General features: G+C 49.7%; 3 protein-coding genes across 8 annotated transcripts in view; all 3 read left to right on the top strand.

Moving 5' to 3' along the window:
• Nucleotides 1-648: 648 nt before the first annotated feature.
• On the top strand, nt 649-36,379 carry ATL3 (atlastin GTPase 3). 2 transcript variants are annotated; one of them, XM_028515704.2, is made up of 13 exons: nt 649-963; nt 14,954-15,168; nt 15,308-15,451; nt 17,992-18,096; nt 18,588-18,638; nt 23,743-23,799; nt 24,482-24,574; nt 25,278-25,416; nt 27,879-28,006; nt 28,616-28,672; nt 29,731-29,802; nt 30,429-30,860; nt 31,646-36,379. In XM_028515704.2, the coding sequence occupies exons 2-13, from the start codon at nt 14,962-14,964 to the stop codon at nt 31,730-31,732; spliced, it is 1,572 nt and encodes a 523-aa protein (XP_028371505.1). In that variant the 5' UTR covers nt 649-963; nt 14,954-14,961; the 3' UTR covers nt 31,733-36,379. The 2 variants fall into 2 exon arrangements, with proteins under 2 accessions (XP_028371505.1, XP_028371504.1); XM_028515703.2 differs by lacking the exon at nt 649-963 and adding an exon at nt 1,031-1,290.
• Nucleotides 34,719-72,908, top strand: LOC114499917 (phospholipase A and acyltransferase 3). Of its 4 annotated transcripts, XM_036029623.1 has the most exons (6): nt 34,719-34,729; nt 41,829-41,846; nt 42,320-42,396; nt 56,102-56,204; nt 61,372-61,640; nt 72,643-72,908. In XM_036029623.1, exons 3-6 carry the CDS (start codon nt 42,382-42,384, stop codon nt 72,742-72,744), a joined length of 489 nt encoding a protein of 162 aa, XP_035885516.1. In that variant the 5' UTR covers nt 34,719-34,729; nt 41,829-41,846; nt 42,320-42,381; the 3' UTR covers nt 72,745-72,908. The 4 variants fall into 4 exon arrangements, with proteins under 4 accessions (XP_035885516.1, XP_028372243.1, XP_035885515.1 ...); XM_028516442.2 differs by lacking the exon at nt 34,719-34,729 and having other exon boundaries at nt 41,722-41,846; XM_036029622.1 differs by lacking the exon at nt 34,719-34,729 and having other exon boundaries at nt 41,820-41,882.
• Nucleotides 72,909-89,252: 16,344 nt separating this feature from the next.
• Nucleotides 89,253-102,958, top strand: part of PLAAT2 (phospholipase A and acyltransferase 2) — an 18,441-nt gene continuing 4,735 nt past the window's right edge. The window contains exons 1-4 of one of the 2 annotated variants that reach the window (XM_036029619.1): nt 89,253-89,337; nt 90,895-90,997; nt 94,939-95,207; nt 96,149-96,425. In XM_036029619.1, coding sequence (XP_035885512.1) covers nt 89,329-89,337; nt 90,895-90,997; nt 94,939-95,207; nt 96,149-96,268 — 501 coding nt within the window. In that variant the 5' untranslated portion in view covers nt 89,253-89,328 and the 3' untranslated portion in view covers nt 96,269-96,425. Of the gene's footprint in view, nt 89,338-90,894; nt 90,998-94,938; nt 95,208-96,148; nt 96,426-102,958 lie in introns of those variants that run through there. The other variant, XM_036029620.1, reaches the window with a different exon arrangement.

Below are 102,958 nucleotides of genomic sequence, written 5' to 3'. Positions count from 1 at the left end.
GACTTCTTTAGGGAAGATTTCACTTCTGACCTAACCACTAGCTGTTAAAAATAGCTTAAGGGCTTGGCAGGACCTGGAGGTAGGTGGAAGGAGGTTCTAGGTAGGGTATAATAGTTCAGGGAGAGGCAGAAGAAAGTGAATAATTTGTCAAATGAAGGAGGCAATGGTGACGCCAGAGATGGTGGTGGTGGTGTATGATGGACGCTTTCAACCTAAGCTCCACCAGATACTTACCCCTACCTCAATAAACCCAAAATAACACCACTAGCCAATGGTGGCAACTGACATTTTCTCAGTTACATGTGAAGTGTGAATAAAAGCAATTCCGAAAATTCCTGTATTGATCTACCATTCCATTTAAGAATGGGCTTGCAAAAGCAGCTTCCAAAAAGCTCCTGCAAACCTGAGGCTAACAAGAGATGGCTATGGCCTAGGGTGGACACAGCCGGTGGTGGTGGTGGTGGTGGCGGGGGCCGGGGAGGTCGCTGGAAGTCCTTATGTTAGCCGTTAAGCGTGGTGAGCGTGCACCACCAGGTTTGGCCCGGGATGGAAATAAGAGGTGATGAAGTCACAGCCTCCTCTCCTTGTGAAGTCAAACTCGCTAAGAAACCGGTGCCGCCCACCCGTGGACCTGGCCAGCGTTAAGCACCAAAACCGTCTCAAACGCGGCCGGTGGGGGTTCGACAGCTGTTCGAATCCCGTTATCCCGAGGTCCAGATGCGGCGGCAGACTCGCTGTAGGGCTCCGGCCCAGTAAGGCTCCGGCCCGGGTCGGCCCTCACCTCCCGGCAAGGCCTGCTGGGAATTGTAGTTCAGTTGCCGAAGAGCCGCGAGAAGCCCCATCCTTCTCTTCTGCTTCCTCCCCTCCCGGGATGAGTCCGCAGAACAGGGGGAGCTGGAAGGGACCCAGAGCGCACGGGGCTCGCGTTCCTAACGGACCGTCGTCCTCAGGGCGCAGTCCCAGGTAGACGGCGGCGCGCCCCGCGCTCCCGCGCTCCCGCACGCGCAGTCACGTCGGCGGTGGCGGGATTCGGCCGCGTGCGCCTTCCCGCCCCGGCCTCGCGTCGGGCCTCGCCCAGCCGCCCTGCGCTCGCTCCCTCTCCCTCGCGGCTCCGCGCGCCCCTCCTCCCCAGTTTCTGCCCCTGCCCAGGCCCCGCCCGTTTCTCGCCTCCAGGGCCTGGTTCGTTCCCGCCCAAGCCCTCCCCTGCCTGAGCCCCTGCTGCTTCTGCTGGAAGCTGAGGCTCCATGTTTTCTCCCCAGCGAGCGGTAGCGGCAGTCTCGGGAGGAGCAGGTGAGGCGCCTAATTCCCCCCGAGCTCGCTCTGTGGCCAGCCCCGCTGCCCTCCCTGCTAGAGCCTGGAGGAGGCCGCCTGTTCGCACCGCTGTCCCTCCTTGTCCCGGGGCTGGAACCGCACGCCCCACACTGGGGTCCCTCGGCCCGCGGATGCGGAGCTGGGGGCTGCTCGCAGGCCCGGGTCGATCGGCCCCGGGTGGCGCCCCGCTCGGTCCCCTGTTCCGAGCGGCCGCCTTCGGGGGTCGGGCTCTGCGCCCGGGAAAGGCCGCCAGGGCTCCTCTGGGCTGTTGCTGCGAGTCTGGCGCCCCCGCACTCTCTGGGGCGGCCCCGGGGGCCGGTGGTCACGGGGCGCCGTCCAGGGGCTCCTGCCGCGCTCGGGCAGAGCCCGGCGCTCCGGGGCTGCGGTCCTCTTTTTGCGTGGGCGCCTCGCACGCTTGGGGACCGCGACCCTTGGGCGGGTTACTCTAGCCTGGTTAACGGGCGGAGGGAGCGGGAAGGCAGATGCTTTATCATTGTTCAGCCTTTTAGGAAGGGCTTGGAGGGCTGCGAGGCGTTTGAGAATTGGATACTTTGTTTTTCATCCTAACGACCTTGAGACACGGACAAGAAGTGTTAAGAAAGTTGATTTCCAACGCACACTTTATCTCCGCAGAGATGATGAAAAGGATGTGGCCTACATTATTTTTTAGGAAGTTCTTTTAGTACATTTGGCACTGCACGCTGTTCTTTGGCCTTCCTGGAGAGAAAAAAAACAGTAAACGTTAAATAAAAACCAAACACAGAGTCACCATGAATTTCACGGGTACGACTTTTGTCGTTTACCTGGCTTTATCCTTGTGTAGTGTGCGTGCTGTTGAAATTGTCATTAGTTTTACTTGCGAAATCCAAAGGCAAGAAAAGAAAAGAACGTCATTTGAAGAATCTTTTAGTAAATAAACCCGGCCCTCAAATTTAATTACGGAGTTGGGTGGGATGTTTTGTGAAAGGGAGAAGAGTACTGACGGACCAAAAACGTCATTTCACATTTTGGCCCGTTTTTGGAGAAGCAAAACCTACATGGTTTGAATCCGCGGCAATCACTGAGCATTGCAATGTACCGAAACTCTAAAATTAGAGCTGTATTTCAACCCCGTGGAAACTAGTTTGTACTGTGGTCTAGAAATCCCTGGTGTTGCTGCTTTAACCAAAGCAAACGCTTGGATGAAAAGTTCTCTGTGCAATGAAGCCATTGCACTGGGACAGGTTTATCTCATTGGAGTAAACGTGAAATTAAGAAAAATAACAATAGAGGATAAATATGACGAGGTGTACTAACATAATTTTCGTAGTTTTACTAAATAGGGTTTGTTTAGACTAGCCTTAAAAAATTGGTGCAGCACGTGCATTTTTCATTTTTATGATTTCTTTTTTTTTTTTTTTTTTTTAAGTTTCATTAGTTTTATGTAGCATTAAGGGGAAAAATGCTGTCAACTGTAATTGTAAGAGGCTATACATTTTAAGGTGCATCCAATTTCAGAGTCAAACTGTGACAAAAATTATGTTTTAGAATCAATAACAAAAGAAACAACTATATTATTAAAAAATTAAAATCTACAAATAAAAGTGATAAAATTCAAATTAATATCATGTACTTAATATGAGAGATGATGTTTGTTGTTTTGGTGAAACTAAACTGCCACCTACTAAAAATGAATTGCTGTTCTGGCACTGGCTTTTTTGAGTTCTCCTGTTTCTTTTTTTTTTTTTTTTATTTCAATCATTGTTCAAGTACACTTTTCTCCCCCCTACTCCCGTTCCAGCCCCTCCACCCAGCCCTCCCCCCTTCCCCCCATTACCCCCCACCCCTAGTTTTTGTCCATGTGTCCTCCAAATTTGTTCCTGTAATCCCTACCCATTCCCCCCTGAAATTCCCTCTTCTCTCCCCTCTGGCCATTTTTATGATTTCTAAACCATAGAATAAAGAATATAGTCACACAAATTACCTAAAATTAAGTAATAGAGAATTGTAAGAAGCAAGAAATCTAAAGTTGATTCTATCTCCTCAGTTCCCCAGTGGTCGTTATTAACAGTTCAGTCACATACAATATGTATTTGTTTTGGGGGGGTCACATACTCTTTTAAGATTTCTATGAAGTAACTTACGTAACCCTAGCTTGTGTGAACTTGCTTAAGAACTGGTTTAGAATTTACCTATAATACTAGGTGTGCCTGTTGAAGTTTCTACAGCCTTGTGTTTCATATTGAGTTCAAATAACACAAGTACGTTTTAAAGTTAGTCTCAATTTTAAAACATTTTCCTAAGTTGTCCTTGACATTTCAGGAGTATATTCTCAAAAAAAAAAAAAAATCAAGGGGAAAAGAGAGAGGAAAATTTTTATTTAAAAGAAAAAATCATTTAGTTCCTATAGTGTTGCAGTTCTCAGCACTGCTGTGCATTAGAATAACTTGGGGTTTTTAAAACCTGCCAGTACTTGAGACCCACCCACAGATTCTGATTTAAATAATTGAGTAGCCAGACAACAGTTAAAAAAGAAAATCCAAATCTACTTTTCATACTAATTTATAACCTAATTTCCCTATAGGTGGTTGCTTAAGTTTGAATCGGTTTATTATTATACAGCAAGTTATAACTTGTAATATCAATATTTGTATTAGAAGTCGATGCTCTTCATTGCAGATATCTAAAAAATTGTTTTTATTGTCATGTATTTTGATTATTAGAACATGTGAGATATATTTCATCGCCAAAGAATATTACAAATCGAAACAGGCTCTACTGGTCTAGTAGGCAGGTAAGCAAAGGGTTAGATTAACTCTCCTGTGTCTTGAAATAACAAGGAATCTAAGGCAGATAAAGATTGCCAATTAAGAACGCCTGGTTAAACTGGAACACATAATTAAAACCTTCAGGTAATGAGAATGATTTTGGTGGTGGTCTTATTTTTAGGGATGAGTCAAATAACATGAATATTGAATGCATTCTATGAAAAAGATATTTTTCCTCTAGTACATATAACCTGGCATCATTTTTAGATTCAGCTGGGTCTCTGCATTTCTGAATCTTTACTGTTTAGTTATAATTGATCTTCATAAATTATGAAGCTCTGCAAAATTCTTTATTAATTTTGTTATTGTATTTCAATATTCTTTTTGTAAAAAAGATATTATTTATTTATTTTTAGAGAGAGGAAGGGAGGGAGAAAGAGAAGGAGAGAAACATTAATGTGTGGTTGCCTCTTGTGCATCCCCTACTGGGGACCTGGCCTGCAACCCAGTCATGAGCCCTAGACTGGGAATTGAACCAGCGACCCTTTGGTTTGCGGGCCGACACTCAATCCACTGAACCACACACCAGCTAGGGCTTTCAGCATTCTTAATTGACCCCCAAAAATGTGGTTTTTTGTTCAGCATTCTGTGCTAAAGTATGAAGATTTTCTGCAACAGATGACTCGAGAAAAAGCTTCCTCTAAAACCCTTTAATTAAGTAGGATGTAAATTTCCACCAGTATTCTGTTTGGTTGGGTTTAAGTAGTATTTCCACTGAAAGAGCCTTAAAAATCTGTGCATCTACCATCATATCCCTACCTTAAGACAAAAGAGGGCACAGAAGAGAGCACTTCCTCACCATCACCGAAGAGGAACCACACCCTGTAGTTCGAGAGTTGGCCGACGGCCAAGTGTACGTACTTTCTCATATGGTGATGTTTTCTCTGGCCGGGTCTGTGAATTAGGAACTTTAAAGACTGCCAGCAAGAACAAGGCATGAAAATGGTATGCTTCTGTTTTGGGTGTGTTGCTTTCTCCCCTGTAGATACTAATATTTCAAAAGATGAGTGGAAAAACTCGGTTCATAACTTTCCCCTGAGTCATGCAGTCTACTTGGTGAAACGTTTCTAACAGGAGTCCATTTGCTGTTTGGAACTCTCTGGCTAGTACGGGTGAGCACTGAGGCTCGCTCTACCCCGTTGGTTCGTATCCCGACTAATGTTCCCCCCTGGGACACTTGGCAAAGTCTGGAGACATTTGGGGGTCTCATAGCCAAGGGGGAGCACTACTGCTGTCTAGTGGGTAGAGGCCAGAAATGCTGCTAAATATCTTGCATTCAGCAGGATAGTTCCCGGCAAGGAAGAGTCACCCAGCCCACATGTCGGTAGTGCTGGGACTGAGAGACCCTGTCCTACTTTGTTGCCTTGGTCGACTAAATCCTGTGTGAATTTTCTGAAATAGCAATTGTAACTGCTTCTAATCCACTAGTTTCATTGAATTTATCACTGTTCAGGTGGTCTTCTCAAATATTTGAGGGGTGTTTAAATTTCTCGCTGTAATGTTTTCCTTTTCTTTTTTTTTTTGGTTCAAGTTAGAATCTCCATGCTTTTCTTTTTTAAATTACATTTTATTGATTATGCTGTTACAGTTGTCCCATTTTTTTCCTTTTTGGCCCCTTCCACCCAGCACCCCCTACACCCACAGAAATCCCCACACCTTTGTTCACGACCATTGGTCATGTTATAAGTTCTTTGGCTACTCCATTTCCTACTGTACTTTATATCCCCATGGCTACTCTGTAACTATTCGTACTTCTTAATCCCCTCACCTCTTCACCCCTTCTCCCACACTCGCCTTCCACTGGGCAACCATCAAAATGCTCTCCGTATCCATGATTCTATCTCTGTTCTTGTTTGCTTAGCTTGTCTTTTTAGATTCAGTTGTTGATATGTATTTATTGCCATTTTATTGTTCATAGTTTTGATCTTTTTCTTAAATAGATCCCTTTAACATTTCATATAATAATAGTTTGGTGATGATGAACTTTAGTTTTTTCTTGTCTGGGAAGCTCTTTATCTGCTCTTTGATTCTAAACGATAGCTTTGCTGAGTAGAGTAATCTTGGCTGTAGGTCCTTGGATTTCATGACTTTGAATATTTCTTGCCAATTCCTTCTAGCCTACAAAAAATTTTTTGAGGGATCAGCTGATAGTCTTATGGGAACTCCCCTGTGGGTAACTAACTGCTTTTTTCTTGCTGCTTTTAAGAGTCTCTCTTTGTCTTTAACCTTTGCCTTTTTTTTCTTTAATATTTTATTTGTTTATTTTCAGAGAGATGGGAAGGGAGGGAGAGAGACAGGGAGAGAAACATTGATCAGTTGCCTCTCACGCGCCCCCAACTGGGGACCTGACCCGCAACCCAGGCATATGCTCTGACAGGGAATCAAACCGGCGACCTTTTGGTTCACAGGCTGGCACTCAGTCCACTGAGCCACACCAGCCAGGGCACCTTTGGCATTTTAACTACGATGTGTCTTGGAGTGGGGCTCCTTGCATCCATCTGGTTTGGGACTCTGCTGCCTGGACTCGCATGTCTTTTCCTTTACTGAATTAGGGAGGTTTTCTTCCATTATTTTTTCAGATAGCTTTCCAATTTCTCACTCTTTCTCTCCTCCTTCTGGAACCCCTATGATGCGAATGTTGGACCTCTTGTCGTTGTCCCAGAGGCTGCTTACACTATCTTCACTTTTTAAAAATTCTTTTTTCTTCTTGTTCTGATTGGTTGTTGTTTGTTCCTTATGTTTCAAATCATTGATATGAATCTTGGCTTCATCTACTCTATTGTTGATTCCCTGTAAATTTTTCTTAATTCTAATGAGTGTGTCCTTCATTTCTGACCGGATCTGTTTTATGCTGTTAAGGTCCTCACTAAGTTCCTTGAGCATGCTGATGACCAGTGTTTTGAACTCTGCATCTGAGGGATTGCTTATTTCCATTTTGTTTAGCTCTTTTTCTGGAGTTTTAATCTTTTCTTTCGTTTGGGCCATGCGTCTTTGTCTCCTCATTTTGGCAGCCTCCCTGTGTTTGTTCCTATGCATTAGGTAGGGCTGCTGTGACTCCCTGTCTTGGTAGCATGGCCTAATGTAGTAGATAATCTGTAGGGCCCAGTGGCACAGCCTCTCCTATCACCCAAGCTGGGTACTCAAGGTGTGCTCCTCTTGTAGTTGAGCTTTGATTGCTGTTTGCAGGTCAATGTGAGGGATTTCTCCAGGCCAATCAGCTGCAAAGACTGGCTGTGACCACTGACCATGTGCCCTCCATGGAGGATCAGCTGTGCAGGGGCAGGGTGGTGGTGCTCCTGTGTGGTCTGTAGCTGTCCACTGGGTATGCAGGCCCTGGCGTTTCTTAGGTGGTGCAGGCCAAGGTCAGCCCCACCTGTGTTTGCCAGGGGCCACCCTGCATGGACTACAAAGCAGTCTGCAGATGGCTGCTATTTGTGCTGGGCTTGGAGTTCCAAGGTGAAGCCAAGCTGTGAACCTAGTCTGGCTGCTGCTGCCTAACCCTAACCCTAACCCTTCTAGCAAGAGGTACTGTGGCTGGGGGCTTTGCTGAGGCTGGCTGTTGCTTGTTTGAGAGAATTTAGGAAGTTAGGAAGCAGAAGCCAAGACGAGCCATTCATATGGAAAAGCCACTGTGAACAGCTTGGGTGAGCCCGTATGTTGGGTGGGGCAGAGCCCCAGGGAAACTCCCAGGCAGGATGGTGTTAGCCAAGTTGATGGAGTCTCAGATATGGCACCTGGCAGCTCTGTGGCTCTGTTGGGGGAGGGTTTAGAAAAGGAACAGTGGCCTCTGCCTGCCTTTCTGTCTGGGAGGAAGCTGTCCCCCAGGTCTTGCCTTGATGCCAGACACTTCTGTTCCTCCGTGTGTGCTGCTGGTGTCTTTCAAGCTACCACCCGGTGCTGGAGCTCAGAGGGAGAGAGGCCGAGTAAGTCCGTGTGCAGGTTCTTTAAGAGGAACAGCTTGGGACTCCAGAAGTTTCTTTCACTGACTGAGCCCCTGCTGGTTTTTGCAGCCAGAAGTTATGGGGACTTATCTTCCTGGCACAGGAACCCTGGGCTGGGGGACCTGGCGTGGGCATGGAACCTCCTCATTCCTGAGACGTCCCTCCCAAATATTTGTCCACCACACGTGGGCATGGGACCGGCCTGTTCTGCGTCTCTGGGTCTCCTCCCAGTGTGCATGGATGTCGTTTCTTTAATTCCATGGTTGCTGGACTTCCATTCAGCTTGATTTCTGGTGGTTCTGAGTGATGGTTGTCCTGTGGTTTATAGAGGTGGTTGTGCGAGGAGGTGAGCCGTGATTACCCCCACCTCCATCCTTACTGGAGGTGGCCGTGATGCTTTTCTGACAGAACCTGTTTCTTGGAATTGGTATTTTCCATAGTACTGAAAAGGCTAATCATGATTTACCTACTTTTATTTAACCCGTACGGCTACTTTTTAAAGTTCTTTAAAAATTCAGAGTTAGGTAATTCTAGGAAGAGTCAGTGCTGTAATTTGCACATATCCCTACACTTTTCCCTATAATAATTAATCTCACCTGTTAATCTTTCACCTTCGTTCTGCTTGACTTGTCTTTGTCATTTTAGTGCAGAGGTAGTCCGTTGAATTTAATATCGTAGTGATTATTTGAACAGGCATATTTAAACCTATTGGTAGTCTAGGTTAATGTGTGTTCTGCCAAAAGTAAGGGATAACTCAGTACTTTAAAAGTAATTAGGAATAAGGTTGTAGCTTATACGTAGATTTAGAGAGTGTTTTGATTTTCCAAGTATTTTGAACATTTTCTACATACTCGAAATGATGGGTGATACAGAATTACCCTGAGCTATTTACAGCGATAATCAGAATTGGCAGTATGATACAGTATTTCTACTGCTCAATTTAAAAAAAAAAGAAACATAGGTTTTCAGTTCATTTACATGTATATGGATGACACATGTGACCATCATCAGGCTGTGTCTGTGTATGTACAAAAATGTCACATCTGTTATTCATGCAAGTGAATGCAGTACAGCATTAACTCTTCCTGTAAGTGAACACTAACCGTTCATCTCACTGGGCATCACTGTTGTTTCATGGTGCACATCTCGCTTCTGGGAAACAATTGCTTCGCTGTAGGGAGGAGGCACATAATGCTGCCACTTGAAGGTTTTTCTGGTACGAGCCCTGGATGTCAGATCTCCAGAGTTGAAGATTCCGGGAAGTAGAAGTGATTTCACTGAAGTTAGGAAGAATGCCCCCCCCCCCCCCTCACTGCCAAGGGAAAACCCTAAACCTCAGAATCTTTTGTGTGGGTCCCAAGCAAGTTGCCTTAATGGTTTTTTTTAAGATTTTATTTATTTATTATTATTTTTTTTAGAGAGGGAAGGGAGCGAGATGGAGAGAGAGAGAGAGAAACATCAATGTGCGGTTGCTGGGTCATGGCCTGCAACCCAGGCATGTACCCTGACTGGGAATCGAACCTGCGACACTTTGGTTTGCAGCCCATGCTCAATCCACTGAGCTATGCCAGCCAGGGCTGTCTTAATGGTTTTAATCATAGATTTTGGTTTGTTATTTAGCCAACCCTGTATAATTTAAATTAAGCCAAGGGATGAATGGGTCACCTAGCAAGTTTGGCAAACTTAAATATCCAGGAAATTTTCAATTGTTTAAGAGTCACTGAATTTTAAGAGCTAGAAAATAGCTTCACCTAAACTGCCTGATTTAAAAGAAATTTTATTTGCTTTTAGAGAGAGGGGAAGGGAGGGAGAAAGGAAGGGAGAGAAACATTGATTGGTTGCCTCTTGCAGCCCTTAACTGAAGGTTTGTCCTGCAAACCAGGCTTGCTACCTGTTTGGGAACTGAGCCGGTGGCCTCTCAGTTTGGGCGCTGACACCCAGCCCACTGAGCCACATCAGTCAGGGCTAACCTCCTGATTGTCTAGAGGGACCAAGACACAGAGAATAAAGTGATTTACTCGGGCTGTTACGTTCAGTGTAAAAGTGGGCCCCGAACTCTGCCCTTCCCTGGTCGTTGGGAGGGCCTTTCTCCTGTACGGACTGCCTCACTGGGGTCACCGCCTGTGCCAAAGCAGGAGCTTAAACCATGGAAGGAGGAAATGATAGGGTTTGATGGTATATTGCGTGTAGGAAGATAGGGAAGATGTGGAGCCTGAACGATGGAGATTTTGAGAAAAGTGGAGTAACTTGAGGATTCACGTGCATGATACTAAATGTAGATTTCTAAAGTGTTAGCCCTGGAAGGGTCGCTCGAGGTTGCACTTTGACTCATTTTTCTGTGGAGAGGGAGACAGCAGAGCCTGGACATGCCCAGAACCGTACAGACCGTGGGAGAGCCAGGACAGGACTGTCTCCTGACTCTTACACCCATATATTTCCACATATTAACTCCCGAGAGCAGGAGGTGGTGCGGAATATCCGGGTGAACCTGTCCCTTAGGCGGCTGCACGTGCGCACCTGAATGGAGGTTAGAAGTTAATGGAGTTGCGTCCCCAGCATAGAGGGTGTAGCGACATAAGGACAAGCAGTTCTTGGAGGGAGCGAACGAGAACCGCAGAAGGCCGAAGCAGAGCCCCGGTGTGTATCGCAGGGAGCTGAGGAGGAGAGGAAGAAGCAAAGGGAGGTGGTGCAGAGCTTGGAGGAGAACCAGGAGTGTGCGCTGTCCCCAAGCCCACAGGTGTTAAGAAGTCTCAGAAGTGGCCCTTGTGTTTTGTCACACAGAGAGGGGGCTGAATGGAAATCAAGAGAGGTCACAGACAGATTGAGAGGAAAGTCAGCCAGGTGCTAAGAGGGGGAGGGGCCCACACGTGGATGCAGACACGCCTTCAAGGAGCTTGACAATGAAAGGGTGGGGGTGGCAGAAGCTGGTGTTTGCAGCGCTGGGGAGCGACTGTTCCTCCTGCGTTCGGTACTGAGGCCGGATGCCTCCTAGTTTCTCTGTTCCTCGGGAGCGCCCGGTCTGCGTGGTGAGTCATAATTGTGTCCTGTAATGAAGGAGTTCAGCCCCGAGGGACTGAGGTGACGTGATCAAAGAAACACTTGGGGACGGTGACCGAGGAATCCGCCTAATAGGCAAGAAGGGTTGGGAGATGGCCTAGCCTAAGGGAAGGGCCGTCAGATCTGATTCGAGGGTCTAAGCAGGGGTGTGTCCAACCTTTCGGCATCCCTGGGCCACCCTGGAAGCAGAAGAGTTGTCTTGGGCCACACATTAGTTGGATACCTTGCGACACGTAATCACACACACACACAAATATATTGTTTTAAGTAAATTTACGACTTTGCGTTGGGCCTCATTCACAGCCATGTGTGACCGCGTGCGGCTGCGGGCCGTGGGCCGTGGGCTGGACTCCCTGGCAGGCACTGGGGAGCCTGAGCTGTGAGGATAAACCGGCAAAGGATGTTGATGTGACGCCTGGGGAGGGGTGAGCAGAAGTGAAGGTTTCATTCACGTGGAAGATCAGCAGTGGCGTCCTGCCATCCTAGGAAGTGAGAGGTAGTGGCGGTGTGGTGAGGAGTGGGCAGCTCTGTTCGTCTAAGCCGAATCTTGGTGTGCGGTTCAAACCAAACGAACAGGACCTGTTTGAACCCAGTGAGTATGCCCACTGCACTGTTCAGAGGCGAGGGCAGGACCAGCCAGCTCACGCCGCCTGCTCCTCTTCCATTTCCCCCTGCTGTCGGCAGAAAGAGGGGAACACTTGAGTGAAGGCTTTGTCACTTTTTTTCTCACTGCTCTTCTCGATGGTCTCAGCTTCTGTCCAGTGTGCACCTTGCTGTGCACAGCTGCCCACACCGTGGTCACTAGAGGATTCCGTCTTGTCTAGGGTTGAAGCCTTCAGCTGCATCACAGAACCTCATGGGTGGCACGTGCAAGGCCCGTGGGCTGAATCCGGGCCTCCACCTTGCTTTATCCAGCCTGGTGCCTTGTTTCTGCCTGGCAGCAGCTCCGAGCTCCCAGTTAACTGTCAGGGAGTGGTTACATTTAGACAGTCCTGAAGTTACATTCAGCCCTTTGAAGGCAACCTTGAGGCTGATGTGGCCCCCGGTGACAATGAGTTTGACACCCCTGCTAGGTACATATTCCTTTTACAGTTGTTCATTGTGTGTCTGCTATGTATCAGGGCATTCACGTTGCTCGGTGAACCTTACTGGTGAAATAGATGGAATTCAAAGAGCTGGTTTCATGAACTCAGTTGCGAAGTCCTGGGGGACTGCTGTGTTGGTTTCTAGGTTTGGCGACTTCTGACTGCGCCGCTAGATAAGTGGTTTACAAGAGGCAGATTTTTATTTTTCTTCACGTGGCAGTGCACCAGTTGGCAGTTGTGTTACTCGAAGCCCTGGGCCCTCCCGCCCCTGTGGCTGCGGCACCCCTCGGGTGGTGCCCTCCTGCACCGGGCCCGGGGTGACTCACTTCCGCTTCTGCATTCAGCCGGCGGGAAGGGGGAAAATAAATGCATGACCTGGCAGTTGCTGCATCGTTTCCAGTCAGAATCTAGTCACACGGTGACACCCTCGCTGCAAGGTGGGGTTGGAAATGTGCTGGGCACTTAATATGCCCATCTCAAAACCTCTCGCTGTAGCAGAGGGGACAATGGATACTGGGGGAGCAGCCAGCTATCTCAGGGACTTTGTTTGGTACTGCTGTGAGTGGTGTACCCCTAAGGTCCGAGTGAACGGTTCTCCTTAGTGCTCTTACAGGGAAGACCGAGGGTCTTTGACTTCTGGGTTCACCTGCTGTTGCGGCAGTAAGAAGAACCCTAAGAGATGATTCACAAACAGTCCCTTTCTTGTCTGCCAGTAATGGTAAAGTATTAGTATGCATTTATTGCGATGATAGCATGACATTTAGCCTATGTTTGTAACCTGTTTTCCAGTCGTCTGTAACAGATTAAAAAGAGGCACGAACCCCTTTATTGCTGTCTGATGAATTATAAAAAGTGAGCAGGAACTCAGCAGCTTAAAGGGTAGACAGACTGGCAGTTAGACTTTGCCGGCTTGGCCACTGTGATCGTGCGGCCTTTCGTGCGTCCCAGCCCCAAGTGGTTCGGGACCACGTTTATGGTTTTTGGCCACATCGCCTGCTTGTGCATATGTTACTTAGTGTTCGTCTTTCAGTTTGCTTTAAATGGATCCATTCTTTAAACTTAGCCCCCTTCTAAGCCATGATCCATTAAAATGTGATTTTTCTTTCCTAATAGACATTAAAATGCATAATTTTGAAAATGAAATACCCTTTTAACTAAAACACCTCCCTCAGTACCAATGGTATGTACTCACACTGAGAGAGCTAGCGCTGGCCTCAGCCCCTTGGCCTCACTGGTAGTTTTTTGTGAACTTTCCAGATACACGTAGATAGAAAGTGGCTCAGAGTTTCAAAGAATTATCTTTTTCTTTCAACTCTGGTAGGGAAATTACTAGTTAGTGCTTAATTTTGAGCCAAGGAGTCAGTTGCTCCTAAAACTTTGACAGGATTATTAAGAATGGTCTAAAACATAGCCACTTGAAGATCTTTCTAAGCCTTGGTCAGTGTGGCTCAGTTGGTTGGACCATTGTCTCTTAGACCAAAGGGTCATGAGTTCGATTCCCAGTCAGGGCATGTATCCAGGTTGCGGGTTTGATCCCTGGTCAGGGTACCTAGGAGAAGGCAATTAGTTGATGTTTCTCTCTCAGATCAATGTTCTCCTGCCCACCGCCCCCCACCCCCACAAAGCAGTGAAAAATATCCTCGGGTCAGAATTAAAAAAACAAATGTCTTTTCAAGATCTTCTCCAGGGCCTGTTGTGCAAGTTCCTTAACTTTTGTAGGTCTCAGTTTCCTTATGATTAATGGGACAGAGTTATTTACCCCATAGGGCTGTTCTGAGGGTTAAATAATATATACAAAAGGCATAGCCGTGGCAGACACCCTTTCTGTTGATGGACACTTGAGTTATTTTCAGTTTTGGACCATTTCAAATCACACTGATGTGAGGAGTCTTTTATACGTGTCTTTCGGTGGACGTAAGCATTGATTTCTCTTAGGTATATACCTAGGAATGGAATCTTGGGTCATGGTTTTTTTTTTTCCTTTTTAAGATTTTATTTGTATATTTTTAGAGAGAGGGGAAGGGGAGGAGAAAGAGGGAGAGAAACATTAATGTGCAGCTGCCTCTCCCGTGCTCCCCACTTGGGACCTGGCCCTCAACCCAGGCATGTGCCCCGACTCGAACCACAGACCCCTTGGTCCGCAGGCCCTCAGGCCGGAGCTCAATCCCCTGAGCCACACCAGCCAGGGAGGCTCGTTTAGTTTTCCTGGGCACTGCCAAACAGTGCTCCAAAGTGGTTATGCTCCCATCGGAGTGGACGAGAATTCCCCTCGTACCGCATCTCCTGCCACAGCTGCTATCGCCCTTTGACCTTTTAGCCGTTCTGATAGGCAGGGAGTGGGTCTCATGGTTTTAATTTGCATTTCCTTGATAAGCAGTTGTATGGATGCACTTTTTCATGTGATTATTGACCATTCGGATATCCTTTTTTTATGAAGTACCTGTTCACAGTCTTGCCCATCACTATTTAAAAAATTGGTATATCTGTCTTTTCCTTACAGATCTATATTGACTCTGGATATGAGTCTTATGGATATAGATATTGTCATGTTTTCTCCCGTCCCGTATTTTGCATTTTAACTCTCATAATGGTATCTATAAATGAACAAAAATTCTTAATTTAATAAACTCTAACTTGTCATTTTTTTAGTGGTTAGTGCTTTTGTACCATAAGAAGTTTTTACTTTTCCCATGTTCAAAAATACGTATTTAAAAAATATGCGGAACTAATGTTTTTCTCTGTGACAACACAGGTGATGCCATGGAGAGTGGAAAGCCTGGTCCAGTGCAGGTGGTCTTGGTTCAGAAGGACCAGCATTCCTTTGAGCTAGACGAGAAAGCCTTGGCCAGCATCCTCTTGCAGGACCACATTCGAGACCTTGATGTGGTGGTGCTGTCAGTGGCCGGGGCCTTCCGGAAGGGCAAGTCCTTCTTTCTGGACTTTATGCTCCGATACTTATATTTCCAGGTAAGGTAGCGTTATTTCATGTCAAATTAGAAAATGAGACTTCATGCTCTTAAGAGCAAAATAAGCACAGAGGTTATTCTTGATGTGTAAAATTACTTAACTTTTAAGATTGAATGGAAATGGCTTATTTGTCCTGTAGAAAGAAGGTGGCCATTTGAACTGGCTAGGCGATCTAGAAGAACCGTTAACAGGATTTTCATGGAGAGGGGGCTCTGACCCGGAGACCACTGGGATTCAGATCTGGAATGAAGTTTTCACGGTGGAGAAGCCAGGCGGCAAGAAGGTGAGGAAGAAAAAGGCTTACAAATGAACAGAAACAACAACAACATAAGAACTTGAATGTGCACTTTGATAATCCAATCAAAAAATATTTTTTATCAAAACAATATGTTTATGGTTTAAAATATAGTACACGAATATAGTTTAAAAGGTCAAATAGTGATGTAAGGCTTCTAACAAAAAGTAGTGAGCTACAGCTGGGCAGCCTGTCCCCAAAGGGGGCAAGTCACCCAAACTGGAAGAGGGGATTTGGGGGTGCCGCTGTTTCCTAAACAGACTGTAACCCATTCCTTCCTAAAGCATGCCTTCACAGCTGCTTGTTCCTCTCATTTGTGAATCTTTCTAGGACTTAAGGTTCCAAACTCCCCCTTCGGGTTGTTTAGTTTTAGCCTTTTCCTAAATGCTAAGTCATTCAGTATTTTGTGGGCTGGAGTTGATGCACATGATATGAGAATACCACTTTAAGTATGCATGACTCCCATTCTTCAAAAGATTTTTTTCTTTAGTATTTCCTCTATTTAGCCTCATTTATTTATTTATTTATTTATTTTTAGAGAGAGGGGAAGGGAGGGAAAAAGAGAGGGAGAGAAACATCCATGTGTGGTTGCCTCTCGTGTACCCCCAACTGGGGACCTGGCCCACAACCCAGGCATGTGCCCTGACTGGGAACTGAACCAGCGACCCTTCAGTTTGCAGCCTACGCTCAATCCACTGAGCCACACCAGCCGGGCCTATTTTAGCCTCATTTTTTAAGTTAACAAATAGATGCCATAATTTGCTCTTTTTTGTTGAGATAAATTTACATGCCATACAATTTGTTCTTTTTTTTTAAAAAATTTTTTTAAAGATTTTATTCATTTTAGAGAGGGAAGGGAGGGAGATAGAGAGAGAGAGAGAGGGAGAGAAACATCAATGTGCGGTTGCTGGGGGTTATGGCCTGCAACCCAGGAATGTACCCTGGCTGGGAAGCGAACCTGGGACACTTTGGTTCCCAGCCCGCACTCAATCCACTGAGCTACGCCAACCAGGGCTCAATTTGTTCTTTAAAAGCGTATGATTCAGCAGTTTTTAGTACACTTGCAAAGCTGCGTAGGCATCACCACCATCTAATTCCAGAACGTTTTCATCTCCCCATTAAGAACCTCAGTCCCCATTAGCAGTCACTCCTCGTTTCCCTCTTCTCCCACCCCCTGGCCACTACTGATCTTTCAGATTACAGCTAAGAGATCATCGTTTTATATGTGTATTTTTGTTTAGTTTGTATGTATTTTATATGTATCTGGTACTCGCTTTTTTAAAGCAACATTTTGTTTTTAACAAAATAATACGTATATGCATAGTTTAAATAGTTAAATAATATTGCAATATTGATAATAAAAAGGAGCATCCTTTCTACCGCCTAGTCACTCTTTCCAGAGGCAGCCACTTGTGCTTGTGGCTGTGTCTCCTGCTGTTGGCTTCTAAATTTTTAAAACAGATTTTATTTATTTATTTTTTTAGAGAGAGGGGAAGGGAAGGAGAAAGAGGGAGAGAAACATCAATGTGAGAGAAACGTCCACTGTTTTCCTCTCGCACGCCCCCTGCTGGGGACCCAGCCCACAACCCAGGTACTCGCCCTGACTGGGAATTGAACTGGTGCCCCTTTGGTTCGTAGGCTGGCGCTCAATCCACTGAGCCACACCAGCCAGGGCTGCTTCTGGACTTTTAAATCTCACTTTCTGGGTGGGAATGGGTCATTAGGTCCTTTTTGAAGCCTAGCTAGATTACGCAGAGTACAGTGATAGCCTCGATCCTCCTGCTTTCCTCCGGCATCTTTGGTGTGGTCTGTCTTTTGTAAGATTCAAATAAACGTTAGGCCCTGGCTGCTGTGGCTCAGTTGATTGAGCACCAGCCTGTGAACTGAAGGGTCATTGGTTCGATTCCCAGTCAGGGCGCATGCCTGGGTTGTGGGCCAGGTCCCTAGTAGGGGGCATGTGAAAGGCAACCACACATAGATGTTTCTTTCCCTCTCTTTCTCCCTCCCCCTCTCTCTAAAAATAAAACCTTAACAAAAATAAACATTAGTTTTCTTTTATCAATCTATCAGAAAACCCTAGAAATTTGAGGGTTGAATACAACCTTGCAGGTAAATGTCAAAAATATTCCAGCCCATATGTTTTATTAAATTTAGGATTATACCTAAATTTAAAATCGTTTTTTTAAAAAGTGAGTTAGTATTTTAAATTTCTTTTTAACGACAAAAGACATCTAAATTACTGGCTTGGTGAGTGAGTTAATTTGGCTGTTTCAGTTGGTGGGGCAATTTTTCCCTCTTTCCCTCTGGCTCCACAGGCCTCCGTTTTGTGTCATTGTATTCGGTCGGAGCAGATCATCTCCAGTAAAGGGCTCCGCTCGGAACTGGGTGCCTAAATAAATAATCGTACTTTTCTGACAGAACCTATACGCAGGTGCTTAAGCCTCGTTTAAATGTCACCTGTACTTTCCAATTCCCCCTTTACATTTTCCCCTTCGCACTTGACCACATTTCCCCCCCTTGTTTTCAAGGTTGCAGTTGTCCTGATGGATACCCAGGGGGCCTTCGACAGCCAGTCCACTGTGAAGGACTGCGCCACCATCTTCGCGCTGAGCACCATGACCAGTTCTGTGCAGGTAAAGCCTCCCGACTAGGGAAAAGGTGTGTGGGGGAAGTAGGATAAAGAGGTTGCATCTAGTTTCAGTTACTTTTCTGTTATCAGAATTCCTGTGGTGATATGTAAATGTTCTTTTTAGACCACAGATACAAGTTAACTCTTGCAGGCTCAAGAAGGAGCCTACGCTATTTTTCTACTCGGGTTATACATTTATGTAAAATACTCTAAGAAAAGTTGAAAAGTGGAAATTGCAATTGCATCAGATCCGAAAAGCAGATTTGGTAAGAATTTAAGAAAACTATATTTTAAACTGTAAAGGAAGAATTAGGTTATTTTAATCATGTTTGCATAGTTTGTCCCAAAGGACAGATCCTATTTCTGTTTGAATAGACTTCATATTTTTATATGCAAATGTTAAATGCACAGAACTTCCTGTTCAATGCTTTAGGCTTATTTGGGCTTTGTTTGAAGTAAGGTAAAATAGTATCAATTTGGACTTTTGTTTTCTAGATTTATAATTTGTCCCAGAACATTCAGGAAGATGATCTTCAACAGTTACAGGTATATATCCCTCATTAGAACATCATAATATATCATTTAAAAGTTTTAAGACAGAAAAATAAAAAGCTCACATCAGTTCAAGGTATGTTTTTCTTCAAATGAGTTTGCTGCTTAACTTGGGTTTTTTAGAGTTTTTTGGACTTCAGAATTATAGATAGGAGATCATGGGTTTTATATAATTTTATATAATTTTATGTGTGTTTTTGTTTTGTCTTTATATATTATTTTATGTGTATCAGGTACTTTATTTTAAAGCAACAATTTGTTTTGAACAAAAGTTACACACACACGTAGTTTAAAATAGTTAAATAGTTAAATAGTATTGCAACCCTGGCAACCACCAGTTGGTTCTTTACCCATGAGCTTGTTTTGTTTTATTTTTTTTAAAGATTTTGTTTATTTATTTTTAGAGAGGGGGGAAGGGAGGAAGAAAGAGAGGGAGAGAAACCTCGATGTGTGAGAGATACATCAGACATGCGTCGATAGGCTGCTTTCTGTGCGTCCCCTGCTGGGGGCCTGGTGCGCAGCGCTGACGGGGCAGGTGCCCCGACCGGGAACAGAACCAGCTGCTGTTTGGTTCACAGGCTGGCACTCAATCCTCTGAGCCACACCAGCCGGGGCTTATTTTATTTTTATATTTTAGAAAGATTTTATTTATTTATTTTTAGAGAGAGAGGAAAGGAGGGAGAAAGAGAGGGGGAGGAACATGAATGTGAGGGAGAAACATCGATCAGCTGCCTTTGGTGTGCACCCCGACCGGGGACCGGGTGTGCCACCCACGCGCGTGCCCTGACTGGGAATCGCACCGGCACCCTTTCGCTTTGACACCCAGCCAACTGAGCCGTGCGGTCAGGGCGAGCTTGTTTTGTTTTAAATTTGGTTTCTATCATTATTTTTTATCCTCACTGAGGATGTGCTTATTGATTTTAGAGAGGGGAAGGAAGGGGGAGAGAGGGAGAGAAACATCAGTGTGAGAAGCATTCATCAGTTGCTTCTTGTACATGCCCTGACTGGGGACCAAACCTGCAGCCCAGGCACGTGCCCCGACCTGGAATTGAACCCATGACCCTTCGGTTTACTGGACGGTGCTCCAACCAACTGGGCCATGCAGGCTGGGGCCTTTTTTTTAAGATTCCCCATATAAGTAAGATCATATGGTATTTGTCTTTCTTTATCTGCCTTAGTTCACTTTGCATAATGCCCTCAAGGTCCATTTGTATTGCAAATGGTAAAACTTGCTTCTTTAATGGCAGAGGGGTGCTCCATTGCATACATATGCCACGTCTTTATCTATTCATTCACCGGTGGACACTTAGGGTGCTGCCCTGTCTTGGCTTTTGTAAATAATGCAGCAATGAACATGGGGTGCATGTGTCTTTTTGCGTCAGTTTTCATTTTCTTTGGGTTAATTTCCAGAAAGGGAATTGGTGGATCGACATAGTAGTTCTGTTTTTAATTTTTTGAGGAGCCTCTAAACTGTTTTCCACAGTGGGTGCACCAATCTACAGCAGTGTGCGAGGGGGCCCGCTTCTCCACCTCCTCTCCAGCACTTACTTTCTGTCTTTCTGATGCTCCATTTTAACAGGCGTGCGGTGCTATCTCGTTGTGGCTTTGATTGGCGTTTCCCTCACGGTTAGGGATGTTCAGCGCCTTTTTATGTGTGTGTTGGCCATGTGTATGTCTTCTGTGGGGAAATACTCAGATTCTCTGCCCAATTTTAATTGGCTCTAAGAAAGTTTTTTTTGCTATTGAGTTGCATGAGTTCCTTGTGTATTTTGGACACTAACCCTTCGCTGATGGTGGTTTGCAGATCTTTTCTCCCGTTCAGTGGGTTCTTTTCACTTTGTCAGTGGTGTCCTCTGCTGCATAGCAGCTTTTTAGTGTGACGCAGCCTCATTTATTTGTGCTTGGTTTTGTTCCCTTTGTGTTTGCTGGCAGAGCCGAAAAGCATCCCCAAGTCCTGTGTCAAGGAGGTCAGCCCTCCGCGTTTTCTCCGAGGGGCTCTGTGGTCGGGCCTCACAGTCAGGCGTTTAATCCGTCCGAGTTCATGTCCGTGCTTGGTGCACGACAGTAACCCAGTTTTGTTCCCCGGCGCGCGCCCCCCACTTTTCCCGGTGTGTTTGGGGTCGAGGAGACCGTCCTTTCCCCGTTGTACGTTCTCGTCGTCTTTGTCGTAAACCGACCGTAAAGCGGCACGGGCTGTCCTGGGCTCCGTGTTCTGTTCCACTCTCTGGCGTCCGTGCCAGTATCATACACCTTTTTTTTTTTTTTTTTTTTTAAGTTTTATAATATAGTTTGAAATCAGGGCCTGGCACCTTCTTCTCAGTTCCTTTCTCATTTGGATCCCATTTAATCTTTTATTTGTTTATTCTGCCTTTAATCCCGTGCCTTCTCCAGTAGCTTCCTGAGGAAGGATAGGAAGGATGCAGAGGAGATAACTTTTTTGAGGTCTCGTAAGTCTGAGAATGTTTTAGTTTCATCCTAGAATTATAGGAGGGAGACATTTTTCTTTTAGAGTTGAAGCCGTTGCTCCATCGCCTTCCAGCTCCCAGCGGTGAAGTCCCACACCATCGGATTCCTGACCTTTTGTCTGTGACCTCCGTTTCTCTTTAGAGCTGGCAAGATCTTATTCCTGGCTTGAATTTTCATGATAATGTGCCTTCGTGTGGGCTTTTTCTTCATTCTGTGTAAATTCATATCCTCAGATAAGATGTTCAAATTGTTGCAACCAAGAAAGAACAATAGGGTGATGCTATTAAACAGCAACACTCAGAACACAAAAGAGAGCTGCCGGAAACGAAAACTATGATAGCAGAAATGGAAAATTCGGTAGAGGAGGAGTTGGAAGATAAATTGGAGAAAATCTCCCTGGCAGGTTGAACAAAAGACAAAGAGTAGAAATGCGGGGGTTGGGGGGGGGAGAGAAGCAAAGAGAGAGGAGGAGAGAAATCAGAGGGAGCTGGTGGGGGGAGCGGGAGGGGGTGAGGGGGGAACAGCGGGCACAGAAAGAAGGGAAAAGCTGGTGATCAATTCAGGTGAGAGTAACACGTTCATAATAGGTATTTTAAGAAAAGAAAGAAAATGGAGAGAAAGAAATTATAAAAGCAATGATATAAGATATTCTAGAATTGAAGGGCATGAGTTTTTATCTTTTCTGCTAGAAGCTTTTTTCAAAGGTCTGGTGGTTCTCAACCGTCTATATTTAACGGCGAGCCGCTAAAAATATGACAGGGAGCTTTGGTAGGAGTCGAGCTCTGTGTGTTGTTTTGGATCACAGGTGATTGGGGAAGATGATCTAGCGATTTCGTTTCAACCTCTAAATGTCTGTGTTTGCAGACTGCTGTTCCTGGGCTCTCCAGCTCCCCAGAGAAGAATTCTTTAAACCCCTGCCCGGGTTGGTGGGGGGTAGAAGCTTGCTGAGGCCCCAGTGGGGTGTGAGGGCCCACGGGGTTTCTCTGCTCCGCATGCGTGTAGACTTTGATTTAAGAACGCGTTTCCAGTAAGGAAGGGGACTGCTCACTCAGTTGGGTTTGGAGTCAGTGTCCACACACGCCCTCTCTGGACTACGCTCTCCAGAATGCTAGCGTGTCTTCCACGTCAGTGGGTGCAGGAGGAGGGCGCCGGAGCTGGGGGAGGGAGCAGGGTCTGGGAGTGGCGGGTGCTTTCTCCAGAGACTTCCAGCCTTTTCTTTGGTGACCTTCCGCACCGCCTCCTTCAAGGTAACTGTAATTTCTGAGCCTCTCAGGGATTCCGCTGAGAAAAATGTGCTTATTTCCGAAAAGCCCCTGTCCCTTGCAGATGTCTTACGGCAGAGAAAGCCAAAACTTGAGACAGTTCTCGTTTGCCTGTTTTCCTTCTGGTGTTTTTGACAACTCTTGTCTGCTGTCATATTTTTTTTATAAGATAAACTGAGGCTTAAATAGGTGAGTTAAGTTTTTTTTTTTTTAAGATTTTATTTATTTATTTTTTAGAGAGGGAAGGGAGGGAGATAGAGAGAGAGAGAGAAACATCAATGTGCAGTTGCTGGGGGTTATGGCCTGCAACCCAGGCATGTGCCCTGACTGGGAATCGAACCTGCCCAAAGTGGGAATTGACACTTTGGTTCACAGCCCACGCTCAATCCACTGAGCTACTCCAGCTAGGGTCTGCTGTCATATCATTTCTCATCATCTTTGTCCCGAAGTTTATAATTTTTGGACTTCTTTTTTGCTGCACTTTTAGTGAAGCTTCACAGAGAAATAGAGGTAAATGTATATGTGAACGCTAACCTCCAAGAATGTGTCCGTTCTGTCATTTGAGTGGCACACACACTGTGGGCCCGGGGCCCTTGCTGCTGGGGCAGTGCGCGAGGCAGAGACCTTCCTGCCCCCTGGAGTGTCAGGGCTCGCAGTGAAGACAGACAGGAACCAGGGTGAGTGCGGGTGCAGGACCTTAGGTAGTGGGGCGTGGTAAGGAGAGAAATTAAAGGGGCAGGCACAGGGTGGGAAATACTGTGCGGAGAATTGTAATCTTTTTAGGGAGATGGCTGTGGAAGGCTTCATTGAGGGGCCCTCTGAGGAACGGCCTTAAGGAGAGAGGGACCTCGGTGCACAAATGTCCTGGGAAAGAACAGTACCGGCAGGGAGGGGGATCAGACAGAGGCCCTGCGGTGGCAGTGCGCCCAGCAGGTCTGGGGAACAGCCAGGCGGGGCAGCATGGCGAGATCCCACGGTCAGGGCTGGCTTTAGACCGACTGGGGTTGGAGCGTTTGAGCAGAGGCAGGATGTGATCTAACTAACCTTATTGATAACAGAGTTGTGGTGGCTGCCATGTTGCGGATGGGGATGGGGAGGGGCCGGGAGGCCAGTTAGGAAGCTGCTGCAGTATTCCAGGCCGCGTGGCGTGTGTGAGTGGTTGGACTCTGGGGTTGCTAATGGATTGGGATGTGGGATATGAAGCAGATTCAAGGTTATGTTAAGGTTCTTGGCTCCTGTGGGCTTCTGAAACTAGAACTTTGGTTTCGTGTAGGTAGTGAAATCTGTTAAATGAATACTTTGATAAAGAATAGCTACAGAAATACTTTAAGTAATTTTGGCTAATTAACTATAACTTTTTTTTTTTAAAGCTCTTCACAGAATATGGTCGTTTGGCAATGGATGAAATTTTCCAAAAACCCTTTCAGGTACGATGTTAATTATAAATGTCATTTATATCTTTATATTAGTTCAGAGATCAGCAAACTACAGCTCACAGGCCAAATCTAGTCAGCTGCCTATTTTCATATGACCTGTGAATCAGGAACGGTTTTTACGTTTCTAAATGGTTGAAAGAAATCAAAAGCAGAGTAATATCTTATGACGTGTAAGTTATCTGAAATGTAAATGTCAGTGTCGGGAGCTGGGGTTTCCTTAGAACACAGAGTGAGCGCGCTTAGAACACGTGTTGTCCGTGGCTGCTTCGTGTGCAGCAGCCTAAAGCGTGTCCTCCCTGTCCGCGTGCAGAAGAGGCTCGCTGGCCTCTGGGTTGGCCCGTCGTTTCACGGGGGCAGGATGCACGGTGACCACCATAAGTTGAGAGGAGCTTTAAGGGTTACTGGTTTCCTTTTCCGCTGTCGAAAAGTGCCTCGGGTCTGGCGTGTGACCAGCCAGTGCCGCGTTTCTCCTCTGCTGTGCTCCCCTACGTGCCCCAGACGTGCCACACACGTGTGTGCAGGGGCATCTGAGACGCACGGGCTCGGCCGGCCCTTCAGCACGTTTTCTCATCTCTTTCGAAGAAGCCGGCCTTGTGCAGAGAAGTGCGTCAGCTGTTGTATTGACAGTGGATTTGTGCAGCATTATAATATGTCCTGCTCTTCTCCTAATTAGACGCTGATGTTTTTGGTTCGAGACTGGAGCTTCCCTTATGAATACAGCTATGGACTACAGGGAGGAATGGCATTTTTGGAAAAGCGCCTGCAGGTAAGTAGAAGTATAGTATGAGGAATCACCTAAAAGCAGTGATGACATTCTCACTTGCCTTATCGATGGTATTCAAACAGACTGTGGGAAATTATATTAAGTGTGTTACATACTTATGCATATTAGCACACACGAAGACTCGTGTTTTAGATGCAAGAACCTGGGTACACGGGGCATGGGGATTGTGGAGAAGAGCTCTGTGCAGAAGCCCAGGCTTTGGTGGCGATTTCCGCTTCACATTTGACACCAGATTCTGTACGTGCCTTTAGAATGTCACATTCAGAACTTCAGTCTGTTGTTCTTATTCAGAATTCTTATTTGGTTTAGGATGAATATAAACAGGCTTAGTTTGCATTTTTTCCAAAAGGAAAACACAGGAGTCCTTTGTCGATGATTACCACCTGGTTAGATCCTACCTCATGCCCACAAACCTGTTATTCTTCCTAAGTATTGTGCAATGCTCTTTTTAAAAGAAACTCTTTATTACCTGTTCTTTGGTGGTAGCTGTAGGAGCTGAGCCGTGGTTAATCAAATTCATGCATTCATTGCTTCTTAGGACTCTGCATGTGCTCACTGGAAAAAATATAGGCCACTGCGGCCCGTCAGAGTTGGGAAGTCCCTCCTTTGTCCTAGTTCCCTTCACTAGCGGCTCCTAGTGGAGAAGAACAATCGGGCTTTTGTGAACTGTCGGTCTCGTCGGCAGGTGAAGGAGCAGCAGCACGAGGAGATCCAGAACGTCCGGAACCACATCCACTCGTGCTTCTCCAGCGTGTCCTGCTTCCTGCTGCCGCACCCAGGGCTCCAGGTGGCCACGAGCCCTGAGTTCGATGGGAAAGTGAAAGGTGTGTCACAGGTGGCGGTGTTTGAAATACGGGATTTCATCTCTGGAATTAAATAGTGACCAGAATATACCACTTAAGAATCTGGTGAATGCTCAGGAGAAATAGCGTGTTCCCTTAGGAGGAGCAGTCGAGTCTGGTCGTCCGTTGCCCTCTGCCTGCCTGTGAGCGGCAAGATCAGCGCGCCTCCGTGTCTCTGTGTGACGCGGCGGGGGTGATCCCCATTCGTGCTCTTTCTCAGAGACATGTCGTGATTATTGGTTTATCAGAGACACAAGTGCTCAGTGAAGGGAGACTAAGCATCAGTCAGCTGATATTTATCAGGTAAAATTAACTCCCTGAAGCAATACAGCCTCCTGCGCGGCACGGCTGTCGTCCCCGCCTCACCTGTGGTGGTAACGAAACCTGGTGCCGAGCCACGTGTTGCTCTTGGGGAGTGCTGGCCAGACGGAGGCTCACAGGGACCAGAGTTGGGGCTCTCGGGTTCCGCTGTCTTATTTTTGTTCCTTATCCACGAGACCTTGAGTCACTGAGTGGCCAGCCCTCAGTGTGCCCCTGCGTTAGATTTGGCACTTTTTAAACAAAAATATTTATTTTTTTTTAGACAGAGGGGAAAGGAAGGAGTAAGAGAGAGAGAAACATTAATGTGTGGTTGCCTCTTGCGCCCCCTACTGGGGACCTGGCCTGCAACCCAGGCGTGTGCCTTAGATTGGAAATTGAACCGGCAACTCTTTGATTCCCAGGTCCCCGTTCAATCCACTGAGCTACACCAGCCAGGGCTAGACTAAGCACTTTTCTTTATAAACTTATCTGAGCTTCTGAGGTTCCCAGTAAAAATGATAGCAGTTGCCATCTTTAGATGCTCAGTTGTGCTCCCAACTGTCTTAGTCTGTTTGAGCTGCCGTAACAAAATACGTAGCTTATAAACAACAGAAATGTATTCCTCATCTGTCTGGAGACTGGAAGTCCAAGATCAGTGTGCCAGCATGCTGGGGTCCAGCTTAGGGTAGGAAGGATTTAACTTTACCAGAAATCGAGTCGCCCGCCACAGTGGGTATTCTCGAAGGAGCCGCGAGCCACAGCTTCACGCGCACTGAGCTCGCCGCTCTGCTTCGGCTCACGCCTCCTGCACCGGCTCAGGCCCTCGCAGCCGCTCTCCGGCTCCGCAGGGCCTCAGCAGGAAGGAGGCCCCTTCCGAGTCTCCAGTCTCTGGCGCTGCCAGACGCAGAAGGGCCGGGGCACTGTTTATCACCAATCGGTTTTAAAAGCAGTAAAAATCGCTGGGGTGTTGAGAGTGGTAAACATGCCTTCTCAGTACATTGGTGGGTATAAATCAATACAGTCTGTTATAAAAACAATTTAGCAATATATAAGAGCCAAAAAGGGGAAGGGGAGTATTTTAAGTGTTAATTGTGATTATCTGATGGGCAAATTTAGAGATTTTTAAACATAGTTTTGAATGTTTTCCAGGAGTCTACATTGTCATTTTAATACCGAGTCATCCCTCTTAGAGGGTCATATAATCTAAGGAAATAAAGTAATCTGAAGTGTTGCAACTGAGATTTCTATGATGGTATTTGTCATTGGAACCACTGAGAAACCACTGTTGTTGTAGTCACTGCTTTCCACCTAACTCGTGCGGTGGCCTGCCACAAAAAGGTGCCCCAAACTGTCAAATGAATAAATGAGAGCTGAGCGTCTCGGTGTCATGAGTTAGGGTGGTGGAGTGTTGACGAGTTCCTGCCTCACTTGCGGGTTCCTGCCACTTTCTTTTCAGTTGGTGGGAAGCCTCGGGAGGTGCTGGATTACGTAGGGTGGGTTCCTGTGTCTTCGTCGTTGACCTGCTGCTGGTTCTCACCTTGACGAAGGGCTCTTGTTTCCGGGCTCTCCTGAGCCCTCTGTGGGAACCGTGTGGACCCTGCGGAGAAGCGGCTACCTCTCCAAGCCAGCGGGCTTCTCCCTTCCGCAGGCTTCTCCCTTCCCCAGGCTTCTCCCTTCCGCAGGCTTCTCCCTGTGGGGCGGTTTCCGGGGGGCCTCTCTGAGGAGGTGAAAGGGAGTAGTATCGTGAAATACTGGTGGTTCTTCTGCTTCTAATGTTTAACGACCAAAAAAAAAAAAGAAATGGATGAGTAGTGGTTTCTAATACATTGTAGGGGAGCATGAGGGTGCGGCAAGGGCCTGCCCTGAGAAAGTTAAGTTTCTCGAGTGGCTAGGGAGTAGACGTGCCCCTCCCAGCAGGAAAACAAGGGTGAGGATGCCCTGCAGGTCTCTTCTGGAGCGGGGAGGGTGCGGTGCCACAGAGGGGAAGGCGGCAACAAAGGTGCGGGAGAGCAGGGCTCCAGGCACAGCCCCCCTTCTGTGAGAGCGTGCGTAAACAGCGGGAGGGACCTGCGGGTGTGTGGTGCTCACCTCGGCCGAAGGGTCTGTTCGGCTTATTGTTTCCTTCTTCGTGGTCCTGTGAACAGATATCGCCGGCGAGTTCAAAGAGCAGTTACAGGTGCTGATTCCATACATACTAAACCCCGCGAATTTGATGGAAAAGGAGATCAATGGCTCAAAAGTCACCTGCCGAGGGCTGTTGGAGTATTTTAAGGTAATTATGGGTTTTAATATTAAAATGTTTGACTTTGGTAAAACTGGTCTAGGTCGTAAACCGAGTTGAATTTCAGTATTCTAAAGCTTAGGGGAAAGTTCCCTTGGGGAAACGGTGGGAGGCATTTTCAGACTCCCGTGTCCTTCCCCGAACAGACCACAGGGTGGCAGTGTTGGTCTGAGAAGCAAATGGGTGTTCTTTGCACTCCCGAGGAGCGATTGCTGTGGCTAAAGGAAGATTGTTCCCCAGGCACGATGGTGTGCGCAGGAGGTGGTTAGGAAGCTGCCGTGAGTAGGAGGAGACGGCACCTAGATGTGACACGGCCACCTCGAGGCGGACGGTCACTCTGCCACAGGTAGTGGAGAGGCCAGCGCGCATGGGGAGCCCGGTGGGCATCTGAGCCGTGGAGGGCTTGTGCTGCTTGAGAACATCGCAGTTAACTAAAAACGCTAACCTGCACGCAGAGGTGTGTCGTGGTTTTTGCTAATTCCTGGGTGTTGATCTAGGTCTGGAGGCAAATACAGTTGTTTGGTCGCTCCTACAAATTAAGAGTATGATAAATCATGACAATGACATTTTTGGTAACTGTTTTTGTGTTTACATTTTAAGGCGTACATTAAAATTTACCAAGGAGAGGATCTGCCTCACCCCAAGTCCATGCTTCAGGTACGCAGTCCTGGGGTCTCCTGGGTGATGCCCGTCGGTCATGCGGGGCGATCTGGGTCCCGAAGCAGCGTCCTTCAAGAAGGTGGCGCTGTGGCCCCGCCTCCCCATCGTGCTGCCGAGCCCCGCTCCTTGTCAGCGCGTTTTCCAGCAGCGCAGCTGCCTTCCGGCTTTCCTGTCTGTGTGCTCGGTGCTCCGGCGCGCAGAGAACGGCCTCTCCCTGGGCCCGGTCCTCCCACCAAACAGACCGTGAGAACCGTTCCGTCTCCCAGGTCACGTGAGACAGGTTGATTTTTCAGTTCTCTGACGTCTGCTGCGGAGGACATGCCCTGATGTGTCGATTAGGCGTCTATTTACTGCTGACTCATCAGGTCTTGTATTTTCAGTTAGTTTCACCATCAGCGTTTGGTGTTCGCACAGTGTCGTGCGGTGAAAACATGGTTTCTGGCTTTCGTGTGCTGACCACGAAGTCCCTGACTGCCGCACATGAATTCCTTTCGTAGGAAAAACATGTTCACTCAGGGAGCTGGAGGTCGGGATTGACGCTGTAAAGACAGTTTGTTTCCCTTTTTTGACTTGCGGCTTTTTTAACATTTAAAATTGAAGCAAAGGGCTCTGGCTGGTGTGGCTCAGTGGATTGAGCGCCAGCCTGCAGACCAAAGGGTCGCTGGTTCAATTCCCAGTCAGGGCACATGCCTGGGTTGTGGGCCAGGTTCCCAGTGAGGGGCATGTGAGAGGGAACCACACATTGATTTTTGCCTTTGTTTCTCCCTCCCTTCCCTCTCTAAAAATAAATAAATAAAATCTTTAAAAATTTTTGAAGCAAAGGAATTTTCAGATATATAGTTTACGATAAAGATTCTTATGCGTGAGAACATTTTTGGCAGAAAAGGTGTATTTTATTTCATAAATTGGGCTATATGGAAACCTAGAAAAATAGCAGGATAATAAAAAAAAAAGGAAGAATGGTGAATAAGGGGAGAGAAAAATTTTGCATGGTTATTTGTAGAAGAACGTTAAAAGCAGAAGGATTTATAGCTCATGCTTTCCTTTCTTAAAAGGCCACTGCCGAAGCCAACAATTTAGCAGCCGCAGCCTCTGCCAAGGACATTTATTACAACAACATGGAAGAGGTATGTTGGGTGTGCGTCTTATTCTGAAATATCTGTAACCTGAATTCGAAAGCCCGAACTTGATCCCATTCACTGTGTCTGAAGATGGTGAGGCAACAAGCTGGTTGGACTCAGGTCACCCTGGTCATCGGGGCCTTGTGACCGGCAGTGTTTCCAGCTGAGGCTCTGTTGCCCGCCACAGTCTCATGCAGCAACGCGCCGCTGGAATTCAGATGTCCCTTCAGAGGCAGTGAACCTAGACCGTATTGGTCTTGGTTATCATTGTTAGTTAATTTCTAATATCTTAATATATTCTAGCCCTGGCTGGTGTGGCTCAGTGGATTGAGCACTGGCCTGTGAACCAAAGGGTCGCCAGTTCAACTCCCAGTCAGAGCACATGCCTGGGTTGCGGGCCAGGTCCCCAGTGGGGGCCACGTGAGGCAGCCACACATTGATGCTTCTCTCCCTCTCTTCCTCCCTTCTCCTCTTTCTAAAAATAAATAATTAATCTCTTAAAAAAAAGAAAAGAAAGTGGTTCAACTTCTTTAAAAAATATTCTAAAATTTTCAGTGTTTTACTTTTTAAATTGTATTTGGCACTTGCGTTTGAAGGGATCTTCAACCCGCTGTGTCTTTATTTTCCTTTAGGTGTGTGGGGGAGAGAAACCGTATTTGTCTCCAGACATCCTAGAGGAGAAGCACGGTGAATTCAGACAACTTGCTCTGGACCACTTTAAGAAGACCAAGAAGATGGGTGGGAAGGATTTTAGCCTTCGTTACCAGCAGGAGCTGGAGGAGGAGATCAAGGAACTGTACGAGAACTTCTGCAAGCACAACGGCAGCAAGAACATCTTCAGCACCTTCCGAACCCCCGCTGTGCTCTTCACGGGCATCGTGGCGCTGTACATCGCGTCGGGCCTCACCGGCTTCGTCGGCCTGGAGGTTGTGGCCCAGCTGTTCAACTGTATGGTTGGGCTGCTGCTAATCGCACTTCTCACCTGGGGCTACATCAGGTACTCTGGTCAGTACCGTGAGCTGGGCGGAGCCATTGATTCCGGAGCAGCGTTTGTGTTAGAGCAGGTAAGTGGTGCCAGCTGCGGCCTGAGGGTGACAGAGGACAGGCATTTGTGTTTCTAGTATTTGTGTTTGTAAACCATCTCCATTTGGAAGAGCTTCCTAGCGAAAGAAGGCATGAGAAACTTTCCCTGGCTATTTTTTTTTCTGATAAGCATGTTTTACTATCCTCCTTAGGATTTTAATACTTAATTTTGATGTTTGGTTTTCATGCCTAACGATTCCCTTTCAATGCAAAAAACGCCCCAGCTCAGACACACCGCGTTCCTCACGGGAAGCTTCTGACCATGCTTGTCAGACGCAATCCCTGTGTGGCTCGTCCTCCCGTCCCGGCTTACTCTGTTTTACTGAAAACCAGGAGCTTTGAAACACGTAAACTTGACATTACGTTTTGTTTTGAGTCCTAAGTGAATGGCGTTTCTTTCACTTAAAATCCTCCAGAAAGCCAGTGGCTTTTGACATTCGCATGATATCTAGGTTTGCAGATCCTTGCGACTCGGATGGTTTCTGTTTCTGAGTAGCATGAACAGACCGGATAAGTTGAAAGCTCGTGGTGAACGAAGCCCAGAGAGGTGCCCGCTCCACCCCAGTCACAGGGCAGGGGCTCGGCTAACTCTCTTGGGCGGTAGCTTCTGCCACGGGGTCCCCTCCCCCACATCTTCATTTCTGTATTTGCTGTAACATCGTGATGATACAGACAGAAATTTTTCCAAGTTTATCTCCAAGGACTTATTCTCTTGATGCTCGGCTGTCCTTTCTCAGCTTACATGTTGGACCGTGGACTTTTGCAGGCTGCTTCCCATATGGGCAATTCCACTCAGGCTGCTTTGAGGGATGCGGTTGCTGGAAGACACCCCACGGATAAAAAAGCCCAGTAGCATCTCAGCGGGAGGATTCGACACGACGCTGACCAGCGCCTGCTGACTTCTGGGTTTCCACCGCAGCCACAGGTCCAGGCCCAGAGGGGCGTGGGTCCGGGTCCAGCCGGGGACGAGCCAGAACTTGGCGCCAATAAATGAACAGACTTCTCCTGTGGTTTCAAATTCTTAAACACACTTCCGTTGCTGACGGAAGCCTTTCTTTTCCTTGCTGGTGGTACAGATCCAAGCCCGTGCCTGTTTTCTTACTGCTCTCTGCTTTGTGCACTTTATGGGGGGAAAGCTAAAGGACAAAATGGAAATGCAGTTCCAAGCCCTTTCTGTGCCACGTAGTGCCTTTGCAAATGGGACCCGTGCTTCTGCGGGCTTGACGGGGAGGGGCCGGGGCGGCCTCAGGGACGCCCGGCTGGGGGTGAAACGCGTCCGTTCCTTTGTACCTAATCTGTTGAGAAGGATTCCTTTTTGAAAAGTTTACAAAACTTGCAAAACCTTCCGAACTAAAGACTGAAAATGATGTCGTTACACCTTTAAAGTCTTATAATATCAGAGGCTCCTGTCTGCCACACGGCGTGGGCAAACCATCCCGTGTGTGAATCTGCCATTCATTGACGTTTCCCCGACAGGCTGTCCGTTTTGTTGGAACTTTTTTTTTTGCCTTTATTTCTGTCGCTTCTAGAGCAAACATGCCTTGAAAAGCCAGAGAAGCTCATAACAAAAGGAATGAGCTTGATGATTTAAGACAAAAGCTAGCGTTTAAATGAACCACGTGACCCCGTGTAAGTCACTGGAACTTGTGCCTTGGGCAGACTCATTGCAGGTCTGTATTCCTGTGTGCGTTATGCACGCTCGCACACAGCTGTCTTTGGGAGGTTTTGTTTTTGAGAGTTCTGCACAAGATCGAAACCTGATTGCAAATTTGAGGAAAGACATTTCCAAATGTCACGTCCTGCTTCACGTGACTTCCCATTAAATCAGGTCTTTATCCAAAATGTTCATTTGCATCCTCCTGTGCACTGATGTTTTTAATAATGGAGCTAAAACCGTCAATTTTATCTTTAGTGAGTCTTCCTTTATTTAACTTTACTTGACCTGTCTGCCAGCTTTAAAGTAGCTTTGGCTTAGTAAGGACCAAAGCCCCATCCAAATAAGGACACTATGTAGAAGTATATAAGAATTCTTTCATTTACCTTGATTGTGTGATAAAAATTTGTCTGTTAGTTGCCTTTTCCTTTGATTTATAATGGTGAATTATTGTGGGTTTTAAAACTCCTAAAAATTTGCCTGCAAGTATTTATGTAGACATTCAGGTGTGTGAGCCTTAATTCTGAAGATAATTTAATTTTTGTGGGAGGGAGGGAGGGAGGGAGGTAGGAAGACCTAGGCAAAGTCCGAGTGAATTCTGTATATATGAAGTATGAATGGAAGGTGGAAAAAAGAAAGCTTCTTCTAGCATACAATCTATTAAAGAATTTTTTTGACTACTTTAACACTTTACCATTCAAGTATTTTTATAAGTCCTGAATTAATTCCAAGCATTTTATATTTTTTCATATTTGCATACCGCCTTGCCCTGAATGAAGTTCTTGCTATTTTAGTCACTTGTCGTTAAATTTGAGAAAAATTCCTATTTGTTCTAAAAACTGTCTACTTGCACATCAGTGATGCTTAGCTTTGACTGTTCATCGAAACCTTACTTTTGGAAATTTAGTGGATTTTCAAATGGCCTCTCATATTCCTGAACGTTCACGTTTAGTAGCCAGAGGCTTACGGATGTGAATTGAAAACAAACCCTTCAAGTCTCTTGAGTGCAGACGGAAAACGTCAGTGTGATGGGTGGTGTTCTGCTAGAGCCGGAGTGCCGGCACTGGGTTTAGTAAACCTGTGTTTCCATGTTTTACTTCTTGCTTAAAAAAACCTCACAGATGCTGAGATACTTCACTTGTAATGCATTTTATAAGAATATTTATAGATTTCAGAATAATTGTCTATAGATTGCTCCTACTTTTAATGGTGAGAAAAGGATGATGTGTCTAAAACTTATTTTAATACTAAAATATTAGATTTTTTAAAGTAAAAAAAATAATGTATGGCTCAATGACATCTTAGGATTTATTTACTCTTTAAATTCACCATTCCTGTTTGATCTTAAAGGAATAATTTGATCTAATTACGCCAGGAAGCCTTAATTTTTTTTGGTCTTTATTAATGTTCTTCTGTCTCTGAAAAGTGTTTATAAGGTTTTCTCAGTGGGGAGTCTTATGAGGTTTTTTTTTTTTTTGGCCTCTTTTCTAACAGTGAACCCATAAGTTTAAATTGTCTTTTTCAGTGTGAGATGCATTCTCATTGTTGGCCTAAAATAGTCCTGGGGAGGTTTATAGCCCGGTTGAAAAGAATGTCTTTCCCCTCTTACCTTCCCTCAGCCTTTCATTTGTGGGTCCGAACCTGGGGGTTCGGACTCTGCTTCTTGTGTCGCGCTCCGGCTGCCGGCTGGCCTCTCCGCACAGCCTTCCTCAGTCGCACGTTCCTAACAGCGTGTGCACGCACTCCTGTTAGCATGCGAAAGGCGGCTTTCAACATTAACTAATAAAAACTCATTTCAGGAGAGGTTAAACATTTTTTTAATACTTACAATTAGCTTAGAGTAAAAATAATAGAATGAACATGTTGATTCTTTCACCGAGAGATCTTTCCCGATCAGTGTGTAGACAAAAGGAGGGCGGACTGCCCCCCTGTGGTCCCGCGTGGCAGTGCACTCGCAGACGCAGCCCTGGTTTCCGTGGCACTCGGGGAAATCGTGGGCTCTGGGCACGTTTCTGCCCTGACACGTGCCGCACGTTCAGTGACACTGCCTGTGAATATGGTTTTTGCTTTACCTGTTACCACTTCTTTTTTTCTTTTACACAGAGTGAAATGCTTTGGGCAGACAGCCGAGCTGCCCGGTGCTGGCAGCGCGTTTCTTAGGCGGTCACGCCCAGTGACGGTCGGCCGGCAGCGGTGGTGCCGCGGGCAGGGGGTTTGGGTGTGTGCACAGGTGTGTAAGAATTGTGGAGAAATTGAGTGACGGATTTAAGTTCAGGCAGAAGCAATAAAAAGGTTTTATATATTTCTTAGGGGGCTATTTTTTTTTTCCAAATAACTTACATGGACCCTGGCTGGTATGTCTCAGTGGCTTGAGTGCTGGCCTGCGAACCAAAGGGTCACTGGTTCGATTCCTACTCAGGGCACATACCTGGGTTGTGGGCCAGGTCCCCGGCTGGAGGCACGTGAGAGGCAACCACACATTGCTCTTTCTTTCCCTCTCTTCCTCCCTTCCACTCTCTACAAATAAATAAGTACATAGTAAAATATTTAACAAATATATATATGTAATTTACAGGAAGTCTTCATGGTATTTTTTTTTTAATCCCATAGAAGTATTGAAATTCAGATGGGCCTGCATCATTCCGGCTTACATTTAGATCCAGCAAAGTTTTAGTCAAGGGAAAAAGGCATAATGAAGACAAACTTCAGTTATGAAAGTACAATCTATTTGTGTATGTGATTTTTTTTTTAAAGTTCAGATTCCCAGCTTCATACCAAGGGGTTGCCCCAGTTGGTCCGGGCTGCGGCCCCGGAGTGCCCACTTTAACACACAGTATCGCAGGTAGTTCAGAGACTGCACCGTGCGGCGGGAAAGCGCAGTTCAGTGTGGTCGGGAGGCCCGTGGAGGCTTCTGCTTGCGGTTCAGGTGAGGTGTCTGCCAGGCACAACCCCCGAGGGCTCGCACCGTTCAGGGAGGGAAGGATGCCTGCAGTCCGGGAGCATTGGCTGGGCTCCTTGCAGCTGTTGTTCAAAGTTGGGATGTCCTAGTGCCTTCTCTGAAAAATGAATGTATAGGTATCCTGTTTACTAGCAGGTAGGATGAGGATTAAACAAAACTATTTTGAAAATTGTTTTTCTTTTTTTAAAAAACGAAATTCAGCACTGTGATTTGAACCACTAAGTCACGCACAGAAAACCTCAAGCCATAAATAAGAATGACGAACAGAAAGGAAGGAGAGGATCATAACCTGGAAAATTAGCGACAAAGGAAACAACACACATTAAGAACTTTCAGAACAGGTCTAGGGGCAGAAGCATTTGAAAAAAGTTTTATGTGCCAGAACTAAGATTTAAGAATAGTGTTCTGACGACCAAGGGGAGGTTGACTTTGATTCCCAAAGCCTTCTGATTGAGATGAATAAATGCTGTAATGGACTAAAGCCCTAAGGAAGTTAATGGTGATCTTGAACATACACAATTTTCCTTCTTAGATTTTTAAAAAAGTAACTTGTCCTGGCCAGGTGGCTGAGTTGGTTAGAGCATTGTTCTGATATGCCAAGGTTGTAGGTTCGATTCCTGGTCAGGGCACATGCAAGAATCAACCAGTGAATGCAAAAATAAGTGGAACAACAAATTGATGTCTCTCTGTCTTCCTCTCTCTAGAATCAATAAATTTAAAAAAATGACGTGTGAAAAATACTTTGTCCTATACCCTTTAAAATGGCTTTAAAATTTGATATACTTTAAAAAAGTGCAATAGGATGCGATTATGCTATTAGTATATTAAAAGCATGTTTCTGTTTCTTAGTTATAAGGTCATTTAATGGAATAAAGATCACAGCATCATGTCCGTGTGTGTGTGTTTAATTTTTTTCCTTTTCTATGGGAAGATCTGTGAAACAGGTTTGGGCTGGGCAAAGCAAATAGGGTATCTGGGAAGCAGATAACTGGTCAAATGTAGCGGCAGTGTGGCCTGGGTCCACTTCCCCGTACTAGCACAGTGCCGGGGGAGGCTGTGCTGCTGCTGGTGGTTCTGACCGTCACATACAAATTGCATGTATAGTACATAACATGCAACCCCCGAGGGCCTTTGAGTTTGCCGCACCGTCGTGTGGTTGTCCCACCTGGACCCGGCTGGGTAAGTGGTTTCTCTTCGGGGCGGGGTGAGGTGCAGCTCCTGAAAGTTTCCCCTTTCGTTGGCCACCTTGGAGACCGTGGGGAGGTTGCACTGAGCATCTCATACATGGACTCATCACTGGATAGGCCCTACTTGGCCCTACAGTAAAAAAGACTTCCCAGTTTGAAACACTCTGGCCAGTAGCTTCCATCCATCCGTCCTTGGTGGTCCTAGGTCAGGCGCCATGCTGGCGTTACCCTGAGCACGGTTTAGCGGGGAAGGGGCAGACCGGTAAGCTGGTGTGGTTTGAAGAGGGGTAAGAACTGGGCACTCCCGTCAGAGTGCTGATGCAGCCCTCACCCTGAGCCAAGGAGGAGAGCAGCAGTGGGGAGAGTGGCCTTGAGTGGATGGGGAGAGGTCATGCAGACTGGCTTGTTTTTGCCACATTGACTTTTTTTTAAAGATTTTATTAACTTTTAGAGAGGGAAGGGAGGGAGAAAGAGCAAGAGAGAGAAACATCAATGTGTGGTTGCTGGGGCTATGGCTTGCAACCTAAGCATGTGCCCTGACTGGGAATCGAACCTGCAACACTGGTTCGCAGCCTGCGCTCAATCCACTAAGCTATGCCAGCCAGGGCTCACATTGACATTCTTGCCTTTCATTGCCATGTATCAGTTTGCTGAAAAGAAATCCCAACTCAATTTAAAAATTTAAAAAATTTTTAATTTATTTTTAGAGAGGGAAGGGAGGGAGAAAGAGAGAAACATCAATGTGTGGTTGCTGGGGGCCATGGCCTATAACCCAGGCATGTGCCCTGACTGGGAATCGAACCTGCGATGCTTTGGTTTGCAGCCTCAGCTCAATCCACTGAGCTACGTACGCCAGCTAGGTCATCAATTTAAATTTTTAAAAAGATTGTGTTTATTTTTAGAGAGAGGGGAAGGGAAGGAGAAAGGGAGGGAGAGAAACACTGATGTGTGAGAGAGACAGCAATTGGTTGCCTCTTACGTGCTCCCAATGGCGGACCTGGCCCACAACCCAGGCACGTGCCCTGACTGGGAATGGAACCATCCACCTTTCGGTTCACAGGCCGGCACTCAATCCACGGAGCCACACCAGCCAGAGCCGTCCTAAATTTTTAAAGAAGAAATGGTAACTGGGAAAATGTTTCCTGTAACTGGATGTCTAGGAGTAAAACCTACAAAAGGCACGGGGAGGAATCAAATGTCAGCAGGCCGTTTTCTGCGGTGCTGGAATTATCTGTTCTCACAGAAAGATGTCCTCGGTGCGGCAGGGCAGGGCAGGGCAGGGCAGGGCAGGCGCAAATGGCTCCAGGCTTACATCATCCCACTCTTACGTCCCCGGAGGAAAGACATTTATCAACCCACCGCCTATTTAAAAATGTGTGTGTGTGTGTGTGTGTGTGTGTGTGTCTACAGAGCTTCATCCTAGAGAAACCTTTGGACTGAGCTCTGGCCTCGGGGCACGTGCTCCTTCCAGGGCCAATCACTGCCCTGGGGGCTGGGGCACCATACCCAGCCAGACCTGGGTCCCCTGTGTCTCTAGCAAGGGTGCCAGGGTACTGTGATGGGCAGCCCCACCAGAACCCCACAGTCACCAAATGGAAGACTGCTGGACAGACGACAAGTGGTGTCCACAGCAGCTGCCAGTCTCCTGGCCTGGCCGTTTAACACGCGGCTGAATGAGAGAGGCCGGGACACTGCAGGAGCGGTCCCTGAAGGGGAAGCGGCGGAGGTGCTTGTGCTGGACACTCGTGCCGCGGAAGCTCTTCGGGGTCTCAACGAGGATTCGTTCTGGTCTCTCAGGAGGACGTGAGGGGTGGCAGAGAGGGGTGGGCGGTTCGGGAGGACATTGTATTTCATCTTCCCTTTCTTTCAGAAACGTCCAATTTTGTTCAGCGAGAACTGTTGAAAGTGGTGTGTTCCAAAGCCTCGCCGGAGTGGCCTGGGCCCTTGGAAGAAGCCGGTGCGGGTGGCTGATGGAGCACCGTTCCCGGGCAGCTCCTGTCTGGAGAGATGCGGATCAGCAACAGAAACCTGCATGTTATTACGAAAAACTCCCGTGGTTCTGCTCCTTGGGTGTAAAGCAGCATTGCAAACAGCCTCCCCCTTTAAAAAAAAAAAGATTTTATTTATTTTAGAGAGAAGGGGAGGGAGGGAAAAACAATGAGAGAAAGATGGATGTGAGGCGGTTGGTTGCCTCTCGCCGGCACCCCAACCCAGGTAGGGGTTGGCTGAGGCCTCGACCCTGGGATGAGGCTTGTCCAGGAATCGGGGCAACGCTCACCCCACTGAGCTACGCTGGCCAGGGCCACAGCTGCCTGCTCATTCTCCCCAAGCCCCCTGTCTTCTGCCCTGGCCTCGCTTCCTCCACTCCCAGCGTCCTGCTCAGAATCCCCGCACGGCATTTAGCTTTGTGCCATTTTCTCTCACTTTCTCAGTTACTCCTTCCTTCCTTAGAGACTTGGCAAAACCATGGTTTCTCCAGGAGAAACTGCCCTCTTCTTCTGAGGGCTGGGAACGGAGACATTGCATATCATTAAAAATCCATCCGTCCCTCTGTCATGGGTTTCCATGGCTACGGCTGCGGAAAAGACTGGAGGCTTCAGAGGCGGGCGACAGTTTGGACCTGGCACGGTTGTCCACCCGCACGGTGGCGACGATGCGGGATGGGGCTGAGGACGGTCCTGCTGACGGTGCTGGTGTCCTGGGGGGTGGCTTCTCGGGCCTGGGGCCTCCCTTGACGGAGCTCCTCTTCTGAGAACTGCTGGGAAGGTGACAATGCATTGGGTTGGCCAAGAAGTTCATTAGTTGTTTTCGTACGATGGCTCCAGGAGCGCTTCGTGGTCTTTAACTTCATTCGGAACAGTTTTGTTAGATTGTGTGGTAATAGCTGCCACGTCAGCGTGCGTTCAAACAAACTTCTCAAAATTGGTAAATTTTTGTGCAGCCATTTGAATATTGAAAATGGAAGAAAATATGCGACCTTTTTGGCATATTAGGCTTTATTTCAAGAAAGGTAAAAACAATTGAAATGCAAAAAGAAAGACCTGTACAGTGTATGGAGAAGCTGCTGTGACTGACCGAATGTATCAAAAGTGGCTTGTGAAGTTTCCTGGTGCTGTCGGCATTGTGACCACGTAACTCTCTGCCGTGGGGCCGTCTGATGCACTGGAAGATGGTTAGCAGTGTCCTCGGCCTCCGCCAATAGCAGGAGACAGCCAACATATTCCAAATACCCAAATCAATAAAGTTGTTGGTGAAAATGAAAAACGTGTCTTTTATGTTATAGAAAAACCCGAAATGGACTTCTTGGCCAACCCTGCCATCCCTGCCCCTCTCGATGCTTTTTGTTTTGTTTTTCTTGGTGCAGAAAGCGAAACAAGCCAGGCAGTGAAAGACAAATACCACATGATATGACCTTTAATAGGAACCTAAACAACAAAACAAAGAAACAAGCAAAATATAACCAAAGACACTGAAATAGGGGACAGACTGACAGTGACCAGAGGGGAGAGTAGAGGGAATTTCAGGGGACAGTGGGAAGGGTTCACGGGAACAAACTTAAAGGACACATGGACAGAAACTAGGGGGAGGGTGGTAATGGGAAGGAAGTGGGGAGGGTTGGGAGGGGGGCTGGATTGGGAGTAAAAGGGAGAAAACTGTACTTGAACAATGATTAAAAAAAAAAAGATAGAGGACAGGAGAAAAAAGGAGGGGATGTGACATCCGACCCAAACCGGAGCACCCCACCCTGGGTTGGGATCACCTTGCAGCTGGTCGCTCGCTGCACGTGCACAGTGCTCTGCTGGGTGTGGGGTCACGCACGGAAGGCTCCGGCACGTGCTTATGTCGCCTCTGACTGGCCTTGTCGGGAAGCTGGTGAATAGCATGTGATGTGCGTGAGCATATGCCTTTCCTCGTATGGGTAACACGGTTACCACAGTCCTCACGTGGGGCTCCGCACTTTAGAAGATCACTCCATTTTTCCTCTCCTTAGGGGAGTTTTTATTTTTAAAAGATTTTATTTATTTATTTTCAGGGAGAGGAGAAGGCAGGGAGAAAGAGAGGGAGAGAAACATCCATCGGTTGTCTCTCGCCTGCCCCCACCTGGGGACCTGGCCCACAACCCAGGCATGTGCCGTGATAGGGAACTGAACCCACGGCCTTTCAGTTCTCAGGCCAGTGCTCCATCCACTGAGCCACACCAGCCAGGGCTCCCTTTGGGGAGTGTAGTTTTACGTATCATCTTACACGTTGTATGGTATCACCGACACTCCATTTTACAGATGAACAAACTGAGGCTCAGAGAGGGAAGGCAGCCTGGATCCTGTAACTAGCAAGTGGCAGGGCCAGCGTTTGGCCCAAGAATCCTGATTCTAAGGCTCATTGCTGGCTGGGAGTGGCAGGGGCGGGGGGACAGGGAGATGGACAGGAGCTGGTTTTACTCTTGTGGAGTCACAGCGGGATGCAGAAGGAGGGCCTGTGTTTGGTCATTTAATTCATTCATTCATGAGATGGCTACTGTGTGCCAGCTTTGGGGGGATATCTAATGGCTTAAGACCCCATAGTTAAGGTGGTGGCCTGGCAGCTCAGTTGGTTAGAGCATCATCCAGATATGCCTAAGGTTTTGGGTTCCATCCCCATCAGGACACATACAAGAAAGAACCAGTAAGTAGCATAAACAAGTAGAATAACAAATTGACGTTTCTGTCTCTAAAAACAAACAAGATCTGATAGTTAAAGGTACTTTCACTCTGCAAAACCTTTGTCTTCTAAGGCCTTTAAAATTTAATATAGTCTTAAACTATAAGCCCCCTCTAGTGGAGAAGATAAATTGCTTACACTTCAGTGTGATGTGTGTGCAGGGACCCAGGATGAAACCCGTTCTTGAACGTGGGTGGGGTGGCCCGCAGATCGCCTGTAGAGGAGGCGCAGAGGCGGTGGCCTTGGAGCGGTTCCACGCAGGGGCCGGCGCAGGGAGAGGCCCCGGGGTGAGTGGGAGGCCCCGGCCGGTGCAGGCAGTCCCAGAGGCCGGGGCCGGGCCGAAGCTCAGCGGAGCTCTCATTAGCCAGAGAGTCGGGGAGGGGCCGGGTGACCTCACTCGGGTCGGGACTCGGCGTCCTTAAAATCCGGTCTCTTTGCCGCTGCGGCCTAGCCGCCTCCCAAATCCGAGGTGGGTGGAGTGGTTTTTCCCAGGACCCAAGGAAGGGTGAGAGGCCGGGGTGGTCCTCCTGGCCCCGAGGGCGCGGTGGGAGACGGAGAAGTCGGGTGAGGCAGGAGCAGGAGCAAACAAGTTAGCGAGCAGCTGTCGCCTCCTAGCACCGTGGGCTGGGTGGCGCCGCTGCCGACTGTGGGCGGCCCTCCCGGCTGGGGACGCTTACAGCCCTCGCCTCCGCTCCACCCCCCCGCCCCCCCCACCTCGGGTATCTGGTGAACTTCCCCTGCCCCCCTCAGGGGGTTCATCCCGTCACAGGTCACAGCCCCCGGCAGGACACGGCGGGGGCAAGCGAGGAACTCCAAGGGAGGGAGCCGGCTCTTTCTGGAGGGATCCGAGACCAGCCTCACGGTCTCCCTGCCAGGAGCTGGGGTCTTGGGGGCGCTACTACCTGTTAATGACTTAACGAACCCTTGCTCCCCCTGCCTCAGGCATTTACGCAGCTGATAAAACGAGCTCCAGCCTGAATTGAGGGTCCACAGCAGGAAAGAAGATGCGGGCGCCTATCGTAAGTGTGGGGCGAGCTTGGACTGGGGCGGGGGGCGTGTTTTAGTGGTGGCCCGTCCTGGAGCTGGAGATACACTGCAGAGGGGGGGCTCCTTGAGGATGTGGGGCCACACCTCTATCTGTCCTGGGGGGGGGTCACCTGGCTGACGTGGGGCAGCAGGCACCTGCTGGAGTGGTCTCAGTACTTGAACTTCCCTGGGCAGGTTTAAAAACAGCCCTCACCCCGGCAGATAGAAGGTGGCCGCCAGGTACGCCTTGCTCTACAGAGGTCCTGGGCTGCCCTCCGGAGTCAGACCACAGCCCTGGACTGGCTCCTGCTGGCCCCAGCCCCCCCACTGGGGTCTGATCACAGTGGCTTTTTCTGGTCTCAGCTGAGGCATCTCCTGACCCACCCTGTCAGCAATTTCCCTGCTTTCACTTTCCGTTTTTCTAACCTGTGATGTGGTTCAGAAACTATAAAGGGGCCCAGCCAGTGCTTCGTTTCAGTTTAGCATTTCTGGCCGCAGAGAGGTTCAGAGGGTGGGCTGTTGCGGTGGGCCTGCCTGGGCTCTGTCCCCCCCACCCCCAGCACCTAGCCGTGGGACTTGGGTCAAGTCTCAAGTCCATTCTCTTTCCCTGAGTGAAGGTTTTATGACTTAATACTTATGGAGCGTTCAGAACAATGCTTTGCACACGTATGAAGTGCTCAATCATGAGTCACTATTACTATTACTACTATTATTATTACTGTTATTATTTTAACCCGTGTAAATGGCTTTGCAAGTACCTGGCATCAGGGTGCACCTGGTATATCTGATGCCCGGAGTGGTCACTTTTAAATACCCCCCTCTGTCATCTGACAGCATAGTTTTCAGTAATAATAATGAAATGGAGAATAATAATGTTCAGCAAAGAAACAATACACATTTTATTGAGCTTTGTCTAGGAACTCATGCCAGTGAAAAAGTAAAAAATGAAAAATAAAGTAAATGTCATAGAGAAAAATGGAAAAAAGTAGTGGATTGATAGTTTTTAATGGCTTTCATGTATTTTTGAAAATAAAAACTTATTCTTACACATAGGTTGGTCCCAGGAATAAATTAACATTACAGTTTCTGTTTGGGAACTTGAACTTCTGAAAAGTTGTCCATGACTTTGTCACAGTTGATCCTCTCTGCATATTAGTGCTCACAGTTCGGGAGAGCGAGGTTTGGCAGTCGGTCCTCAGCGCTCACAGCTGATTGAAGAACGCTTTATTCATTTTCATTTCAAGAGCTGCTCTCATGTGAAACAAGATAAACAATTAGGAAAATCCCTAAACATGAGGATAAGTTTCTCAGAGATTCATAAAAATCCCCATTTCGTAATATATCCCAGAGATGGCAATACTGCCTATAGTCTTATTTTTTTTTTTTTAAATCAATTCTGGTGGCTTTTACATACCTCCCCATTTGAAACACTTTCACTGAAACATCTTCACCAGAAAATTTGTTGTAAGTTTTTTATCTTATTTGGCAAAATTCCCCCACGTTTTTGTTCTTCTGCAAAGCTCAGGGGACACGGCTGACTGAAGCGGACGCTTTGCGGTCCGTTGCTTTTGAACCAGAGTCTAGTGCTGGTGCTGGTGAGAATGGCCCCGGCTTGCAGACACTTCTGTTTCACTTTCTCCTGGCACTGGGAGAGCTGACTCTTTTATCTGCTCTGTCGACACAGGGAAGTGTAGGTAGGGCCACAGGGGCTGGGGACGCGGATCCTGCTGACAGTGAGCTTGACCCGTGCTGAGCGATTTGGGAAACGGCCCTCGGAACAGGCACGTGTGGGTGCGTGTCGGGGGCTGGGTAGCTAGCCGGGTGCTCTCTGATGGCACGTCCACTGGAAGACAACGCTTTTCCAAGCATGAGAAATAAACACAGGCTAATCGGACGCTCACGTATATAGGACTAAACCTCAGAAATAGAGCTTACACCTGCAGACAGAGCTGAGAGCAGTACAACAGCTTTGGGGAGGGAGGTGTTTTATCACTGGTGTTCTCTGAAAGTGTCGGCACGTGGAGCTAATAAACGGGAGACTCGAGTGTCGGTGTGTGTTGTTATTGTTTTGAAGTTCTCTACGGACAACTCCCTGTGGTGTGCACCCAGTGGGGGAACGTGGCTGCCACCGCCCCCTCCGGGTGTCCCGCTGCCCGCGCGTAGGGCCGGACAAGCGAGTTGTTTGCACAGCAGCTCCCTGAACGCCCTGGGCTGGAGGGGCTGTGTGTCTACCATGCGACCCACGTTTCCCTGAGCCCTTTAACCAACCTGTGACTCCTCCCGGTCGGTGCCGGGGCTGGTGTGTTCACGTTCCTCTCCTGTCTGTGTCCCACGTGTGCTTCGAGTGAGTGTGCCAGGAGCCTCTGCCCTCCCTCCCCCGCCGGCCTGTCCTGAACACTGTGCCGTGTCTTGTCGGGCAGCTGCTGCTGGCGAAGCGAAGATCCCACTGAAGTGCAGACCCGAGGAAACGGATGGGCGTGCTCCGATCTCTGACTTTCTAGACGCCTTTCTGGGCTTCTCCCTGCCCCTCTGTTGGCCCGCCGTCCTGACAGAGCAGGGAGCAGAGGCACCTCCTCCGAGAGCAGTGGGGCTCTGGGTCCTGCAGGTCTCCCTCCCCACCCTGGAGGCACCGCAGGCTGGGAGGGCCGCAGGCCCCTGCTGAGAACTTTGTATGTGCCAGGCCGGCTGCTCAGTCTCGCTGGGGAGCTGGGCGGTCGTGGAAACGGGCCGCTCCTTCCCCTGGGCTCAGCCCGGCAGTTACGGTCGCTGGACCACAGGGCGGCAGCCGCGCTGGGCCAGGTACCTGGGAGGCAGCGAGCAGGTGGAGACGTTGAACCTGTCTTGAGGGATGAGTAGAAGTTTTCCAGTAAACAGCCAAGAGGATTTCAGGCCTAGATCGTGGTAACGCAGAGGCAGAGCGGGCCACGGGGGTGTCATCGGAGGTCAGAACCTTCGTGTGCGTCACTCGGTGTTGTAGAGAAGAACTTGGCCTTGGATTCAGGCAGATGTGGGGGGGGGGGGCGTCCTGGCACTGTGTCCTGGCAAGTGACTTCCCACTTCTGAGCCATTTCTTGGTCTGTGAAGTGCAGGTGCTGTCAGGGCCCCAGAGATGTGTGAAAAACCCCAGTGGAACCTGGGGGGTGGTGGCGGCAGGGGGTGGCAGTGGTGTCCTGAGGAGTCCAAGGGGGGCCCCCCATTTACGTGGGGTGGGGCTGGACACATAGAATGGGCCTGGAGGGCCAGAGCCTGGGAGGGCAGAGGAGTTTTGATTCCTTTTTCCTGGACACCCAGGACCTCTGGGCTGCTGGGCCTGGTGCCTGCTGGCACGGATACGGCCCCCTCCCCCGCAGCTGGCCGGGGAGGAGGTCATGTGTCACACCGCCTCCATCTTCTCTCTGGGCCTGAGGCTGGGGAGTCTGGGGGGCAGTCAGGCCCCCGCCCTGCGCCGCCCAGCCCCGGGGCACAGTCTCAGCCCTCCCCTAGGCCTGATAGGTTTTACAGCTGTTATCTCACTTATTTCTCACACTGACCCTTCCTGTTGGGTCTTCATAGCCCCGTTTTACCAGAGAAGCTCAGAGAGGTTAAGTGATTCCTCAAGGCCACACAGCAATACTGCAGAGAGGGCTCAGCCTCGGCTGGACTGGCCTCTGCTTCTGGGAAGGCAGCCTCAGACACACCGGGTTGCCACCCAAGTCCTCACGGGGCCTTGTCTTCCTAAGACGTCAGCTCGGAAACCCCTGTTCCCCCTCCGGCAAGTCCCTTTTCAGCACCCCCCTGGGACGTCGGCCTTTTATTTTTCTAAATCACCAGTTTCTAGACGTTTTCCCCAGAGTGTCCAGAAATGAAAGGGGTGACGCTCGGGACTTCCACACTCGCCAGAGCCAGGAGAGGAAGCCGCTCCCAGGCTGGGTTTCACAACACCCCCACCCCCGGCGTCTCCAGCTAGTCTCAGAGCTGGCCGCGGCCACCTTCTCAGACCGAAAATAGCACCGTGGTGTTGGCGGAATGCAGACCGGTGCAGCCACTGCGTTCTGGACTTACCTCCAAAAATTAAAAACCGCTTGTGACCCAGTGATTCCACTTCTGGGAATTTATTCGAAGAAATTAAAAATGTATGTTCACCCCTATGTTCAATGCAGCGTCACTGACAGCAGCCAAGACGCGGAAGCAGCCCGAGTGCCCATCAGGAGACGGTGGGTGAAAGTGCGCCGTGGTGCATGCCCGTGCTGCCGCGCTGCTGGGCCGGCCTGGCGCCTGCCGGCACGGACACTGGCCCTTCACCGGCAGCTGGAAAGGGAAGAGGCTTTTAGGTCAGAGTCGCTGAAGAAACCAGACGGACACAGTGAGCTAAGGAGCAGGGTTTATTAGTGGGAAAGAGAGAGAAAGTGGGGCCAACCTAGGGAGGTTGGGGAGCCAACCAAGGGAGGTTAGGACTCGCTTGGTGGCTCTTAGGGCAGGGGTTTTAAGCACAAAACCCCGCGAAGGGTAACTGGTTGGGGTGTCAGAGTCTGATTGGCTAGAGCTGGCTGCCGGGTGCCGTTCCTGCTGACCATTGTTCTTGATGCGTCCTGTCTGGCTCAAGGTGAAGCTGCATCCTGCGATGCCGGATGCGCTGACCCCAGACCCCAGTCTCAGCCGGGCCTCTGGTTGTCCTGGGCGGGGTCGGCAGGCAGGCATTCTTCCAGGCTACAGTTTCCCACAGCACAGTTTTCCGCCCGGTGATTTTCCATTCCTCCTAGGCCTGCCTAGGTCTGTCACGGGTCATGTGTCATACCTTCTTAAAAAAGGAGGAGATTTTCCCTTGGTGACAGCATGGGTGGACGTGGAGAGCATTATGGTAAGCGGAGTAGGCCAGCCAGAGGAAGACAAGTACCCTGTGGTTCCACTCACGTGTGGAATCTAGTGAACAAGATAAACTAACAACAACAACAACAACAACAAAATAGTCTCACGGATACAGAGAAGGGACTGACAGCTGTCAGAGGGGAGGGGCTGGGGGCTAGGTGAGAGAAGAGATTAAACAAAAAAAAAAACAAAAACAACCCCAACAAACCCTCACATCCCAGAGGGAGAAGGCGGGGAGGGAGAAGAGGATAAAGGGGGGTCAGTGGTGATGGAAGGAGACTTGGGGTGGTGAACACACAGCACAGTGCACAGATGATGTGTTACAGAGCTGTACCCTGAAACCTACATCGTTGTATTAACCAGTGTCACCCCTATGACATCAATAAAAAACCACAACAGTGGCAGCAAAAACTGCCACTGATAGAATGCATCCCGTGTGCCAGGCCATTTTGCTGACTGTTCCCCAGGTGTGAGCGTATCTGACCCTCAGGGTACCTGCACCCGTCAGGTGCTATCATCATCCCGGTTTACAGCTGGGGGTACTTGGGCTGGGAGAAGTGGAGGAACTTGCCCCAGGCGCTCCAGTGAGGAAGCAGCAGGGCTGGGATCAGAACCAGCTGATGGCTGGCTCTGGAGCCCCGGGCCTGTGATCAGGCAGTCCGCTGCTTCCGAACACTAAATACACTAAATCCGTCCTGGCTTAAATGCGAGCAGTCCAGTCCTGCTCATTGGCCTGCTTTCTGCATTTTTGGTCCGCCCGAGGTATTTCATTTAAGAAAACAAAGTAGCAGATGCTTGATGCTTGGGCTAAATGGAGCCGAGCGTGGGTGGAGTGGAATACTTCCTTCCAGCCCTCAAATTCAAAACATTCTTTTTGTTGTGTTTCAACCCTGAGGTGGAAGGGTCTGCTAAAAGGGCCCTCACCTTCAGCTCCGGTCCTGTGCAGTGTCCGCTGTGCGGTGTCCAGGGCGGGCTGAAGGCTCTCCCTGAGTCAGAGTTGCAGGGTGGATGCAGATCACCAGGCAGGGACCAGGACTGGAGGCAGTGGAACCTGCTAGAAGGCCGTTTCCTTTCCCTTGTGGTGGGGGAGGGGCAGTGCGGCAAGCTCCTGTTTTGCCCCTTCTAGGCTGACCCTGGGTAGGTGACCTCATCTCTCTCTGCCTCAGTTTCCCTCCTGCAAATGAGGTGCGACTGCCCACCTGACTGACCTTCCAGTCTTCCCCTCTCTCCCCTTCAGGACGCCCTCCTCCTGTGGTTTCTCCCTCCCGGCTGCACAGTAGAATCACCTAGAAGCTTTAAAAACATGTCAGCTTCCGGCTCCACCTCAGGGATCCTGCTTCCAGCCAAACCCCAGAGCACCCTGAGTGCTGTGCTTCTGCTCCTTAGGACCCTCTGTCCCCTTCGAGGCCACGTCCTCCGCACAGCCTGTCTCATGGCAGAAGAGGGTGAGGGTGGAGAGTGTAGCATTTGGGTTTGAATTCTGTCTCTGCCTCACACCCATCCCTGCTCATCTTGGCCAAAATCTCAGGTGCCGCCTTTCCAGCATTATCTCCAATTCCTCTCCCCTCCGTTCTCTCTTAAACCCACTCAGCCAGGCTTTTGCTCCTCATCGGAGCTGTCCTCCTGAAGGTCGCCAGGGACCCACATCCCAGACCACTGTCCCGGCTCAGACTCATGCATTCAGCTGCCTCCCGGGCTTCTCCATGTGGCTACCTGGTGGGCATTTCAAGCCAGCCGGCCCATCAGCCATGGGGTCGTTGACTTCTTTTTCCTTCCTGCTGCCCCTCATTCTGCCAGCTGTTTCCACTTTCAAAGAAATCTGGGACCCATTACAGCCCCTCCCCCGTTGCCCGGCCTCCATGCTCCTACTCTCCCACCTGGCCCCCTCCGCTCGCCCCCTCCCCTGTACCCAGATGTTCTGGACATCTGCCGGCCCCGCTCTCTGTTTCCCCCCACCCGCCTTTTAGTACTGCGGCCTCCTGCCTCCACCCCACCACCGCCCTCCAGCCCCCCGGGGACATGGCTCTACCTTTTCCCCTTCTTCCTTCCTCCCTCCCTCCTTTCCTTCCCTCCTTCCTCCCCTCCTTCCCTCCTTCCTCCCCTCCTTCCTCCCCTCCTTCCTCCCTTCCTTCCTCCTCCTTCCTCCCCTCCTTCCTCCCTTCCTTCCTTCCTTCCTCCCTTTCTTTCCCTCCTCCCTCCCTTCCTTCCATTTTTATTTGGTCTCTCTTCTGAAATTCCGGATGATTGACTTATTTACTAAGGTATTTAAGGGCTTTTTTTTTGCGTCTCTCCCCCAGAGAGTGAACAAAGGCTCCCCGTGGGTAGGAGTTTTTGCGTTGTTTGTAGGCACAGCCCAGGTGCCCAGGCTGGTGCCGGCCGCCTGGCCTCGCTCCGTGGGCGTCTGTGGAGTGAATGAGTGAATGAGGTGGGGCTCCCCAAAGTGAAGGGGCTCTTAAGGGGCGTCGCTGGCCACTCACACCGTTTCCCGGAGGTAGAGGGAGTGTGTCTGCGGTTCTGCGTGCACGCCAGCCGCCCCCTGTGCGGTGATTTGCGTGCGGGCTCCAGTGTGGGAACCACAGCCGGGGATCACGGCTGCGGGACTGGAGGCAGGAACGGGGGCGTTGCGGGGCGTAGGGATACAGCTCCGGACGCGCTTGCTCTGTTGCTCTTATTGCGGTGGTCAGTGTCCTGGGCTCCCTCGGTGCTTTACCTCCGCGTCTCAGAGCACCTGTCCCCGTAAGTTTAAAGGAAGAGTCTCCAGTGCTGGATAATCGGGAGGAGCGAACAGGCGGACCTACTTGTGATAAAGCAAATACATTAACGTGACAACAGCAGCTGGGGGGCCGGTATTCAGGTGTTCACTAAAAAGTGCTTTCAACTTTGAACATCTGAAAAATCAAACCGTATGCTTAAAAAGTTTTCATGATAAAATGTTGGGGAACATGCGATGAACTTAAAAATGCACCTTACAGAAAAGCTGGGTATTACAGAAAAATAGAGGGAAGCAAAATACTCACGATACCACCTTCGCCCCCGCACGCGGAGGGAATCTCTGTTAGGAGTTGATACGCGCCCTTCTAGTCCTTTTGCTGTGTATTGACTTTGCTACATAATGGTCATTATATGAATCACCGCAACATTGAACATGATGTCTGTCAAGTCTTAAGGTTTTTTTTCTGATTCTAAAACAAATAAATGTGTATTTAAACATTTTGGAAAGCTAGAAAAGAATTCAAGATAAAATACCCCAAATTCTACCACCTGACAATAAAGACTTTATGTTTTGATGTATGTCCATAGTGTTTCTTTTATGTATTTGTTTCCCTTTTTAAACAAAAATAAAAAAACATATATATATATATATATATATATATTTTTTTTTTTTTTTGAGAGAGGGAAGGGAGGGAGAAAGAGAGAGAGAAACATCAATGTGTGGTTGCTGGGGGCCGTGGCCTGCAACCCAGGCATATGCCCTGACTGGGAATCAAACCGGTGATGCTTTGGTTCGCAGCCCATGCTCAATCCACTGAGCTATGCCAGCCAGGGCACATACTGTTTTATATAAAAGCTTTTTTATTAGCCATTATGTTGTGGACACTTCTTGTCATGAAGTATTCTTTTAAAATATAACTTTAAAACTTAACTGTGTGTTATCCTGATATATAAGGGTGACAAGATTTAATGAATCTCTGTATGTAGGATATTTATGTATCCAATATTTTGCCCTGAGATGTGACTTTGTGGGGGAACATCTTTTGTGGGCATTTCGGATGATTTCCTTAAGATCTGGCCTAGGAACAGAAATTAGGTCAAGGGCATGAATACGTCTAAGGCGAATGAGACAAATTGCCCAATTGCCCTTCAGAGAAGTTGTGCTTTGATTTGCATTCCCACCAGCGGTGAACGAGAGTGCCCGTTTACCTGTACGTTTTCCTATACTTAGTATTTGTGTTTTCATTCCCCTCAAACTGGTTTTTATTTTCCTTTATTTTTAAAAAGATTTTATTTATTTACTTTTAGAGAGGGGGGAAGGGAAGGAGAAAGAGAGGGAGAGAAACATCAGTGTGTGGTTGCCTCTTGCCTACACCCTGCACTGAGGACCTGGCCCACACCCCAGGCATGTGCCCCAACTGGGAATCAAACCGGCGACCCCTTAGTCCGCAGGCCCGTGCTCAATCCACTGAGCCACACCAGCCATGGCCCAAACTGGTTTTTAATTTGCATTTATATCATTACTAGTGAGGTAGAATATGTTGTCTTACGTTAATGGTAATTTATATTCCTCTTAAAATTATCATGCTGTTTGTCTAGTTGTTTTTCTGTTGTGGTGTTGAAACCCTTTTTTATTGATTTATAAGAACTCTTTTTTTAAAGATTTTTTTTTATTTATTGACTTTGAGAGAGTGCGGGGGAGAGAGAAACAGAGAAGCTTCAATGTGCGGTTGCTGGGGGTTATGGCCTGCAACCCAAGCATGTACCCTGGCTGGAAATCGAACCTGCGACACTGAGAATTCTTTATATGTTAAACGTGTTCACCATTTTCTGTCATTTTTTTCCAGCTGGTCACGACAGTTTGTTTGTGGTATTTTTTCTATGCATAGGAAGTTCTGCTTGGGCTTTTTTGGTTGCATTCCATGAGAAACAAACAACCTACTTAAGCCAGTTCAAGCAAATAAGGTTTAGTTTAAGGACACGTGTGGAGAGGTAAGGGGATTCTGTGAGAACCTAGGAACAGGAGCTATGCTAAGGCTGGGCCTGCCGGGCCTTGAACTGGGAGGCAGTTCAGGCCTTGGCGTGAGTGCACCTCCGCTCCAGACCTCCGCCTGCACCAGCGACCACGTGACTCCGGGAGGTCCTCGATGTGCCTGCTCCCTCCCCTCCGCTGTCCACAGGCCCTTCTGTTCGTCAGTGTAGGTGTTCTCCCTCCCACGCTGGTTAGTCCACGGGGGTCTTTCTTGCCTCCCGTACATCATGGCTTTGCAGTTGTCGCCCCTTCTGCCCAAAGCTTTTTTTTCCTTCATTTTTCTGGTTCAGATTTTTGAAAGAGAGAGGAAGAGGGAATTTGATTAGTCCAGCTCCGCCTCTCACGGTGGGTCGGAGGGCGTGGCCCTACGAGGGGCCCTGCCTTCTTCCAGTGCAAGTGGCATAAAATACAGCTGCCTGGGCCCCTGGGGTTGTGGGGGATCCTTTTCCTTTAAAAGGGGAACATGAACATACTGTGTTTGCCGTGTATAGTGCGCACCCACGTTTTTGGCCCAAACTTTCAGGAAAAAAATCTTTAAATTTTTTAATTCAATTATTGATCTATTTACATTTAGAAACAAAACTGACCATCGTATCCCAGGGTATCATTTTGCATACGGATATCGTTATTGCTTTCTAGAGCTACACTTTTTTTTTTACAGATTTTTTTGAAGATTTTATTTATTTATTTTTAGAGAGGGAAGGGAGAGAGAGAGAAACATCAATGTGCAGTTGCTGGGGGCCTTGGCCTTCAACCCAGGCATGTGCCCTGACTGGGAATCGAACCTGCGGTGCCTTGGTTCGCAGCCTGAGCTCAATCCACTGAGCTATGCCAGCCAGGGCAAGAGTTACTCTTTTAATGCAGGAGCATAAAGACAAGAACTAAAAATATTTTTGTAGGCACATATATAATGCGCACCCTTATTTTTCCCTCAGAAATTTGGCAAAGAAATGCGCATTATACATGGCAAATACGGTAATAGGCAACAATGGAACCTTTTAATAAGAAGAAATTTAACATTTAAAAAATGGTAAAACCTTTTAATCTTTTACTTTATGCCGCTTTCTTTGGCCTTTATCCTTAGAGTGTCGTGCCGTATTCTAAGATCCGGTGTTCATCCGTCTGTGTTACTTTAAACATTACTTTGTGAGTCTGTGTTCCATTTCAGCATTTCTTATTTCTAAGCATCAGGCACCTGGTCCTAGTTACAGGGTCCAGATGGGAGAGGGTGTCAAGGTGACAGGCGATGTCCGCCTTTCCAGTGAAGTAGTCCAAGTTCATCACCTTGAGGGATTTTTGCTCATCCAAAAATCTTAACTTTTTTTTTTATTATGGAAGTAATTCGTATTGGTAAAAACCAATGAAATCATATAGCATAAAATGTACAAGTCCCTGAGTCAAAGCTCCTGCAGTGTATAATATACAATAGTTTGGTGCGTTTTCCCCAAACATAGAGTGTATAACATATTTTGCTTTATAATTCTGTAAAAATGTATTGTAAGCAAAAATGGGGCTAATAATGTTTTTCAACTTGTTTTGATTGTTTCGTGTAAACCCACCCTGTTTTCCCTAGTGGCTGTATCTACCTGTGGATGTAGAATACCTGATTTAACTGGTTTTTACTAATGGCGGTTCAGGCCGTTTTTCTGCTACGAATTTCAGAGGCCAGCGATTGTTCCTCAACTTGCTTACTACGGGGAATGGCTGTGACGTTGCAGCTCTTTGTGACTCTGCTTTTGTGAGGAGGAGAAAGACCTTTTGTTCCCAAATCCCACGGGCACACAGTCTCGGCTTTGCCATTGTTGTTGCCTGTGTCCTGTAGGAGGGCCCTGGTCCCTGTGCTGCCCGGGGACCCCCTGGAGAGGCAGCTCTCTCTCTCATGGCCCTTCCTGCTGTTCCCCATGGTTCCTGGAGGAAGAGCCACCAGGAGAAGTCCCGATTCCCGGGGACTGGGGACAAGCTGAGTGAGGGAGGCATCACCGAGGGGTCAAAAGTGTTTTTGCAAAGGGCCAGGTGCTGAAGGCTTTCGGCCTTGCCGGCCACAGGGCATCTGCTGCAGTGACTCAACTCTGCCCGTGCGGGCGGCAGCCACGGACAAACATGTAGGTGTTCCAGCGTGGCTGCGTGCCCGTGACGCTTGGTGGACACTGAGGCTGGAATTGCATGTGCCACCAGATAGTGTCCTTCTGACTTTTCCTCCAACCATCGACGAAGTGTCAAAACCATTCCTGGCTTGCATATGAAACTAAGCAGAGGCACAAACCGGCCTGTGTGCTATGGGGCCTGTACTCGTGATTTTACAGCAGGACTGCTCGAGTTCTCAGTGTTGGTTCCGCTGAGCTGGCTTGTGGGTGCGTCTCACTAAGTTGTTGTTCCCCTAGTCAGGTTTTAGTGCCGGGGGTGAAGCACACCCTTTGTTCTCGACCCCTGCCCGCCCTGCAAGGTTGTTTTTCCCCCTTTGGTTCCCTGTTATCATCACCCCTCGCTCCGCCTTCCCTCCTGGTGGCCGGCACCCTAGTGTGTTGGCCGGCACCCTAGTGTGTTTCGTGGGCAGTGCTTCAGTGTGTGCGATTCTCTTCTGGTTGCTGTTGCTTTTTAAAACTTATTCATTCGGGGATGGTTCTCCTAAGACATGTGTGAGCGGGTTCTGTGTGGACATCTTTAATTCATGCGAGCGTATTGTGTTGCAGCGCTCATTCTCGCGTTTCCACCCACCCTGCACCGGGAGCTCCTCTGTGCTGCCGCCTGTGGACAGCGAGCCCTTGCTTCTAACCCACAGAGCCTGGGGCAGGGTGTGGGTGGGCCCCTGGCTCGCCTGGACTGCGCCGTAGGCATTCTGCTGCGCACCTGCGCTGTGGGTGTTCTGCTGCAATGGTCTCCTTGTTTGTGGAAGAGACTTAAAGGTATTTTGGACCAGAGAGGTACTCACCCCTGACTCTGGCCCAGGTTGGAATGTCCCCACCCCCAGCACTCAGCACACTGTCTGTTAGTGACACCTCAGTGATGTTGAATGAAAGTGACTTTGAACCGCTCTGAACTTCTCCAGCTCTGCCCTTTGCCTCCCTGCAGGGCGGGGCTCGGAGTGGGATTTCCTCACCTTCCCCGCCTTCCCCTGCGCAGGCAGGCCCTCCCTCTCACCCACTTCAGCGTGATGCAATCAGAAGCAGGTGTTTGGCCTTTGCCCCCAGTTCCTGGCACAGAGCCTCTAAACCCTTGTCATTTCCTGAGCGATTGGGTGAGAGTAGGGTTTGGTTTTGTTTTCCATAATAAGTCCTTTTCCACTGTATCTGAGTGGATGCTCATGAGGCAAAGCAGGGCTCGGAGCCAGAGGCCCCAACCCATGTCTGGAGGCCTGGAGGTTGCGCCAACTGCTAACGCTGATGATTTAATCAACTGTGTGTGTGTGGGGGGTGTGTGTGTGTGTGTGTGTGTTGTGGCCTCCCTGAAAACCCCTGATCTAAGGCACTGATGGACACGCGGAGGTGCTGGGAGGGGCCTAGAGCCCCGTGTCCCTTCCCACACGCCTTGCCCGTGCGTCCCTTCCACCCATTCGTTCCCGAGTTGTATCCTTTTGCTGTAAAATGGTGATCTAATGAGTGAGTGAGCTCTTTTCCCGAGTTCTGTGAACCACCCTAGGAAGGTACTGACCCCGAGGAGGGGCTGTGGGAACTCCCAATTTATGGCTGGTGAGTCAGAAGCACAGGTGGCCACGTGGACCTGGGGTGAGCAGCTGAATGGCTGCAGCAGTCTCGTGGACTGAGCCTTTAACCTCTGGGTCTGCATTAGCTCTGGGCGGTTAGTGTTCACTGAAGACTGAATTGCTTGGTGTGGAAAGTCCATCCGTGTTGGTGTGTTGGTGTGGGCACAGTAGGGAGGAGGAGAGTTCCTGCACCCCGCTCCCCACACACACCCTTATGGTCGGGATAGGCAGCCGGGAGGACATTACTGCCGACACCGACACCATCTCTCCGGCTGGCCCTAGGCCAGGTTGGGAAGTGTCCGTGGGACATGCTTCTGCTTTGACAGCTTCTGGCAGGTCCCCAGCCTTCGCCCAGGGTTCCAAGGTCTCGCTTGCATGGCCTCTGACAGCCCTGTTTCTGGTTTTGCAGCCCGAGCCCAACCCTGGAGACCTGATTGAGATTTTCCGCCCCCTCTACAGACACTGGGCCATCTATGTCGGCGACGGGTTCGTGGTGCACCTGGCCCCTCCGAGTAAGGATGCGGGGCCTCTGCTGTGCGGGGTGGGGCCGGGGGGGGGGCGCTGTGGGCAAGGGGACCCTAATACACTCTTTGCTGTCTAACTAGCGGTTGGTTCCTGAGTTCTATGAGAGAAGGCAGGTTGGTGTGGGGCCATGGTTTTCAAACTGTGCTCCCTGGAACCCTAGGGGTTCTGTAGACGGGCCGAGGCGGGCTTCCTAGGGGGCAGCTTGGCCTTGCTGGTGTTACATACCACGGCTTTGACTAAAACACGTTCGACATGTAAGTGTAAAACTCCCTGAGAGAGCACGGGTTTGGGGCAGCAGACTTGGCCATGAACCAAGTTTCTGCTCCCCGGCCTTGGTTTCTTTATCAGTAAATGAGGCTAAGGACACTGAACTTGGAGAATTGTGAGAACTCCCCACCGCTTTTCTTAAACTTTTTACTTAAACGGAAGTATAACATAATAGGTAAGTGCCCAAACATATAGTAAGATGTGTGGCCCGTGAGTTTTAAGAAACTGTATCCATCCATGTGACAGTGACCCAGATGAGGATGCGGGACATTTCCACTCCCGGGTGCTACCCTCTCGAGGGGCAGCGCTAGTCCAGCTCTTCTTGCCATAGGCCAGTCCTGCCTGTTCTGGAATGTCACGGAAGAGCAATCACTTCTCCCAGGAGGCCTGGGAGAGGTGTCGTGTTGTGAGGAGCGGCAGTTCTTATGCTTTTGTTGCTGTGTAGTTTCCGTTAACGTGACTGCACCGCAGTTTGCTGCCTGTTCTGCTGATGCACATGGGGTCGGTCTTGGGGGTGGGCTGCTCTGAGTGCCACTGCCGTGGACCTTTGTGGACGTGTGTTTTGCCCTGTACTCATGGAGAAATCAGGAGTCACCAGAGAAGGTGGCATTGTCCCCACCCCGATCGACCAACCACCAATAGCTACACCCTCAGAACCTGCCTTTCCTGTCCAAAGGCAACAAGTGTCCCGGCCCTTATTTAAAAAGCCAGCCGCTACTTGTGGGTCCTGGACCCCCTCCTCTTACTGTCATAAGCTCTTTGCTCTTCTAGTTCCCCGCCTTCTCTGTATTGTTGTCCTTCCTCTCCCTCCTAGGCTATTCCTACTGGCGTAGAAGCCAGTCTGAGATCTCCCGTTGATAACACAAAACCCCTGGACGTCACCGCCCCCCTCTGACTCCCCACAGAGCACATCTCTGTGTGCTGTGGCCTTTGCTGCTTCCTCGCTGCCCACTCTCCCTGCCCCGCCCCCGCCCCCCCCCCTCCCCCAGGCTCTCGTTCACCCCCTCCTGGAACAGCACTTAGTGAGGCCACGGAACAGCCTTCCGCATCTTGACCGGGGTCGGTATTCTGGTCCCGGCTTACTCGGCCTCTCTGCTCTCCTCACCAGTCACTGGCCTTTCTCCCTCCCCACCTTCCTTCTCGGTCTCTTGTGTGGGCTCTTCCTCGTCAGCACCCCGAATCCTGACGGTCCTCAGGTGACCCCACTGAGTCCTCTGACTTCCTGTACCTTCTGTTTGTTGAGGTGTCCTAACCCCACCCCCTCAGTGTAGGCGACCCCACCCAGCTTCAGACCTCTATGGCCCCTTGGCTCCTGGGCCTGTCCGCGTGGGCGTCCATGACACGGCCTGAAGGGAAGGCTCCTGAGGGGGGTCCCCATCTGGCTGTGCAGGCCCCGAGTCTAGCAGACATCCATGGTCCTTTTCACCCCGTATCTAACCCATCGGGGAACCCCAGAACAGACCGGATCTGATCACTTGTCGCCGCCCCCACGGCTGTGCCCTGGGGTCCGCTGCTGCCCCCTCCCTCATGATGCTCTTGCAGCTTCCGGCTGGTGTGTCTGCCTCTTGCCCATTGGCACCAGTCCCTCCTTCGCTGGGTGGCCAATGGGATCGATCGCTCCAAGCAGGGGTGTCCAACCTTTAGGTGTCTTGGGGCCACACTGGAAAAAGGAGAGTTATCTTGGGCCACACATCAAATACACAAACACTAACAAAAACTGATGAGCAAAAAGAAGGTTTTAAGTAAATTTATGATTTTGTGTTGGGCTGCATTCCCAGCCATCCTGGGCCACATGTAGCCACATGGGCCGGGGTTGGACACCCCTGCTTATAAATCTGATCACATCACTCTTTTCCTTAAAATTCTTACTTGGCTTTTGTGTCCCACGCAGAATAAGATTCTGAGTCTGCGCAGTGGCCTGTGGGGCCTGGCGTGGTTGGGCCTCTGCCTACGTCCGTGACCCTTGTGTCCACTTCCCTCCTCCCGGGCCTCTAGACTTCAGCCGCCTTGGCCTCCTGGCAAGTGCCACGCCCTTTCCTTCCGGCGCCTTTGCTCTTGCTGGTCCTTCTGCTGGTGGCGCTCTGCCCGGGACCTTACTCCTCTTTGTCTGTAGATCTCAACTCAAGTGCCGTTCCCAGGACGGCCCTCCCCGGGTCACTCACCCTAATCTGTGGCACTGTTGGAGCTGCAAGCACCTTAGCTCGCCTGCGTGTCGCAGCCAGTGTCCCCTCACTCCACTGTGAGCTGCCTGAGGGCAGGCGGACTGTCTAGGTCCCACTGCTGTCTCCAGCACCCTGCTGGGCAGGGCCTGGCACAGTGCAGGGCCTCAGGGTGGGTTTGTGGCTGCTCCAAGTGGGCGATGCTAGTGGATGAGCCAGGGGGAGGCATGGCAGGGATCTGGGGGGACGAGGGTGCCACAAATCATGGGGTGAGTGATGTCCCTGGAAGGAGAAAGATGCCTCTGCCTGCATCTTCTCATTCAGCTTCATGGGAGTCTTGCCAGGTAGGTCAGGGCAGACCTCAGGCTACTGAGAAAGTGGTAGAAATTAGGTCTGGACGGAAGCTTGGGGAACAGCCCCAAGGATAGTGCTGGCAAACGCTTGCTGGGCACTCCCCTGGCGCCCGGCGCTGCGGAAGGCGCCTCACGTGGCCAGCTGCTTCAGGCCTTGCGGTCCCCTGCAGTACGGTAGGGATGGGAGGGACTGTTACTGTCCCCAGTCTTCAAGGAATCTGGGGCTCAGAGAAGGGAAACAAGTCGCCCAAGGTTGTAGCAGGTAAGTGGTGAAGGTGGGACTTGAACCTGGCTGTCTGACTTTTGATTCTGTGCCCGTAACCACGGTGTGCCTTCCCCACTGCCCAGTCTGGTGTCCCCCAGAGTTCTGCCATCAGTCGTTAGCCCTTTCTGCAATTGTTCAGTGTTGTCTTTCATAGACTAATTTTAAGAACTGAAATATTTTTTTAATTTTAATCATTGTTCAAGTACAGTTTTCTCCCTTTTACTCCCATTCCAGCCCACCCACCCATCCCTCCCCACCTGCCTCCCATTTCCATCCCCCACCTCAGTTTTTGTCCATGTGTCCTTCATATTTGTTCCTGTAAACCCTTCCCATTCTCCCCTGAAATTCCCTCTTCTCTCCCCTCTGGTCACTCACTGTCAGTCTGTCCCCTATTTCAGTGTCTTTGGTTATATTTTGCTTGTTTTTTTTGTTTTGTTGTTTAGGTTCCTGTTAAAGGTGAGATCATGTGGTATTTGTCTTTCACTGCCTGGCTTGTTTCGCTTAGCATAATGCTTTCTAGCTCTATCCATGCTGTTGCAAAGGGTATGAGCTCCTTCTTTCTTTCTGCTGCATAGAATTCCATTGTGTGAATGTACCATAGTTTTTTGATCCATTCATTCACTGATGGGCACCTAGGGTGCTTCCAGCATCTAGCTATTGTAAATTGTGCTGTGAACTGAAATAACATTTTCAAAGGAACTTGAGATTAGTATACTGATGTGTGTTCGTATACATCAGTATTAGTGTGTGTGTTTGGGGATTCCCACAGTGCTGGCAAGGTTAAGTGACATGTCAGGGCCACCCGATGACGGAGTCAGAATCAGAACCCAGAGCCTCTGACTGGCAACCCTGCACCATTGTACCGCAGGTGGCGCCCAGGGCTGGACTTCCCCTGCGCCCTGCCCTGAGGGCTGGTGCCTCCTGAAATCCTGTGCTCTGCGCATCTTGCTCGCCCCCGCCCAGTCCCGGCCCTGCCACCCACCCCGCCAGAGGGCTGGAGCTCTCCCGGTCCAGTTCCCATGCCGAGCCTCTTCATGCGCCCCTGGCGTACACAGAGTGCCATCTCTTCTATTTACTCCAGGGAACCCCTCCAGCATCTGCTGCCCTGTTGGGAGCAAGTCAGGAGCCCCCTGACTTTTGAAAATCTCAGGACTGTACTCAGGGCGAGGGGGTGTCATCCTATCTGGGAGCCAAGCAGAGGGGGACCAGGGATTTGACTACCAACACCTCCTGCCATTGCTTGGGGCTGTCAACCGTGTCACAGTGGGAGACTCCTGCCCAGCGTAAGATGGGGTGTCTCCCCTGCTGGGGGGAACCTGGGGTTCTTGACCCAGTGAGGCCGCAGTGGCTCTCTGAGGGAGAGAGAGCCTCCTCCCCAGGGTCTGCCCTTTTGTTCGCACCGGGTTCGTGGTCATCATACTCACTGTGTGCCCTGCCCGCACAGGGTGGGTTGGGGGCCTTGGGAAGGGGGCCCCGGCTCTGTGCTGGGGTCAGCGCTGCTCCCCCATCCTGGCCGTCACACTGACCCCAGACTTCCTTCCTTTGAAGCATTCTCACCCCCGGGGCAATGTCGCCCCTTCCAGCCCCTCAGCCTTGGCGGGGGCTGCGTGTGTGCCCACGGCCTCCCTGGCGTCACGTCTCGGAGCAGCTGTGGGATTTTGGTCCCTTTGCTCCCTGAAGGGCGGGAATCACCTCTGCCAGTCCATCCACCTTTCCGGCAGCAGTCAGCTTCGTATGCGCTGAGGATGCGTAGCCAGGATAGAATTACAGAAGGTTCACCCCCTCCCCGTTCGCCCAGGGAGCTGGGTGGGCTCAGGGTCTGCATCTGGGTAACCAAGAGGGCCACTGAGGCATCACGGGGTACAGAAGGCCAGCTTCTCTAGGTTAAAAAAGTCCTAACGAATCATGGAACCTCAGTATGCCTTATTGCAGATAAGGAAACCAGGGCCCAGAGACGGCAGGCGCCTTCTCCAAAGCCACCCAGCACGTGTCTGACCCTCCCCTCTTTCCCCTTCCACACCTGCTCATCCTCCTGTGGGGGGTGCCAAGGGTGTGGCCGGTGGGGGGCTGGCCCAGGACCAGCCCTCTGTTCCCTCTCTGTGGGCCGCAGGTGAGATCGCCGGAGCGGGTGCGGCCAGCCTCATGTCCGCCCTGGCCGACAAGGCCATAGTGAAGAAGGAGCTGCTGTACGACGTGGCCGGGAGAGACAAGTACCACGTCCACAATAAACATGACGACAAGTACTCCCCGCTGCCTCCCAGCAAGATCGTGCAGCGGGCGGAGGAGCGGGTGGGGCAGGAGGTGCTGTACAAGCTGACCAGCGACAACTGCGAGCACTTCGTGAACGAGCTGCGCTACGGAGTCTCCCGCAGCGACCAGGTGCGTCCTCGGCCTGTCGGTGGCCGTGTCAGACTTTGTCAGACAAATCTGTGGGGAGTCTGCAGACCTGGCGCTCGGCTTTTCCTGGGAGTCTGCAGCTCCGCGGATAAGCAGCAGAGCGGGGATTAGGAGCCCAGGTCCGCCCGACAGGGCTGCTCATTTTTAAGAAAAGCACCGTCCTCAACCGGCTGCACCCCCAGGGTCGGCCCCAGGGGGCGCTGTTTTGTTCATTTACTAAAGTTTGATTTTGGTTGTGTCCCCTCATTTTTGAACCTCTCTTTTCCTGGGTACTCAACTTCCTTCCTGTTCCCTCACTCCCTCCTCTCCTTTTCTGCACCTTCCATACCATTTTGCATGTGTGTGTGTGTGTGTGTGTGTGTGTGTGTGTGTGAACAATGGCAAAAGTCCTTAGATGCTTGTGAAAACAAAAGAGTACATATTTTCTTTCAAAAATTTGAAGGCATTCCTTCACTGTCATCTAGTTAATGCTGCTGTTCTCGAGAAGTCTGAAATGGTTCAGATTTTTGGTCCTTTGTATGTGACCTATTTTTTTCTTTCCAGAAGCTTATAGAATATTCTCTGTATCTTCAGTGCTCTGGAAGTTCACGGTGCCACACCTGTGTGGATGGATCTGTGTTAGTGTCCTGTGCCGGGCACTGGTGACCCCTTTCAGTGTAGGAACCCCGTTCCTTCAGCAGTGAGAGTTTTCTATCTTCCCTTCTCTCGTCCTGGAGCTCCAGTTACTCGGATGTTGGGCCCTACACTTCTCCGGTGTTCTCATCTTCCCCGTCCTGCTTCCCATTTATTTGCTTATTTATTTTTAATTAGAAAACTAACATTGATTGATAGATTTGATTATAATAGCAGGTTTTTTTTTTTAAGATTTTATTTATTTATTTTTAGAGAGGGACGAGAGGGAGATAGATAGAGAGAGAGAAACATCAATGTGCGGTTGCTGGGGGTCATGGCCTGCAACCCAGGCATGTGCCCTGGCTGGGAATTGAACCTGCGACACTTTGGTCTGCAGCCCGTGCACAGTCCACTGAGCTACGCCAGCCAGGGCTTAATAGCAGTTTTTTTTAAAGCAGTAATAATATCAGCACAAAAAGGAGAAACTTAGGATAAATAAATCTATTTTCATTATTGGTGATACCACATAATAAATTGAAGTCCTCATTCACACATGGCTTCTGTTTCAGGTAAATTTCTACACTCTTGTGCAGCAGTAAACTTCGAGTAAAACTAACTGTAGAAACTTTAAAGCAATAAAATACTCTATGAAATTCAGGGTGCTACTTTAGGAAGATTTGGTAGATCTATAAAATATCTTTTAGCCATCTCTTTTTTAATTGTTCTTTATTGACTATTAGTAGACTAAAGAACAGGGTGATAGGTTTATATAAATAATTACATGTCCCTACAAAATGGTTACATAATTTAGTAAAACACATACTGTATTTTGCTGTGTATCATGCACACCCACGTTTTGGTGCAAACTTGCAGAGAAAAATCATTCATTTTAATTTTTAATTCAATTTTTAGTATTTATATTTAGGAATTATAAAGGAATTTTAGCATTTATTTTTGATCAGATAATGGTACAAGAGATTTTATGTAACAAATAATTACAAAACACAAGAACAGATACGAGGTATTCCAGGTACTGCCCATGTATCATGCTCACTCTTATATTTCCCTCAGAAATTTGGGCCAAAAAAAGTGCTCATTATACATGATAAAATATGGTATGTCACTAGGCACAAATAATATTTAGAGCAATTAAATACAATTCCAACTGTGATATAGTGAAATAAGTAAGAAACAGTTTCTATCATTTAGTCTTCGTGTATGAACAATAATTCAGCTCTTCTTGCAAAAGGAAACAATACAAATTGGACACGTTGCACTTTTCTTCCTGTGGCTTTAGCCCTGCGCACTGCCCATCCCTCTGAGAGGGTAGAAACAGTGACGACACAGCAGCGAAACAGCACAGACAATTCCGTTGGACCCCTCACAGAAAACGGAACCAGAACGTATTATAAAACAGAGAGGTGCCGTCTATACTGTATCCAAAGTTCCCTTTTTTCTTTTAATTTTTTTCTTTTATTGATTCTAGAGAGAGGGGAAGGGAAGGAGGAAGAGAGGGAGAGAAACATCAATGTGAGAGAGAAACATTGATTGGTTGCCTCTTGCACACGCCCTGATTGGGAATCAAACCCACGACCTTTTGGTCTGCGGGATGACGCCCAACCAACTGAGCCAGGGCCGAAGATTCTCTCTTTCCCTCCTTGGCCTAGGATTAGGGTTTCTCAGCCTCAGCTCTACCAACATTTTGGTCTTGGGCAATGGAGGTAATTCTTCATTCATTGTCATGACTTGCCCTGTGCGTTACAAAATTGGTTAGCAGCACCTGCGGCCTCTGTCCGCTAGGTGGCAGTAGCGCTCCCCAGCCCCAGGTATAAGAACCAAAATATCGGTAGATATGGTCAAATCCTTCCAGAGGGCAACACTGTCCCCTGTCCCTGGTTGAGAACTATTGGCCTTGGAGAGTAACGGTCAGAATCCATGGACAAACTGAAATGTAACCTCACACGTCTCCCACGGCAGGAGAGATGGTGGGCTTGGTAGCAGCTGGAAACGCCCAGCAGTGATTTTCCCCGTAAATGCTGTCTAAGGGCCACCTGTCCTTGTCATCTGGCTCCTGAGGACGCATTCGCCTGTCTTTAATAATATGATGGGTCACCACGCTTATGTGGGCTGTACTCTTTGAAGCATGAGGTTTTCCTTCAACAGAATATGTGTGACTGTTTAGTCTGCCAGTTAGAAAGGGAAGCAATGGGTGTAGATTAAGTGCCGTTTGTGCTTTGCATGCTTAAGAGTTTCTAAAAAACAGGTCCCCTGACTTTCCACCTACCTGAACATACTCGGGCTTCACACAAGGTGTATTTAGTAGGCTTGTGTAAATAAGCCTTCATACTGAATGGTGCCTTTTATTGATTGATTGATCAGTCAATCGATGGATTGATTTTTGTTTCTTAAATGTTAAATCATTTTTTATTTTTCAGTTACTGTTGGTGTACAATATTATATTAGTTTTGTGTGTGCCCCCCAGGGATTAGACATGATGTAACTCACTAAGTGAGCATCCTAGTAAACCTAGTACCCACTTGACACCACACAGGATTACCAGAATATGACTGACAGTATTCCTGACGCTGTACTTTCCACTCCCCTGGCTGTTCCATAACAACCAATTTGTCCTTCTTAACCCCTCACCTTCTTCACCCACCTCTGCAACCCCCCTCTCATCTGGCAACTGTTAAGATATTCTCTGTAAATAGGGGGTCTGTTCCTGTTCTGCTTCTTTGTTTAGTTTGTTCTTAAGATTTATTTGTCGGTAGTTATGTATTTATAACCATTTATTGTTCATACTTTTGATTCTCTTCTTCTTTCTGTTTTTAAAGAAGGCCCTTTAACATTTCCTGTAATACTGGTTTGCTGGTGATGAACTCCGCCAGCTTATTCATGTCAGGGAAGCTCTTTGTGTGTCCTTCGATTTTAAATGAGAGCTTTGCTGGGGAGAGGAGTCTTGGTTGTCAGTCTTTGCTTTGCATCACTTGGAGCATTTCTTGCCAATCCCTTCTGGTGTGCCGACTACTACTTTTCTAAAAAGCAACCAGGAGTCACACTCATAGTGAAATCTACTCTGTGTCAGATAAAATATTAAGATAAATGAAAATTGAACCTCTGGCTGGTGCAGCTCAGTGGATTGAGCACAGAGCTGTGAACCAGAAGGTTGCAGGTTCGATTCCTGGTCAGGGCACGTGCTGCGTTGTGGGGCCAGGTTCCTAGTGGGGGGTGTGGGAGGGACAAACCATCAATGCAGTGCTCACACATGTTTCTCTCCCTCTCTCTCTCTCTCCCTCTCTGTCTAAAAAATAAAGGCTTTAAAAAGTAGAAACTGAAGATGTGGCCAATGGTAATGCATCTATTACATAAATCAGGATAATTTTTATATTGCTGTCAATATTAAAGCCAAATCACCATACAAATACTTTATACCCATTTTTATTTTGTGACTTCTCATAGTCAAAATTAAATTGCTTTTAGAATAATGCTTTTCTTTTATCCACTCAGAACACTACGGAATTTGAAGAAAGCACATTCAAATTTCTTTTTCCCAGAAACAGTTTGTGGGCTGAGCTCAGAGACGCTGTGTAGCATAAACAGCTAGTTTTCTGTAGTCTGATCATATTTCAGTTTGTCCATGTAAAAAAGAAAAAAGAGAGAAGTCTTAGCAGCTCTAACGAGGGACAGTTTTCTCTTCTACGGCACTCCGACGTGAGGCCTGTGCCGCACACCTCAGAGCCCAGGTGCACGATCAGAGCTCCAGGGGTTTCAGCGCAGGGGCAGGGCCGCCCCCGCCAGCCTCGCACACGAGAACCACCAGTGGCGTCTGCGGCAGCACTGACCCCCGGGCCTATCGTTTTCCCCGTAAAGTTTGCACTGCCAGGGCTAACCACATGCCACTCCCTTGTGCTTCATTACACTCGCCGACTCTGCACAAGCGTGGCCGCCAACAATGGGGTCGCTGTGATTTTCCTGGACAAAGGATTTCTGTGCGCAGCGGCTGCGTCAGCATTGCTCCTCACACTGGGAGGTTCTGTAAAGAACTGGGGGTGTATTGTGCCTTGTCCATCATCCGCAGTCCACGTCTCCCGCCCCGTGGCGCAGCCGAGCCAGGAGAGCGTTGGGTACCGGTGGCTGTATGCAGATTTCCTAGCAAGTCAACCCAGCAGAACCGTGGCTGCCATGAAGCTAGGCCTAATTGTGTCTCAGAGGGCAGGTTTGAAAACCGGAGAGCAGTCAGACTTCAGATCGGTAGCTTCATCCCATTTTGCCATTGTGTGTTCTGGCTGCTGAGAACGCCAGTGGGGGGTGGCTTGTGACGTTAGTTACACCAACGTCTCACATGGCCACGCTGAGCACACTTTTCAGAGGCCTGCAGATTCTTCTCCGCCTTGCTCACGGAGGGGTTGTGGCAGCCACAGCATAAACAGTCTAGGCGAGCTCCACGGGTACAGTGGCCGGGGCAATGCGGACCCTGTCATGTAAGGATGTGTGGGGTTTGGGTATCAAGTCCACGTTTTCATCCCTTTTATTCCTGGGGTTTTTGGTGTCTCGTCTTCATTGGACATCTTGGCATAAAATGAGGAAGAATCTTTTTTTTTTTTAAGATTTAATTTATTTATTTTTAGAGAGGGAAGGGAGAAAGAGAGAGAGACTGAGACAGACAGATAGACATCAATGTGCAGTTGCTGGGGGCCATGGCCTACAACCCAGGCATGTGCCCTGACTGGGAATCGAACCTGCGATACTTTTGTTCGCAGCCCATGCTCAATCCACTTAGCTATGCCAGCCAGGGCAGGAAGAATCTTTTTCGTCGCTGTTCTTGATTCTGCCGAAATGCCCGGCTTGGTCCTGGGGTGAGGTTTCTTGGGCTGAGTTCATGACGCTCTTCCCCGCCCTCAGCGGGAACAAGCACGGTTCTACTGACTCCGGCTGCGTGCCTTCGCTGGGAACGGTTGCTGTGAGCTGAGGAGAGCATTGGCTCTCCCTTTGCACTGTTACAGGAGCTGGTGGCCCCCGAGCGGGGCCCTGGATAGTGCTGGAAACAGGGAGAGGCCCAGCTTCCTTGCTGCCGCTTGCTGGTCTGCATCATTCCCACTCGGTGTTGTTGTCTCTGGTGTTGCTGCTGCTGCACCTGATAGAACTCGAAGCTCTGGAATGTGGGTGTGAGGACGTTATGGCTGAGATGAGACACTGGGAAGGAAGCTGGGCAAAGGGCCATTGGAGACTGGCCTTCCAGTTGGACAGCAGTTTGGGCAACAGACCTCTGTAATGGGAATGGTTTCTAAGCTCCAGAGTGCATCCCCAGCCCTCACCGACGGAGGCTCTTTATTTGCACAGAATCTGAAGCTCTCGACACCTTTGGGGGTCAAGTCCATGGCCACCGTATTTCAGTTCAGTGGCCAGCTGTCAGGTCCTTGAGCTGTAGGCGAACAGTGGTGCGCATCCGATGCACTTGAACAGGGAGGCGAAAGGAGAGTTGGGTCCACCAAGTCCAACTCCTTAAAGCTTACTAAAAGCAGACAGATCCCTGAAATCTGAAATGTTAACAGCAATGCTCGGTGTACTCTTAACGCACGTGAGACAAACCAGATTGAAGGTCGAAGGTCAAAGGTAAAGGGGAATGTTTCACACGGAGTGAAGGATGGATCTGACTTGCATGTGTGTGTCCTCTCAACGCAGTGACCCTTCCCTGGATGAAACCAGCGTGTCAGAAATCAGTGGCCTCTGTCATCTCGGTGGCAGCATCGTTGTCTGTGGAATAGATTAGGAACATTTTCCGGTGGCTCTTTCCTGGGATGCTTAATTGTTTGTCTTCCTAAAACTGCCGGTGGTCCTTGCCCCATCTGGGGGACGGTTTCATTGCCGGCTTGCCTTTCGTGGTTGTGGTCCTGGCGTTGCCGTTTGGAGTTATCAGGTGCCATGAGGTTTGGGGTCAGCTTACGGTACATGCCTCTATTACTTTAGCTTTTGTTCTTTTTTTTCTGGAAAAGTCTTTAAAACTTAACTTGTAGTTTTTCCCAAGTCACACACACAGTTTGAAAAGCCAACCAGCCCTCAAAGACAGGACAAAACACGGGGTTCCCTGCCGCACCCCTCTCGGCTGCTCTCCGTCCCCGTTCCGAAAGGCAGCCACTTCTCTCCTCTTCAGTTATGAGTTTTGGCATTTACCCATTTCCGAATTTCTAAGCAAGGCGTGCATACGACTATCTTTTTATTCAAAACGTTTAGATGTGCTCTTTTGACTTCTTTCTATGGGAAATGAAGTTCTCTCAGCATAATATCACATCACACGTTTTTCTGCAGTCACTGTTCAGGGTTGGTTTTGTGTCTGTGCAGACTTTACTCACAGATGACTGTTGTGGTGTATTATGATAGTTCCCTTCCTTTCTTTGGAGGGGGAGGTTTTAAGATAATTATTACCTCCTTTCATTGCTTAGTTTTCCTTGTACCTAAAGCCAGTTCTTCCGCCACCATCCAATTAGATCTCAGTGGTTTTCCACAGGGAAAGCACATCCAGTAACCTGCCAGTTCTGTGTCTTCCTTGCACACCTCCGTCCTGGAGGTGGCCGCTGTGCCGTCCGTGCTGGTCGCCCCCTGGCCGAATGCACGCTGCACCCTGGACTTTCCCTTCCTGTCAGCCTCGGGGTTTCCTTTGCCTTTTTCTTGCACCAGAGTCCCTGGTTCCATGACCTCTTAGTTTCTTATTTCTTTGCTCTTGCTCTTCTTTAGGTGGACCACATCCCCCAGAAGTTGCTTTAAGTTAGAAAGACAGTACATGGGGGAATGGTGACAACGGTCAACTCGACAAGCCGGCTCTCGAGTCACACCGCTCAGGTCTGGATTGCTCACGGCATGAGTTTCCTGTGGCTGCTGGAACAAATGACCGCAAATGTAGGGGTTTGAAGCAACACAAATTATTGCCTTTTAGTTCTGGAGGACAGAAGTCAAGTCGGTTTCACTTAGCTAAAACCAGCGGGCCAGCGAGGCTGTGTGCTCCCCTGGAGGTTCAAGGGGAGATTCTGTTTGCTTGCCTTTTCCAGCTGCCCGAGGCTGCTGCAGTCCTTGGCTTGTGGCCCTTCCATCTTCAAAGCCAGCGATGGCTGGTTGAGGTTTTTTGGTTTTCTTTCTTTTTCTTTTTTTCTTTTTTTACATTGAATCGCTATGACACTGACTCCTTTGCCTCACTCTCTCTTTTATCCTTTAAAGAACTTTGTGATTACATTGGTCCCGCCTGGATAACCCAGGATAATCTCCCTAGTTTAAGATGAATGGATTAGCAACCTTAATTCATCTGCAACTTTAATTCCTCCTCGCCAAGTAGCACGATATACTCACAGGTCCCTGGAGTGAGGACATGGACTGCTTTAGGGGCCCGTTATTTTGTATACCAGCTGCTCTCTATGCCCTGTGCAAAGCTGCTGTCCTGGGGTCTCCCCTCACTGTCATTGTAGAGAAACTTCCTTCTGTTCTCTCCCGTACTGGAGATGCAGCCCATCTTTTGTACGGCATGCCTTCTTTTTAAACTTACTGCCTTGTTTTGACGGAATCTTGTTCAGCTACTTCTTGCAAAAGGATCGTGAAAGGTAAATTTTTGGGGACCCTGTAGATTTCAATAATATTTATTTTACACTCCCACTTGATTTGATAGTTTGCTGGGGTCTAGAATTCTGGGTTAGAAAGTTTTCACTTTAGAATTTCGGAGGCATCGTTCCGTTGTCTTCTGGCTTCCAAGCCCGACTCTCGACCCTTCCTCTGACCCCGTTTTCCTCCCCTGTTCCCTCAGTTGTAACGTCTCGCCTTTACCCCGTGTTCCGAATGACACAGCAGTGCGCCTGGTGTGGGTCTGCTTTCAGCCACGGAGGCGGGCCCTGGGGCGCCATTTCCATCTGAAGACATACGTCCTTTGGCCCTGATACGTTTTCATGACTTACTTCATTTGCTTTCCCTCCCCTGTGTTTCCTCTATTATCTCTTTCCGAAATGACCATTGTTCAGACACTAGACTGCCTGGATTATTCTCTATTTTCTACCTTTGGCTTCTCTTTTCCATACCTCCATCTTTTTGCTCTTTAGTCTGACAAATGTCCTCAACTTTATGTTTAACATTTTTTTTAGGATTTTGTTTATTTATTTTTAGAGAGGGGAAGGGAGGGAGAAAGAGAGAGAGAGAGACATCAATGTGTGGTTGCCTCTCATGCAGCCCTCACTGGGGGCGGTAGCCTGCAACCCAGACATGTGCCCTGAATGGGAATCGAACCTGCGATGATTTGGTTCGCAGCCCGCACTCAATCCACTGAGCTACGCCAGCCAGGGCTTTATCTTTAACATTTTTTTATTGAGTTTGTCATTTTGGTTCTACTTTTATTTCTTAAGGACTGTCTTCATTCTCTTAATATTTAATAGCACTATAATATTTTTTATAGCACTGTATTTTTATTTCTAGGATACAGTGTTGTCTTATTCGTCAATGGCAGTTTTGCAGAAGATGCTTGTTTTTTTCTGCACATGGTGTCCGTCTCTCCAGATTGCTTTTGTTCTGTTTGTTTCGCTCTCTTCTGTGTGAGAGGTCTTCCTCAGGCATCGGGTGTGTTGGTCGTGTGCTCGCGCCCAAGGGTCGGGGGTTTGCTGCAGGTCGAAGCTCTGCGGGGGCTGGGAGGGGCGGCAGCTCCTTGGCTCCGAGTTTCCTTCTCAGGTGGCCTGGGTGGGCTGTTTGGGGACCCTCGGTGCTCACATCTTTTGTTTTCAGGTGGGCTGCTGGAATTCTGCAGAGAAGTTTGCCTGACTCCCATAAAGAGAGTCAAATTCTGGGAGCAGAGAGGGTTGGGGGGGCCCAGAGTCCCCCTCTAAGTGGGCATGCTTATGGTCTCTTGGTCCCTAGTTTTCGGCGTGATACCCCCATCCTCACGTGTGCTTCTAGGTTTCCAGACCCCAAGTCTTCTGTGTTACCCGCTCCAGAGAATGAACTTCAGACTTCCGTGTGGCTTAGGGAGAACACCCAGGGACCTGGCTAAGGTCTCTCTCTCTGGCATTTCTTAGGTGCTCGGTGTTGTCGATAAGTGATGTTTTTTAAGAGGATTCTGTTGTTTGAGTGCAGGGTGGGGCAGAGGTAGATTACAGCTGCTTATATAGAAAAACAATATAATAACTAGTTGATAATAATAAACTCTGGGTTCCATGTACTCACACCTATACTCTGGGTTCCATGTACTCACACCTATCCTCGTAGACCTACGCTCGGCACGCACCGTATGGCTGGTCCTCAGCGTTTCCCACCGCTGCCTTGGAATTGAGTGCGCTCTGCACCCTTGTGGAACTACACCTCCAATGGTGGCTCGCTTTACCTTTGACTGGGTTCCAGGAAGGAGTGAAATTTGACACATGTCCAGTTTTTTTCAATATATTTTATTGATTATGCTATTATAGTTGTCCCATCTCCCTCCTTCACTCCCCTCCACCCTGCACACCCTCTCCCACCCACATTCCCCCACTTTACTTCATGTCCATGTGTCATAAGTTCTTTAGCTTCTATATTTCCCATACTATTCTTGCCCTCTCCCTTTCTATTTTCTACCTACCTTCTATGCTACTTATTCTCTATACCTTTTCCCTCTCTCTCCTCCTCCCACTCCCCTGTTGCTAACCCTCCATGTGCCCTCCATTTCTGTGGTTCTGCTCCCGTTCTAGTTGTTTGCTTAGTTTCTTTTGGTTTTGTTTTAGGTGAAGTTGTTGATAATTGTGAGTTTGCTGTCATTTTTTACTATACAGACACATGTCCAGTTTTTACCTTGAGCTGTATTCTTACTTTTGCAACTTTTTCTTTTGCTAGTGCAAGCAATGCAAGTTTTATACAGCCTAATCTTTTGAAGTATAGTATCACTATTATTATAGTTGCGTCCTTATATAAGAACACCGACCGAGAACCTCTGTGTCTGGCTGGGTGCTGGGACGCAGAGAGGAACAAGGCTCTCAGAAGGTCATGGTTCATCGAGCACTCAATAGCGATTCCTCCGGGACTTCACACTGGCTTCACGGGCTCCCCATTGGCCAGCCAGGACCTCGGCCCCGCTGGCTTCGTCTCCCTGTCCTTTCCGCAGTCACCCTCTGGGGGTTTATGTGCTTTGCATGCCCACGGGGTGAAGTGAGCTTCCCTCTTCAAGCCCAGACACATTCCTGGCCAGCTGGCCCCGTCCGTCAGTTCTTTCCCCACCCAGCCCTCCTGTCCCCATCTCCTTGCCAATGTTTGTTGACTTGTGAGTTCGTTAAGGAGACCAAGGGGCACGGGAGGCTCTCGGAGCCCAATGTCCTCGTTGAGTGTACGGCCTGTCCTCTGTTCCTGACGCGGAGTCTGACCACCGTCCTCTCTCTTGCAGGTCAGAGACGCCGTCATGGCGGCTGGCATCGCGGGAGTGGGCATGGCCGCCTTGGGCCTCATCGGAGTCATGCTGTCAAGAAACAGGCAGCAGAAGCAATGAGCAAAGGGCCTGTCCTGCCAGCGATGACTCTGTAGGTTAAGGATCTTGTTTGGCTAGAGGTTCTGAGGTGTGGCTTATGGGTTTCACTCTGTTTTTATAATAAGGCCTATTTTCACAGAACTAAATAAAGCCCAATAAAGGAAGTTTCTACTGGGGAACATGTAGCAAGAACTGCTTGGTGTGGAGTCCGTGGAGGGCACAGCCAGGCTCTGTTCCTGGCGATGCCGGTTCGTGCCCTGGCCCTTGGGTGCTCTTTCTCTCCCTTTCCCTTTGCGGGCTGCTTTCTCCACCTCGCAGGAAACGGAGGCCAACTCCTGTTATCTCAGGGAATGGGCATTTCCGGTTGGGATACGATAGGCACGGGCTGCAGGGCAAATAGACCTGCCTGATATCCCAGAACAGGAGCCCGGGGCCAGCCAGGACTTTGGCCCGGAACTGGACCCTGGGCGGCTTCTAGATTCAGCAGCTGGAGTCCGCAGATGTTTACTGGAGTTAAAAACAAACCAAAACCAAACCTTTCCCGCAAGGAAACTCAGTATTTCAGTAAGGAGACTCTTGCCAATCTTAAAACTGGCCTTAGTACCATTCTGCTCTTTCCATCTTTCCTTGGCCTTGTAGTTTCCACGCTCACCACCCCCGGCCCCGGGACTGTTGCTCCCTCACCACTGGGGCTGGCGACCACCCCCGCATCTCTGATCCCACATTCCCTCCTGTGTCCCCTTCTTCCCGCAGCAGCTCAGCTCCATCCTGCCCACTGTCTACCGGGTGCTCCCAGTTCAAGTTCCCCAGAGAGCCTGATTAGCCCCGCTCACTGCATCCTAGCTCAGCCTCCCGATTGGCTGCCACTGGGTCACATGACCCCACCAGGCCAATCAGCTCCGACCTGATGGGGCCGGGTCACATGGTGCAAGGTGGCTTCGCCCCTTCTGAGGTGGGAGTATGGCCGGCTGATGGCCAGGCCTGACGTCTTTGCTGCCCAGCCCTCTAGGGGGCGTTGTGGGGAAGAAATGACCTTTTGTGGCTTGTCCCTTGAGGTCTGCTGCTTTCTGGGCTTGGCAGATGTTCCAAGCAGCCGCTTTTCAGAAAGAGGCTTTCATGCATTCCCCATAATCCTCTGCTGGGACTGCGAATGTTTCCTTTGTCAGCCCCCGGGGGTCAGGGGGTCAGGGGGTCATCCGTCTGTTGGACTCTCCGACAGGACTGTCAAGCAAAAGAAAACTGAATCCCTGCAAATTTAAGAGGAGAGTTTTATTTAGGACTTGCTGAGGGCTAGCCTCGACACAGCGCTCTGACCGGGGGAAGTGAGAGGGACTCAGGGGGATGGAAGGGTGAGCGAGGCGACACTTGGCACTAGAAGTCACGGTCAGGGTGCACGTGCCTCAGCGGGGGTCTCATGGTGACTTCAGATCGAAAGGATGCACGGGAAAGAGAAGGTCGAGTTGCCGCCGAACCTCCTGGCGTGAAAACGGTCAAATCGCTTTGAGATGGTCGAGATGAGCCTTTGACCGGGTTACAGGAAGAACCGGTGGTCATCGTCCTTCAGTGTCGAACGGGGTCAGCATGTCACTGGCCCCCACGGCCGCCGAAGTGCAGAGCTGTATGTAGTTAGTGAGGCTTGTTGTCCTTTCTCGGTGGCTGATGACGTCGGAGGGGTTTGGCTGCTCGGGACTCGAAGTGGCTCCGTGCCAGCTCCCTGCTGCCGGCCCGCATCTGGCTCCGGGCACCCATGGCCCCGTGTGACATCAGAAGAGTCCTCGTCTGGCGCCGTGTCCCTGGTTGTCTGGGCTCTGTTTCTCCAGCTCCCCAAACCCGAGGGACACGGGCCAGACCCAGAGGGCGGGTCTCCTGAAGCCCCTCTCTCACCTGGCACGAAGGTGCTGGGGACACACGGAGCGAAACCTCCAAATGAATGACAGAGAAAAAAGGAATGAGGAAAGATAAACTCTGAACAAACCAAAGAAAAGTTCAGACTGTGATAAAGAATAAAAAAACGTGGATCTGAGCAAAGGAGGGATAGTGATCTGGCGCACAGATCCCAGTAACGACCTACATTGGGCTCCAAAGGGAGCAGAGAGAGGCAGAGTTCTTGCGATGGGCGGGACCATCGGAGCAGTTCTCACTAAGGTCCTCCGTGAAAATAAAGGGCGTGGCCGCGTCACGCGGGGTTGGTGAGGCAGGAAGAACGTGAGGGATGCTGGTCGTGGAAATGGATTGGGTCCTTCCTAGGTGAACGCAGCCGGCCCGGCCACTGTGAAGAGGAAGTCAAGTCCGTGTGTGTCTACACGGCAGTCGTGGGTCCAGCTAGTTTGTGGTTCGACCTTGAGCTGAACTTAGCGACAGGTCAGCACCTTCCCTGTCATTCCCCGAGCTGAGACCTGAGCTGCATCTCCTCACAGGCTGCTGGACTCCCTCCGTGGGGACTTTCTCAGCAAGGCTTATTCCACGTTATTTTCTCCATTCTCAAAATGCAAGAAAGCAAAACAAAACCCCCCAGTTCAATTAAAATACAAACTAACCAATTACATACAAGAAGTGGAGTGTGTAGAAATAACCAAATAAGATGGAAGGAGTAAGCCCAGATATATTGCTCATCACTGTGGATACAAATGAGCTACACTTCCAAGTGAGAGACAGATGTCACACGGGATCCACTTAACATCAAAAGACACGAAGGCTGAAATGAAAAGATGGGCATTTACTGTAACTGATGGGTTTTAAAAAAGTTAATGTTCTCAAGCAGAAAAAGGAGGGTGTGTGAAAACTGTCATAGATCAAAAGACACGTTGCAGACAGGATGGGTAAATGTAAAAAACAATAACAACTATAAAAGCCATTTGGGATAACTGGGGAAATTCGAATGCAGACTGGGTGTGGACGAAAAAAGGGGGCGCATGGGAAACCCGACCGGCTCGGGGGAGGCCTGCGTGGCAGCCTCACAGACGCAGAGACCTCAGGTAACCGCGGGGGACGGTCTGGAATCAGAAGCTTCTGACTAAAAGCAGGTTGTGGCAGTCGTCCTGCCCCGGCCCGCATTTTCCCCAACAAAGGTCAGTCTTCGCCTGAAGGGAGCCTGTCCGTGGCCTGCTGCCTTCCTTCTGCTTGTACGACAATCGACCTGATAACACAGCTTTGGAACATCCAAGCGCAGGCCTGCACTGGGGTGGGGTTAGGGGTGGGGGAGGGTCCACAAACCCCCTGGCTGTTACTGTGATCCTGTGAACTGTCGACCTTAATGCCCTGTACTCGCCCACCTGTGCCAGTCTCTCTGTTGGACTTCTCCAACCCCAGAGATATGGCCCCTCCTCCACTTTGCTGTCCCCCGCCTCCCCGATCTGTCACCAGTGTATTTCCTGTCACCCTCTCACGGCTCCCCCTGGGATTCCGACGTATAAAAACGAGTGGTAAAACTGCCGTTTTTCCGGAGCGTTTTCTCAATCTGTTGAGATTTTGCTTCCTGGCAATCATCATCAGTTTGGCTCCAATAAACTCATAAAAATTCTTACAGGTTTGGACTGTTTTTACATTGACAGGTTATTAAATAATATTAAGGAATTATTCATTTTATTAAATGTGGTAATGGTAGGAGGCTTACGTAGACACATGGCCTAATGTAAAAAAGGGATGCAGATAAAGCAAATGTGACAAAGCTATAAGGTTTTAATCTAGTTGCGGGTAAATGGGTGGTCATGGTACTTAGTCTTTCTAGCACTTTCTGGATGTTAAAAAATTTGCATAGAGTGAGTAATAAGACAGAAGCCCCTTTCTCGGGCCCTCTTTCCCGGAGAGGGCTGGGCCCCGTGAAGCGTGACCGACCCGAACTGGTTCATGAGCCTTTATCCTCGGGACCAGAAAGTTACTGGAAGCGCCTGAGGGGCAGAGGCTCCTGGGACTGGCAAAACGGACCTGCCAGACCACACGATGACGCAGGACCCCGCACCCAGAGACAACACGAGACAAGCTGCAGCCCAGCCAAAACACCCGGCTCTCCAACCGCCCATCACCCGGTGATGAAGACTCACAGCTGACCCCTCAGCGTGGTGCCCGTGCCTTTCTCCACACCCAGCCCTGTCCCTCCCTCGGGAAGGCAAAATCAAGCCTTTCCTCTCTGCCTCTGCACTTTCTTCCCTTTGTGAATTCGCCGACCACCCTGATAGTAATTGCCTTAAAATTTTATCTGAATTTTGAACTTGAAAGTTTAAATAAAGTAAGACTTTTGAATCTCATTCAATGAATTATATAATAACTTAAAAGAATGATACTATAATGGTATCAGAAAATAGGGGTTTTAAGGCAGAAATGATTATGAGACAGTGGCACAGTATGAAATGTTTTTGGACTTTGCCCTGGGGTCCTGGCCAGGGCTCCTAAAACCCTGGGAATCTCCTGAGTGACAGGAGTATCTGTTGTTATTCATAGCAAACCCCTTTTGAGTTTGTGCTAACGAGCTGACTTAGGATAGAGACCCTAGATGCCTGGGGGTGAGGTTGTTCATCAGAAAGACCAAGGGGTTAGGGGTCGGGCCCACCCCACCTTCTGACCTCTGGGAAGCGGAGAGGGGAGGGTGCCGAAGAGCAAGCGCTACAGAAACCCCGGAAGCAGGAGACCTGGTGAACCTCTGGGTTGGCGAGCACGCGAAGGGGCTGGGACTGGCACCCCTCTGCCCCCTGTTAGGGGGAAAACCGCAGGCCCCAGATGGTGTCCTCAGTCCTGCTAGAAGCCCATGATACCAAACCTAGATATAACACCCGATCTCATTGCAGCTTCAGCTTTTCCCAGAAATGTAATCAACTAGTCTCTAGGGGCTTCCTGGTCAAATACCAGTGAGGTACTTGTCCTGTGGGCCCTCTCCATCCACCACCGCCCCCACCCCCATAGAAAGAAGAGGCAATTAGCATGTTCCCTTTCTCTCCAAAACCAGAGGTCCTGGTCTAACAATAATTCTTTTCTCTTGTTAATAGCTCCCTTGCCCTGTCCTTCTACCTGTAAAAGACCTTCCATTCTGTACCACTCCTCAGAGTACCTTGTACTCGCTGGATGAGATTTTGCCAGATCCGTAAATTGCTTCATGAAGCCAAGTAGATTTTCTAATTGGTTTTTGCCAGATCCATAAATGGCTTCATGAAGCTAAGTAGATCTTTGAATTCAATTTTATTTTTTTTAACAAATGCAAAAGGCAAGGTATTCATCAGCGTTCTCCAGACAAAAAGAACCAGTGGGCTGTAGGGCTAGAGACAGATGCCGATACACGAGATTTGTTGTAGAAATGGGCTCGCGTGCTTCTGGAGCACCGGGCCAGGGGAGCCGGTGCTGTAATGGGGTCGGAGGCTAACCGACTGAACATACGGTGGTGGGGCCCCTGGATAAGCCTGGAGTTCAAAGGCGTGAGATACAGGACCCACACCGTCCAAGGGCAGGAGAAGACACACAGCCTGGCTCAAGAAGACAGTTTGTCTTTTCTCCACCTTTTTGTTCTCCTTGGGCCCTCGGTGTCCTGGATGACACCTGCCCACGTGAGTGAGGGCGCCCTCTTTACACAGTCTGCTAATTCAAACGCTGATCTCTTCTGTAACCAGCCCCTGCCCTCCCCCTGCCACACACACACACACACACACACACACACACACACACAGGCACTCCCAGAAATAATTCACCAGCTACTGGCACATCCCTTAGCCCAGACTCAAGTTGACCCTAAAATTAACTGTGCCCAGCAAAAATACAAAAGTGTTAGAGGGAAACAGAGGAGAACTTCATGACCTTGCTGTAGTTTATAAACATACACACAGAGGATACAAAAAAGTAAAACACGCCATGGCTGGCGTAGCTCAGTGGATTGAGCGTGGGCTGTGAACCAAAGAGTCGCAGGTTTGATTCCCAGTCAGGGCAGATGCCTGGGTTGCAGGCCATGACCCCCAGCAACCGCACATTGATGTTTCTCTCTCTCTCTCTTTCTCCCTCCATTCCCTCTCTGAAAATAAATAAATAAAATCTTTAAAAAAAAGTAAAACACAAAACGATAACTTTGATGATATCAGGTAAGAACATCTATTTACCTGTTTATCAAAACACACCAGGGTGTACGTGAGCAGACAGACCAGCCCTGGGAGAGAGATCTGTAGACAAGAACTGACCAAGGATTACTATTCAGAACGCCCGTAACTGCACAAATCAATAGGAAAAAGGCAAATAGCCCAAGAGAAAAGCAGACATATACATCCACGGGCCATTCACAGAAGTGAATACGAATGTCCAATAAACATAGAAACTCAAAATAAGACCTCTCGCTGCCACCACCGCGCTGACAAGTGTTTTAAAAGGTGTTGAGCGGCTGTGACTCCAGTGTGCTGCCTGTGGGGAGCCTCGTTTTGCGTTGTTTCTCTCCTAAAGCTGAAGAAGACCACGGCACATACCCAACAACAGCTTTGCCACCCTTTGGGGAGGGACAGCCTCTGTTCAGTGGGTCACAGTCAAGGTGCTGGAAAAAGGAAATTAAAAACACAACCACTGGGAAGAGAATGGATCAGAGTGCGTCTCACCTGGACTTTGGTGAGACTTCCGGTGATGTGCCTCAAGTCTGTACGTATGCTGATACATTAGAAAGTGTATGTTTTCCTGTGGGTCTTGGTTAAAAAAGGCTTAAAGGGCTCTGCTTCCCGAGGACTCCCGGTGCTCCTGGAGATGTGGGGGAGGATGCTCACAGCAGCTCTGTCCCCTGGCGACAGCCTGGGAATGCCCTGGTGTCCCTTGGCAGGAGACAGGATAATTAAGCTGCGCCACAGTCCCCGTGACTGTGAACAGACATGAATCGACATGGAACCTAATGCTGGGGAAAAAAAAAAACAACTTCCATAATGCGAGATGCTGGATTTTGATTTTACCAAATCCAAAAGCATGCAAACTAAACGCATATTGTGAAGGGATACACTTATATGTGGAAAATGTTTTTTAAAAGCAAGACAATCAGCCCTGGCTAGTGCGACTCAGTGGAATGAACGCCGATCTGCAAACTGGGGAGTCGCCGGTTTGATTCCCCATTGGGGCACGGCCTGGGTTGTGGGCTGGGTCCCCAGTGGGGGGCACACAAGAGGTGGCCACACATCAATGTTTCTCTCCCTCTCTCCTTCCCCTCTGTCTAAAAATAAATGAATAAGATATTTTTTAAAAGGTAGACACAAAATTCAGGAAACTGGTTATGACTCCATTAGGAGGGAGAGGCACACGAGGCTAATTTTTTAAAATAACAGCTTCATTAAGATATAATTCACACACCCTACAGTTCACCCATTTAAAGTGAACAATTCAGTGGTTTCTTACTATATTCAAAGAGCTGTGAAACCATCACTGATGTGGACCTTGGGTCATGGGGTCTGCCACATTGTGGATGAGACACGAGACATTCACATGGACTGCTGAGTCCTGTGGAGGGAAAGGGCCAGCATGGCTTCTCTCTCAAGGGGAGCAAAAGCCACAGCCCTTGTCATGACCGGCCTTTATTGGGTTTCTCGGCACATTACATGATGGTCCTCATTTACTATGCACAGGTGGGCTTTAGGTGGTTACCTTTTACAGAAAACAAAGGAGAGGATGTCACTAATCACATCACAGAAGAGGGTATTTGCAAATGCAAAGGGAAAAGTGGTTGAACCAGTCACACTCATCCTTGGAAGGTTTAGCATGGATTTTAGGAAGTTACAGTAAGCACTTGCTGTCTCAATTCAGAGTGAGGGAGTTTTAGCAAAAGCAAGTCTCAAAGTGGCCTAGGTACATTGCAGGCCTGATTCCCACAGGAGAACCTATCTGTGGGTGTGGGTCCTGTGCATCTCTGAGTGGGAGCTGGGCCCACGCCACGCAGAATGGTCTCCGACATCTCCCCCCATGTTTTTAGTTAGGACCACTACAGATCCCACAAAGTTTGCTAATTGCTGGTCTCTCACAGGACCCTGGGAAAATAATTCACAAATACATGAAAGTACACAGAGCATTATTACAATTAGTAAGCAACCAGTGGTTCCAAAGACCCACATTCTCAGATTAAGCCCATCAGTCATAGGTAGTGATGACCAAATAGATAACATCCCAAGAACTCTGAGGGCCTATTTTGAGTCAGGGTCAAATAGCTAAAGTGCCACAAAACCTTGGGGAAACAAACTCATTTCAGGCTTGGACCCTTATTTAAATTGAGCATATTGACAAAGCAGGTTTCACAGGATTTTATGCATTTTCTCTTAGGCCTGATTGCCCCGGGGAACCCACCCTTTCCAGCACAGGGCTGCACCCACCTCCAGCATTATTTCAGGCTTACGTAGAGCAGGGGAAGTAAGGCAGCCAAGAAATTAGGAGACTTCTCGCAGACAGAATGAGGACTCAGGCTATCAAAGCTGAAAGGTGAAGGTCCATCACCCTCTTTTTCTATAGCCCCCCAAGTCCTTCCCTGAGGGCCTGCTCATGATCATGCCTGTCTTAGATCATCCCTCCCTTGAGGACTATTACCCATCATTGGCTAACTGACCAAGCATTGGGGGCTAGGCAGGGTGAAGTAAAGTGAGCAGAGGTGGTGCTCCTGCCAGGGAGATAAACTTTGTCTTCTTAGTGGCTAATGGTCTAAAGGTCGCTCATTCAGCCTTAGCCATGGGTGGGTTACAGCTTCTGAAGCCAGGTAGGGTGGTTCCCAACATCTAATCTCCCCACTTTTTTGTTTATAAATGCTATTGTAGCTGTTAAGCCTGTGAAACCTGCTATTTGTTATTCCCCAATGCAATCTTAAGAAAACAACCTCTATATACATCATTAAAAACAAATAAGCATTGAGACAAGAAGGCATCCAAGGGCTGTCAGGACCCAAGCTCATAAATTCAGTCCATTGAACCAGTTTTTAGGGTTTACCCATTGTAAGATTATTGTCAAGGGCCTGGAACACTTTTTGTTCCATAAGGCCTTTGCTTGAGCATTAAGAGCCTTGGTGTCCCCCCATGTGGAGGGGACACACCTGAAGGGAACATTATGGGGCACTGAGGGGTTGTTGTCCTCTGCAGGAGGCGCTTGAGCCTCGGCCCCTGTCATTGAGGCAGGCCCCAACCTCCTCCTTTGGTAGACCCAGGCCCGTGAGTGACAGTGTGGGTGTCCATTTTCCTTCTGTTTGCTCAGGATCAGCTGGGCCATCTAGTCTGTCAGTTGATTGATTCTCAGCTCCAGAGCTTGGGGTCTGTCCTGCTCATGATAAGGCTGTACTCTTTTGGCTGACGGCCAGACGGGACCTGTAGGGACAGAAACACACACATACCCTCTTCCCCAAGGTAAGAGATTTACAGGGCCCAGCAAGAGCCATCTCCCACCGAATCTCTACATAAAACCTGAGGATAAGATGACTTTGGCTGCTTCTTCTGAAAATGGTTCTCCATTGGAGTTCAGAGTGATTCATCACAATTTAGAAAATTATATGTAAACATGGCTAACATAATCAAATTTGGGGGGGAAGGACTCATAACTCCCCCCCTTTTTTAAAGATTTTTAGAAGTACGATGAGTCAGTTCTACAATTGCCTGACCTGTTGGATTGTAAGGTGTTCCTGTTTTATGTTGGATGTTCCAACGCTGCAGAAAAACCTGAGTAGAATGGGCAAGGTATCCAGGGCCATTATCAGTTTTAATTTGCTGAGGCCATCCTAAATGACTAAAGGCCTCAAGCCAATGGGCTTGTATATTTTTAGCAGATTCTCCTATTAAGACAGATGCATGCAGGGCACCAGAGTAAGTATCAATAGAAATATCAACGTATTTGAATTTTCCAAAGGGAGGGTAATGAGTGACACCTGTTTGCCAAATTATTTGAGAACCTAGTCCTTGAGGATTCACTCCTGTAGATGGGGGCGCCTTGCTACGGGCTTGGCGATCAGGACATTCTTTAATAATCTGCTTAGCTGGGAAAGACAGGCCCCCTGCTGTTTCTGCACGCTGCAGTGAGTTTAAGCAGCAAGTTAATTGCCCTGTTGTTCCCAGGACCTGGTAGCTCCTAGGTTCAGAGTTTTCAAGGAAAGTGGGAAAGATGTGGTGGTGGTGGGGTGCTCTGCTTAAATATGTTTTAGACAAAAATGGTTATGAGCCAAGGACCTTTTGTGATTTGATTTACTAACCGTTCCCTCTGGGAGAATAGCCAGTTCTTCTCCAAGGAAACGATCAGTGTTTACAGGTGCTGAGTTAAAAAGTGGTACTTAGTCTTCCATGGAGAAGGGCTAGTGCTCCCTGGGAGACAGTTCACCTATGTTTCAGTTTTACAATAAAGGGTCATGGCTCCGGCATAAACAAGGAGGACTCTTAATATTTCTTTAACACGTCACACCCCCACCCCACTTATAGCATGCTTTAGACTGACAAAGCATGAGCATATTCATAACTTTCAGAAACAGATTATTTTTAATATGCTCATATTTATGAGCATATTTATGAGCATATTCATAACTTTCAGAAACAGATTTTTTCTCTACTGGCAAATACATTTACTTTTGTTGTTGTTAATTCTTATTGATTACTGCATTCCTTGAGTGTGCTCAGAAGTGAGCTGTCTCATTTCCTAGTTCCCTTGACAACTGTGGGGAGGCTGGAGAAGAGGGAGGGAGGACACTAATCTCGGCACAGCTTGTCCCCAGGACCAAAGCAGTCCCTGGGCCTCCGGGAGGAGGACTCAGTGGTTAAAAGACACATTTTCTCGTTACTGTTCTTCCTGTGCTTTTTACTGTCTGAGGGAAGTGAGATCTTACTCTTTTCTTCAATCAATCAATTTAAATCCTTTCTGAGTAGAATCCTAATAATGTAATATCATTAGAGATCTTACTCTATTTACCAGAGGTTTAGCAAAATATTTTGAGACTGAGCCGTTCCTTTCAAAACAAAAACACAATTCAAGCAAACCAGTATTTTCAAATTAAATCCTCTAAAGAAGGGAGCGAGACACTAACCTGGAATCTTATCTCACACCACCTCGTGCTATTTCAACTTCTGCCCAACTTTTCCCTAAGTAACTAAGTCTAAAGATCCCTCATCAGGGAGACATCCGGCAGCCCCATAACTGCTGAACCAGCTTCACACATTGCTCTTGTTCCCCAGAGAGCCCGTTCCCCATGGTTGAGGATTTGAAGAAACCTTTTAAAGAAATTTTTTAAAAAATAAAAGAACCTAGCCCTGGCTGGAGTAGCTCAGTGGATTGAGTGCGGGCTGTGAACCAAAGTGTCTCAGGTTTGATTCCCAGCCAGGGTACATGCCTGGGTTGCAGGCCATGGCCCCCAGCAACCGCACATTGATGTTTCTTTCTCTCTCTTTCTCCCTCCCTTCCCTCTCTAAAAATAAATAAATAAAATCTTAAAAAAAAAAGAAATAAAAGAACCTTTTTCTGAAATTCCTCCTGCCTGGAGCACAGTGATTACAAAACCAGTCTCAATTTTGCCTTTTCTCCATTTGCACTTTTAAATCCTCATGCTGGAGGACAGAGGGAAAAGGCAAAACTGAAGGGACCGCAAGAGGCAGCTTAAAAGAAAGAATTTGCTGAGATGCTTGTAAATTGTCCTGTAACTAGTTGATGTTTTTAAAGCTGATTAAAGGGAAAATCTTTGCTCTTTCTCCCAAGCCTAGACCTAGTTGGGGTTGTGCTGCGGGAATCAGCTTGTGGGTGTTTTTACGGTGTTGCGGTGTGAGTGCTCTTATGGCTCTTAACTGCTCGACCCGAGCCCGCAAGGTTGCAGCAAATGCTTGGGAGAGAGGGCAAGGCTCCTGCTTACTAAAGAAGGTCCAGTTGCAAAGCGGTCACAGTAGACGGCGACCTAGGAAGAAAACCCTTTCCTCTGAAATCCAACACACCCTACGACCTAACCGAAAAGTGCTCGGTGTCCTCTGCCCTTACCTGGGCTGATGTGCGCGTACTCCAACCAAGTTGGTGTGTTGTCCATAACGATGATGTCTCGTAGCCCCGGGTCCCTGTTCGTGGGCACCAGCTCATGCGGACCCCGGCTCGTGAGGTTCACCACATTGTGCATGAGACACGAGACATTCACATGGACTGCCTGTGGAGTCCTGTGGAGGGAAAGGGCGAGCATGGCTTCTCTCTCAAGGGGAACAAAAGCCACAGCCCTTGCCATGACCAGGTTTTATTGGGTTTCTCGGCACATTACATGATGGTCCTCATTTACTATGCCCTAAAGGTTCGCTTTAGGTGGTTACCTTCTACAGGAAACAAAGGAGCCAATGCCACTAATCCCATCACAGAAGAGAGATATTAGCAAATGGAAAGGAAAATGTGGTTGAACTGGTTACACCCCATACCGGGGAGGTTTAGCATGGATTTTAGGAAGTTACAGTAAGCACTTGCTGTCTCAATTCAGGGTGAGTTTTAGCAAAAGCAAGTCTCAAAGTGGCCTAGGTACATTGCAGGCCTGATTCCCCACGGGAGAACCCATTCGTAGGCATGGATTCTGTGCATCTCCTAGTGGGAGCTGGGCCCATGCCACGCAGAACGGTCTCCTACACATCACCACAATCGACTTTAGAAAATTTCTTCACCTCACAAAGAAACTCCATAACCCCTTAGCTACCATCCCTACCCCAGCCTAGCCGTGAATAACCACTAACCTACTTTTTGTCTCTCTTTGTTTTCCCATTCCGGACATTACCTAGAAATAGAACCCTATAACGTGTGGCTTTGGGGCTGGTTTCTCGCACCACCGTACGTCAAGATTCCTCCCGGCTGAAGCCCATATCAGTGCTTCTTTCTTTTTCATGGCTGAGTAATATTCCATGCTATGGATCCACCCTGTTTTGTTGGCCCATTCATCAGCTGGTGGATGTCAGGGTTGTGTGTGCCTTTGGGCATTATGAATAATGCTGACGTAAACATGTACACAGGCTTTTTGTGTCATGAAACTTATCGAAGATATTGGTAATTCTTATTATTTTTTATGTTGGGAACTGCCCTGCCTGGTTTCAGAAGCTGTAACCCCCCCATGGCTAAGGCTGAGTGACCGACCTTTGGATCATAAGCCACTAAGGAGACAAAGCTTATCTCCCTGGCAGGAGCACCGCTTCTGCTCACTTTACTTCACCCTGCCTAGCCCCCAATGCTTGGTTGGTTAGCCAGTGACGGGTAAGATTCCCCAAGGGGGGAGTGACCTAAGACAGACATGATCACGGGGAGGCCCCAGGGAAGGACTTGGGGAGCTATAGCAAAAGGGGTGATGGACCCTCGCCCCTTGGCTTTGACATAGCCTGAGTCCTCATTCTGTCTGCAAGAAGTCTTCTAATCTCTTGGCTGCCTTACTTCCCCTGCTCTACGTAAGCCTGAAACAATGCCAGAGGTGGGTGCAGCCCTGTGCTGGAAAGGGCGGTTCCCCAGGTGATCAAGCTTAAGAAAGAATGCATAAAATCCTGTGAAACCTGCTTTGCTAAGGTGCTCTCAATTAAATGATAAGGGTCTGAGCAGGAAATGAGTTTGTTTCCAAAAGTTTTGTAGTCCTTTAGCTAATAGACCATGACTCAGAATAAGCCCTCGTAGTTTTTTGTGTGCTATTGTTTGATCCTTACTGCCTGACAATGATTAATGAACTTTACCTGTATTCCTGTGCAAATTGAAACCCAGTAAAAACCTGTCAAGGCAAGGGTCGGTGTGCTCTCCTCTTGAGAGAGTGGCTAGGCTGCTCCAAGGCACTCTCCCCTTGAGAGAGTAACCGTGTTGTCCCTTTTCCTCCACAGGACTCGGTAGTCCATGTGAATGTAAGTTATCTCATCCATAATGCCGCAGACACTGTGGGCCGGTGTCCGCACCATTTTAACCCTCACTTGAGCATGTTTACTGATTTTAGACAGAGACAGAAACATTAATGTGAGAGACAAACATCAATCCATTGCCTCCTGTGTGCATCCCAACTGGGGATTGAACCCGAGACCTAAGTATGTGTCCTAACTGGGAATCGAACCTGTAACCTTTTGGTGTACTGGATGAGGCTCCAACCAGCCGAGCCACCTAGCCAGGGCAGGCTTGGTGATTTCTCCAACTAGGTCGTTGGTGCATGGATGCTTTATTGTTATTCTTTTTACCCCCCAGGAAATAGATATTTTCGTTTTCATTAAAGTATTATTCCATTTATGTGCTCATTCAGGAAGTAGTTTCTGAGCCTTTCCTATATGTTAGCCATTGCCCAGGCTGCTATTGTTGGGAACAAGAAAATTAAGAACTAAATGTGACCTTAGTAAACAGGAACCGCATTGTAGCTGAAAGGAACTAACCAGGGAGACAGAGTGTAGGATGTAGTTAAGCAAACGTCCTGTGTCGTGCAGATGTTCTCCCCTGGGTATGCTAGATAAGCAATGCTTTGTTTAGTTTTAAAAATTTGAATTTTACCCTGTTCCCGCGAGCTGTCTCTATAAGCAAATAGCTAACTGCCACATCAGCTCCTGTAAAACTCTTGCTTGCTTGCTCGCGCCAAAACCCCTACATAAGAACCTAGCCGTGAGTGCTCGGCGCGACTCTCTCATCTGCAGCCCTTGTGCGTACCGTGTCTCCGGACACTTTGAGAGTTCGCCCCTGCGCAGGTTAAGCTTGGCCAATACAGCAACATCTTTGATACCCTGAAAGTCTCCGACATTTGTTCTCGCGTTTGCTGGATGCAACACTATGAATAAAGTTACATATTTTAACTTCTTCTTTTTAAAAGAACTCTACATTTTGTTTTTCAATCACAGTTTACATGGACAGCTGCTATGACTTTGTATTAGTTTCAGGTGTACGGCGTAGCGGTCTGATACGCACTTTACAAAGGGTTCCCTCGATGTTTCCAGTACACACAGCTGGCACTATTATTGTTATTCCCCACACCTCACACTTACGAATATTCTCCCCTATAGATACAAGATTTAATACAAGCCATTATAAAGTATGTGCAGTCTACTATATTGCTGGAAGGGCACCAAGAGACTGATGAGGCTGCCTCAGTGGAGGGAACGGCGGGGCTGGGGACTGGGGGTGGGGAGTATGGAGGCTTACCTTGCCCTTTATAGCCTTTTATGTGATAGAAAAGCATGTGGAAGCCCAGGAGTGTTTGTGTCCCAGGCGGTGGCCCTGGGCGGCCAGCAGGCTGGGCATGTGGCCTGCCCCTGCATGCTCTCTGTCCAGCTGCGAGCACTTTGACCTTTCCCGCCCAGCAGCTGCTGGGACAAACAGATAACTTTTCTCACGTGGCTCTTGGGCCCGATGTTCCGACCCCCTGAACGGATTGGATTAGGTGAAAAGGGACAAGTCCCAGAAAGGAGACAGTGCCCCTTCTTCCCGCCCTGCCCAGTGCAGTTCAATCAGTTGCTGCCCCCCCCCAACCACCCCCCCCCCCACCGCCGGCACCACCCTGCTCAGTTGGGGAGATGAGGCTGCAATGGCGCGAGGGGATGGTACTGACTGTGCGAACTGAGGTCACCTGACTCCAGGCCAGCCACTCAAAAGGTGTCCAGCATCAGGTGGCAGCTGGCCCAAAGGGCTCTGGCCCCCAGGGCAGAGTGGAATTAGCTAAACCGACCCCACTGTCCCCAGGATGGTCCTGCTGGAGTGGAGAATGGAGTGGAGATGCGGAGGGAGACCCAGACCCGGGGGGAGCAAGACCGCGAGGGCTGCAAGGCCGCTGGTGGGCAGAGATGCTGCTGTGCGTCCTGAGTCAGCTCCAGTCCAGTCTCAGCTCCAGTCCCCTGTCTCCTGACAAGGAAGCTCTTCGTGTGCCCCACAGCAGGATGCTAAGGGCCCTCCCCACTCCCCCCACCCTCCCTGTCTGTCCAGTTGGCCCGGCGGGATGCTACCGCCCACAGGGGGTGTGAGATGAGAGACTCTGATTTGGGGCTTCGGGTCGGGGAGCGCGCCGGTGCCTTAAAAATGGCCTGTCCGCACCCAGACAGTCATGGGCTTGGGCTTGGGTTTCCATTTGGTCTAGAACCTGTGCTCCCGGACTGCGGTCCAGAGGCTGAGAGGGGTTGGTCTCCGCCACACCTCCGGCCCTGGGGGCTCACAGTTTCCAGTTGGGGGGCGGGGAGTGTGCCTCTGAGGACACGTTTGTCCAGTTCCATCGGCTTTGATGTTGGTGAGAATGCTGGTGCGTTCTGCTCACGGCCGGCCCCCTTTTTCGGGGTCTCCTTGGATCTCCTTCCTCCTCGGGACGCTTCCACTTTGGTGTCTGTCCCTCCATCCTGCCTGGCCTGACCCCAGCCCCACCCGACGCTGATGGTCCCTCTCTTCTCCTCTTCCTCCTGGCGTGTCCCCTGGCCCTGCTTGAAGAAGGAGCAGAGTTTATGTGAACTTTGATTTTATTTCATTTAGAAAAGCGATCCATTATCATTATTAGTTTGTAATACATGCTAAAGCTAAATATTAGAACCATGAATCTCCTCCGACCGGATCCTAACCCCTCAGGTCACCTGGACACAGGTCTTACGGAGGAGCATGTCACGTGACCCATGGACTTAAATACAGGTGACTATTCCTGGGCAGGGTCAGAGGGAAAACGAAACTCCAGGCTGCAGAAGGCTGGACACGCTGGCAGAAGCACAGAGATAGCATCTCCACAGAAGGATGGCTTTGGTAAGTCCCCAGGCAGCTCTTACTTTAAACTCCGAACATAACTCTGTTCGTGGTGACTGCGTGGGGTTCCTTGTCGGTCTGCAGCACAGGCACAGGGGGCTTGGGGTGGGAGGTGGGGCACGGGTAGGGGGCGAGGAGGGCTTCCCAGGGCCTTCCTGAGGGGTGAGAATGGTGGGCTCAGGCAGGGCAGGCCCTGCCCCCTGCCCAGGCCCACCTTCTCCATCACACTGTCCCGGGTGGGTGGGGCGAGCTGGGACGGAGGGACCAGGGAGATGGAGCAGAGCGGCGTGGGACCAAGTGGGGGCTGCCAGGAAGGCGCCCTTGTCCACCCCCATGTCCGAAGACCCTCTCTCTTTTCCCCTTGCCTTTTCCGTCCGCCCCTCTCTTTGCCTTCCACATGTGGCTCCTTCCCTCTGGCTCCCCAGCAGTCCCACTTCCTGAGTGCTCGGCGCAGGCAGGGCAGGAGGGGTGCTGGCTGACCTCAGAGCCACCTTTAAATAGAACTTTCGTGATAAGAGTGTATGTCAACGTCCAAGTGTGGCCAGGGCAACGTACCTCCTGCTCACACAGACTCCGGAAGGGCCCTGCCAACTCCAGTCTCGCCCTGTGATCCCGGCCCGGGACTCAGCCCGGAGCTCAGCACCTGCACCCCCCCACCGCACCCCCCCCACCCCCCCAATGCTCAGGACTGTGATGGGTGTATCGTTGGAAACACAGACCTAGGTGTCAGTCTCGCTCTTCTCCTCAGTAGGTGAGGGTCCTTCCGGCAACTTCCCCAACATTCCTGAGACTCAGTGTTCTGGTCTGTCAACAGGGTAATGCGAGCCCTGAGTCACAGGAGTGATGGATGTCAAATGCGGGTCATGTTGAGCACTGTGCCTGGGCTTTACCAGTCGGAGCTCCGTAACTCACAGAATCATTCAGGCCTGACACAAGGAGGGCGGTCTTGACAAGGCTTTATTTATTTATTTATTTATTTAATTCTAGAAGGGGATTGGGGAGAGCCGGGGGGAGGCGGAGAGATAGAGATAGAGATAGAGAGATAGATATATATATATATAGAGAGAGAGAGAGAGAGAGGGAGGAAGAGGAGCATCCGTTGGTTGCCTCTCACACACGCCCTGACCGGGGACTGAACCTGCAAACCCTTGGTCCACCGGACGACACTCCAACCAACACAGCCACATGGCCAGGGCCCTTTCTTTAAGAAGCATTTAGACACCCTGAGAATCATGCACTCACTCGCTCACACAAACATGCTCTGGCATGAGATGTGCACACCTCTCAGCCACACCCCCGTGCTGCACACCTGCCCACACAGCCCCCCTGCACCCCCCCTCCCCCCATCTCTTCCTTGTGCCCTGAAGAGTTCATTTCCAGCCCGGCAGCCCCAGTGAGGGAGGGACGTTCCACCTGTGCGAGGAGAGCGCCCTCCTTCGGTTCCTGCAGGAGATGGTCAGAGGGAGTCTGCAGGCTGGGCTGGCGCTCCGAACAGGCCAAGTTCCAGAGCGCTCCCTGCTAGGGCTGACCTCAGCCTGTCTGGATTTTCTGTCGCAGGCCAAACCAAGACCTGGAGACCTGATTGAGATTTTTCGTCTTGGCTACCAGCACTGGGTCGTCTATGTGGGAGATGGCTACGTGGTCCACCTGGCTCCTCCAAGTAAGGATGGGTTCTCGGCTGGAGCACAAGGGAGGAGGTAGTGAGTGTGAGCGGTTGCACACTTGGGTGCTCGTCCTCACCTCAGTGCCCGGCATTGGCGGTATTCAGGGACCACTGGCTGAACGGTATTCCCTGGCAGGGATACCCAGTGCTGCTCTTCCTTAGTAGCGAGTTCATGGAGAGACTGTTGACCTTTATTCCCAAACAGGTTGGGGCTCAGTTCCAGCCCACCCACCGTCCTAGGGAAGACCCCATCATGTGTACTTGGTGTCGGGAGGGGCGAAGGAGGAGGAAATAGTTTCCAGCTGGCTGCACAGTGTCAGGGAAGGAGCATGCGCCTCCTAACGAGGCAGAGCCCGTGTGGGATCCGGGATCCTGGCGCCTCCGCCTGCCGACTTGGGACTTGACTCCGCCCCTAAGTTCAGCCGCACCCTCCGTAGAGCGGATGAGCGCCCCCCCTCCCGGTGGTGCCGGGATGAGACGCAGGGCTGCGTGCGGGGCACTGGTGCAGGGCCGGCGGGTGCCGAGCCCGCCCCTCCCCTTCCAGAGGGCCGTGGCATTCAAGAAAATGCCCAAACCTTGGGAGCCACTCCGCAGCGGGGAGTTGGCCCAGTAATGTAGACACCCGCGTGTCACGGCATTCTGTAGCACCGGTGACAGCGGCCGTCCCGCTGGTGTTCGCGCACTCGCGTACGTCTGCACGTGCATATTCTCCAAATTCAGGCTTTAAAAAAACGGGACTTCACTGAGGGATAATGTACTAATAGTAAGATTTACCCTATTTCGTACACACAGTTCTATGTCTTTTGACAAATGCTTACAGTCATGAACCATCAGCATGGTACATAGAAGAGTTCCTTCGCTCCCCAAAGTTCCCCTCTGCCTCCCTGTTGTCAACCCCTGCACGCCAGCCCCCACAGCCCCAGTTCCTGGCAACCTGTGACCTTTTGTCTATAGCGTTGCCCCTTCCAGCACGTGATCTGCACGGGATCCCATGGAATGCTGCTCTCCGTCTGGTTTCCTTAACTCGGCGGAGCGTGTGTGATGTCGTTCCGCACGTGACCGCACTTGGCTCCTTTCTGTGGCTGCGTGTCCCGCTGTGTGGACGGACCATCTCCGCTTCTCTGTTCACAAAGCTGAAGGACCTTGGGGTGGCTTTTAAAACTTTTTGCATTTTATTTTTAATTTTTAGTTAGTTTTTTTTTTTTTTGGATTTTGCTGTTACAATTGTTGCATTATTTCTCCCCTTTATGCCCCTCCTCTCGGTACTCTCATTCCCTCTGGCATTCCACCCCCTTAGGTCATGTCCGTGGGTCGGACGTGTAAGTTCTTTGGCTTCTTCGTTTTCTGTTCTATTCTTAACCCCCCACCCCATCTACTGTGTGCCTACCTATGATGCTTCTTATTCCCTGTACCTTCCACCCCCATTCTCCCCTCCCCCACTGATAACCCTCCCTGTGATCTCCATTTCTGTGATTCTCTCCCTGTTCTCGTTGTTCCCTTAGACTATTCATTTTTTTAAGTTCAGTCGTTGATAGCTGTGAGTTTATTGTCATTTTACTGTTCATAGTTTTGATCTTCTTTTTCTTAATAAAGATACATCCATTTAACATTTCACCTAATAAGGGCTTGGTGATAATGAACTCCTTTAACTTGACTTTATCTGGGGAGCACTTTACCTGCCCTTCCATTCTAAATGATAGCTTTGCTGGATAGGTGTAGGAGGTAGGTCCTTGCCTTTCATGACTTGGAATACTTCTCTTTCCAGCCCCTTCTTGCCTGCAAGGTCTCTTTTGAGAAATTAGCCGATAGTCTAATGGGCACTTCTTGGTAGGTAACTGTCTCCTTTCCTCTGGTTGCTTTTAAGATTCTCTCCTTTTCATCTTGGCTAATGTAATTATGATGTGTCTTGGTGTGTTCCCCCTTGGGACCAACTTCTTTGGGACCCTCTGAGCTTCCTGGACTTGCACGTCTAAGTTCCATTGTCAGATTAGGAAAGATTTCCTTTATTCTTTTTTCAAATAAATTTTTAATTTCTTGTTCTTCCTCTTCTCCTTCTGGCACCCTTATGATTCAGATGTTGGAACATTGAAAGTTGTCCCAGAGGTTCCTAAGCCTCTCCTCATTTTTTGAATTCTTGTTTCTTCATTCTGTTCTGAATGGATGTTTATTTCTTCCTTTTGTTCCAAATCTTTGATTTGAGTCCTGGTCTCTTTCCCTTCACTGTTGGTTCCCTTTATTTCACTGTGTGTAGCCTTCACTCTTTCCTCTGTTTGGGGACCCTATTCAACCATTTCTGTGAGCATCCTGATTACCAGTATTTTGAACTTTGCATCAGATAGATTGTCTATCTCTTCATCGCTTAGTTGTTTTTCTGGAGTTTTGATCTGTTCTTTCGTTTGGGCCATATTTCTTTGTCTCGGCTTGCCTGTTACGTAGTAAGGGGCTGAGCCTTAGGTATTCATCAGGGCGGGGCAGGGCAACCAAGTCCCTGCTTTGTGGCGCTGTGTGCGGGGGAGGGGTAAGAGAAGGAACAATGTCCCTTGCTTGGCTCTCTCCTCGATTTCAGTTACCTCCCTTACCTCCCACAAGTGGTTGTGCCCTGTCTGGTGCTGATTCCCAGGTGGGAGGGTTTGTGTGTGTTCTAGGACCCTGTGGGTCTCTCAACAAACTCTCCTGTAGGCCAGGAGTTTCTCCAGCTGCCTCAACCCTCACAGGTGTTTTCAGTCAGAGGTTTTGAGGGTTTATTTCCCTGTGCTGGGACCCTGGGTTGCTCAGCCTGTCTCGATCCCCACTTGTTCCTCCCGGTTTATCCACACAGGAATGTGGGACCGCCGAGCCTGCAGCTGCTGCCTTGCTTGGCAACCTCTCTGCCCCAGCTCCAGTCCTCGCCCCTCCCACCAGTCTGGGCCAATGTTTCTTCATCAGCAACTTGGCTGTCGGACTTCCCTGCAGTTGGATTTTCTGGCAGTTCTGGTTGTTTTTGTTTCTAAATTGGTTGTTGTCCTTCTTTTGGCTCAGCAAGGAAGTGAAGCGTATCTATCTACGCCTCCATCTTGGCTGGAACTCCAGTTTTTTAATTTTTGACAGCCACTATTAGAGCCATAGTAAGTACTCCCATACAGGTCTGTTTTATACGTGTGAACATACACTTTCATCTCTGTGGGGTAAATAGACATCCTAAGGTACAGTGCTGACACGTCCAAGTAGCTCCCAGTAGTTGAGGAGAGCACGCCCTCTACTGGGGAGAGGAAGAAACTCGTCTGCCTGCTGGACGGTTCCAGGGCCCACGGAGTTGCCTTCTCATTCCAGCTTCCCTGGAAGCCAGGGTGAGCAGGAGGCCCAGGTCTCCTTTAGAGGCAAATCAGAGAGCTTAGAGCTGGGGCAGTGTGGATGTCACCTCATCCAGTGCCTTCAATCTGTAACTGATAAAAGACCCGTGAGAAGAGAGGGACTTGTCTGAGGCCATGTGGTGAGTGGGGCACTGGGTTTGTAGGTCAGGCCTCACCTTGCTCAACGGCCGCCTTTCCTAGTTTTTAAGAAATGTCACCTTAGTGTGCTGAGGTCCCCCCGGCTCTGGCTCAGAGGGGACCGGTGACAGTTTCTAGACCAAAAGCCAGTGAGGGGAGCTGGGACTAGGACCTGGATGTCTGCCCTGCACTGGTCCGCCCCATCCTGCGTCTTGCAGGGACATCTGAACGCCCATGGTCCATTGCAAGAGCTCACGTCCTCAGGAGGAAGCCAGCGCCCAGGGATGCTCCATAGCCACCCAAGCTCGGGTCTGCCCTGCCTTTGAGGTTGAAGCCAGGCGGGGTGGCCAGACCCTTCCACAGCTCATCCTCCCCGATGCTGCCAAGGGCAGTGGGGCTGCCTGCTTGCCTGCTCCAAGCCCCGGGGCCCCACCCAGGACCAGCCCTCTGTTCCCTCTCTGTGGGCCGCAGGTGAGATCGCCGGAGCGGGTGCGGCCAGCCTCCTGTCCGCCCTGGCCGACAAGGCCATAGTGAAGAAGGAGCTGCTGTCTGTGGTGGCGGGGACAGACGGGTACCGTGTCAACAACAAACATGACGACAAGTACACCCCGCTGCCTCCCAACAAGATCGTGCAGCGGGCGGAGGAGCGGGTGGGGCAGGAGGTGCTGTACAAGCTGACCAGCGACAACTGCGAGCACTTCGTGAACGAGCTGCGCTACGGAGTCTCCCGCAGCGACCAGGTGCGTCCTCGGCCTGAGCCGAGTCCCCAGGAACCAGACCAGACCGTTCCCTCAGTGGTCCGTGGTGGGGCGTCAGTGTGGGCCAGCCCGGGGTGGAGACAGAGGCACAGAGGAGACAAAGTGGCGGAGACAGGCTCCCTGCCCTCGAGGGTGTGACGACAGTCAGGCAGGGATGAGGGCCAGCAGCCCTGCCAGTGTCCGCTCTGCAGACCAGTGCGGTTAGGGGTGATGTCACAGCCATGGCCGTCACCCCCAGTGCCAAGGCCATTGTGGCTGCCCGGACCTGACATGGCCCCTTCCCACAGCACCTCGGGTGGGTTGTATTACCCCCACTTTGCAGGTGGGGAAACCGAGGCTCACAGTGCTTCAGTGGCTTACCCAAGTCATTCAGCAGTTAGCTCTCGCACCTCTGGTCCCTGACGGCCACTGCGCAGAGGTGGGAGTGCACCCAGGTGCCTGCTCAAGGGAGGCGTCACAGAGGAGGTGGCTCCTGAGCCGAGTGTGATTGAATTCCTTGGACTAATCTGACAGTGGAAAGTGAGCTGGCAATTACCAGGGAGCGGGCATGGTGTGCACTGCAGGCGGAGGGCACAGTGTGAGCCCGCAGGAGGGGAAGCCCAGGTCACGTCAGACAGGCGTGCGTTTTCCGTGGAGGGCAGGGAGTGGCAAGCGTGGCCCTGTGGCCCTCGCCTCTCTACTCCGCTCTGTCGTGGTAGCTCTGTGGCACAAAAGCAGTCGTGCACGATACGTAATGGGATGGGTAAGGCTGAGGGACCTGCCCTCTTGGGGCCCGCCCCCCACTCTGCCAACAAGAGTCCCTTCTGTGGTTTCGTTGAACAGCACAAGGGCCAGATGGGTCTTTGCTGAGCTGAGGGCTGTGCTGGGAGTCTCCATGGTCAGGCCCCTGGTGTTGAGCGTGACGCCCTCCTCTTCTGCTGCAGGTCACCGATGCGCTCGTGGCGGTAGGTGTGACCGCGGGCGTCCTGGGAGTGGGCCTGGCCGCCGCGGGCCTCATCGGGTTCCTGCTGGACAGAAGCAAGCGGGAGGAGCACGAGCAGTGACTGCAAGGAACCGTCCCAACGGCAGCCAGTTGACGAGGAGAATTCTTGCTGAGCCAGCAGGGGTCGGGTTCGCTTTGTTGCTGTCACTCTCTTTTATAATCATTTCAGCTGATTTGAATGGAGCAAAATAAAAGCACAAGAAGATTTCATCTGGGCACAGGCAGCCTAGCGCGAATTCTGTTAAAGACACACGGGGCTGTGTCATGGACTGAACGTTTGTGTCCCCCCCGCCCCCCCCCCCCACTCCCAGTTCATGCTGGAGCACTAACCCCCAGTGGGATGGCGTTTGGAGGTGGGCCCGGAAGGTGATTAGGTTACAGGAGCTCCTGGAGGGGGCGGTCAGGGGTGGGCCTGATGGGGTCAGCGCCCTTCTAAGAAGCAGAGAGACCAGACTCTCTCTCCTCCACGTGAGGACACAGGGAGAGGTGCCGTCTGCGAGCCAGGAAGAGGGTTTCTCCAGGATCCGAATCTGCGGGTGTCCTCATCTGGAACTCAGCTTCTGGACCAGTGAGAATGAATGTCCCAGTTGTAGAAGCCGCTCCCAAACCCTCAGGGGGTGGAATGTGCAGGGGACTCACACAGGCCCCTTCCCAGCTGCACTGAGGTGCATCCTGGCCATTCATTGCTTTTCTCGGGTTTCCTCTGGCAGGTGGGGGGGTTCTTTTTATGGCCTGAGGATGCAGGAGGGGCGGGGCAGACACACCTGTAGTGGACAAGACCGGGAAGCACTGGCCTGCAGGGGCCGGGACCTCAGCAGCTGGAACTGAGAGGAAGAGTCTTGGCTATGCACGTGACCCAGACCCTGTGACTGAGGCTCCCTGTTCCTCCTGTTACTCTGTGTCTCTTGGTTCCAGGAACAATCAGTACCATTATGGCCCCCGCCATGCTGGGCCTTCTCCTCCTACATCAGCTCAGCAGCAGGTCCCCCAAGGCCTGCAGGGCCTGGTCCCTGTTCAAGTGCCTGAGAGAGACTCTGACTGGCTCAGCTCACTGCACCTGGCTCAGGGTGGTAATTGATAGCTGATGGGTCAGGTGACCTCACTAGGCCAATCAGCTCTGCCGATGCAGCTTAGTCTTGACCTCAGAGGCAGGTTCACTTGGAGGGGGTAATGGGTGAGCCCCCTCCGCCGTTCAGCACCCCTGCTACTGGGGCACTTGGCGGGTGGGGTGGAGCTGGCACTGACCTTTGGTCCCTCCAGAGCTGCTGACAGCCTGGGTCTTGTCCCAGGGGAGATTTGCTGCCCAGAATTAGAGGCTGGAGGTCACCACACTCACAGGATCTGATCCCTAAGCTCCCTCTCCTGTTTGGGGAGCCTTAGACTGCACCAGGTGGGGAGCCTCCTTCTGCGTCTCAGCCTCCTGCTTGTTGGGCCTCACAGAGCTGGGCCGCTGACCCAGAGGGAGCCTGGCAGCAACAAGGCAAGCACGGACCCTTCTGGAACCCCCACACGGAAGCTGACATCTCAGCCTGGGAGTGGGCGAATGGCCCCCTTTGGTAGCAGCGTGGACAAGTTCCTCACTTGTCCCTCAGCCTCTGAGACCCTGAGACTCCAGGGGAGCCCTGTGCGAGGGTCCAGCCTGGTCTCTCCTGCAGGGAGGGGGTCAAGGGCCTGCCAGCTTCCTCCTGTGTGGGCAGGCACAGCCAGGGGAGGTGACACCCTGAATTCCCAAGTCAGAGTGTTGGTGGCTGTGGTGATGGCCATGGAGAATGGCCAGATGGAGTGGCCACTCAGTAGGGTCTCTGGTGGCAGAAGTCGGGGAGGAAGTGTGAGAACTTGGGGACCTGGCGCTTCTGAGACCCCACCCAGGGCATGCTAGGAAGTAGCAGAGGGTAATTCTGTGATGGTGAATTTTTTTTCTTAATCTTTGTCCAAGGATATATTTATTGATTTTGTTTTTAAGAGAGAGGAAGGGAGGGAGGGATGGGGGGAGAGAGAGAGAGAGACAGAGAGACAGACAGATATTGATATGAGAGAGAAACATCAATTGGTTGCCTTTCATATGGCCCCAACCAGGGTTCAAACCCACAACCTAAGTATGGGCCCTGACCAGGAATCAAACGGGAGACCTTTGGTGTACGAGATGATGCTCCAACCAACTGAGCCACCCTGCCCGGCCTGAGGAGGTTAAATTGTTTTAAAATTTAATATTTGCACCTTTATGTTCATTGTAGTGTTATTTACAGTAGCTGAATTTTGAAAGTGGCCCAAATACCCGTCAGTACAGGAGTGGATTAAAAACGCTGTGGTACGGTTACCCAGTGGAATACTGCTTGCCTGTAAAAGAGAAATCTGAGCTTGCCTGACAGCATGGCTAGACCTGGAGAGCATTATGCTCAGTGATATAAAGCAGTCAGGGGAAGACAAATACCATGGTTTCACTTATATGTGGAATCTGATGAACAAAGTTAACAAAACGGAAACAACCTCATAGATAGAGCTGTCAGATGTGAGAGGGGTTGGGGGCTGGAAAAAAGTGGGAAGGGATTGGAGAAAATTCTCTTAGACACAGACAACAGTGTGGTGATGACCAGAGGGAAGGGGGTGGGGGAGGAGGAAGAGGGGGAAGGGGATAAACAGAGACGGAAGGAGACCTGACTCAGCGTGGGGAACGCACAGTGCAACACGCAGATCCTGTCCTGTAGCCTGTACACCGGAAACTTACAAACTTTTATTAAGTAATATCACCCCAATAAGTGCAATACAAATTATTTGAAACAGATAAAAAAGTATTTTTGTGTAAAACGATAGTGCTGCCCTGGCCAGTGTGGCTCAGTTGGTGGGAGCATTGTTGCGTAACTGATAGGTTGAGTGTTCCATCCCAGGTCAGGTCACAACCTCCTTTGTGGGTTTGAGCTCCAGCTGGGGTGACCATGATCCCTGACCGGGACCAGTACGATCCCGTCTGGGACATGCACTAGCCTTGATGTGGTCGCCTGCGGGAGGCAGCCCATGGATGCTTCTCACTTGTGTCAATGTTTCTTTCTTTTTTTTTTTACTTTCTCAAATGTTTTTTTTTTAATTTTTTTTATTTTAATCATTGTTCTAGTACAGTTTTCTCTCCCCCCTACTCCCATCAATGTTTCTTTCTTTCTCTCCCCTTCTCTCTCTCTAGAAGCAATGAGAAAAAATGTTCTTGGGTGAGTGTATAAAACAAAAGAAGAAGAAAACGCCTGGGCCCCTTGACAGCTGCTGAAGGGAATGCAAGTTTTCTCTAAAGGAGAATTTCCTCAGAAAAGTTCAGGGATTATCATATATATCAGCCAAAAATTTTGAAGCTAAGCAGCAAAATGAAACCAAAACAAGAAATAGGCCACTATTATTAAGACAGAGTAGGAGACAAACAGAGCTGAATAACTCAGAAGCCTTTCCATATTGGAATTATTAGATTATAAAATAAATATACTTAATATATAGTTAATGAAAGAAGGGACTGTACACATGAATCATTTGAGAGAGGAGAAAGAAAATACATTTAAATGATCAAGCAGGTGGGAAAAAAGACTAAGTGAGTATTTGGGAATGCAAAATAGAATAAGGGGAATATTTTGCCATAAGGAAAATCAAAATTTTTGTAAAGTCAAATACATCATGTCTGATGCCTTATTAAAAAGACTTACTGTTTAGAGCAGTTCCAGGCTCACAGAAAAACCGAGGGAAGGTACAGAGATGTCCCGACCCCCTGACCCCACTATGCACAGCCTCCCCCACTGTCCACAGCCCCCAAGGGGACACTGTTGTCACAATCGCTGAACCTGCAGTGACACAGCATCATAACCCCAGGTCCTTAGTCAACCTCAGGGGCCGCTCTCACTGCTGTGCATTCTACGGGTTTAGGCCGATTGTGACCCCAGGCACCCCCATCCCAGTGTCCCACAGAGGGGTGTCCTGCCCTCAGTGTGGCGTGGGGGTCTTCAGCATTCCCCCCAGGGGGCAGCTGGAGCCTCGGCAAGGGGGGCGCCCAGAGATGAGATCACTCCCTCTGCTAGTCACAGGTGGTGAGGAGGAGGCCCCTGAGTTCAAAGAGAAAAGCAGCACTTTCTCCCAGGGGGGCTGCCTGAGGGAGGTCACTGGGGGAGGAGGGTCATGCCTTGGGAGGGGCCCCAAGTACCAGAGGGCGGGACTCCACGGGGGGATGGTGTTGGGGGGAGCATCTCGTGTTCGTGTTCTGCCCCTGAGAGTGAAAGGAGTGATGTCCAGTGGGAACAAGGGTCGGTCTGCACAGAACCACGGGGACGGTCCTCTGAGCTCCTGCCGCAGACCAGACCTGGGCAGGGGTCTCCCGCCCACAGTCTCACCCCACCCTCACGCTGTCACTGGGACACGGACCCCGGCCCATCTCGGAGAGAAGGACCTGAGGCCTGGGAGTCGGGAGCGTCACCCAGGGCCACATGGCCAGAGCTTGCTGGTGTCCCCAACAGGCGCTGAACCTCCTCCCGTCTGGTTTAGAAGTCTACACAACACACAGTGGAATTCCTCTGTGAAGGGAAAGGCAGATACATTTATTCATTGTAGGTCTTGGTACAATTATTGCATCCTTTGCTTAGGGAGACGGAGAATGAGGGACCAATCTGTGGGCTCCCGGAGAGCCGGAGTCAGGGAGGCAGTGGAGGTGGGGGTGGTCGGCTGCTCAGCGGTTTCCAAGGCAGGATCCTGGGGCTTCTTCAGGCTGTCACTGTGGTGGGGCCAGTTCCTCATTAAATATTGAGCAAAGTTGTCTGCTGCGAGAGCCAATATACCGAAGGCTCCAGCCACCTCTGCTGCAATCTCAACTTTTTTAACCTGAAAGTGGGCAGCCCGTGTCAGAGTCCAAGGCCCATCCCGGCAGGTCCTCCGTCCCTCCCAAGGCGAGCCCAGGGTCCTCTCCCTCAGAGGATGCTGGCCCCATTCCCTGGGAAACAGAAGTGGTGACCACTTCTCAGTGTGGGCTTGTCTGGATTTGTCCCACCAACCGGCAGGAGGGGCTGATGGAGTCCTCTGTGTGCACTCCCTGGGGGAGGCCATGTGTTCCCGGCCTGGGTGGGTGGGGAGGAGGCTTTGTGCCTGGGGTCCTGGGCCCAGAGCTCTGGGGATCAAGGTGGGAATGGCTCTGTGGTCTGGGCTCTCCCTGGGGCCACCCCTGCAGGGAGATGCTTGTGGCAGAGGCTGAGGGGAGACCCTGGGAAACCATGGCCACAGTGTGGACTGTTCACTAGTGCAGCCTGTAAACTTCCCCTTCCAGTGCCCCCCTCAGCCTTGAACTCCAGGCTCACATGTCCATCTGCTGCTCAACATGCCTGCCTGGATGTCTGGCTGGCCACACGCACCCCCCCTCTGCATCGAACCCTTACCCCCCCATACCTGCCTCTCCTACCTCCACTCTCTCCCACACAGGCCCCCACCTGCCCAGTCACGGGGCCCCCAGCCCTGGGGGCGCTGTGGTTCAGCAGTGAAGAGCAGGGCAACTGGGGTTTGAATCCTGCTCCTGCCCCTCACTAGCTGGGTGTGTTGGGACAACACACTGGGAAGAGAGGGAGGGGGAGGGGTTAAAGCTATGACCAAGTGGGACACAAAGGTGCCCTTGAGCTGGCACGTGGGCCCACTGACCGGACACCCCCTGCCCCAGTGGTCTCTGGGGCCTTAGGAGAGCTGTCCTGCCATGGTGCTGGGTGGGCCCAGACGCTCCCTGACCACACACAGGGCCCCAGGGGCTGCCTTTAGGGGGTCTTGCAGGTGAAGGACCCTGAAGAGACAGGGCTGGCCAGAGCCCCCAGAGGTCCTCCAACCAGCTCTTCTTCTCCACATGGGGAAACTGAGGCCCAGAGAGGAGGTGACCTGTGCAAAGACCCTGAGAGGATTAGAAGCAGATCTGAGAAGGGCTCTCATGTCCTGCCTCCCTGCCAGAGGGGATCCTCCAGAGCCCCCTTTTGCATCGTTCAGGGTAACTATTCTCTCTGGGTGCACCGCCTGGTCACCCCACCTGAAGCAGACCTCCAGGAGGGAAAGGGAGCACCCAGAGAGGGTCTTACCTGCTGGCATATGGGCTCACCATATCTCAGTTTGGTGACAAAGTGCTCACAATTATTTTTGATAATATCATACGGCAACATCTCGCCAACCATCCTCTTGGCAGAACTGAGAATCTGCTCCACAGGCTGTGGTTTTAGCTCCTTGTCCAACCAGTTGTTCACCCGATACTTGCAGCCCCTCGCCACATGAGTCAGCAGCTCCATTTTCACCACACCCGTCTTGCACAGAACAGAGCCGACGCTGGAGCCGATGCTGGCACAGATGCTGAAGGAGCCCGCTTCCGGATAATCACCTGGAATTGGAGACACTGGGGTCAGGCGCTACAGGAAAGGCGGGGGTAGCAGGGGTGGGGAAAGAGAGGGTAAGACCAGAAGGAAGAGAGAAGGGAGCCCGCTACTGAGCTTCCAATGTCCGTCCCTTCCCAGATGTGACTGGGGGAGTCACAGATGTTGCTCCTTTGACTGAACAAGCTGTGACGTGTTTTCATGGTGTTAGTGCTGGGGTGGCCAGTGGCTGCCTTGTGTTCCGTTATGAGAATGGTCCCCGTCTAGCTGACCAGCCCCTCCTGTTAATGAGCATGTTGGCTGTGCCCCGGCTCAGCCGCCGTGAACAAGGACTGGAAACCGTGTTTGTTCTCTGTTCCCCTCGGTGCCCTTGTGTATTTCCGAAGAGGTCAAAGCCG

Source organism: Phyllostomus discolor, chromosome 6 (genome assembly GCF_004126475.2).
Source record: "Phyllostomus discolor isolate MPI-MPIP mPhyDis1 chromosome 6, mPhyDis1.pri.v3, whole genome shotgun sequence".
NCBI lineage: Eukaryota > Metazoa > Chordata > Mammalia > Chiroptera > Phyllostomidae > Phyllostomus > Phyllostomus discolor.
This window is presented reverse-complemented; position numbering and strand designations above follow the sequence as displayed.

Excerpts from the sequence above, each read along its gene's own strand:
- ATL3 (XM_028515703.2), top strand. The coding sequence starts at position 1,245 with ATGTTTTCTCCCCAGCGAGCGGTAGCGGCAGTCTCGGGAGGAGCAG. Across the intron at positions 1,291-14,953 it reads GGCAGTCTCGGGAGGAGCAG|GTGATGCCATGGAGAGTGGA; the intron begins GTGAGGCGCCTA and ends GTGACAACACAG. Across the intron at positions 29,803-30,428 it reads ATTACAACAACATGGAAGAG|GTGTGTGGGGGAGAGAAACC; the intron begins GTATGTTGGGTG and ends ATTTTCCTTTAG.
- LOC114499917 (XM_036029623.1), top strand. Across the intron at positions 56,205-61,371 it reads GGTGCACCTGGCCCCTCCGA|GTGAGATCGCCGGAGCGGGT; the intron begins GTAAGGATGCGG and ends TGTGGGCCGCAG. Across the intron at positions 61,641-72,642 it reads GAGTCTCCCGCAGCGACCAG|GTCAGAGACGCCGTCATGGC; the intron begins GTGCGTCCTCGG and ends TCTCTCTTGCAG.